Here is a 144,179-nt window from a genome sequence, read left to right as displayed (position 1 = left end):
TATTGGATAGGATTTAGCTAGCTATGTTTTTTACAAGAGGGAATAAAGAGAGGAGTTTTGCTAAGATACACTGTCCCTTCTGTGAACTTCTGCTGCTAGATTGGTAATTCACACATGGCGCGTGCTGAAAGGCCTAAAGTATGCAGATATGGAACAAGGGGCATGAACAAGGGAAGGCTGTGCTGCCAGAGTGCTTCTAGAGCAATGGCAAAGCCATAAACTATACAGAAATAGCTGTGTCCCTCTGAAAAGCAAGTGCTTTTTTAACCCCACATTCCTGGCTAGGGTAATTCTGACTCCCTTTCCCTCTTAAAGAATAGGAAAGCAAACAACAAAATAAAATTGACATACAGCCACGAGTCTCTTCTGTCACACTGCTTGCTTATTTTTACTTGTGCATGAACTGATATGGTGCCAAGACCACCATGGAGGTAGAAGGGATGTACTGATGGGGGAAGGAGAGAGCAGGGGCAGCAGGTGTGAAACGTTCAGAGAAGGCAACAGGAAGTCTCCCTCTGCAAAATGGGTGGGGTGGGAATGGAGGCTACAAATAGTTGTCTTAAGAACCAGCTTCATTTTAAAAACACGAAGTCCCCTGTTTTTGTCAGGCATCTACACAGGAGTTTGACATGAAAGCTGAGAAGAGAGGCTGGGCTGAATGCTGAAGATAAAGCTTGTTGATGAAAATGAGACAAAATATTGACCCCTGGAATGATTTGGGAGTAAGAGTTGAAGAAAAGAGACAGAGGATCACAGAATAGAATCACAGAATAGAATCACAGAATCATTAAATTTTGAAAAGACCTCCAAGATCTTTGAGTTCAGTGTTGGAATGAACACCATGATGTCAACAAAACCATGGCACTTTTTGCTCTTTTCAGGTCGTTTCTTGAATGCTTCCACCTTCCCTAGTTTCAATGCTTGACAAGACCTTCAGTGAAGAAATTCTTCCTGAAAGAAAGAAGCAAAGTGCTTTTGAAAGCAAATTAAAAAGAAATAATAACTATGTAATGATTGACTCAATGTAGCAAAAGAGATGAAAAAGAACCATGCACTTGCATAATTTTTACAGAAAACAGAAAAATTTGTAACAGAAAACCCTGAAATTGTGTAACTTTTAAGATGCAAGGAAACACTGACAGTTGGGTGAGCACTTATAAATAAATATTTCTTAAGTTTCAAATACTACATTGCAAAGGAGTCAGGCTTTTGTTGCATCAGGGGGGGTAGAAAACCTGGCATGTGCATCAGCTCAACGCTGAACAAACAACACCTCAGAGCAGAAACTTCTTCTTTATGAGCCTGTCACATATAAAATCCACATTAATAGTGACAATGAAAAGCAGATGTTCTGAGTTTATTACACTGTTTTGAATGGACTCTATCAAATATTAAGCCAAATTCAGCTGAGGTTACATGATCTTGTACCTCTTGGCCTCGGATAACTTTTATGAAGGATTCGGAACTTCCACCACTCCTTGTCAGTACATGTAAGCTTTCTGTTTAATTGTGTTCCTGTTACAGCTTCTAACCTGCGCTAGGTCACAGAAAAATGTCAGGAGAAGACAAATCAAAAGAAGCAGTCACAGCTGAGGGTCAAAACACAACAGCCACAGTGCTAAGGAGGCAAACGTGTCTGTGGATGCAAAACTTGACGTGATTCCAAGGACACATATGAGAGAAGCCACTGGAATTTAGATCTGCTGGGAGTTACAAGCAAAAAACACTAGGGTCAGGAAATCCCCTGAGGTAAATACATTTGGAGGCCTGTACAATGCTCAGGGAGTGTTATGCTTACTTGTCCAGAAGCAGGGAAGGGAGGAAAGAGTGGCCTGAGGGTGGCTGAGGGAGGCTCTGCTGAGGCCAGAAGTGGCTTGCAGGGTATGTACTGCAGGAGCCACCAAGCCACCAGCCCACCAGCCTCATGGCTGATGCACCACAGCGCTCACAGAAACTCTGACACTGGGGTGGGTCAAGATATCGTGCCTGGAAAATAGTGGCATCTCCCTGGAAGAGGGTGAGTCTCGTCCTGATGAAATGGTGGGGTGAAGTGGAAATGTACTTGGTTGAAAGAGACTTATCACTTCTTGGAATGTAAGCTCTCAGACACCTCTGCCTGTGAGCAGCGTGGATGACAGTGCGGTTCCAACGAGAATGGCCCAGGGCTGGAGCGAGATTGATCCCATAACATGGACTGGGCCTCCCATGTGTTATCACTGCCAATGCACAGCAGCAGCTCAGCTGCTGGATGTGCACTCATTTCAGAGATGAAAAACTTAATCCACAGTTTCTCTGAAAGTCTGGAGACTGTGTATCCGTGGGAACGTGTGTGGATGCATTCTCTCCGTGCTTCACTGACACAGCATCCATTTTGACCTGAGAAACTGCATGTAAATATCACACCTTGGATCACCCTTTAAATCTGAAAGTCAACATCCTCCCAGACTCTGTATTATTGTCCAGGTTATATGAAAATATTTTTCAGTTCCTACAGATTTTTTTCTCACACAGTTATGCTGTAAGTAAGTAAAAAATGTCAGGTTTGCCTGTCTACTGAGGTGAGATTCTATGTCAAAAGACAGATGGAGGATCTGGGCCTGCACGTGGATGTAGACTCTGACTGCTGTATGTCATCTAGAAACATGAAGAACCACTTCTGACTCTTGAAGTCTTTAGCATGTGGATTACTTTCCATTGCAGACAAATTTCATGTCATCAGTTGCTTATTTCAGCTGCAGTAAAAACGAGGATTTGAACATAGATTTAAAAGTAATCCTAGAATAATCCACTGAACTCCTAGCTGAGCCCTCTCCACAAGTTTATACTATTTGAATTTTGCCATTTTTGGACTGTGACTATGTTCACATTTTCCTTTCTTCTTTCATTGTATATTTTTCTATTATGCTGCTAATTTAGCATTTTTTTTAGGCGCTTGCAGGCTTCCTCTGAAATTATTCGATCACATACATTTGTGGAGTACTTTAATGTCACCTGCTACTTACTTTTGTAACATGCATTTTAGACAACACCGTGATTTGTTTGAACATTAATTTCTTTTGTGGATGAAAGCCAGCACACTGTTTTCACATCACAGATCTGCACTCAGTTGTGTAACATTTGGATCAGGAACATTTAGGATTAAATATGTTTTCTAAATGTCTTGAGAAAGCTAAACATAAGCTCTGCTGCAGCATTCACACTTTTCAGGTAACTGATGTCAATGCTCTGAACAGCAGGACTTTGAAGACTTCAGCCAGGAGGTGACACTTTTCTGTGTTTCTTTTCATCTACTCTATTTTATTACATTTGAAAATTAAAACAAATTCTGCCAAGAGCAAGTCTGTTTGCATATTGCCCTTTGTTTGCACTGACATTTATATATTTGCATACGATTGCCATTTCTTTCTTGTGCTGAAATCAAGTCTGCTTTATTGTGACACTACAGTTTAAGTAAGGGATATCCTACCGCGACTTCAGCACAATAAAGACTGATTGAAGTGTCAGTGATTTCAGCTGTGTTTTGCATTGCAGTTACACATGCTCTACTCAATTTAAGCAAAACAATCCCAAGAAACAGAGATGACAGGATAAAGGTCAATAGTCAAAGATGTGAGCTCTTTAGTGAAGTTTACTGTGATAGAAAAAAAATACTGATTATATTTCTGTGCTTCTCTTTCACTTACTTATTTTTTTAAATGAAGTGAATGATTTGCATTCTCTTTCCCAAATATTCCTGCAATTGGTCATGAGACTTGATTTACAAGGACAGAGATGTATGGACAGGTATACAGAGAAGGATGCTTTAGGAAATTATAAGAACCTACATTATAGGAAGTCCATTAGCTTTCACTTCCTAAATAATTAAACAGTACACTCATTCACCTTACCTCAAGAAGTGAAAATGGATCTTTTGCAAAGGGCATCCTCTTTTACTGGAGAAAATATGTTTTTTCTCCACACAAAAAGAAGAATACAGTTTGAAATGTGCAGCAGAAATTCTAAAGAACCTGTAGTAATCAATCAAATATCATTTAAAATGCACATTAAAAACTAGAACTTTTCATTACACTGACAGTCAATATTTATGCAAGTCGACAAAAAGCTTTTATCTATAGTTATTTATGGATAGACATCACTTATCAGAGTTTATCAGATATTTTTCAATACAATGTCAATGTTTTCTTTAAAGAAAAAAATGTCACGTCACTTGAAAATTAAATGCTTGTGGAAATAGCTTAGTTTTGCTGAGCTGTTGAACAGTTAGAAAGCCAGTTATCTCAGGGCTCTGCCAGTAGTACCAAGCAACATTGCAAAGAAACCTCCTTTTTCCAGGATATTTTACTCTTCTTAAGAAATAAATAAATGAAAGAAGCACAGAGATGTAATCAGCAATTTTTCTTGTTGTGGTAGAATATTTTACTCTGCTTAAAAAATAAATAAATGAAAGAGAAGCACAGAGATGTAATCAGTAATTTTTCTTGTTGCAGTCAATTTCACTAAAGAGCTCACATCTTTGACCATTGACCTTTACCCTGTCATCTCTGTTTCTTGGTATTGTTTTGCTTAAATGGAGTAAAGCATGTGTAACTTTGGAATACAAAACACAGCTGAAATCAGTGACACTTCAATCAGTCTTTACTCAGCTACAGCTTTCAGAAAACTCTTGACTTTTTGACTTTGTGGAAGGAATTTTGGAAGCCTAGAAAACTGCAGTCATGTCTCAGATTTCCAGATCACTTTGCCACTTCACTTTACTCTGTGGGCTTTTCAGGCTGCTCTTTAATCTTTCAGTATGGCAAGGCTACAACACAAGTAAAGAAGTGCTTATTATTCATTTCCATAATTAACAATTCTCAGATGAGATACTTTGTGTTAGCTACTCATTCAGCAGTTGTATATATTTTGATTTTCATTCCAAAATAAGAACAAACCTTTCACTCTTTCAGAACCTCCTACAACATTAATTCAGCTGCTGTAGTCACAGTACTTCAGAGTTTCTAAGTTTCTAATACTTTTTCTGGAAATGTTTGTAAAACATTTGAAATATCCATAATATGGGCATTTATGCTGATTAGCCTAAAAATTCAGACCAAATCCACAAAGTTTTATAGATTTCTAGGTGTCCAATAAGGAAGCAAAAAGAATAGGATATGATTTTGATGCCTCTACTTTATAAAAAATATTAGCAAGTGGTGAGCAATTAAAATCAGATGGCATAGAATGATATTTATTTTCAGATTAGGTAATTTCCTGCCTGGATAACTGATAGAGACTACTATTTTGACCAGTTCTAGGAAAATTGATCAAATTCTGGTCTTTATGCACATTCTGAGCATTTAAAGACACAAGGCAACTCAGCCTTGTCAGCTTCACTGTTCTACCTGCTTCTCCACATTACTAGTTTTTGTTGTTCTGCTTTGTTTTTCACTGCTTTCCTTGTGATTTAACAGCTGTGAACGAAACCTGAGTACTCAATCCCTGCTAATTTTAAGACTGAAAAAATGTGATGCATGAAAGCATGGTGTCTCTTTTTGATCATGCCTGGTACATTTATATTTTCTTTATTCATGTGGTTTAATCAAGGCAAAAACTGTCTTAATGGTGCTAGGACCAGGAAAATTTTAAGGTGGCAATATCTAAGTGTCTGAAGATAAGTATAGCTGAAAAATGGTACTGTCTATAGCTGTCTTTCATCTGTTTCAATTTGCAGCTCTATCTGTAGTGAGGAAAGCCCTGATGCTCCACACTGTCCATCTGGAGACTCCCTAAAATCCCTACTGATGGAGCTCCAGTTTTGGAAAGTGCTAAGAAGCTACCAGCCATCTGAAAATCAGTCTGCTCAAAGATATTGTTAGACTGAAAAAACCTATCACCTCCAAAGCCATTTATCAGCTATGCACTCTAATGGTGCCTTACAAACAGTCTTCAGACTGTCCTAATTGCAAATCATTGTGTTACAAAGACTGAATAAATAAAGAAACCAGGTTATACTAAGCTACAGCTTTGTACACTGAGATGTAGAGGGTTAAGAAATTATCTATGCATTTACCAACCTAATCTATGACCATGAAACATTATCAATCCTCTTTAAAAATACATCTCAATACTAGAATAGTTTAGATTTTATGGTTGTTGTTTTTCTTAAGCAGGTGTTCCTGGTTTTTGGTGGTTTTTTTCCTTTGGTTTTTTTTTTGTTATCAGGGAAAGTAAATCTTGATAATTAGAAGTCATAGTATCACAGGTCAGATTTCACAGGTTTCTGGGCCAGATTCAGTAATGAAACCCATCTCAGTGCTTCATTTAAAGAATTCTGTACTTCCACTGAACACAGTAAGGCTGCTCATGTGCATAAAATCAAGCATGTCCTGAAAATGAGCTGGGACAAGGTTTCACTATCTTACCATATTTTGCTCAAAATAGACACCCAGAGAGATTTGCAAATGTGCACAAGCCGGGTTCAGTGATAATTCTTATAAACCTGTCTCTACTCATTGGATTCTGGAGGGAAAGAAAAGCAAGTAAAGTACTCCTGATTAACTAATACACCTAGGTGCCATTAATGCACCTTGTTTCCCCTGGAGCACAGATGGAGTGGGTAGGCAGCCCTTACCCCTTCTGGCAATGGGACATTCCATTCTGCTGCTTCTTGTAGGGCTGAACAAAACACAGACCCCATCTCTGATGACAGCTGAAGGTGTCACTTTCTGAGCTGCTGTGTCTGCAGCTGCCTGTTGCACCTCAGACTACACAGGCACTCTCCTTTATTACATTTTTATTGCACTTTCTCAGTCAGAGAAAAACAAAATAGGCTGAGAAAGTTGAGGGTGTTGAGCCTGGAGAGAGGAAGGTTGTGGGGACCTTGTAGCAACCCTTCAGTGTTTGAAGGGGACCTGTGAGGAAGATGGAGAGGGACTCTTCACCAAGAGCTGTAGTGATAGGACGAAGAGTAGTGGGTTCAAACTAAAACAGGGGAAATTTAGGTTTATACAGAGGAAATTCTTTACTGTGAGAGAGGCAAGGCACTGGAAGTGGTTGCCCAAAGGAGCTGTGGATGTCACATCTCTGGATGTTCAAGGCCAGGTTGGAGAGTACTCTGAGCAACCTGGGACAGTGAAAGATGTCCCAGCCCATGGCAATGGGCTGTAATGAGATAATCTTTAAGCTCCTTTCCAATTCAAACCATTCCATTATCCTATAAGTCTATGAAACTAAAAAATGCAGCCTATTTTACCTGATCCCAGACCAGGACACTTCCAAGGCAAAGTTAGCTAGATATCTTCAAATATCAACCACTGTGACCCTTTTTGTGGCCTCTGAGGAAAACTGGTGTGTAGAAAAGCTTTAGAGGGCAATTCTAGGAGGCCTATGAACAACCACACATAATATGTGTAAATTTTTCCTTGTAAATGAGTGGGACAGAGCATTTCCAAAGACCATACCTTTCCATTTCAGCATCATTGCTAAAGAAAATGATGAAGAACAAATTCTGAACAAGACTTGCAGATTCCCCTTTTTGAATACAAAAATTTCCTATGAAAGCTTTCTCTAGATAATACATCCAAAGGAAGTCCTGAAAATCCTCTGCTACAGAAGTATGTCGATAAGAACCAAAACCAAGCAAGTTAAAAACCAGCTTCACAATGGGAAAGTAGTTCAAATACCTATGCTTTTAGGTAATAATTACAAGACTCTATTTCTAGTAATAGGGTTATGTAGGCGAGGCAAATACTGATTGATGGTGCCAGAAGATCACTTTCATAACAATGTACAGACTGCAAATGCTGTGTGGAAAACAGTAATTGTTCCAGTACCCAGCTGGTTATGTGCATATTGATATCTAGGTTGCCTGAGTAACCTTAAGGCTAAGTACAATGCAGAAGGTAATTCATTATCACAACTTCTTCAAATATATTACCTCATTCACATATGTATTTTGAGACTCAGCACTGAACTGTGCTATCCAAAATGTCTATCAGGTCTTGAAACAAGCAACAGACACTCCTGGACGCTGTAGGAGAGTCTGAGAGCTTAGCAGAGTGGGAATGTGTGTAGCATGCCTCCCTCCACTGCCCTCCCCTTTGTTTCAGTTCTCCTGGGAGCTGGTGGCACCAGGGAGCTCCAGCAATACCTGAGGAGAGGCATCAGGTCTGACAGATGCAAGGACACACTGCATGGGGGGAAGCAATTTGTATTCTGTTGTATTTATTGACTGCAGCTCTCAGGTTTGAGGTGGTGACTGTTTTTTTGCTGGACTGCTTTCATGAGAAAGCTGTGTATTGAGTGAGAGCAAAACAGTCATGCCCCCTTGGAGATCAGTGAGGAAGGTGAGCGTAATCCCCTGAAGCTGGGAGCTTCTGGAGAAAAAGCTGAGATCTGAACCTCATGCCTGCTTGGCAGACAGTTGTTTGCCTGAATTCTGTCCCCACCCCATTAAAGAGCCACACCAAAATCCTGAAGTGATTTTGCAAGGCAAGTTCAGCTTGAGTTATATGATACACAATCTTGGTAGCTGAAGATTACCCCTGATTTTTACCACACTTGCCCTGAAAAGAATTGTCCTGAAAAATGCAATTCCTAAGATAGAAAAGTTCTTACTCAGTTTTAGGGTATAAACTGATTAACAATCTCTTAAAAATCAAGTGCCTGACCTGAAACAGCCAAAACCTCTTTATACTCTGCTCTCAAAAGCATTCTCCCATCTAATGCCTTCCACTGTAACATTGCTGTTCACAGCAATCAGCATTCTGGGGCACAGACTCTTTCCTTTCTTAATGCAAAGCCTTACTTACACTTCATTTAGTAGGCTGCATGCTAATGAGAGCTGTTTGCAGCTTTCACTGTCAGTGAGAAGTCCCAGGGTAGCTTTCCCTAATTCCTGGCTGGTTGGGTGCAGTGCACATGACACCGTTTAATTGGGGAAAAAACCCAAATGATGCCTTCCCAACGTGCAGTTAAACTGAACTAAATTAACACAATGGATGTTTCATTTTTTACATGAAGTTGGCATTCCTCGGGGATCTTTTCTGCTGGTCTTTAACAAAGATTCAGTGTAGTCATCAACTTTGCTGTACTTCAGGATCTGGAGGTTGAAAAGCTGAAGCAGCACATACATGGGTACACAGCACCCAGAGTTACACACGGCAGCAGTTTGATGTGTAGCAGTACCATATGGCTCAGCGTGGTCTTTTAATTAAGAGATGTGGCTGCTGTTACTTAGCTTGCAGCATCACTGTGGTGTGACAGGAGAGATCAGAGGGCCCCTGAATTAGTCACAATATCTCCAAGGATTTTACCTCTGAGGAGATAAAAATGTCCAGTGCCCTCTGCAAGGTGACACGAAATGGCAAGCAAGAGAACAGGAAGAGAAACTCTTTTCAGGAACCTGTCTGATGTAGCTGAAAGAGTATATTTTGCTTTGTACATGCTCTGAGCATTTATGCACAGCTGAGTACACATTCTTTGACAAAACTTGGTCAGGAAATAGTTAATATTTTCAAAGAAAATTATTGAAATAAGTAGTGTTCTTCCAGAACTTCACATGTACATACATTTCCTCCTAAAAAATGCTGAAGCTTCAGGCTATGTGGATGTGAAACATAACTTAGTATGCACTAGGGAGAGAAATCCTGCATTAGGTTCTGCTCCTGTCTCAACTATGTCTGATTACGTTCCCCAGTTTAAGGCTTGTTACTTGATTTGAAAGCCTGTTACATCTCAGGAAACTTATACATGTAACTTGTAGCTGCTTTCATAGTTTAAAAGCTGTCATTTCACTTTCTGCACAAAGAAATGCTTTTCCTGTCTATGTCAAAGCCATCCACACAGCTCTCCCACGGAGTTTTGAAAGCGTCTTCTGGTACAGCAACACAGCTTTTATTCTGTGAGAGCAATTTGCTCTGCCATTATATTGTCTGCAGGTATGCAGCTGTATTGTTTTACCGTGTTGATCTTGGAAGGAGCTGGAAAGCTCATAAACTGGAAAGCAATTGGTTTCCAACTGAGGCTTTACTTCTGCCTAGCCCACTGTGCTCTCCAGGTGAATCTCTGTGGGATTCTGTTAGAGAGGAAAAGGAAAATGCAGTTGTGTCCAGACTGGGGCAAATCCAATATCACTCCAAATCCAAGGCTTACATCCTTCTGTCTTTCTTACTTTTTACTTCTTCCTGGCTCACACTGTTTATAAACACACCTCACCCTGTGTCCATATCAGCTGCCCACAGCTCACACCAGCAGTCCCACACTTCTCTCAATTCACTGTATTCTCAGAGATACTTTAAAGACAAACATGGGCTAGTCTTGAAGCACACATGATGAACATGAGCTGGACAGAAAAAAACATCACCTGCAGAGGACATAGAATCACACAAGTGGTGCCAGCTCACAGCTCCAACATCTGAAGCACCTTTTCTTTGATGTACCACCGGTGGCAATGTCACCTCAGTCTGTACTCAAGGCTTCCCAGTAACACTCATAAATGGGAAGGAGACCAAGGCCACGGGCTTCAAGAGAAAGAGAGGTGAGGGGAAAACTCCTTGACCAAGAGAGGGTGCAGAGCTGCCCTGGAAACAGAGTTGGCACATCTGTGAGCTGCTCATAGCTTGCAAGTACTGAATGAAATGTGTGGAGCTCACGGCAAATTTCTGTGGAGTTCCATGCAGTTACAGAAACATTTCTCCTTAAATCTAAGGGAGTTAATTAGAATAATATATGTCACTTCAGCATGGTGTCTGGTGATCATGCTGTGGAGAAAGGAAAGCTTGCTTGGGAGAAAATGCCATTATCTACCCAAATCAAATATAAATGTGGAACTTGGTGTATACTTTTTCAGAGATATAACAATCATCAGTCACAAAAGAGTGTAGATCTGATCCACAATACAGTGCACACAGTCAGCTGTTCAGCATGTTGCCCCATTGCTAAGTATGAAGCCAGAAAATAAGTAGGCAGGTCAGTTCCTGCCTCATTAACACAGTGGGAAGGGGAAGGTCTGAAAAATAAGATTGTAAAAACAGCCATAAAAGCTTGTTGGAAGCTAAACAATACCCAAGACCCAGCTATGATTCCCTTTCTTTACATTATTTCTTTTTGTCTCCTTCAATGGCTTTATTTTCAGGTGCTCCTAACTGCCAGTGATTTCTGCTTCTCCTAACCTTTAAGAATCCCAAAGCACAGAAACAATTTTCTCATTTACTTGAGCTACAGGAGCTTTTTATTCCATCCTATTCTGGAAAAGTAGAAATTATCTCAGAGTGATTACCTTTTGAATCACTGTACAACTTACCTGTGGGAAAGTGGGTGTGCTGAGAGTTCAGGTGGGGCAGGAGGATGCAGCTGGAGCACTGCCAGCACTCAACCTAATCTATTTTGCTTTTATCATATTGCAAAGTGATTATCACACTCGCAGCCACCACGTTTCTTGGGAGTGACGTCTTAGGAGACGTTCTTCAAAGATTTTCATAAAACCACCATCCTTCAGCCTCAATAAAGTGTGACTAAACATGGTTGTGTTAAGGTGGGGGTTTTTGTTGTTTTCTCTGCCTTTCTCTAATGCATTAATTTTTTTAAGACCTTCAAGAACAGAAAAGAAGGCTAAATATGTGGACGGAAAGGTAGTTAAAACGTTTGATAAAAGAGAGAAAAAAAAAATGGCAATGGAAAATGAAAAGGTCTCTGTTTCATCCAGTATTTGAGCAGAGTTATTCTCTCTCAGAGATTAATCTATAGCTTTTTTTTATTGTTGGGTTGTGGACAGAATTTAGCATGTGTTGCTTAGAATTTTTTACTTTTCTAATTCAAAAGTGAAAGAAAATAATTCTCTTCCTCCCTTACATTCACACCATGACTTCTAAATAAAGAGAACTGCTGGAAGTCAAAGGCTTTTCAGGTGGACAACCCCTTCACGCTGCAAACCTTGCATAACCTGCTATGCCATGGTTGGCAATTACACCATGACAAATGAGACAGCAGGTATATGGTTGCTTGCCTGGGGATGCATCAAAAAATGCACACTATAAGGTCTCGAAAAAAATCTACTTGCAAAATCCAGCTTCAACTATGGATGGCAAGACTGTGTTAAAAGACAGAGGTAGCCTGGTCTCACTCAAATAGTCCCTTAAAAATCTATGGAAATCCTCCTGAAGGGATGCTGACTGGTCTGACAGGCCTGCTTGATATAGCTTGAGCAAGTTTCCTCCCAGCTATTTCCAAATGAACTTTCTGAAATGACATGTTGCAATTTCTCAATAGTATTTCAACTTGAAGTAAAGATTTGCTCTGACCAAACCAAACTGATGTTTTTTGAGAGCACTACCTACAAAGCCATCTTTGTGCCACGTGATGCTGACAAGGGGCTGGGGCCACTAAGGGACTGCAAGGGCAAAAGAGGTCTGTATATATGTATATATGTATGCTATGTGTATCAGAGCATGAAAAAAGACAGACATGATTAGGTTTCACTCCACTCATCCTCATAAAAGGAAAGGCAGGTTTTTAATTTATTAACAAAATTTTGTTGATAGCTGGAAGAATTTAGTGTTTGGGCTTGGAAGCTGTGTTGCATACGGATCCACGAAATTAAACACTAATAAAGGCACCTAAACATCTCTACAGGCAGAGTACTGTAAACAGCTCTGCAAAGTTCCCCATAAAGATGTAGAGGGTGTCTTACAAACCACCCTGAAGATAAAAGAGCAGCTGTGTCTTGTACGTGCCTGGGAGGCTCAGCTGCACCACCACCCATCAAGGAGCTGGCTGTGCTGATAGGGCTTTTTGTGTGCACAGTGTGGGGACCTGACACCCACCCAAAGACAAACTGCTCTACCCAGCCCCAGGTCCTGCCCCACTTGTGCCCAGCCTGGCCATTCCCTCCATCTGGGGCAGTGCTGGCAGCTGGATTTGCTGCCCTGTGTGGGACCTTCACTTCCCCCCAGCACCATGGCAGCTCACCACAAGGCTTACAGCATGCAGAGGCAAAAATAGCTTTCCAGGAGGTGAACACAGCAAAGCCTCAGCCTTCCTGTGCTGTAGCCTCTTTTGATTATTCACTTTCCTCTCCTATACATTATAATGACAGCCTGTCACATGCCTTTTTTTATTTTTCTTTTTTTTTGTTTGGGAGAAAAGAAGACCTTTTAAAGAAATGTTTTTAATGTAGTTTCAGGTGACAAAAGATGCCATTTTTTCTCAATACTTTAATCACAACAAGCAGAATGGTTCTGTAACAACTCCAAATCCCACTGTGATTAAAACTGATGAAATGATACAGATGATCCTTTTATTTTTTTAAAACATGAGACCATTCTTTACCATGGTAGATGGAAACAGCTCCAAAAATTTCCTAAGAAAGGGTTCTCCCCTCCTTCAAACAGCCTTAATTTGCCTCTGGGTGTATAAAACTCATTTCAGACAAGCACTGCCCTTCAACAGATGACCCTCTGAGGGGCTGGTACAGCACTGAGTGTAGCAAGGTGCTGCTTCTCAGTTAGGGACTTCAGATGCTTGTTGAAACTGTTAATAAACCCAGTAATACCAATTATGTCAATTTTCAGTCACCACCCAATTTCACACATGGTGTCCTGAATGGTACAGCAAATCACATAATCTTATAAAACCTTTATCACCAGTAATCAGTAATCCCAGGTTTTTGTCAGTGGGACCTATCGAAGGGGTCTGAAAGGCTCTCTCCTTTTGTCAGGAGTCTGAAAGGCTTTCTCCTAAAAGAATTACAGCTGTTTGTGTAAATCAGTGGTGTTTGGTTGAATAAAACCCCCACGTGTAACTCACCTGTATGCCGAATATGAGACATTGTTAAGGTCTGTAAATTAACAGGGGTAAATTCCTTCTACCTAAATTAATTCTCAGCAGCGCTAATAGGTTAAATAATTTAACAAGGTCCTAAGTCTGCACGACAGCTTTAATTTAGTGCGTAACTTTCCCGCTGTGCTGAAGTAGTTTCGAGGTCAGTTGTATTAAACAAATGCTAGCCTAAAGACAGAGTTAAGCTGCGCAAATAGTTCCCTGAACTGAGAAGCACGTAACCAGCAGATAACTCAGTTATACTTAAACTTTTTATAGATGTTATTTCTTTCATCTTCTGGGCTCTGGAAATTAAACTCCTCACTGTAGCAATCACAATGACATATGTGCAGCCCCCATTAGGAGAAAATATTTTCTGAGCTGGGATCTGAGATTGAACTTGCATAGATCAAGGTTTGGACATTTTTTATTGCCTGCTAATACATGTGCAGGAACAGTGTTTTTTAGATTTTTTCCCCTCCCTTTCTTCAGAATATATTATTTCTAAGGGAAAGTTGAATTAAGTTTTTTGTCTTTGGCATTTCTGTTTTCCCCTCAGCTCTATATTGTCATACCTTGCCAGCTAATCTCACTTTCCTTGTGAATAGCATACCCTACCATTTAGGTAAAAATGTTTTTCAGAAAAAATATGTCCTATGAGATGTTATGACATTTTGTGAAACAACATAATGCAATGTGACTGATGCAGATGGATATGCCCTATAAAGCTGAGAGATTTAGCGATGTTGTTCCCCCCACTCAAAAATCACTTCATAAAGCAGTTTTGTTTTAAATATCACTTTGAAATCCTATTTAAACTCCTTCAAATAGAAAATTTATTTAAACTTTTATATAAAAGGGTTTTTACCTGAATGCTTAGAGGTGTTCTACATTCAGTGCTTTTTACACTTCAGTATGAAGAGAAAAAAATATATACACAATATATAAGAAAAGACTTAGCTAATGTTTCCTTCTTTACTCCCATCCCTGAAAGAAGAGGACTCTTTAGTGGGATCAATAGTCATAAATCATTACAAGTTATTTGAGGTTTTATTTCATCTACTTTTATTATAATGCCCATGCCATCTGCTGTACATATTGAGCTTATTACACTAATTCATTTTGCAAGTGCCAACCTCTGAGTGAGAGGTGTCAGAGGGCAATTGATTAAGGGATATTTGTTCTGTTACAGCTTTTTCTTTAATTTCTCTCTGTAAGGATTTAAGGTTGAGCAAGCGAGCTGACATGATAATGGGGCCTCAGGTCTGGAGATAAATGAGTCATGTGACTTTGTGCATTCATAAATATCAGAACATCTTTAAACCTCCTGGTGCTGGGAGGGGCAGCATGTGTCAGCTGTGGGTCAGTACAAGGCTAAATACATGAAGTTGTTTCTCTTCTTAAAAGCTGAAATAGAATGGATATTTGATATAAAAATGTTGGCTCAATCCAGGAATCTACCTCCCATGCACCCTTATTATCTCTAGTTAAATGGATTTTGTGTGATAGCATAGGACAAAGAGGAAAAGAAGAACAAAGACAATCTCAAAAGGTCCTGTATTACAGCATGATATATCAGTTCTGTAGTGAGCAATTATTCACACTGTGTGGAGCATGTGTATCCCTACCACTAAATTAAGGTTGTTTGGTTCTGAACCTTGTAGCCCTAAAGTGGATGTCCTCAAATTCTTGCTTTCCATGTTTCCAATATACCAGCATTAAGATACAAGGGTTATAGGTGCTTGGAAAAAATCCATCACATCATCTCCATCAATTCATCCCCAGTGTCAAGAAGAAGTGAACAGACGTGTCATCAACATTAGACTTGCTTTGTTATCTTAGAGCAATTATTCCAAATGTGAGAGTAGTCTAAATATTTAAAAACTAATGCAAAATTTACAACTGCAACTTGAGCTTCATCAATATTTTGATCTATTTATAATGAACTTGTCCATCATGTCTGAAGTCCTGACACTATACATACAGCTGAGTAACATTTACACGCTTGAGCAGTTACACTGAATTCAATGGAAAATCATGAAAAACCTTATTTAGTAGGTACTGCTGCTATATCCTTTAATTGTAGACAGCCATGCATGAATATGTCAGTCTGAGATCCTCTCTAAAGGTCAGGATAGCATTTTAGCACAAGCTTCCTCATCCTCACCAAACTGGACAACACAATACAGTTCCATCACTTTGAGCTGTGGTCCTGCATTTTCTGCATGTGTTTTTGAAGGTTTGGATCTCTGCCACATGCTGTTGGTATCACTCATGTACAAACTACATCTAGCTTGTGGTACCTATAAGTTCCAGCTATTGCAGGCTTCAAATGCAAGCCTAGTGGCAGTCAAATTGCACTCTGTTCTCTCACACTGTTTCCATTGTGCCAGCAGAGTTCCCAGACTGCCATATTTTACTGGGAGAAAGACTGAACATTTCCATTTATTTAGGTAAAAATGTCCTTGGAGAGTCTTGATTTTATGTAAAGTTTTATTTTAGCCAATGATCACTTTGAACACCAGTTCTGCTGGCTCTCAAGCACAGTACACTAAAGTAAAAAGGCACACCCTGAAAAATCTATGTTAAGTTTACTACCAGTGGTACTTCCTAGCTACTTACAGAATCATCTGGCTGAGATCTTTACTGTTATAATACTTCCAAATATCTTGAAGCTGCAATGAGTAAATTCTCCTTTTGTTCATGAAGAAAATGCAGCATGACACCACCCAGCCTGGTTGTGCACGTAGTTTCCTCAGTTCACAGGCTCCTGTTTTCCCTGTTATTGGGCACTTTGCAGCTCCAGTGCTAATTGCACAAATGGATTAATTTACAGCAGCACAACAGAGAGCAGGGTGACAATGGAGACAGAAATATTGCAGTAAGGAATTGCAACAGGTGTACTCATGGGTGCTGAATAGAAGTGCCAGCTGTGTCTTGTAAAAAGAGGCAACAGAAAAAGAAAATCCCAGCAAGGACTTTGTGGGTTCAGCTACATTTTGGGGTCTGCAGGGAAGAAAGCAGCTGAAAGGATTACTGAGAGCTTCCCTACCACAGTGGTAGTGCCACTGTAGAGATATGGGGTGCTGTTATTACTGCAGTTTCTACAATGTGAGATTTACTGTCGCATTAAGAACAAAAATCTTCCTTCCCTGTCTTTGACAGAGCCTCAGTTTGTCTTTCTGTATCCATCTTTCCAGTGAGATTTCTCTGCAGCTTACTAAACTTGCATCACTGAATTGAGCACAACTGAGTCAGGAGTCTTGTCTTCTGGGTAACTCTTCTGCTGGAGAATAAACAAACACCTTTATGAAACACAGTCTTCAGAAGAGTTCTCCAATTGGCACAAAGTGTGAGGCATATCCTTTTCGTGTAACACAGGGAGAAAAATACCCTTTTGCTCAAATCTTCCCTTCAGCAATCTAATATATTCTTACTGGCATAGGCAAAGCCACTGTTTACCAGCTGGATCTTGAAGAGATCTCTGTGCAGAGATGAATGCAGGGTGCATGGGAGAAAAACCATTTCCATTCTGGCAGTATCCACAAATGAGGTCCCACAAAGAGTTTAAAGCCATCTTCCTCTGGTTGGAACTAGAGATGTGTGTAACTTTGTCACCACCCCTGCCACTTGTGCAGCTCCCCACTGTGGAGTCTTGTCTCTTGTGTAGCCTCCTCGACAGACCTATGGTGCTTACCTTGGCTGACACAGATAAATCTTTCTCAGTAACTAAAACTGTGATCTAAAGCTCCATCCCATGGGTAAAGTCCTAGAGATAAAGAGGATTGTGTAGGACAGAGGCAAATATTTGAAAGTCTCAGCCCAGGGTTTTCAGTAATTTAATAAGGACAAATAAAGCATAGAAAAAATGATTATCAGGAGCATTTTAGCAGATTAGCACCTCACATATTGAAAGAATTACAGAGTCTAAATGTTGCAGCATGAACATCTTGCTTGTCTATGAGCATGGGCGATGCTGCAAACCACGTAGGAGTAAGATTTTAGGTGGCTGGGATGCACAGTAAGCTTAAAGATCCACGGTCATTATTTTTAGACACGGCTGATTAATTTGCTTTACCAAGACTGAAATGTAACATAATGTATATAATGCAATTAGAAAGCTGTGTCTCTATTAATGCTGTAGGCAAAATGCAGAGATAAGCTTCTGAGAAGCAGAAGCAGTCTAATAATTATTTACACCTTTATTCTGTCCTGGGAGTTCGTGGACTACAGCCTGGAAGTTTGAGCATTTGAGAGGTTTGTGCTCTAATGATTTCATTATTGATTTTCCCTCAAATTCCACACCTGAAAGTGCTTTGCTGAGTTTACATGACAGCCTAGAGTGGAACAGGACATGGCTATATGCTGAGGAGATCAAAAAAAGAGGACAAAAACACAGCAATTGGGTGCCACATCTGAAAAGAAAATGAAAATGACATTTTCTTCCATATGAATTTATCTCCTCCTGAAGGAATGGCATGCAAGGCATCCAAGAAGTGTGATGTGAAGGAAGTTGTTTCTGCTCTGGGTTCACACAAAACATGATAATTATATTGTATGTAGCTCAGAGAAGTAATTCTTTCCCATTCAGCACCCCTCAAGCAAGACCCCAAAGTTAACTTCTCATCTTCGCTATGGTCTCCAGCAACAGACACCACAAATAATTATTTCTCTGCAGACTAGTAGCTAGGTATTGTCAGTTCCACATCAGGGTTAAATTTTTGGCCCATTTATAGTCCTGTACATTGCATAGAAAAAGTCATGTTAAAAAATACAACAGCAAAAAATCCAACCCAATCTTCCCAAAAAAGCCACCCCAACAATAACCTCCCCCCAGACAGAGCTTGTTCATAGTTCTCTTTAATAAATTGCATGAGTCTTGTTTTCTTCTTTTGACAGTTTAATTCTCCTTGCTTGTTTCTCATTCACCAAAGGACAAGCAAGAAGAAACCATATGGGGAGGTGGGGTGTCAAAACATGTCAGCTTGCCAAAGGATATGTTAAACAGGAGATAAGAGTGTAAGGATTAAAAAACATCAGATTTGGAAAAGACACTACAGACAAATGAAATAAATAATCTGAAGAAACTTAACTATTGTCTAATTGCAGTACCTATTTATAGAATTGAATATAAGGTTTTCTTTCCCATGCTTAGCAAATTACAACTAATGGGTCTGTAAAACTTAAGCTCTATTTTATTTTTTGGAACAGTCCTGGAGAACTGATTAGTGTGTGCTTACACAGAAATGCATAAAATAATCTCATTATAGTAATGCAATGTGCTGTATCTGAGGGGTGATTTCTCCCCAGACTGTGTCCCTGTTTCATTGTAAGTGATCATTGAAAAAACAAACAGGAAATAGTGCAAACAAGCAGCAGTGGAACAAGCATTCATTCATTTGCTAAAAACTTATAAATGAGTACTTGAACACCCTAATTCTAGAGGGATCTCCTGAAGGAGAAATAGAGCCCCTCAGCCTCCATGATCCATTCTATCCTTGACTCCTATTTGTATTAAAACCCAGAATATATGGTATCATGATAAAGTTTTCAATAATTGACACAGATGTGTTTGCGTCCTGCACCATTTCAGTTAATGGAGGGCTCCAGGGAGCCAAGATTTTGCTTGTTGTGTATTCATTTATTATTCATTTAAAGAACATGGCCATTTGCCAGTAGGAACTGAAATGAAATCACCACCTTCACGCAGGCAATCCAACAACCTTCCAGTTGCAGTGACATTCAGTTACTAATGGGTTAGCTCAGTTTTAATCCGCTGCCTAGAGATGAATAACATTAATTATTGTAATTGGTAGTGACAGTAATGGGTGCAACATTTCCAGGGCTAATTTACTCTACTTTTGTATCATGCTAACGTGGCTATTCTGCTTCAGTACCTGAGATAACTAAAACCAGTTCAAATGTCTGTCTGCTGTATAATGTGGTGTACTGCCTGCACGTCCTGAGGCTTGCAATGTATGGAGTGGCATAGAGCTGCTGTGCTTAGGCAATCGATGGGACAAAATGGTACTGCAGCATCATGAAATATTCCATGTGAACCCATCACACATCAGCAGGAAATGTTCAGTTTGGCAGCTGAGCCGGGAATAAAATACTGGCTTAAATAAATAATAATAATAATAATAATAAAGAACCATTTATAATAGGTGAAAAAAAGGATCAGATTAAAGTAGGTAATTTTATTATGATTTTTCACCTTACAGATTCAGAGCAATGATTTGACCTAGGGTTTCTTACTTCTCAAGTAAGTCTCTCTTTCAACTGCTAAGTTATTAGTGCACACTGAAGCTGGCCTCCCTCAGGCTGGTTTGCTCAAACTGCTCCACTTTGAATAGCATACTTAAATATTTGGTGAGGGAGCACAAGCGATTCTGCAGCTGCTGGTCAGAATGCTAAAACATCAGGGAAACAGTTGGTTATCCAAAATGGAATAACACCAACAGGAAGGACTGAGAACAGCTCTCCATCTCCAGCCTTTTCAACAGGGTGCAAATCTAAGCCTTGGGACACATTATTGGAAAAAGAGATGTTGAGGGGGCCCTAAAATGCCCTTGGGCAGAGAGGGACTTAATCTGTGCCCACATCCTACCAGGTAAATGTCCTAAGCAGAGAGTTACTGAACAAAACTGGGTCCTGATGGCTTTAAAAATGTGCTAAAATCTGAACTGGTTTTTGGTATCTTTGGCTGATAGCTGAAAAATTGAAATTCAACTGGGGACAAATTTGTGTCTCCTTGAAAGCATTCAGAAAAAAATTAAAATCTAACTGAATGTATGGACACACATATATGTACACATAAGCAATTACAAACATGTAGGTATGAACAGCAAAGACTATCAAAGAAGCAAAACAGAGGTAAGAAAATCCCAGCTATTTTTCCCTAGTAATATATGCCATCTCAAATATTAGAAGATGCTTCCATACACAAAAATTGGATTTAAGTCTGTTCTCATGAAGTACATTAAATTGGATTATGTTTTTATATACTGACTGGAAAGAAAAAATGCAAGGTCATGAAACAAACAATCAAGAATAATCCAAAAATATTTTTATAGTTAGTCTGGCTGCATCCAAAAAGGCTTTTATGAAAACAAATCAGCGTCAGAATTACATCAAATTCTTCATCAGTTTTTCAAACTTCTGACTTTTTCTACTGCTTTATTACTTCGATTTGAAGAAAATTGATACCATTTAAAAAGGCATCCTATTTAAAAATATATATATTCATTCACAGGGTAAGTTAAATTTCTGACTTACAGAGAATATATAAAAGACAGCAAAGTTCCTACCCAAACCAAGCTTGCCTAACACCTGAAGGCTGCTGACATTCCCAGTGAAGAACAGCAGTGCATGGGACAGGACTCTGAGAAGACAAAGCTGAGGGGCAGATCCCTCCACCTGCTGATGGCTGAGAAGGGATGGGCAGAGGGTGGAAAGGGATGACTTGGGTTACCAGGTCCAGCTCACAGCTGGCACATCTCTGTGCCATGTCAGTACGCTGTCTCAAAAGGACTTAAGCTCCAGCTTGTCCCTTATGGCTGCTCCAGAGTCTCCCTGTTCCAATGCTCAGAAACTTTGCTCTATTACATAGCCAAAAATTATTCATTGCCTGTTTAGACCCATTTGTTCCCGTGCCAACATTGTCCTTTGGCTTAAATTGCTCTCCTCCCTCCCTGGTGTTTACCCTCGTAATGTATTTATAGATAGCAATCAGATCTCATCTCAGCTTTCATTTTGCTAGGCTGAACAGTCCAAGCTTTTCCCAGTTTGCTCTCAGAAGACAGGCACTCTGTATCCTCCCTGTTCTCCTCACAGTCCTCCTCCCCAGCTGTTCCTGTTTCAGTTGTTTTATGGTACAAAGAGACACCCACTTGATGTCTGAGGTCCCCCCTCCTTTAGGTGCCACTGTTACAAGAGGTGGGGATGAAGGTGCTCACCCCAGGGAGTGCTGGGGGTCCTTGCTGGCTGGGAGAAGGGTGCAGTCCCACAGGGAGCTCTGCCCAGCAGGTTCAGGCACTGTTACCTGTCCCAGCCCTCTGCCCACCGACCCACTGGTGTGTGCCTATGGGTTAGCCTGCAGCTGCACTTCATGGGACACACATTATGGGATGTGCCTGGGACATCCATCACGGGATAAAAATGACCCCCATTACTTCAGGCCCAGAGCAGTGAGATGTATGCTCCTTGGGAATAACTAAATTAAAAGGATGCAATAATAGGGCTACTGTTCACATTTTCTGACAACGTATTTCCTCCGTACTATTTATAAATCTTACATGAAGACTTATTTTTCAGATTCTCATCTGGCATACATTGATGAAGCTTCATTAGCTACAATGAAGCCTATCACTGCACCAGCCAATCAGTGGACTATTTATTAATTAAGTTGTAAAACATGCCTTTGAAGGGGGCTTTTTTTCCCCTCTACATAATCCATCCAACCATATTTCTTCCTTCACTTTCCCACGGAAAAAATATACTCTTCAGGTTGTTGCCAAAATCTTCATGATTCACTATATTGAAATAAATCTAACTTTCTGGAATTTATAGGCAGGGACGCTAAGCTGAGTTTGATTAATCTAAGATTTGAAGGGCTGCAGCCCAGCTATAACTTTCAGTAAGGAGCTGTAATTACAGGTTAAGTATGGAAAATCCAGACTACTCAACACTGCTGTATTGATTCCTTTAAACCATTAAATAGGGAAGTTCAAATTCATGAACAAAGGCAACATTTTTGAAATCCCAACAATTTGGAGGATTACGTTTCTGAATGTGGTGTGGATGGGAGAACACTTGTCTAAATAATGGCTTCTTACTGCTGAAGAAAGCCAAGACCAAGATGCACAGCCAGGACTTTAATTTTTTTTTTAAGAAAGATAATGTTTTTTTGAACTTCCTCTGCTGTTTTTTAGTCATATTCTGACAAAGGCAGAGAATTTTGAGGGGAAGATTGGGTAAAAAAAATACTCTCACCACAGCCATGAACCCAGCGATGGTCGCAGTTGACATTCTGCTCAAAATTATGATTTCACTGTCAAAAAAATGAGGACTCAAGGACTCAAAAAATCCCTTCAACAATTCTCCTTTCTGTGCTTCTCCAGGAGCAGGGAACGTCTCCCTCCTACCATGGAAGCTGAGTAACAGATGGTAGGGGGACTATGGTGGGATGCTGATTAGCTGTGGTCCCAATCACATGGGAGTATGTAATAGAAAAACACAATGTTGGTGAGACCTAGAAGTGCTGCCCCTCAAGCAAAATCAGAGCACCCTCAGGATGCTTTGGCTACTCCCTTCTGTCCTGTCTCATGCTGGCAGGACCATGGCTTACATCAGCTGTACATGACCTCACATCCTGAGGTGTTTTTTAAGAAATAAGGGGAGGCATGTTGAGGAGAGTGGGGGTTGGTTTTTGTGCCCATCTCAGCAAAAATGCGACCAAAAAATGCATCAGGGAACTGTGTCAAAGGAGCTGACTTCAGTTTTTTCTTTCTCCTTTAATTCAGTGACAGTTTTGATATTTGTTTTAAAAGATTCTCTAAGATCAGGGTTGTTGTGTCTTTGTGCCTGTAATTGTATTAAAAGTGCCATGCAGCCTTTTCTATAAGCTAGAATACTGGTATTATGTGTCATCTGTGCAAAACACTTATGAGATCTGGTCCATGATTACAGCTTTCTAACATCACAGGAGAACATTTCTCAGACCTACTAATTGTGCTGCCCTTTATGGTCCATCTTATTGATTAAACATCTGTTAGTGTTTTGGCAGAATGAGAATTCACTTGCAATGCAATGTGTCTAGTATATTAAATTCTGTTTAAGTCAGACCTAACTACAAGTTTGAGATACATGTATTGTATCTCCTTAATTGTATCTTAGTATTTTTTGCCTCTGCTTGTTGTTTGTACTGATTGCTGGAGAGCAGGAGAGTGTCCTAATGTTTTCTTTACAGCAAAGTCAAGTTACAGTCCCTTAATTCTTCTGTCATGCTTGAACCATTTCAGGTGGCCAAATGCTTGGGAACATTTAAAACAATAAGTTAATATGGACTGCTACCTTTTTTTCCTATGCCACAATCCAATTACACAGAAAATTTTATCTTTTGTGGCAATGCCAAAGAAACTGAGGTATGAAGTGAATAAAATAAAGTAAACAAACAACAACAATACACACACACACACACGTGCACACACACAGACACACAAAGACTTTAATTAGACTTTCTTAATTGTGAAGAATTTCCTTTTCAAGGAGCAAAATAAAAGGATTTTTGAACATGATCCCTCTGCTCCTACTCTTCATAATTCAAATTAAAACACACACAAAAAAAAGTTAGTATGCTGGTAACCCCTGGGAAATTAAAAGAGCAGCTCTTGCGAAGGGATTGCAGAGAAGCAATGCAGAGTCGTTCTCTCTTTCCATTCCATGTGCTTACTAAAATACTAGGACTTCTTTACAAAAGAAATCCAAAAGCTGACACAAATTGAGAGGAGGGAGTCTGCTTCACTGCTGTCCAATGTAATTTCAAATTGACTTATCCTTTCTTTATCTCATTTGCTGACTGATAAAATCTTGACAGTATTAAAAAATAATCCAAGTCCTACTGCGTGAGTTGTTTTCCTTCTGCATGTTTTACTTATATTGATTGGAGAAATGAAAAAATGCTAATACCCATATGTTGTCACATCAAGAAAATGTGGACCACTTATTTTCCCAAATCACATTATGTCTGGAAGATTTTGCAAAGATCTGTGAGCTGAGCTTGTATTCAGTTTCAAGATAAAATGAACTGACCCAACAAAGAAGGAAAATTAAATTAAATCTACCCATATTTTATCCCTTTGACATTTACTTTCAGTATCCCTCCTTCCATCATCTCCTTCAGTCTGACAGTTACGGTATCAACACTGAAATGCTGCCTAGCAAGAAAAAACACCCCCTTAATTTGTCTTTGATCCAGATCTGGTAAAGTCAAAGAGAGCCTTTCCACTGAATTAAAGAGGTTTGTCCAGGTCCTTTGCCATTTACGTATGAGAATGGAAACTCTACTGCAGTGTTTCAGAGTCTGACTTGGAGGGTAAGAGCAGCCTCTTCAGCTTTAGACAGAAACCCCACTTGGATCAAAGAACAAAAATGATCAGCCTCTTGAAGCTTTATCTAAGCCCAGGCTCAAGAAAACTGCAGGGAAGGTGTGCACTACTCTTACTGACTGCCAAAAAGCAAAATGAACAAGCCAAGACAAGACAATGAGAATAACAACAAGAAAAAGTCACTCTTGGATTCCCATAACCAACACAATTAAAAAAGAAATGATAGAAAAATTAAGCTACCAGAGCCTGAGACTATCTGAAAACCAAGGCCTTCTTAGACATGATACTGCTTACAGTATTTTCTATTCCCAAAAAATACAGAAAACTAATTCTTCTAATACACCTATGCCTTTATACCTGTGCAACATACTTGTTCCTGCCATAACTTTACTATGCAAAAAAAGAATAGGAGCAAAGAACCTGCTCTGCAAGTGTAATTTAGATTCAATGGAGAGTAAATAGCACATTAATATCAATACTGGAAGCTTCATCTTTCTTCTGCTGCAAAGCTTTAATCTCTATGCCACTAAGTCAATGATTGAACATCAGTGATTTCAAAACTGCAGGGTCAAAGACATGTAGAGCCATTTCTACACCTAAAAGTTAAATCAGACACCTAAATATCTTTAAAATGTTCTGCAAATGCCTCAAGCTCACTCTATAAAGACCATCTCCTCAAGACAAGAAAGAAATTCTGTTGTCCATTCTACCATCAATGAGGATTTCATCCTAGGCCACTGATCACCACCTTCATTGCTTGAGAGTGCCACCTTGGTGTTTCTCAGAGGTTTCTCTTGCCATTCAGGTTTGTGATGTTGATGTCTCCTGCCTTGTTTTGTTTTCAAATAGCACAACTTCCTGAGGCAAAAAAAGTGGTCTTTTAATTATCTGTTTTACTGGGTGCCTTATATTGCATCCAGTGAAGACTGAGTGTGGAGGGACTTCTCCAGGGGCAGATACTGGCTGCATGCTCTGGCAGCTGTCAGGGACAGCTCCCTGTAGCTTCTACAATGTTATTGATCCCTGCTTCGTGCAATAATGCATCTAGGCACTGGTCTGGCCAATTATACTCTGTAGAAATCTAGGAGAATGTTCCCAAATAGTTGGCAAAAAGAACCCAACCACATATATATATATACACACATGCATACACATACCATCACATGAAAATATATATCTAAACTCTTTTGAATTAATGGATTTTTTTATAAAAACACTAACTTATTATTCTAGCAAAAATATTTTTTTTTCCTATTTGAATCTGTATTCTGAATTACAGACATTGTAAGAATTAGGAAAATCCTGATTTTAATATTGAGTCAGTTCTGACTCCAAAAATGTGGAATAGCAAGAAGGATGCGTGAGCATTTCATATCCTTTGTGAAGTGCTCCAGCACAGAGGTAGACTCAGAAACTGTATTTATTTCTAGTAGCCAGCTGATTTATTGTTGCTTTGATTCACCCTGCTGAAAAGTTTGTCAAATTTTCTCTTGTGACTCATCTGGTGTACAAAGTGCCCAGGGGATGGCTCAGGGCTTAAATGCAACCCCACTGAAAAACTTACAACTGCTCTTATGACTAAGTGAACAGCTTTAGCTTTAAATATGAATGTCCCCAACTTCAGAAGGCATTTAAAATTTGCTTCAGTGTAAGGAACTGAGGGACATCCTCACTCCAGCTTTAGGGCAGAAAAAAAACCTTGCAATTTTGCACTAGCTAATGGAAGGGTTTCTGGGTCAAGCCTTTTGGAAAACTACCCATGCCTTCTTCAGGAAATATCCTATCAAGACATGGTACAAGAGACAGGGAAAAAAGACAGAAACCAAGGGTTTCATTAAAGGTTTCTGCTGGTCTTGAGTATAAGAAGCAGAAGAAATTGCATAAGTGGCCATGATAGTACTGTGCCTCACTCTATTAGCTTCCTGTGAGCTTTAAAAACGCAGGTGTGATTTATTCTATTGTCAGAAGGAATATCCTCCACACTGTGAGTTAAGTGCATCCTGCATTGCTGTCTGTTGGCCCCTGAGTACAAGAAAGTGCCAGCGTGGGACATTTCCTGACGGCTTGAGTGGCAGCTTCCATGCCCCTTCCTGTGTCCCACCTGCCCAGAGGAAAGGCTGAGCATCTGCTGGGGCTTGATTTCCTTCCCTTCTGCAGAGCTCCTCCCTGAGCTGCCCCAATGTGTGCAATGCTGTGAGTCTCAGCTAAACCCCTGGGTCCTTGGCCAGTTTTGGCTGGGCAGAGCCAGATATCTCTTGCAGCTCTGGGAAAGGATCTGCACAAGGAAGGGTTGAATCTCTTTTCACGGTGGAAGATCTGACACACCAGAAAAATCTTAAAATATTGCTACAAAAAGTCGCATGCTTGTTTCATGGTTGTAGAGACAGATTTAACAGACTGAAGACTACAGCTCTAGACTGGAAATGTAACTCAGGCAGCAAAAATGCATTTTGTAATCCTTTTGTTTGAGAATTTTTTTGCTTCTGCTTGTTTTGGATAGCATGTGCTGGATACATGATGCACAATACTTAGGTTAAGTCATGCACAAATTTGTAGAAATTGGATATATTATCTGAAAGAGCAGTCACAAAAGAGAATTATCCCAGCACAAGTGAGCATTTGCTGTAACAGGAATCTCCTGCAGAAGCTGTGTTCAAGACACTTCACTCCTAAAACAAATTTCAGTGTATTGGGTAGGGCTCAGCCCTCACCTTTTCACCAGTACAGGTCTCAGAGTAAAACCCTGACTTTGCTGTCTTAGGCTGAAGCCATGTATTGTTGCCTCAGCAAGCAGTTGAGTCTAATTTCACTTTACATCAAGCAGACCAAAAACTCCATTTGAAAGGTGACAGGCCAGTGCATTAAGCAATTGCACCAGTGCTGGGGTTAAAGTGGATAAATTATATAAGACTAGAGCCTGACACTAAAAACCACCAGCTGGATCAAGGACATTTCTATCCATTCTGGCTCATTAGACTTAGGACAACAAGGTCAGCTACGTTAAATTTAATCACAGGCCTTCCTAGAGGGTATGGTAAATGTGTTGGCTAATTTTTCATACCATATCCCAGATAATCTATCATCCACAGCTTGAGAGGTAGCTTGCTTGTGTTTAAAGTATCTACTCTACTTATGGCCAGTTAAGACAAATCTTTATTGTTTTTCAACCAGGATGAGCCAAATTAATCACAAGCATTTACCTCCTTCCTCCCCTATTAAAAACAAAGGGGTTGCAGTTCATGTATGTTAGCACTCAGCTTGGCATCAGCTTTTTAATGGAAAAATAAACTGAACTGTCTATTCTAAATTGAATCAAGCAAAATAAATAAGCAAACAAGATTTTTCTTTGCTGTAGGTACAGAGACTGTGTCCGGAATGAAGAAGGATAATTAGTTTGAAACTCTTTCGGGAAAACAGTGTCTTTTAATATTCTGTTTTTAAGGTCCCTAGCACAGTGGGGGTCTGTTCTATTACTATAACTTCCATGCACTACAGTAATAAAAACAATAATACTGTGGAAGTTATTTAATGCTAAGTGTTCTTGGGTGAAATGCATCTCTCTCCTCTGGAAGGTCCACTGGCCCTAACAGCACAGTGTCATACACTAGAAGAATGGCATGAGAAACTTCTGTGCCACTGATGCAGCTCTTGGGATGGATTTCATAATAATTTGGTATAAAAGTTAATGTGATAAAGTGAAGGTGGTAACTTTGCTCTCTTCTGCTGCCAAACAATGTCCTGGAGAAACCAGTGTGATGCCCCCTTAGAGTACCATTCTGATTTGCTACTGCCAGAGCATCATTACAGTCCAGGACTGCATTTGCAGATTTTCCATTTTTTGGAACCATCATTTTCCCATTTCTGCCCGTTTGAAAGCAGCCCTTGTGAGGCAGTGTGCTGGTCCTAATCACCAAAGGCCATATAAAAGAGGCACTACCATAGGAAGCATCCACTGCAGCTGTCACTGCAAATGCTGCCTTGATAAAATGATCAGTAATTTAAAGTGAGCCAACTCATTATCCTGAGAAGTGCTAAGATGATATTACTGATATTACTTATGATTAATTTAACTGTAAATTGCTATCTAGAACCTACAGGCAAACATCAGTCCTGGCTAGCTTTATCTTACTGATTTAAATGGCTGTGTCTAAATCTGCTTCTTTAGAAGAAGGGTCCCCAGGGTTCCAACAAACCCAAGAGAAAAGGAATAGAATAAGCATACATAAACCTGTAAGTTGTATATGCTTATGAAAGGGTCAGCTCCCGTGGTGCTGCGAAGCACGTCTAAGCTAGGCTGTAGGTAATGCCTCTAAGTTGTTTATTCCCTTAGGAAGTGCTGCAAAAACTCTCTAGGAACTTCTGCACTGGCAGACAATTCCAGATGACACCACACTGCTGAAACCTCAGAAGGCTACACTTTTAATGCTAAGTTATGGTTTAGCACCAAATTGCATGCAGGTGGTTTTATCTTCAGATGGTTCTCAGTGGTATAGTTGGGCATTGCCTCCTCAGAGATGTACCAGCTATTGAAAAGTTAAGCTCAGTTATCAGCAATAGTATCTGAGATGCTGTCTATAACCATTACCCTGAAATTAACCATACATCCTAAATACTCCAGAATAATATCCAGCACTTAGGTAGCTTCTTATGGGTGACAATTTTTCAGTAGCAGTAAGTGAGACTTGAAGCCTGGTTATGCATTGCTCTGAAATTTGTTGAATTATATACACCAGGATGACTGAGTGTTACAATGCCCAACATTGTGATTTCGTAGAACTTGACATTCACTTCAGGCCTCTATTTCCCTGCTGGTGCATAAAGAAAAACAACTTGCTTTAAGCTTGGGTGATCATGCCTTTGTATTTGTATCAGTTTTTCCCTGTGAAAGTTCCAACATCATGAAGAAAATGGGAGATAATCTGACCACAAGGAATAAGGACACATTTAAAAGATACACTCCTTGTAGAAGATACATCATCCATAACTGTAGACACTGGAAGCTGCTTCCTGTAGAGGAAGGGAGGAGAAATAACATACCAAATTAAAAGAACAGGGTACTGTTTAGGCAGCCATGGCCAGGAAGCCTTTTGATGCAAATCTCTGCTGTATTACCAAAGCCACAGCAACAGTGCTGATTTATATCAACAGATGAGTATCAGACATGAGTTAGAATTTTTTACCCAGACCATCTGTTACAAGGTTTTTATGCCTAAAGATTCCTGGGGTTCTTTAATGACCAATAGTCTGTGTGTTCATGGATTTTATGCCTACTCCAAAGGACAACACACTGCAGGTTTAGTAGAATATGGATACTCCTAATCTCATGCTGAGGTGTTGATTCATTAAAGGTTTGGCATAGTATTGATGCATTTCACTGAATAATCAACAAGTTTTCTTTAAGCACTTTAACATTCCCTGGAACATCTACTGTCCAAACACTTATTTTATTATAAAATCTCTGATCCATTTATGAGTTCTGCAGAAGAAGACAGACCAATTTTAATTAATAAACAAAAAGCCGTGCATAAGCAACTCAGTCCTGAACACTAAAAAGTAGATTAAAACCTCTTTCTTTAGACCTGTTGAAAGGTTGTTGAATGGGTACCATAATTTTATACTACTGAAGGTATTTTACTATTGAGGATATTTTCCATGTCAAGTTCTATGACAGATGTGAGCTCATGTACAAGAAGAGTTTGAAGTACACTTAATTTCATATAAAGTGTCATTAAGGCTCTGGGGTATCGTGTCTTCCTCACAGCACAACCATAATATCCTGGTTAAGGCTCTTAAAAATAGCTAAAATGAAGTGGAGAGATAATCTGTCTTTTTTCTCTGGAATGTCTGTGTTAATTTGCAAGTCTGAGGAACTAATATATTACTATAGCTTTACTTGCAGGTAATTAGCACACATACCCCTGGTTTATACTGAACTGAGGGCACTAAGTTCATAACTATGCAAGTATTTATTACTTTACAAATTCTAGTGATCCAGATTTGCCATCAGCTGGTTGGAAATGGAGAGTAGGCCTTGTAAATTCTCTGTCAACTGATTCAATTTGGTCCATAACAAAATATCCCTGAAATCTGAAGACTTGTTCATGACTCACACGAAATGGATCGAGAGTGTCAGTTCACTGCTTGGTAGGAATGTATCCAATTCCACTGTCATGATGGTTCATCTGGTGGGCAAATTTCACCCCAGACTGAAGAGAATCTGTGTGTCTGCAGATGTGACACCCCTTCTGTACTCAGTCACTGGCAGCCACTGCACAGTTACTTATGGATCTTTTCATTGTCTCTCAAAATCAAACATGTACAATAGATATTTTTAATGGAACAGAGCCAAATCTAGTTTAACAAGACTTTTTAAAAGGCATGTATGGGAGGCACCAGATAATATAATGGGAAGAATGCACTTTCTCCCCTTTTCCTCCCAGTGGTGGGACCTGACAGAGGCTGACACAAGTAGTTTATGTGCCTTCCATCATTCCGTGCAGCCCTCTGAAAATGCATGAATGCTTTTCATGGAAGCTTGAGACAAAATAATTACAAAAAGAGCTGCATCCAGAAGAAAAGCCCAGTACAAGGTTGTGTTCAAAGACTTGAGGGCACTGGGACAAGCTTCATTACATGAGGACTGTCATAGCCAATCCAATTGTCTGGCCACTGACACAACATCATCTGAATTGGCGACTATCTCAAAAGAGAAGGTTGTGACCCAGCAAACACAAAGGTGGATCATTTTCTCACACACAGAGGATGTTTGAGGCATATCAACAAAGTGATAAGTCAGTACAACTCCCATTAATGCTCTGTCTACTTTTAGAATAAGAATAACTTTCCAGGTCTATCGTTCCACAGCTTTGTGTTTAGCACATGCTGATCCTCTGGCCTGTAAAGGAAAGACCCATGTCCTTTGTATCTTATTAATGAATTCTCACTGAGTTTAATGAGGCAGAGCCTTGCTGGTGTTAAATCAACACAGCAAGATTATTCTTTACTAAAGGAAGTGCTCTGACATGCAGGACAATGAAGATCGGTTGTGAGGAGAAGGCAGATAGGGTAACCTCAAGAGCATAGGAAAAATACCCCAAAAAACTAATACATATAATTTTTCAGAATATTGACTGGTGCATCTTCCTCTCCCTAATATTTTCTTAATTTTCTTGATGCCTTTCAGGGAGAGAGAAAGGGAATTAGAAAGCACTCCAAAATCCTTTTCTGTATGCAAAGAGCAGTTTTCTGTTAGGCCATTAGGATGGCCCATGGCAGTGTGAGCATCCTGTGTTAATTTAAAAGCTCAGTTGGTGATCTCAAGACAAACTTAAGGCCACTCCAGATAAAGTGTGAGCATGTGTGTTTGTACAATGAAAATAGTCAGGGGTATGTGTCAACAGCATTTTGCTTGATAGATCCTGCACAACCTAAGTACTGTGACCAGACCTTATTATGCCTTAAATTTCCTTGCTTTTTGTTTTCTTAGGAGAATTTTTCCTTTATAGAATATTATTTTTGAGTTCTAATTTTCAAAGGCCCTCACTGTGAGGAGCTTTTCTCTGCTAACACACTTGTGGGGGGCCTTTGGCTTTTATTTAACATTCCAGCTGGATTTCTGGGGCATTGCTATAAGGGTAGAATCCCCCCAGGAATAACAAATAATCCATTTTGTTTCCTTTAATACTTGTCATATGCTTCTTTACTTTCAACCAAGCAGACACATTTAGTAACCATTGCTGGCTACCTCTGTCAGCAACTCCTCCACTCCCCCACTTCCAAACACAGAAAGTACAAAAAACAGACTTAACTTCAGAGGTGGCAGTGGTGGGGGAGAACAACACAAGGAATGAGGAACGGTCAAGACTGTTATTGCCAAAACACAAGAATTCAAACCAGTGCTCAATGAAAATAAACAGACTGTTGAAAAAGAAGGTGAAAAGTGAATCAAAGTTCTGCTGCCACAGGGAAAATAATCTCACCATTTCCTTCATTATTTAAGTCTCTCCTTAGGACAGCACTGAGGCAGGTATGTTCATCCTTACTGAGAGCATCTAAACTCGTGCTTAGAGATCAGCAGGCGTCCAGCTTAACTAAAGGCGTTTCTCTGAACTGCGGCCTGTGCCTTGCATGTTAAGATAAACGTCTTTAAAATTCTTTTACTACTTAGTTATTTTTTTCACTAGCCATTTTAGGAGACAATACCCTCTTTGACACTTAATCTTTTCTATTTGTCGCTTATCCTGGTTACCTGTGGAAAACTCACCTGTGTGCCTGACTGTCCTCTCCTGACCACACAAACATGTCTCAGATGTCTAACCTGCCAATGCAATTCCACTGTCCAACTGTGACTTTCCCTTCCTGTGCACCAAGAGTCATTCAACTGCGTTTGCTGAAGGGTAAGGGACTGTAAAAACAATAGAAGGCCACATAAACCAAGTGCAAACACAAGCTCCAGCCCCTGTCTACCACTTGCACCCTGCATAATCGCTTGCACCACCACCTCATTAAATGCACAGACTTAACACTCTTTCTGCCAGCTTGGCTCTGAATCACTTTGCAGAGATGCAAAGAGTGGCAAAGCGAGCTATAAGGCTGTGAAATAACAATAATCATGAAGCCTTGGTCTATTCCTATTACCTGCTGCACATTGCCCTTTGGCAGAACCACTCTGATTTGCAGCTGGGTGAGCAAGATGCTGGTTGGAAAAGCATCAGGTATGACTGGCAGGCAGGGGAGCACCTCTCTGCAGCTGGCAGTGCTGCCTCCTCACCAAACTGCTGCAGGAGCAGAGATCTGTGCCCCAAGGATGGGAGAATGCCCTCAATTACCTGGAGCTGAATAATTAAAGGTGAGTGGGTTAGTGGGCAGATGACCCCCAAAAGATGTTTCAAGAGCATTGCATTTATTTGCAGAGTGGTAGCAGGGTTTGGGCAGAATCACTGGTGTTGCTGCTCTGATGTCTTTGGACACACAGTCACACCCTGGTTACACGTGACACAGCTCTGGCAAGTCTGATCAGAGATTGCCTTTGTGTGACCCTGGCAGAAGGCTGCAGTAGGACAAGGTACCATCCTTCCTCATTTCCCCTGCTATGTCTTGTTTTCCACCTTGAAACTCTGAGGTAAAGCAGATGGGGCCCATTTTTCTGTGGTTTCTGGACACTCTGTGATATTTGATAATTGTCTGGAAACATGGATCTCATGTGTATAGGTAGATCATCTCAACTCTAAAGGCATATGCAGTCAGAACAACACACCCTTGTTCAGTGAGCTGTACCCAAAGGGCCCAGAAGTTGACCAGTGGTGTGGGAAGGGAGGAGAGCCTTGTAGTTCTCCTCAGAAAAGTCTGGAAGAAATCAGAATATTTAGACTTTGGCATTAGAAGCACCACTGTGCTTGCAAAGACTGTGCCAAAGCGGTGCAGCAGGGCAGCCACTGCCAACTGGGAATACTGTGGGAATACTGCTCTTCTTGCTTTGGAGACCCAGCTTCTGGAAGCTTTGCTTGCTGACAGTCTGCAGCATCCCTTAAGCAGAGCATTCTGCTACTTTGCCATCAGTCTATACACAGAAATGTGTTTTATTTGAGATCAGTTGAATTACAGTTTATATTGTGTGTATCAAAATCAGATACACACTTAAAACACCCTTGTGTGGGTGCTTGACCTGAAAACAATGAAAAAATAGAACAGCTCAAACCAAAATAAATACCCACCTGCATCATCAAGTTGGTGTACAAAAATGAAGCCAGCAGGTAAAAAACATTGCTCATGGGGGATGATCACAAAATATGCCAGCATCAAGTGCTGCATTGTGCTGATACCTCTGCATCCAGCTTGCTCTCAGTGGATACAGCTGAAGAACTGCAATTGTTTGGTTGTGCTTAAACTTTGGCTTGTACTACCAAGAAAAAGTAAAATCTTCATTGAGTGTAGGGTATATTTGAGTCTGAAAATCCTGCCTCGTAGAACAGCCTCCAACTGCAGGAAAACCATAAATACTCTAACTCCATTTCACCTCATGAAGATTTAAACACTTTCAAGGATCTATTTGATATTTGTGGCATTTAGCAGAGAAGAGGTGTAAACAAATACTCAAATGAAGATGAGCCAATTGTAAGTGAAATGTGTCACTAATCGCCATGCCCTGACAAAGTCATTGGATGTGTAGCCCATTTTATAAAACCTTACCCAAAATTATTTGAAAATTTCACACACCCATCCAAGGACAGCTGGCCAGAAACTGTGGTCAGCAGCTTCACATCGTCTCCTCAAGGCCAAGCATACAGAATTTGAAACACTAGGAAACAGGTAGTGAACTTACTTGGCATAAAACATCAGGTGAGCTGGTCTTAGGAGGCTTTCTTAATTTTTTAATCAGGTTGGTTTTATTTCCCTGTTTTCCCCTTAAAGCTTTGCTTTGTTGCTGTCTGAGCTGGAAATCCATAAAGTTTTCTCATCAACACTGCATTTCAGAAAGTAACTCTTTCTTCTTTCATGACATAAAGCCTTTAAGTTTTTCCCTGGGAACCATATTTGTAGCAGATACCTTGGCAACAGACACTGTCTTGGTCTGATCCTTATAAGGCTTTAATCAGAATGATTTTTGAAAACATGGATTAAGCTCCATCTATGCCATAAAGAAACCATTTTTCATTAAGCCATTTTCAACCAAACTGCATTCATGCAGGACACTAAATCATGCAAACAGAATATAAATCACTTAGTGGTTCTATAAATCATATTAGTCACTGATAAAAGGGGAAAAAAAAAAAAGAAAAATATTAAAGTATTCATTTAAAATGAACTAAAGAAAAAAATTACACTTCCTGCATTTCCACTGCCCACTGCAGCCACATTTAACAGGGCTGAAACCTATGTAAGGCAGAAGATTTTTAAAACTGAGGTAAGAATTGCCAGCAGTGGTCAGGAATTTTTGGACTAAAATTTTCTTTTCCTTTCACATACAATGAAAAAACCTCAGTCATCTGTCAAAACTGAAGCTGATTGATAGCAATGGTTTGATCTCAACGAGTCTCTCAGCTTAAAAAAACCTGCAAAAGGACCATTGAATGATGAAGGATGGCTGTTTTGACATTTTTAAAAGTGAAAAGTTTTATTTTCTAATTGAAGGAAACAAGCAAAAACCCCACGTTCCTTTTGTACTAAAGAGAGGCAACTGCTTTGAAAGGTCTCAATCTAAATAAACTCTTTGAACATTATTAAAGTAAAATATTTAGCTTGGCCCCATCCTGATTTTATTTTGGAAATTTTCATCCAAGTTTTAAAAAGACCTTTCATCCCTGGTTAGACATAGGAAAAATACTGGAATTCTTGAAAACCCTGACAGGGTGAGGAAGCTCGTCCCCATCCAGGTTCAGTAGAGTGAACCTGTTGTGTGTTCTTGTGCCAGTTTCACTGGAAGGGTGCTCAAGGCCATCTGTTTCTTGACTCTAAGATGGCTGAAAAGTAGAAAGGAAGTCATTGCAGGCTTTAATTCACCAGAGACATGCAGGGGAGATCCCAATCAGAGACGGTCATATCCTCAGCTTGGGTCAAGCTCAGAGCAGCACAGGGCTGGTGTAGGGGACAGGGCTTATCGAGACCCTTGGAGTACTGGCACAAGCATTTCTCTGCTAACAAACCAGGGCCTGTGTCTAAATGCAAATGTGAACTCTATTGACTGCTCTGCTACCTGTGTTGGCCACAGCTTTGCTAAGCTGATGTTATTTTTTTTTCTCATTAATGTACCTCCTGAGTTAATTTTAAAGAAAAACTAACAAGTCAGCCACTGATTTACCATGGGACCCATTAACAGCAGGCATTTAAAACTGCAGACCTTACTTTACCAGCCCTGCTGGTATCAATCACCAGAACATCACAGATATCAGCAGGACTGCACCGATTTATAGGATCTGAGGATCTGCCTTCTTACCTTTACTGAGGCAGCTGTAGTAATTCAGCCTTGATTCTGAGAGTGGTTACTTGCAGATGGACCCCCTTGTAGAGCCCCAGTGAAATAAAATTAGGTGAAGCAGTTTCTGAGGTGATTTAAGGCCATTAAAATGATGAAAAGTGATTAACATTGTTTGTGTGATTTACTGCCCTGGTTGAACACTGTTTGGTTGAAAATGACTTAGTCAAAAATGCTTTTACATACAGCTGGGAGAGAACTTAATCCACACTTTCAAAAACACTGATTTTAGCCAAATATGGAGACACTGTGCTCATTACTGAAGTAATGGACCAAGGTATTCCGAGGAAGGAACATGTCTCATTTCAGGTCTAGCCCTGAAACCACCCACAGACTATGATGGAGGGTCAGAGCATTCCTAAGAATTCCTAAGAATTCCTAAGAAACATGTTCCATTTCTGCAATGAATTTCCGTTCTAATGGGAGGCTGTTTGCAGTGTAGAAACAGACCCACATCCAATAATATGTGGAATCACTGCAACTTGTCACAATGTTCTCCCTTCTCTGCCCTAACATCTGCCATCCTCAGCCTTTCCAACACCAGGAAACTTACTTTGAAGCATATTTACATTGTCTCCCTACCAAAGAGAGAGAAAATGCCTCAAGTGGCAGAGGCAATATTTGCAATGCTCCCCAATCCAAATACTGTTTTCTGACAGTGTCCCTCTGCCACTGTTTCTTAAATAGGTTCAAGAGGGGTGTGCAGAAGAACCCTTGGAAAGCTGCTTCTAATTGCTTAGGTTGTGTACCTAAATTAAAAACCATCTCATTCAACAATTCTCTCTCTGGCTGAGATTTGTTTGCTTCCACTGCCAGATGCAACTTAGTGGCACCTGCTCACCTTCTGATTGGGAACTGAGCTGGCAACACCTGTTCTGATTTAATTTGATGGAGGTAAATCACTGCAAGTCCCCCAGCATCAAGGATCCATTATCGGTAACTACATTATCTGTACTAAACATTTGCTCTGAACACACAGGAAGATAAGCAAAATAATAGGAAGAATTTCAGGAAGCAGTTGCCAATCTAAATTTTTCCCTCTCTAGGACCACCTAGCTGTGTGAGTAGGACAGAGGAAAAGTGAGTTTACCTTTAGGCTTTTGAAAGTTGTAAATTAATGCAGATAATAAAACTGAATAAAAAAGAGGGGACATCTGCAGGAGGTGGAGGACTTACTTTGGACTGCAATAATAAAAATATCCTTAACAGTTGCAGTTGTAAGAGAGAGCTGGTGTGGTTTACAAAGGGGGATATACAGCCAGAGCTGCATAAGTGGGAACAGGAAGTGGTTTCTTTGGGTTGTGGGCAACGTGGGGAGCACATCCATGCAGCTGACTGCTTTTGCATCTGTGGGTTGCAGGACCATTAGTGTCCACTGGCTACTGCTGGGATTCTTGCTGGGAAAAGAGGAATTCATAAAACATAACGAGGAAAATAAACCCTCTTTTGGCAGAGTGGAAAAATAGATTCAAAAGGTCTGGTGAAATGAAATGCAGATTGCATGTGAGGAGCACAGGCACAGCTTTAGAAGAGATTTCCTTTTTGAGTTTCCCAAAGTCTGTAACAATGCACTGACAACACATTAGCAAGCAGAGTGGGGATTGCCTTCTAACCAAGCATTTTCCAAGCAGTAACAACTCAGTGTACTGCTGCTTTTCCCTCTTCCTCACATCTCCCAGATCCAGGAATGTTCAAGTCCCTTTCAGAGCCAAGTACATCGCAGCTCCCACCTTAACCTGTTTGCTGGCAAACCCTGCCTTATGTTCTGCTTCAAACGCCATCCCAAGAACAAACAACTGACCTTGAAAGTACGAAGCAGAGGTGTCTGTCAGAGATATGTCTCTCTGGGAAGCTCAGAACAGCATCCACAGGCATGCTGCACTGCTGGCCCTTAGCATAATCCCTAGGCATTAATTTCACTCCTGTTTCTACAGCAGACTCAAAGCCTTCATCTGCATCTGGACATAATAGGAGACAGTGATGATTTCCTTGCTGTTTACTACTTCCCATTTGACTCGACTACCACCCTCCATTTTATTCCTTCTCTTCAGCTCAGTTTTGCAAAGCTCAACAGTGAAATTGCTAAACATAGCTGGCATAAGGGGAAAAATACCTTGGAGGCATTAAGAGGGAGCAAAAGCCTGCATCAGCTTTTGCACAGGCACAGCAGCTGACATATGGCACAATGCAACAAGCAACCAGACCCAGAGCTATCTGGTGGTGACCTACACATCTGCTGGTGAAGGAACTGAGGCCTTGGGGCACAGTTCAAACTGAGCTAGTGTGAATGAGAAAAAGCAACTTCCCCATTCTTTCTTATGGTACATCCATCTGTTGCACAGTTTATTATGGGGAATGGGGTTATAACAATTACAACACCCTGTGTTATAAACAAACTCCAAAATTACATTGTTGTTTTTTTTCTAATGCTGGATTAAATTTAACTTGTGTTCAAAAGTTTTCTGTTTTTTATTAAAACTTCCTCCTAATTAGTAGTCTGAAGATTCATTCTGGGATTCCACAAAAGTCGCACCCAAACACTTTGTTCTATGTTTCTAGGAAAAAATATCGCTTTAAAAAACAAAAAAAAACCCCTTACCCTGAGAAACACCAGACTGAAGCAATGGATTTTGGAAGTAGAATTGGGAGTGGGGCATAGAAAGACAAATTTTAGTCATAAAAGAAAGGGGTTTAGGATTTAGCAGTGTCCTGAAGGTGTAGAGTTAAAGAGAGGGGGAAAATCAAGGTAATGCAACTGAAGAGCATGGATGAGGATTATAAATTAAAACCAGTTTTTTTGCCACAACAAAGTGACTGGCAACAGTATGTGGAAAGGCAGACATTAGGGAGGGAGGCAGAGGTGGGAAAGTAATTTGAAATGCATTGCCATAGATGTCTGAGATGCTCCAATAGTAGAATAACACAAAGTGGATGCAGGTGAAGAGCTGTTGAGTTTTCAGTGCAGAGCAAGAGGTAAGACCTGCCACAGAAGAGGAGGAATGGAGAGGAGGATAGGCATATTGTGGGAAAAGGCTGTAGGAGGACAAAGATTTGAGCAGAAAAGTGTATCTGTCAGTACTGAAAGTGCTAAAGAAGTTCAAGGATGAAATAACTGAAATGTTGACCTCAGAGCACAAATACATAAAGGGAGCTTCTTGGTGCTCATATCACCAGGAGATATTATCCAGGCATGAGTTTTTCATCCCAAAAGGGATGATACTGCAACATATATTTTCCAGTTATCACTTGTGATTGAATGACATTTTTCTCCTATGCTGAAAGAAGCTGCAACCAGTAGTCAGGGTGTTACTCCATCCTCCTCAGAAGCTGTAGTTCTATTTCTCACACAGCTCAGAGCTGACTGGCTTGTGGTTTCTCCACAGTGGCTTTGGGTTTGTTTTTTATTTCCTTTTCTGATTTATTTGGAAATAAAGGCAGCTGACTTTGGCAGCATGCCTTGAGCAGGTTCCTCTTTTCTCTGGAGGTCTTGCACTATTTCCCCGAGACATGAACGCAGTTCATACCAGGAAGCACAGCAGGATAACACAGCAGCTGAGAACTCCCTTGTGACAGGACAAAAATGACACAAGTGCAGGAAGCCACCAGGAATTTCACTGGGTAATTCCTAGAGGCAGAGTGAAGTCAGGGGAGTTGCTACTTCCAAAAGCATGAAGTCACTTGAAAGATGCAGAAACTTCCAGCACTGGGAACAATGGCTTCCCAGAAGTGAACGGTTCATAGCAGAAAGAAAGAATTCAGGAAAAGGAGAATAATTTCCTTTGGGAGGTATTTTCAGTGAAATTGGCCCAACTTCATAAAATCCAGGAAGCTAGGGCTTTTTTTTTCTGCAACAAATATCTGTCACACCAAATTGGTCAGAGCTCAGATCAAGTAAGAAGTTTAAGTGCTAGGAGAAATATCCTGTGATGAGAAGTTGGCTCACTTTTAGGCCCCAAAGAATGGGAAAAAAAAATATATACCTTAGTGGTGAACCCAGGCAAAACATGGGATTTTTGGGCTAGTTCAGGAAGACCCAAGTCAGTTTTCAGGCAATTTCTGGCTGTTAACCCTGCTATTTGTAAATGATCAGAAAAAAAAGAGAACAAAAAATCTGCCATCTAATTAAAAGAGAAAAGAAAATCCAGAGGACTAAAAGTAAAAGCCACTGACCACCACGTAAATCCCAACTCTGAAATATGAAAGTTCACAGTCACTTCAGAAGATCATACAGAAAATCCTTAGAGTCATCCAAGGAAGGAGGGTTTGCTAATTGTAATTCCTCTGCCTCACACACACACATACACAAATTTGCACACTAATACAGGTTCTATGCGTAAATATTTCTGCTTTGGATCAGAACAGGTATAAATGGTAGTAAACCACTTAATCCTTCAATGCAGAAGGGTGCCCATGTGCAGTGTTGAGGTACAGCACCCTTCAGTGCAGTGCTGGTCAGACAGGGATATCATGATTATCATCTACTGCTCAGGGCCTTAGGGAAGAGCCCATCACTCAGGAGTGCAGAGACTCTGCCTTTATCACTAATACCAAACGCTTGGAGAGGTCAGAGTGTTTCCCTGTCCTTCTCAGAGATGTATGAAGGTGAGAAACCATAGTATCAATTTAGAGAAGTGTAATTACACACAAATGTTGCCATGCAGGAAATCATTGGTGTATCTAGATAAGGGGCAAGTTCAGTTCTCTAGGTCTTGTGTTTTAAATATCCATCAGGCTTTCCTTCATGAATTTGTAAAGACAAGCTGGTGCAGAATCCCCAACACCACCCCAGTATCCCCAGTGATGACAAGAAGGGGTACACATTTCCATTTAATTACAGTCTGTTTTCTTCAGTGATACTGGGACCCAGGGTAAAAGACAATTGTGCTCACTACCTTCTCCAAAACAAACACTTGAGAGAGTCTGGAAAAGCTGCAATGGAAGTGTCTCATTGAAGGCTATGATTTCCCATATTATAAATACATAATTTCATTGTAATCACATACATTACATAATACAAATCTTTTCTACATCAGGAAAAGAAAGTTATTCCCATTATCAAGTGCTGAAGTGTGATTTAATTTTTTTACAACATAATGCTCTCCAGGGTGAGCAAAATTATTTTGGCTTTCTAGAGAATACAATTATAGGCTTCAAGCAAAAGAGCTTAGGGAAGGATTCAACAGTCTGTCTTTGTAAATTATACTCTGAGGTTTGCATTTTTCCCCCTATTTCATGGGGTGAGGGGGAAGAGGCAATTGCATAGACTAGGCCTCAAGGAAAACACTTCACTAAAAGAAATGCAATCCAAAGAAAAGTTGTGTTTGATTTGGAGAGCGGGAATGTGCAGACTTGAAAAGTGGCAGGCAAAAAATTGTGTAGATTTAGGAAACTGTGAGGGAATGATCCAGCTATTTTTGTGGGCTCCAGCCAGTATGGTACAATGCACTCTGGAAATGACAGTGCATGTGTCTGTTTCCTGATGACTGTATTTGATTCTGCAGCTGATGGAAAAGAAACAGATGCAGCTACCAAGGGGCTGGGCCACTGCACAGGCTGACACAATTTACAATATTAATATATCTATACAGAGGAGTCTGCTCTTTCAGCATAATCATTCTTTTCTTGATTATTTCTGTCTCTATCCAGGTTTTTCTAATCATTTTTGCTTCTTTTAATTGCACTCACTCCTCTCTGACCCACTCTGACCTGCTGTATTTGAAGAAGGAACACCCCTAAATCTTTTTTGCATTTATACCATAAAGCCTAGCAGGCATCTTCATTAAAAATCTAAGACACCATGAAAGTATTGTTTCTCATATTGCCAGTTGTAATGGGGAACACAAAATGTGTATTGCATTGCTTAGTTTTGAGCTGATTTCTCCACAGCAAGCAGGAGGGGATAAGGAAGCAAGCAAAGCAGTAAACAGGAGATCCTTTTTTTTTTAATTTCCATAGCTGGATGGTCTTCAGACACCAGCTTCATGTTTCTAGTGATGTGTTCCTTACAGCCCTCTAATACCTGATAGTCTAAAACAATATCCACATCAACCAAATGATCTATTTATTTTCTAACCATAAGTTATCAGATGTGACCCTCAGTTATATACGTCTCAACCCTTACACTTCATATCCTCAGCCTTTATCAATGTTATTCTAAAGGGCAGGCATATTCGATTTAATAGTCTTTTTACTTTTCCCTTCATTTTTCTGTCTTTTGTGACTTAAACAATCAATCTTCTCTCTTTTCTCACAGCTTTTTACTTGAGAACTTCTATTTTTATTCTTGCTCTTGACTGTGTCTCCTTTGTCTCAAACAACCTGTCAGCAAATAGCATTTTCTGTGTTGACACAGCTCTTTCATGGAGGACCAAAGGCATTAGTGTAACTTAGCTCTGCCCTGGAGTCAGAGGAAGGGGATTTTGCCTCCAGGGTAGTGACTGGGAGACAGATAAACTGCTCAGAGGAACTGTGACTGCTGCTCTTTCACTGGTTCCTCAGGATGCCTCCCTGAATCCCAGAACTCATCCTCAGAACGATCCCTGCATCTGGGAGTCGAGAGGCTGGTTGGGATGGCTCTGTACGATGGCAGGTTAAGACGGAGGTTAAGATGACTTCTCCAGCACGGCAGTAACACCTCCCTCTCTGCTACCTGCTTGAACAAACACAAATTTAATTTCTCTCACAAATGCCCCTGTGAGCAGGGACTATCACTCTTGATCATGAGAAGTGAGATCCCAGAGGTTCTCCCCAATTTAAAGCCCATCATGATACAACTGGTAGAGGCCATCCTTGCAGCTTGCTGGATATGAGACTGTGCTTGCCTCTGACTTCTCCTCCCCTTCCTCTCTGGCCTCACACAGAAAATGGCACATAGAGAAACCCCTTGGGGCTCTGAAATGCTGAATGGCTCTTCCTGCACTAGTCACCTTCACTTTGTGTCATGGTGAGCAGTGAAGCACTGAGTGATCGAGAGCTTTTTCCTTCATAAAAATGTATAGAAGATATTTCTCAGACTAAAAGTTGAGAAATAGAAATTCACCCCCTCCCTCTTTTGTTTGTGCTTTCTTCCCCCCAACAAAAAGGGTCATTTCTGCAGCCTCTGCAGTCAGTAGGGATTTTATTGTGGAGTTCATCAGTCACAGTATGGCTTATAAACACAAAATGCCAGCTCAGATCTGTCAAGTCTCTTCCTTGCTGCATGACACTTACCTCTCCATTCCCTCCCTGCCTGTCCCCTGCCTTTTCCACTCTTCCCTGGCCTCCAGGCCAGCAAGTCACTCACTGCCAGTGCTGTGCCAAAGCTCTTCTCCAGGTGTAGCCTCCCTCTGGAGCAGCTTTACCCGGTGTTATCCTGCCTCTCCTGCTGTCTCCTGGGCAGGGGCATTAGCAGGGGGTCTCACACACCAGCACACACTACTGGAGGCAGCCAGGGGGAGAGAACCATCCCAGAGGACTCCCCAGGCTGCACCCCACCCTCTGGGTAGCAAAAGGTATGTCAAGCTTGCTGTGTCTTAAATCTACATAGAGCATTTCCACACTCCAAGGATGTCCCACAGCCAGGACTGATGTTTTAATAAAGCTGCCTCCTGCTCCCAGGCATCAGTCCATAGGGCAAGAAAAGGGGGGCAGGTTACCCCACATGGGCAAGGCTGCCCACACAGTCCACACCAGGGAGTCATCAGACATCACAGCAAAGCTTGTTGAACACCAGGTCTTCAAGAACACTCACAGTTTGTGCTTCAGAGCTCTCCAGAGGAGGGTGTTTCAACACAAACTCCCACACAGCTTCATAACACGTTACAGAACTTTACTTTTATTTGGACACACTGGTTGTTTCCATGAGTGAGTGCAATCTGGGAGAGAATGTGGAAATCCCTTTCCTCCAGCAGCCTCTGCTCTGCTGGGACATGTCCCAAACCACGGAGTGGGATGCGGTGCTGTGAAGAGGGAGAATGCCCACCACTTTCTTGGCTTGCTGTGGGCACATCGTCACCTGTCTGCCCACACCTCGAGTCAAGCAGCAGTGGGAAGCCTCTCCCCATATTTCACAGGTGCTGTTGTAGGAGGCAGTGGGAAAATACAGCCTGAAGGTCCTACAGTTAACCCCTTTCTAGCATTTTCTCTTCTTCTCTTCCCCAGATAAACTGACATCTGATTTATGCAGAACTAGGAAAACACAGAAATCAAAATGCAAAAGCACAAGCAGGTTGTTCTTAGAGGATATTCATGATTGTTTGGAAACCTGAATTTATGTCAAAACCCACACTTACTCTCACTGTCCACAGATCAAATTTCACATAGTTTCATCTCCAAACCTTTTTTTTTTTTTTTTTTTTTTTTTGTGTGTGTGTGTGTGTGTGTCCATAAGTCTGTCTTTCTGAGGTCCTGTTGTACAGAAAGCACTTCTTTTAAAAACCTCATCACAGCTACTCCAACCCAAAGTGGGATCCTCTGTCACATCTGGAAATGTGGAAAGCACCACCAGTTTCTATAGGTGATTCCCTCTGACCCACTCCTGTGTTCTGCCATTTTACAGAGGAAAGGTTTGTTCCAAGGAGTGGAAATGTCTGGTATACCATAGAAATGGTTACATTGCAGGTTAAACAGGCAATCATGCTCCTGCTGATGAGGATATGTACAACATGGAGAGGTTGTTCACTTCTGAAGGAAACAAGTAAAGCTGGCTGAACAATCACAGTGTATCTTGGGAAACTTCCCAGAAGTTTCACTGATGTTCCACTTATCTCAGACTCTTAGCAAATTTAACTTAAAGTTGTTAAATACCTTAAAAACTAGGATTAAGCTACATTCAAAAAAATGTTTCTACCACAGCCTCCTTAAGATATCTCTAACAATAGATTTCATATGGAAAAAATTAAGTTCCACTTTTCTGTCCCACTCCTGTTCAATTCAGACTCCTCCACTTCCCAGGGGAAGCAAACAGTTTTTCTTCTTCCAAGAATATCTGAACTGAAAAAGCTCTCCTGTTTCACCACAGACTTCAGGTAAGGATCCCACACTCACCAACTTCAAAAGCCTCTGCTTATGACTTCAAGAATGAGAAGCTGGGTCATGTTAGGTCTAACAAACCTATATTCTTCTTTAAAAGTAAAGAAATGTAGATACCATTTGGTAATGGCATAACTCTCATATAACTAAATCTGTCTGGATTCCCAAACCACGAATAAAATGATGCAAAAACGGAATGCAAAAGTTGCAAAGATCAGAGAAAGCACATTTCTCTTATTCTTATTTGGCCCTCCATACATACATCATCAGATTAGCTTATACATCATACATTTATTTCAGTTCATTTACAATAAAAAATTTAAAAAAGCTGTTTAAATACTTTCTCAAATGTTAAGGGGGATTTCTCTCTTCAGTGCAAATAATTAAGTATTGAAGATGTAGTGATCTATTTGATACAGAGAGAATAAAAGATTTGAAGAATTTTAAATAAGAAAAATAAACCCTATATGAACTGACTACTGTACACTTTTGAAATGTTTGAAATTTAAGGCTGATGTTTTAGCCCTATCCCCAAAAAGTCTTCTAGTTAATAGCTATGCATATTTATGTGATTTAAATTAGTTAGTTTCATTCTCTCATATTGTTCTATAAATATAAAATAACTATGAACTAGGGAGATTAAAAAATTATGAAAATAGGATTCAGAAACACAGAATTGTTAAGGCTGGATCTGGAGATCATCCAGTCCACCCCTCCTGCCAAGGCAGGGTCACCTAGAGCAGGTGACACAGGAACTTGTCCAGGTGGGTTTGGAATGTCTCCAGAAAGGGAGACTTCACTGTGCAGCCTGTTCAGTGCTCTGCCGCCCTCAGTGTAAGGAAGTTCCTCCTCATGTTGAGGTGAAACTTTCTGTGTTTTGGTTTATGGCCATTGCTCCTGTCCTGTCACTGGGCACGGCTGAAATGAGTCTGGCACCACCCTCTCGACAAACACCTTTGAGATGTTTATATGCACTTGTGAGATCCCCTCTCAGCCTTCCCTTCTCCAGACTAAACGGGCCCAGCTCCCAAAGTCTCTGCTCATAAGAGAGATGTTCCAGACCCCAAATCATCTTTGTTTCCTCCACTGCACCCTCTCTAGTATCTCCCTGTCTTTCTTGTATTTAGACTTGAAGTTTTTTCCCTAGTCCATATAAAGAATTAAGGCACATAATGTTTTGTCAGAATATAGTGCACTGTATTTCTTCCTATTTCAGGAGCCAAAAAATGATTGGATAAAAAAAGAGAATTTTCTCTACAGCTTCTCTGTAATTTAATGTGTAGCCTAATCACATTTTTTGGTATATAATATAAAGGAGATTTTTACTCTACAGAAACATAGTGAGAAACAAAAAAGCAGAATTTACTACATGCAGGTACCTATGATAGCCCTCAATTCAACCCATCCCTTAAACATGCCTATTTTAACACTGTCTGAAGCCCTAGAGGGCTTAAACAAGTGCTTAACTTATGCATTTTGCTGCATTAGAACTTGGACTAAGTAGTAATGACTATATTTTACTTTGGTTTGTGCTGTTAATATTGATAAATGTACTTGTCATTGCCTCTAGTCACAGTGTGCTGGACTGTGGCCTTAAACATTACTCTAAAACCAGAACTCCCACTGAAGTGTTCTTAAATGGAGATACATAAATACCCTAATTCCTCCTAACTTATGAAATGAGATTGCCCATTTGAATTTTTAGCTGCAGTTTTACCAACTTCTTTTAGCAACCCTCCATAGTAAATGAATCCTTTGGATGCTCTGGAGGTACCAAAGCGGGCTAGGACATTGCAATAAGGCTGGAACACAACAAGGGCCACCAAAGGAAAGATGGGAACACAACATCAAAGCCAAGTGGTAGAGAAGGCAGCTGGGAGGAGAGAAATGATGTGGGAAATGGTTGCAAAAAGTGCTCACAGAACCAGTAAAGTAAGCTGAGCTTCCCAAGTCACCAAGTTCAAGAGGCTTTGGCAAGTAAAATGCATAAAACCAGTCCCAAAGGCAGGTCATCATGTATAACAAGATGAAAGCTCTTCAGAGATGTTTTATTTCCTAAGATCTTTCTCTCATCCATATATATGCATACATAGGATGTTTTGTGAGAAATATATTTTCACAATAGGGTAGTTTCAGGCCTTTCTCTGTCTTAGCATTTTGCAAGATGTCAAGTCAAGTGTGTGCACCCTCTGCTCTCCCCCTCCTTTTTTCTCCCCACTCCCTGTTTAAGCTGGGGCTGCATCTGCTTCCGAAGGAAGGAGGCATATTTCAAATCTCCAGGAAACAGGAGACTATCACAGCTCTGGTTTTCTCCAAAATTCAGATAATTGATTAATGAACTTTTCCTCTCTGCTCATTTGCAGCAGCAGGAGGAGATGGAGGTAATTATGACACTTGTAACTGAGGGTTCAGTACAGTGTGGTTACAACAAGCCAAAGACTAGGAAAAGGCATGCACATTACATGACATTTTTAAGAGTTTGCCAAGCCACAGGAATGAAAGGGATATCGGCAACAAGTCCCCACAAGCTGTGCTGTTTGTGGCCTTCTACTTTCACACACTGCAGTGCAGAAACCACAGTAATAGACTACCCAGATAATTCCTGCCTCTGCATCTGAGCCTACCTGTGAGCTCAGGTTCAGAGACAGCTGCACATCACCGAGTATCTGGCAAAGTCCTCTGCAGCACACGCTCAGCGTTTTTGTCCCCCACCTCACAACAAAGGTTGGAAGCAGAGTGCTTTCAAATGCACTGTTTGCAATGTCAGGGTCACAGTGGCTTCCTTGGCATAGAAACAAGCAGAGTTATCCTTGGGGAAGAGACTTCAGAGGATAATTAGGCGATAATAGGAGCCACATGTTTTTCCTGATGATCCCCCGTCACTGTTTTTATACATGTGCCTGCCTTCCTTCCTTCCTTCCTTCCTTCCTTCCTTCCTTCCTTCCTTCCTTCCTTCCTTCCTTCCTTCCTTCCTTCCTTCCTTCCTTCCTTCCTTCCTTCCTTCCTTCCTTCCTTCCTTCCTTCCTTCCTTCCTTCCTTCCTTCCTTCCTCCCTTCCTTCCTTCCTTCCCTCCCTCCCTCCCTTCCCTCCCTCCCTCCCTTCCCTCCCTCCCTCCTTCCTCCCTCCCTCCTTCCTCCCTCCCTCCCTCCCTCCTTCCCTCCTTCCCTCCCCCCTTCCGCCCCTCCCTCCCTTCTCTTTACAAAAACCCCAAAGTGATGCGCACATACAGAGCTGCAATCAAGCACCTCACTCTCCTGACAGCCACAGAAATCCCCTGACATAACAGGGACTGTGCTTTAGCTCAGTGCCCTCAAAGGGTACTTGAGCCCAAGTGGGGAACCCAGAGGCACAGCTCTCTGACATCCAGGAAAAACATCCCTTGGCCTTTATTTCCAGGGGGTACTATAATTTCATCTTGTGTGCTCTGAAATCCTTGGCACTAAGGGGATTAAATCAAGCCTCAGCTTGTGGGTGCACTTGATTCATTCAGTAATCAATCACCCTAAAACATTCCAAGCAAAAAGGACGGTGTAATTTGTAACTAAGACCAGAAGAAAGAGAAACAAAATCAATATTAGAATATAACCTTGTATGGACAAGGGTTTCTAGCACAGGATTACGAATGGGATAAATACAAACATTTAGAAAACAATTACACAGAATGTTAAATGATCCTGGGATGATCGATGTCAAAGGAACTGCTGTACATGAAGGCAAAAGCCAAATATGAGCCACAAGAAATGAACAGGAAAGAATGGGAATGCTTGTGTTTTGCTTTAAAACTCTGTTTCCAAAAGTTTAAAACACCTATAAAACCATCTAGAATGTCTATAAACCCACTGAAATGTACATAAAACCACTACATATTTGCTCAATATATTTCAATGGTTTTAAAATTCTTCCTTGCAGCTTTAGAAGTGTGAGGCTTTCCAAAGAAAATGGTTGCCAAACCTGATGCTTGAGACAAAGAAACCCTTTGTTCAGTGGGACCCTTTGTTCAGTGGGATACTTCCTTTCCTATCAGGTGAGTTAATTCTTGCAACAGCTGAACACCTGTGATTTTCATTTTATTTTTCTTTTTGGTATGTGTTATTTTCCTCATTTCAATTAATTATCTAGAAGCACAGTCAACTTAGCAGGGTGCCTTCAAAAATTCCTACACTTTAGTGCCATACCACTGTGCAGAGTTTAACTTGATGATTTTATTAGGGAGCCAATTAAGACTCAGATCCCCCCAAAAAATAACTAATCCATCTTTTTATTTCACCCCTCTGAGAAAACTCTACATTGCAAGTCTGCAGTCAATACCCTGTTGCACATCAAGGACCCCTGGCCAGAAAATACTTTTGAAGACATGCAGTCCTGATTTTGAAGAAGTATTATTTGCCTGTTCTTGGGAAAGAAGGCATCCCTTGTTCAATACTCCTTATCAATAGGTAGGGAACAAACGAACAAAGATGAATTAGAGTGCGGCTTCAAATAAGTGACTGTGAACAATGACATTTCAAGTGAGACTGAGGATGGGTTTGCAGCCTATTAGGGGAGATACAGTCTGAGCCACCCTGGACAAAAAACAGGACAGAAGAGATGAAGAAAAGGGAAGGTGTTTCAAAGAAAAAATGCTGGCTTTTGTTAGGGAAAAAAAAAAAAAAAAAAAAAAAAGCAACCAACATATTGTACAAAATCAGAAAATTTTGTAGTGTGCAATTTTTAGTAATAACACTCCATTTACTTCCATGAGTTGGTGCTGGACTTTTCTGTTTCCTTAAATCAACATATTTTGTCCACATGTTAGCTAGCATGGAATTTTTTTGATACAGTTTTTAGGTCTGGTATCTGTGTAATTCTGCTCTGACCTAATGTGCCTGTACAGGGATTGCACTAAAATGGTATTAGATGGCAGAAAATTAGGTTTCCAAGAAGCAGAAATAGAAAAAAAATTCAATTTGGTGGAAAGCGAAATGGAGAAATAGACGTAAGAAGTGGTGTGAAGGCATAAATTTACCAAGAAGGCACAACCTATATTAGCTCGACCTGAGGCAGTATATGACCTTGGAATTTAGCTTCCCACCAGTTTGAAGAGGGGCTTGCTCTGTCTTCCCCTGCTTCTGTCTTCTCCTACTCTGCAGCTTCGTAGCATCTGCTATGTTCCAAGCCAGAGGTTGTCCACGTGTTGATATTTCAATCCCATCTCTCCAGAAAGGCTGTCTCTCCTCCACAATGACCTTCAACTTTTTTCCTGTAAGGACTTCTGTACTGCACAGATACTTGCCTGTTGGCAAATTGCTGCTGTTGGGCTACAAAACTCAAAGGTCCAAAAGGAATTAACCAGGTAAGGAAAGAAGCAAGAAATGGAAGAAGTGTACTTAAACAGCAAGGTGTGTGGAAGAGTTGAGAAAAATAAGATGGGTTTTTACCAGATATCATACAGGAAAGCAAGTATGCCTATAAATTAAAAGGCAGGACAGATTCAACAGTAGCACTGAAAAGACAGATTTTAAATTTCTGCTTCAGGACACACACTGCAGAAAACAATCCTTCAGTCACAAAAATAGCTGAAAGATCTGAAAAACACTTTCCAAACTCTCTGGCAATGTGATGAATTGCTGATAAATGGTCTCCAGCTCTAAAATGGTCCACTCCAAATTTGGAGTCCCCTAAATGCTAAAGGAGGGGATGTGAAAATCTAAGCCCAGATTTCTTTCTTCACCTTTAGAACAAAATCCCATGAAATCATGATTTGACTTCAAAGAATAACCCTTTTATCAGCAACCCCAAGATATATGCAATTAACCCAACTGTTTAGCTGGCACTTTGTGAAGCCAGTCATCCAGGATTAATTGTAAATAGAAAGACATGGGCACTGCCAGGAGACACATTGTCCCACATCAGTAAAAACGCACCTGCAGGAAGAAACTCATCCCATGCTGCCTAATGCCCGAGGCCCAGGTGGTTATGTTAGATAAAACACGTTTAGACATTTCATTTCTTCACCCTCCAAAAGCTGTCCCATCTTTACTTGAGATTTGGCCTGGTTTCTCTACAGGTCTAAATTTTGTCTTTTCAATGTATGAAAAAGCAGTGAAGCTATGTTCACTTTGGTTTTGCTTGGAAAGATTCACAGAGCTTGAAGCAGACACAAAGCAGGCAGCAGTATCGATGCCTGGCCAGAGAGATCAGAACAATGTTTTTACCCCAGCTCTTGGTACAGAGCTGGAGGACAGCAGAGAATAAACAAAAATCCCACAAATCCCAGTTATCTTACTGAGAAGAGCTGAGATGAAGCAGTGGAGTACTGGGAAAACTAGGGCACTATAAGTTTAGACACTGACCTTACCTGGGTCCTGTTTCAAGGGGAAAATAGGAGACAGGCACAGCCCATTGCCCTAGTTGTTGGAAGTCTCAGCATCATGAGAAGTCAGCTGTTGGCAGCCCCCTCTTCTCTTTCCCCCTTCTCTCACCTCATGATTTACTCTCTGACAGTACCATGAGAATTTCTGCTATCCCTATACCTAGCTTAGGCTAGCTGTATTTTAATTTTGCATGTTATTTACTGATGACCTTCACTTCAGAAGATATCTGCTTTTTGTAGCCTTTCTGTGTAAAGACTGACAGCAACCTTCATCAGAGGGTAATTTCCAAATGAGGAAAGTATCCATGTGGGACTGTCAGAAGCACTGAATTGATTTGTGCCTGCACCACAGGTCAGATTTAAAGCCATTTTTCTTGAAGACAAACTAGACTGATTTATCCTCAGAGGCCTTACCCTCCACTCTTTACAAGCCTCAAAACCCAGAAAGAAATGATGTATGTGCAGTTAGTACACCCATATCATGTGAGGGCAATTGATTCAATTACATTATAGCTACTGGAAACAAAACAGCCATATGGTGAGCTTTCTACCCCAAAGTAATGGATGCTTCATAGCCACAGCTCTGAACCCAGAGTTAGTTCCCTGTATGGATGCTGCCCCCAAGCAGGCTTCCCTAGGGAAATCTTTCCCTGAGCCATGGGAAAAATACAAGTTCAGGCTGGTTAAAATAAGTATCTAAATCTCAATACACTGCTCCGAAGCTTTATCTGAACTATCCAGAACTCCTGAGTCTGCAAAAAAAGCATTGATAATTTTATAAGAAGAGGATTTGGGTGCGTATGTGTGTGCAGGCACATATGTACATGCTTTTCATTATCTCTTAATTCTGGAAGAGCAAGAAATAGATTAAGATGAAAAGCAGTAACTGTACTCTGTTTTGCTTCATGTGCTATGCACAGTGTTGGCTCTAAAGACATAAAAAATTCAATCATGAGCCAAATCTGGCCTTAAATCGATCAAGCTCTGCCTGCTTCAATGGAGCAATTGCAGAGATGTACTCCAGCCGCTGCTCTAAGCCCACCCATTTTCACACCCTCCCTGCTTTCCAGCAGGCTGTCTAGGCTGCCAGCCTGAGATGGGAAATGCAAAGGTTCAGAGATATCTACAAAATTTGCATATGAAGCAGAATGAGGAAATTCAGCATAGCTTTTGAAACAAAAGAAATAAAAGGGAACAGAACAAATGAACTCCCCCTTTTCCTTATAAAAGGGAAGACTTAGTTGGAGAAATTTTGTTCTGAGCATTGCAGACTCAAGCCAGGACTGTCTTACCAGGCTCAGATTTTCTACATATAAGAAAAACTCCCTGTGGTTCAGGAAAGCCCCACTATTAAAGGTAGCTCTGGGAATAGGTATGAGTTGTTCCTAATGGATTAAAAATGTGACAGCAGCTTTGGGATTTTTGTGGTTTTCCTTGCTCTTTGGTTCTGACCATGAAAAGTCTCCTAAGCAGAGCAGTTAACCTCAGAACAGGCAATATTTACTTGTACTTCCCAATACTTAAGACAGGAAATGCCTTAAATGTTGCAAATACTGAGGTTATAAAACTATAAATGTTTGCCTGTCAGAGGCACCTGACAAATTTTTACAACCCTCAGCTGCATGCAGGCGGAGCCACCCCAGCACTCGGATTTTCCCCATCCTCTCCTTTCCCCTACCCTCTCCTTTTCCCTCATTTTACAGGAAGATTCATGAAAACCAGATGCTTTTGTGCATTCTGGTTTCAAGGTTGCTGTCCTACCAGCACTTGTAGAATTGTGATTTGGATTTCACTGAATCCTTTATCTCTTTTTATTTATTATTATTGATGGAAAGGGAAATATCTCAATTTATGTTTTGTTTGCTAGATAAAGGCTCGAGACTGTTCTTCAAATATTTAAAGAGAGAAATTCATCAAGTAACTTTTGGGAAGAGTGGTTTAAATAATTCATTTTTACAAAACTATATAAATCCATGGAGTATGGAAAATGTCAGGATACAGCGAATGCCACAGAAGTCTCTAAACACCATTTTTCCCCGGGACGCTGTAAAAAACTGGCAGAGGAGAATTCCTACGTGGTTTCATTATGAGCTTACTGGTTTGGATATTTCCATGCCCATTCTTGTATCTCAGAAGTGAAATTGAAACCTGCAGCCTGGTTTCTCCGCAGGGCCCAGCCCCAGGGCGGTGTCCCCAGGCACGGAGGGGCCCCAGAGCATCCCTGCCCCAGTCTGCAGCCACCCTCCACTGCAAAGGCACCTTGCCCACCCCACAGCATCCAACAGACCCAAGGGGGGAAGCAGAACCCTGACAGAGATCAGAGCTGGGGACCAAAACCCCCCAGGTAGGAAACATAAGATAAAACGTAATGCCTCGCCATGTGTACACTTTGGATGGAAAGGAGGCCTTCTCCAACCTTCTCAAGGCTGTAGTGACATTGAGGAGATGTTTGGCTGGTTTTACATGGCAATACATTGTCCATGTGCCCTAAATATGACCATATTTAGGTGAAGGACTGGCACAGGTTTCCCAGAGAAGCTGTGGATGCCCCATTCCTGGAAGTGTTCAAGGCCAGGCCGGAGGGGGCTCTGAGCAACCTGGTCTGGTGGGTGGCATCCCTGCCCTTGGCACTAGATGTAACCAGATGATTTTAAGGTCACTTCCAACCCAAAGCATTCTGTGATCCTATGATCTGCTCAAAGAGACCTTATGCTCATGTAGTTTACCCAGTAATGCTGTCCAGCTGCACATGAGGAGAGAACCCCGAGTCCTGTGTTCAGGGAATGAAAAGACACCACTAGATCTCCTGATTTGCCGCCATACAAAGGAGAGGACAATCATATATTAGGAGTTTGCTTGTATGATTTTGTCCTGTAGCCCCTCTGTAACACATCCTTGTGCCAGGGGAGAAATCCCCCTCAGAGATTTAAATCATCCCTACCTCAAACAAATCAGACAACCTAGGCCATAGCTCCTGCCAAGGGCCACTGTAAACGTGAACATGGAAGTTTCCAGACTTCTCTTTTAACTGTGAGGTGTTAGGAGTGCAGTCACATACCACCTCTGTGTCTAGTGTTGCACTGGGAAGAGGGGCTGGGGTGTCAAGACACAGTCTGCCACCTTCTCTCCTTCTGGATTCCATGAGATTATTCCAGCAGCTGCCCATGGCTGGAATGCCTCCCGATGCCCCACTGCTGCAGCGGGATCGTGTGCTGGATGGGCATCCTTTATCTTGCTGTCTTTCAGCTTTGATCCATCCAAGTGGACAAACAATGAATTTAGTACTGTTGCCTTGAATCCAAAATATTCCTATTTTTACTGATACTTCTGTGATAGGATTTTTAATAATGTTCCACCTGAAGCATAAACTTACATATTTTTCAAATACATGTATCTACCAAAATGTGCCTCAAAATTTTAGAGGATTTCTGTCTTTTCCCAAGATCTGCAAGGGTATCAAAACTAGAATTTGTAGTATTGCCAAATTATATGTCAATTGATAAAAATTTTGTAGTTTGGAGAAAAAAGAAAAATGAACACAATCCTCCAAAGATGTAAGAATAACCTGGTTAGATGGAAAAGGGAGAATATTCTGACCCATTACCAGTTATGTTACTCCAATGCTCAAAACCATGTTACTTATGATTTTTATGCATATCACCTTTAGCTACAGTTCAGGATTTTTAAAAAATGGACATCCTCTTTAGGTTCTCAAATACAATCACTATAGAGCAGGCTTGCAACTTTGTCAAGACTTAACAAAATGTATAAAATATTGTAAATAACTGCATACATATGACCTTTCTTAAGCTTAAAAAAAACCAAAAACAAAGTGGTTCCAAAACCCACTGTCATTGGAAACCAGACTGTAAACATTTTTAACGAGTCAAGTTGAGATTATTTTATATATTCATTTTGAATTTGTGAGTTTTTTTATCTTTTCCACAGCCTCTTGTGACTTAACATAGCAGGAGCTGCCAGCCTTGAGTATCCTCTGTCTTACATGCAACCTTCCTTAGGATTCACTCCCATGTCTCCAGGAAGTTAAAAAGGAAGCAGCTCCAGGAAATGCCACATGTAGCACTACTGTGTGTTGGAAAGGTGTAGCAGTCTCTAACAACTATCCTGTGTGCTCAGATCACCACAGTCCCACTGGTGAACTTTCATTAAACACTATGACCCTTAAGTCTGCAAGGCAGAGGGACAGTTTCCTGAGCAGCCAAGGAATTTTCTATCCAAACAAACCAGGGATCCATATATCGTAGTATATTTCTTTTTATACCAGTTAATGTTAAATACTTCAGAGGAAAGTGTAAACAATTATCTTGATTTAGCAAAATAACATCTGCTTTGCTTTAAATGTTTAAGACCTCTGGCTTCTTCCTTCATTAAAAGAATATCACAACTTGAGTAGCACTTCAAACATTCATTACATATGTAAAATACACATATACATTAAAACATACATATCTTGACTCCAAGTTACTTGAACGCATTTTTACCTTGCATGCAAAAAGCTTCAGGAGGACTGAACCCTGTGCCTAAAGCTGGGTTGGAATTTGAGTGCTTCCTTGGCAAGGGATAAATAAGAGCACATAATTGAATGCACTGGTCAATCAGGTTATGTTGATACGACTAAATAAAAGCCAGCCAAGAACCAGTCTTGGGCCCCAGGGGCAGAAAGCTGCCCTTTCTGTGGCAGATTTGTCTTGGAAACAAATATTTGGAATAGTTGGAAGGGAAGCCAGGGGATGAGCTGGCTCACATAGCAGAGGGACAAGAGTGCAGGCTCTCCCTCCCTGTGCACTTCTCCTTCGTGGTACACACATACCCTCAGGATCCTATGCTCCAGTTCTCATACCAATTTTCTATTCAGGTAGCTCCACACATTTCACTTCTGTTATTCCTGCCTACACCAGTGCACACCCCTCAAAGTCCTTAATAATTTTCTTACTTATGTAATGCTAAATCCCAGGGAAAGTTTTGGGTTTTTTTATTCAGGTCAGGATTCTAATGCCATGAGGGAAATGTTTGTATATCCTGGGGATGTAAGGCTTTACATCACTGATGACATGCCTATTTCTGTTAATCCAGGTCTTTCATCAGTACCTGAGAATGGTCTGTTCCACCTTACTTAAGTTCTGGAAATGTCTGTTGTTTGCTTTGGTTTGTTGTCAGATGATAAAAACAGACTTTAACAAAATTTTGTTTGGAAACAAGTGTGAATCAGAGCTGTAACTGGATCTTCATAAAAATATCATCTTTAGAATCTTATGGTTCCCTCACCGATTTGATCAACTCAGTTTACTTCAAAGGGCAATTTCCAGCTTAAATGTCACAGACTTTGTGTACCATTTTGAATATCTGGAAATAAAGATTTTTCTTATGGCACAGTAGGGGTGCTGGTGTAAAAAAGCCTCCAAATTGCTGGAACTTTAACAAAATATCAGTAGTTTTGGAACCAAATTCCAGACCTCCAACTCTTGAGCTTGATAGGTTTGTCTTTAAAATTTCTGTATTTGCTTTAAAATATTTGATTTCTATAATCAGTGGATAAAACAACAAGAAGACTAATGCACAGAAGGAAGCACGTGGAAGTTAATATCTAAGTAACACATTTATTTTCTCCTCACACAGTTCTATTTTATAAGTTAAAGTATCTTTAGTCAGTCATAGGTAGATTCTTTTTCATAAGTGAGTGCTTTATATGATGCAGTTACACCAAGTTCCTTTTACTCGATATTTCATAAAGAATTCACATCTCAAAGGCAAGAGAAAAAAATGGAAACATAATGACAGATAATTCAAGCTACAATTTGAAACAGAAGTTTTCATTTTTGTTTGTAGATATAAATCAGAAAATTTCCCTTCCTCATCTTAAGGAACCTGCAGATCCTTATCATAGTAGTACACTAATCAGCATTTTTAATCAGTATTTTTACTGCTTTTGCTGAATGAGAAAAAAATAAGGCTGAGCTACAGAATGAAGCATACTTTGCAATTTATCATTTAAACAAGCAAGTGTCTATGGGAAAAGGACTGGAACATGTCAAAGAAAGAAGACTTAATTATATATTACATTTCAGAGGTCCTTTCAGCCCATAGCTCAACAGTTCCTAGCTACTCAGTCAGTCACTTATTTTTAGATCTAAATTTCTCTCCATTACACATGAAACTGTTATCTAATTTATAAGGTACTCCATCAAAACTTCTAGTTCTTAACCATGAGGTAACAGAAAGCATCAAATGTGTTAACTAAAGGATCTCCCAGGCAGTTTTGAGTTTCATATTTTCTAGTATTCTAACTCCTTTATTCTCAGACGGACTCCCTGTCTTTTCTTTGCAGTTTTACTGTAATTCTATATCCAGGACAGAGCCTGAACAATAACTTGTGCTTGTTTAATAGAATAATGGAATGTCTTGGGTTGAAAAGGATCTTAGAGATCACCTATTTCCAACCCCCTGCCATAGGCAAGGACAATCTCCCACCTGACCATGCTACTCAAAGCCCCATCCTCCTGGCCCTGAGCACTTCCAGGGTTGGGGCATTCACAGCTTCTCTGTGCTGTGACTTGTTTCAGAGCCTCACCACCCTCACTGTAAAGAATTTCATCATAACATCTTACATAAATGCCGCCTTTTAGTTTAAAATCATTCCCCTTTGTTCTATCATTTGATAATATTGTAAAAAGTCCCTCTTCAGCTATCCTGTAGGTCCCTTCAGCTACTGGAAGCCTTCTTAGGGTCTCTCCAGAGTCTTCTCTTCTCCAGGCAGAACAAATCCAATTCTCTCAGCCTGTCTTGGCAGGAAAGGTGCTCCACCCTTCTAGAGTGTTTAGAGTTATAGAGGGAAAGAAAAAAAACTCTGCACACAACCCTGAGAGAGCACAGGAGCCTCTCGCACTGTGCAGCAGTGGCCCCTTGACTAGAGCTGCTCAGGAGCACAGCAAGTCCCACAAGAAAGGCAGCAGTGCACTTGGGTGCTCAGTGCACATGGGAAAAGTGCCAAAGCCACTGTGCAGTGGCCCTGTACATGCAGAGTTTGGCCAGGGACAGGTTGGAAAGCAGAACTGCTGCTGGTGTTCAGCATCACAGCCGTCCTGGGAAGCTGCCAAACTCACTGGTTCCCTCTGCCCCAGGCACAGCTCCCACTTGCTGCTGCTTTCTCAGGGCACCAGCTGGCTCCAGAAAGGGCTCTCACAAAGGGCCCTGGTCCCCTTAGGCCACCACAGCCACTTATCAGAGCAGAAATTTGCAAATATGGGGCCATGGTGCAGTCTTCTCTCAAGATGCAAAAATTATCTGGAGCCTTTATTTTCCTATGTATTTCAGTCACCACCACCATGTTCCCAGATGGAAAACTGGTCTAAAAACTGTGCCTCCCTTTCCCCTCACTGATGCAGCCCCCTGGAGAAATGTAAAGTCCTTGGGCTTGTGTCGATTCTCTGACAATCTCACCTTTGCTTTACATGGACTGGGAGCTATACACTAGATAGTGTGATTGAGACCTGAAAATTACTGCCTTAAATCTAATGCTGTGGCCAGCATACACACAGAATATTTAATGCCTTTAACAAAAATACAAAGGCAAATTCTTCTCTGCAAAGCTAAGGCATATATGTCCTATTTGGAAACTGCGATACCTTTCTCTAGCAGAGCAGCTTTCATCCTTTAAAGCTCTTTAAAATAACACAGGAATACCAATTATAATATTGTAAATAGTACTGCTCAGTTCTCTTTTCAGAGGAAATAAAAGAGCCCATCTTGTAAAAATGGCTCCTTATCACTGTATTTCCTTTGTGACTTTCCACACATTACACTTATCTTTAAACAGGAAAAAAGGTATTCAGTCTTGTAAAATCAATTAGGCTTTTAAGCAATGCAGTAATCTTCTACTTCCTTTAAAAAATATCCAAGCTTTCCTAACTTGCTTCAGCTAGCAAACCCCAATCTGAATCTTCATGCCACATGAGAGTAACTTAGCTGGCTGCTAACTGGATTTATGAAAAAGCATTTTGTGAAGAAATTCTCTGCCTCATACAACAAAATAATTTCCAGGCTACTCAGTAGTACTCATAGATCCAATGTCGGCAATATCTTATGCATTCATTCCCTTGGCAAAAAGAAAAGTCCCTGCAAACATCAGCTTTTCCAGCTGAATTAAAAAAAAAAAAAATCATCAAGAGGAGAAAATGTGACTTATACTTGGTAGAAACAAACAAAACAAAAATACTACTTTTTCCAGATTATTTATACAACTCCTTTCTTCCTGTAAAATGTTCTCAGTTAATTTAAAGGGTGAGCATACTTCTAACATAGCTGTCAGTTCCTCTCAGTCAGCCTTGTTAAGAGGAAACTCAGTGTCAGGAGGTGTGCTTCATATCAGCTGATATACTTTCTATCTGAGTTTACATCCTTCACTAAACAGTAGAAATGAGCTCAGTGATCTTCTATGCCTTTCCTAGCTTTTATTATAAGGAAGGGTGGAATAAATTTGTAGCATCCTCCTCCCACCCAACTTCTAAGGCAGTGAGGTTGAACACATTTCTGAGGAACGTGTGCTGACCCTGGCTGCAGAACCAGAGAGGGAGGATGGGTGTCCTGGGCTGTACCTGGTGGAAAGAAGATGGCAGAGGGTGCAGCCAGTCCTTCAGCCCTTCTGGTGGACTGTTTTGGAAAGGAGGAAGGTGTCATCTAACAGGAGCAAACCATCACACCTCGCGACAAGAAGGGGTCTCACCAAGCCACAGCTCTGCCATGCTGTGCTGCTTTGTCAGGGCTGTTTGCCAAAGGGCAGCCCAGCATGGAGTAAATACACTGTCCCTACTCCAAGCTGCCCAAATACACTGGCACACACTCCTTCCTTCCAAACGACTTGGTGTGGGTGGAGGTGCACACAGCAAATTGTTCTTTCCCCCCACATCAAAAGGGCTCTAATTGTCTAGGTAACCAAACAGGATTCCTGCAAATGTTAGTGGTCTTGCTGTGTTTTTACTTATGCATCACTTAAATTCCATTTAAATCTGCTGCTTGTTACTTTAGGCACAGAATCAGGCAGATAAATCCATCAAGCAGATGCTACTGACATTTTCCATTTTGAGGGCTGGATGATAATAACAAGCAGAGGCGCCTATACTGCTGTGAGTAAACATTTTAAAAGCAGCTTCACAAATGCCACCATCTTTCAGCACCTAATAAACAGTTTAGGAGGATGTTGTTGAAGCTGCCAAAAGGAGTTTTAAAACTGGAGTGTCTCACAGGAGTCAAGCACACAGCTTGCGTTTGAAATGCGTGTCTCACCTTGCAGATGGATAAGAGAGGCAGACCACCAGTGACAGACACACAGGGCTAGGCACAAGGATACTGGAGATGCAGGGATAATAAGAGATGGTGCACGACAAACACAAGGCATGCCTGGAAGAACTGTCAGTTCCAGGTGTTGCAAAATGGGCTATTTAGCAGGCTTGCCTGATCAAGACAGCAAGGCAGAGTCTGAAGTCTGAAGCCTGCTTTCCCTCCCTCCTTCCCTTACATTATCAACCCCCTGCTCTGCTGACTGGCCCGTGGAAATCCTTTTCAGGTACCACTTCAGCAGGCAAACAACAGTCTCCTGGAGCTCTCTTGGAAGCACAGGCAACATGATGCTGTCTAATCAAGGGCAGAAACCTCCACCAGTTAACGGGGAACTGGCAGGTTCCTCTGCCCATTTGAGAAATATCTTGGTCCTAAATTATCCAGTTTCAGTGCATGGGAAAATTCATGGTGACTATGAGAATGGAGAAGGAAGGCCACTTAGTGTGAGACTCAACCTGGAGAGCTGCATCCAGCTCTGGGATCCCCAGCAGAGAAAGGACACTGACTTCTTGGAGTGAGTCAGTGGAGGGCCATGGTAATGATTAGAGGAATGGAGCACCTCTCCTATGAAGAAATGCTGAGAGAATTTGGATTGTTCAGTCTGGAGAAGAGAGAGTTTCAGGGTGACCTTTAGGCCTCCTAGTATGTGAAAGGAGTTTCTACAAGAAAGATGAGGAGAGAATTTTGGGAAAAACACATTATGATAGGGCCAGGGGTAATGGATTCAAACTGGAAGAGAGTATGAAGAATCATCAGGAAGAAATTATTTACTGTGAGGTAAATAAGGTAGGGTAGTGAGGGTAGTGAGGCACTGGAACACGTTGCCCAGAGAAGCTGTGGATGCCCCATCCCTGGAAGTGTTCAAGACCAGTTTAGATAGGTCACTGAGCAACTTGGTCTGGTAGAAGATGTCCCTGGCCATAACAGATAGGTAGGAATTCAATGATTTTTAAAAGGTCACTTTCAACCCAAGGCTTCTATGCATCTGTGAGTACTCCCCTGGTTTAACACCTATGTATCAATAGAGACCTCTTAGCATGAAAAGAATTTGTCCTTGCAAGATGAGATTATGATTAATTTTATTGATGTGTGGGCTAGAAGGAATGAATTAGTTCCAACTGCTTTGAGACAAAAAAACTACCATGTGTTTCCAACTTGGGAAAAATTAACTATACAAAACAACAGGCGAGGTTAATATGAGTTTGGAGTTTGAAGCTGAATATAACATTTGATAGTTTCGTATTTGAACTGAGGCCAAACTTTGATTATCCCATCGATCAGTTGATTAAAACTAGTCACTTGAAACCTGGTGTTATGTGCTGTGCAGGACATCAGAAGATACTGTCTAAGCCAAGAAGCATAAAAGGTTATTGCATCTTGAATCCCCATTCCAGGTTTGTGCTGTGGCAGTGCCATTTATATAGGCAGCAGGAATGCCACATTTCAACAGAGCTGGTGTTAACTATGACTGTGAATGTTGACTCATTCCAGGTCATTGGAGATTAACATTTTGGAAACTACAGACATGCAGAAGATATACTATATGTTATATGGAACAAGGCTGTGCTTGCAAGATTTCAAACTCAATTATGCAGACACAGGAGGTTTAGATAAACTTTTCAGATTGTATCAAATGAACTTTTGCTTGCTTATCTGAACTGACCCTCTGAAGGCATTTGGGATTATTCTTAATGTCGTTGTTATTGCTGGAAATAACAGCAAGTTAAGAATTTAATTTTAGCTTTCGCATTTCTTGAGGGTTGTTTGCCTGATTTTACAAGGGGAGGGACAGATTCCAAACTCTGCCCATTTTCATCGATATTTCATCACATCCAGACAACTGATGTGAACAGCGTCTCTCCAATGCAAAGAAATCACAATTTGAGGCATAGAGCATAGTTAGAACCTTTGTGATTTTAACGATGAAAGATTTTTCTTGCTTTTTCAAATGAATATATTAAGAAAAAGCCTTTTCAAACAAGACTTCAGTTTCAGAGGCACAATAGCTTTGCTTCATGGTTTTCCTGGGTTTTACTCCTTAGAGATTAGAAACTTCATATAACTCTGTGCTATACAGGAAGAGAGTCTGATCAGTGCTGGAAAGCATTAAGTTGAGATATTTTTTGTTTGCATACACTGCCTCCTAACCTGGATCAACAGCTGTAAGGCCACTCTTCATTTATTGAACTGTGCCTAGAGGTAGATCTTTTTGTGAATGGAGAGAAAGCAGTGGTCTCTGTATTTTGTCTCTCCCAGTCACTTCCCCTTCTCTGCACTTTAAGCCCTTCAGGAGTGGGAGGTCACAGCAGGGCTGGGACAGCAGTGACACCAGTCCCCTCTCTGTGGGAAGGGCCTCCGATGTGAGCTGCAAGCTCAGGGCATCAAGAAGTGTGAGTGCCAAAGAGAAGGATTTAGGCAATGGGAAATGGGCAGGGGCAGAGAGATCTGATGTAGAAAAAAATGGCAAAGCTACTGAGAAAGAAATCCATGCCAGTGAGTCTTTCTAGAAAGTCAAACGCTTGGTGACAGTAAGGTTGGGGATGCATCAGCACAGGGCCACCTTCCTGTTCAGCACATGCTTTCTGGTCAGGCTGTCAGGGGAAGGACCAGGCTTGCACAGCTGTCAGGCACACATCCTCTTTTTCTGTTTTTAGAAATGCATGATTTTAGGACCAGTGCTGTGCTGCGCGCAGGCACAGGACCTCAACACGGCACTGCCCTGCAGTTTGCACAGAGCTTTTTATTCTTGATAGAAACTTTCTTTCTACAGAGCTCAGGCCACTCTTTACAGCTGCTTCCTAGCTGGTAAATAAAAAAACCCAGTATCAGAAACTTGATCCTCAAACTGTACCTGGTATTGACAGAAAGAAAGACTTACAGCCTTGAATCATCCTCAGGGTCACCCTTCGACAAGATTGACTACAGCCCTTTCTAACTGTGCTGGCTGGGCTCTTTGCTCTCCTGCCAAGTGGTAAAAACCCAGCTTCTCAGCTGTTCTGGTTTCCTAAAAGAGAGGAGAAAATTCTTTCTGCCACTGAGACTGCAAAATTAGAAAAACAAAACAAAATCATCTTGTTACCAAAGTAAGTTATTGAAAAAGTTATAAGACATGAAAAAGTAAATGACTGAATCCTACAGGTACTGTAAATGGCTGTAAACTACAGACAGAACATATGGACACAGCATATGGCTGAATTTACCACATCAGTGCTAATACCCATTTTACAACAATACAAGAGCTCTCCAATACTGGATTTCAACTAAGTAACCAAATTTCCCAAGGGTGACTATGTGCAATACACATACTAATATACATATATGTGGTGACCCTCCACAAGGTGTTTTCTGACCATCTGATGTCATCTGATCTGATGGCCATTCATTTGGCTGTCTCAGCAATAACAAACTACTCTGGATTAGTTACTGGACTTGAAATATTATGTGGAAATGTAAATAAGCTCAAGCTTGGGAAGCTCTTGATTACCAAAGCCCTCCTATTCAACCATAAAAGCAATCTTTGGGCCTCCAGAAGCCAAAGTACAGAGAAGTCTACTGTAAATCTACAGGGGAAAAATACTTCCACTTCAGCACATAAAAATTCATAAATGCTTGTACGCTCAGCACTCTGCCATGTGCTAATGCCACCATGTTCCAAGTGTTCACAGTTCACAGATCTAAGTGTCAGTAACTAAACATAAGGCTTACACGTGATGCTGCATTATTTACAGTAACCAGCGCTGCACAGAAAAATCATGGCCCACAGCTGCAATTACACCTGTCACTCTCGTTTGAATAAAAATGACATCTTGTCGCTACTACCCGTCAGACTTAAAAAAAAAAAAAAAAAAAAAGTAAGACTTGTTTTTCTTAAGAGGAAGGGGAAAAAGAAATTAACCTCACAGCGGTTTAACAAGTTCTCACATGCTGGCTGCTGGTTTGCATGTGCCTGCACAGCTCATGCCAGGTGCTCCTCCTTCACAAGAGGCAGCTTCCCAGCACAGCACAGCAGGGCTGGGCTTGCAGTGCTCCAGACAGCACCAGAGACTGTGGGCAGGAGGAAAGGCATCTCTACAGGCAGCTGTCAGCCCTGTTGCTCTAATAGCAATACAGGCAAGGTTTGGGTTTGGTTAATATCAGTGTGTTTAAGAATGTAAATTCCCTGCCTGACTTGTGACTGTAATGAGAAATTCCCATCGGTAGCTCTAGCTGAGAATTATTCATTTGTGATCAGCCAGTAAGTCATTGCCCAGACAGCTAAAATAAATCAGAATATCTATTTCCCAGAAATCTGAAATAACTCTATTTGTTTTGATGGCTAAATACACACAATAGAATTAATTTCAATTAATATTTTTGACCTTCTCTCTAGAAATCCTGATATTGGCGAAGGCTCAGAAGTGGAAAGATATCAAGATTGTCATTTCCTTGTAGAGAGAAAAGGAGTGTTGACACAAACTTAAAGGGAGCAGCCCTTAATAAAGAGGGTGGTGCCAGACACTTTTCAGTGGTGCCCTGTGACAGGACAAGGAACAATGTCCGCAAACTAAAACACGGAAAGTTTCACCTCAGTGTGAGGAGGAGATTTTTTACATTGAGGGTGGCAGAATACTCAAGGAGATCATGGAGTCTCCCTCTCTGGAGACATTCACAATTCACCTGAACTCATTCCTGTCTCACCTGCTCCAGCTCACCTTCCCTTGGCAGGGGACTTAGACTTGATGAGCTGCAGAGGTCTCTTACAAAACTAACAATTCTGTGATTCTCATGAATGGCTCACAACCCCACAGCTCAGACAGATGCTTAGGGTATCCTGGTAGCAGCAAGAAACTTTTTTACATTTGGTCAGACTCTGGCCTGTGCAAGGCCCATGTCATCAGAACACAGTGGAAAATCCAGAATAGCCATATAAATCATCTCACTTCCACTTTCTCCTTTCTTTGAAATGGAGAGACAAGATACCTTAAAGAGACTGCTCCTTTCTCTCTTTCACTGTTCCTGGGATGTGCACAGAACATACCTCATTAAAACTGAGAGCCTGGCCATCACCAGGGGAGCAAATGGCTGGAGATCACCAGATGAACACAGTCCTGCTGCTCCTTTATTCTCTTACCCCATCAAACCTTTATCTTCTCCCAAGTTTCATATGGCATGTCCACCTTGGGCTCTTAATTTAGCTTTGCTGGTGCTAATGAGAAGAAGCCTTGGACTAGATCAGCTGGCCATTCACAGTTACTGACTGCAGCACCACAGGGAGTCTTCATGTGTGACAAAGACTGTTCCTTCCAGAAAGGAACATTGGGCAGATGGTGGAACCCATTGTTTTCAACCTCTATAGAGCTGCAATGAAAATTTTGTTTCCATCTCTTTGGGAAATCTTATAACCAAAGGCATTTTTTTCTGAAAGAAACCTCTTTTACTGACTTTTCCAAATCCTGAGTGAGGGCTTATCTCTCAATGAGCAGCTTTGTTTTCAGGGAATTCCATCCAAAGCCCAGAAGAACCAGCTGGAGTTTTGCATGAGAGCTCCCATTGTGTGGGATGAACACAACAGCTCTCTGACACCAAAGCTGGGATTTCAGGAAAGAAACTGTAGGAAGATGCAGAGCACTCAGCCTGTTCTCAGACAGAAACCAGGAACTGCCAATAGCCTTGCAGGCTCCAGAATCTCCTCCTTGTGGGCTAGCTTACCCTGGGGTTGTGCCTCAGCTCGCCAGTCATATGAACTGCCTCAACCACAGGCTCCTCAGGTTTGTGTGCCGTACTCTGCGGCTGCTGCTCCAAGCCTTTTCAAACAGTGCATAGCCTTTAAAAGCTCATCCAGAGCTGAAACAGCATGGAAATCTGCAAGTACCTGCTGACCTAAGAGACCTGCCAAAAGGAGGGCTGCCAGGAAGTACCTTGATTCATGACAATACCAGGTTCTGGAGCCCTTAGTGTATTTAACAGTTTCCAATTGAGGCAGGTGTAGTGAAACCTTAATGCAAGAATTTGAAGCACTCTGCCTGAAAGTGAACAAGGTGTGGTTGAAAACAAGCAGGTGCAGAAGAGAGACAGCAGAGCTCAAAACTGTCCTGAGGTGGTGTTGGATCTTCATTTATTAATAATGGGATGGGGCTGCAGGTAGTCACTTCTTGAGATTTTTATTCAGTATCAGCCTCATCGGTACAAGGTGAGACATGAAAGATGCTGAAAGCTCGTTCCATTACAATAACAGCCAAACTTTCTTTGCTATAATGCCTTTTTAAAAACCTTCTAGACAATAGCACAATGATAAAAGCTTACAAGCATTTGCTTAAGCCAATTATTAAAACTACATGTGTACTTTGCTTCTAATAATGCCCGCTTGTCATAGCTTAAAAACAATGGATAAAGCTTTATTATTAAACTCACATTTTTCTATTATCTTGCTTACTATTTTTTCTAAGGCCTGTCTCTACACAGCTCAAAAACACAGCCTTATTGTTTCCTGTCCTTGCATATTTGTTTTCTTCTATTCTGAGAACTTCTTTCACACAGGTTCTGAGAGTTTTCTACCTTTTCTATTTCCCACAAGGTGGAGCACAGGGTTGCCAGCATGACCTGCACGCTCACTGGGCATTGCTGACAGTGTGTGGGGCTCAGGTGCCCCAAACCATCCTGTTGTGTCACACCGTGGGACTTTGAGAGAGCAGAGGTGCTGCTGGAGGGGGGCTGCTTTGGGAAGGAATCCTGCCCAAAGCTCCTCCTAGCACACATCTGGCAGATGCTGATACAGGTCACGGGGCCGTCTCGACCTTGATGCACCGGCTCTGAGCAGCACTGTGAGCTGCTGTCCCAGGACTGCTCCACACTCTGCTGCAGAACTTACATCTCTATGCAAAGAGCTGTGTCAGGAGACGACAGATTTCTTTCTCCTCAAATCTGGTCACTGGCTATTTTTGTAGCTGACATGGCCTAAATGATCAGATGACTCAAAACACACAACACTGTGGTTTAGAATTTGGAACAACTTTCAGGCTTTTCCTGTTCAGAAGGGCAATGTAATCCACTTTGAGGCCAGTGAATGATGTTACAGAGGATTTCATACTACAGGCAAGAAGAAAGCAAGGAAAAATATGCAAAATCAAAGGCAGACTCCACAATAAGAAGAAGATGAATTTGCAGACAGCTGTAGAGAAAATAAACAGCCAAAACTACATCCAGTGTTCAGGAAGAAAATCAAGACTAAGACATAAACCAAAAACATGAAAAGGTTCTGTCTTGTGGTAAAGCAAAACTCTTTTGGACTAAACTAGGCTGAGATGTACTTGTTTTGGTAGAAGCATTTGCCTCTTTTTAGAAGAAGAACCTGACACAAAAATAGAGATTAAGCATATCTATTTTATCTAGATATCATACTCCTGACAGCAATAGTTGTCAATGGGCTAAATTTATTAGATATTAATTTTTAGAAGTAAAAGCAAAGATTAAACAAGGAAGCACTCATTATCAGCCACTCAAGTGTTTGGTAGAAAACAAATGTCAGGCAATGCAGAATACAGAGTCAGACACATATCTGCATTTAATACTGCTGTGGAACAATAATGATGAAGGCAGTTTGTCACCTCTTTTTCTTCCATGAGAAGCAGATAGAAAACCTGCCTACACTGTTGAAACCAATGTCAGAATTACTGGGGGCATGCAGATGAATAAAGACAGGCAGAACAAAACCAATTAATGTGAGAGTCAGCAATCTGACCACAACAAATGAAGCAGTGTTTCTTGACAGCTGAAAACAAATAGATATGAACAGCAAAAATATTGCCACATATTAGTGGAGGTTCCTCTGCTCTATCAAACATAAAGAATAGCTTTTTCCCCCCAAAGTTGGTTTTGGCTTTTTTGGTCACCTAAAATATCTTGGATCATATCTTAAACCATAGCAAATTTAGATAGCTGAGCCCTACAACATGATCATAGACTCAAATTCAGCAGGTATGAATTTGAGCAGTGAAATATAAGTTCAGATGCTCATATCCAGAACTAATCCACTTATCTCTACCTGGCCACAGGGATGGTGATACTTAAGAGGACTCAATAAACTACAGGCACTTCAGGGATTATTTGAGCATTTCTATTTATATGTATTTGAAGAAGAGTTTTGAGATATTCTCAGGCTGATGAACTGTTCTTTTTTCTGACTGTTCCTTTAAATGCCCTCACTTTGAACAGACTGAACCTGTTTATTGTATTACACACAAATTCATATTGCACTGACACAATTGGTTGTAAACCAGACACTGAAAGAATCCAGCCTCTTTCAGACTCCTTACCCCTGAACCACAGCTGAAGTGGACACTGACCTTAAAACCTGCATGTTAATCCAGCAGGGAATTGGTGATTTAACCCTTAACCTTGCTCCCCATCTTAGCACCCTCCTTCTAGGCTGCAGGAGAGCCTATTGCACCCCTCTCCTCACAGCAGCCTGAAGCTGTGCCTGCCCCTGCCAACACAGCTGGTGTTTCTGCAGCTGCACTTGAGTTCTGGGTGGAGAGTACAAAGAAAAGATAGCAAGGAATAATCTCAGTGATTATGTGAGATGGAGAAGGCATTCCCTTAAATAACCTCCTCTGCCTGCTGAAGTTATCAGAGCATGCCTTTCTAATGCTGGCTAATGCCAGGTTAAGTTCAGTAGGTTGCAGCTACATAGTTTGTTTGAGATTTGTCCTTAATTGAAAAGCAAGCCTGGGGAATGCAGCTACATGTAGTATCTACTAGGGAAACACATCTCAAAAGACACTTTTCAAAGAAGCACATACAGTCTTGTTAAAAGCAGGAACTCAAATGGCCATTTTCTCCATCATACACCAGCAGCAGGTATGCCAGGAAAGGGAACAGCTGCTTAGTTGCTTCTGTGATCTATTTTGTCTGGATGTTTGCATGCTTGGGAGTGTGATCTGGCCCTTTTGCAGGTCTCAGATGAATCACTCTGCTAATGGACAAGCAAGTGCATGGATAACATTATCAGTGATGCAGACCATGGTTCCTATATTGCCTTAATATGCCTCCAAACCAATCTGGTAAATTACTTCCATTATAGGATTTAGATAGCATCCCATTACAGATCAAGCTTTTGGTTTAAGTCTCATTTCTTTGAAAGACATATTTGGTGTCAAGGTCTGCTTGGAAATTTCAGAAGAAACTGAACAGAGCCCCAGACTTCCTAACACATCCCATAAAATGTTCTCACTAACTAGCAATCCAAGGGCCAAACCACAAAACCCATGAAACTGACAAGAATGAAGTCTTTCATTAACAGAAGAGCACCAGTTTTTCACCAAACACAGTTTTTTTTTCTAAAAACTTTAGACAGTTTTTCACCAGTCTGCCCCTGGAGTCCTGTAGACATGCAAGTCTCCTGGTCAACGACTGCAAATTGTTTCTAGGCTAACTGTAATATTAAAGGCACTATCTACCATTGGACTCAGTCTAGAAAAATAATTCCATTTATAGTCTGCTATTGAAGAAACTGGCTTTTCAGTACCTTTCCAGCAGGTTTACTCCTTCAGATGTTTCAGTGAAACTTCGACACCCATCCTAGCTGTCAAAGTGCAGCTAGTCTATGCTGCATTTATTATTGCACATTTCTCTTCCTTGCTCTGAAAGCTGATCTAAATAATATAATTTTCCACTTGTACTTGAAAAAAAAAATAATCCTGCTGCAAATCCAAGCCATGAAAATGATTCTATTTGTATTAGAAAGTATAAAAGTTCTTTCTCTTTTTTAAACAAAATTAAGACATTTGTGTCTAGTCTACGCTTTTTTTTTCCATGAGTTTCTATTAAACAGTTTTACTTTGTAGTAAATAAAAAGAGGCATTTCATTTTAGCAAAGTCCTGGCATATTAAAACTAAAGTGACATGGCATATTAGAGGGGCTTGACAATATTAATGATCTCTACATGATAATTTATTCCATATTTAGTGTTCAATGTTTGCAGAATTTAATACAGCTAAAGCATATGGTGCTGTTTTATTCAAACGATAAACTATGTGATCATTAAAAATATATGGAAATGTAAATATCATGTCAGGGTTCAGTGTTTCAGAAAGGAGCTGTTAATCCTTGCAAACAGTTTCACTATAATAAGAAGCCAAATCAATTAATGCTTTTGTTTCCTTATGTATTTACTTGGTATTATGCTTCCATTTAGAGTAATTAATTTGGTTATACTTCAAATTTATATATATTTACATTTCTACATTATTATAAAGGAATGTGTCATTCTTATTTTGATTTGATAAGGAAAAAAATAAGATTGGCAAAATCTGTTTAACTGCTAAGCTGGGAGCTCAGATCAATCTCCATTCCACTTGAGGATTGAAAGCACAAAGCTTCTGGCTCTACAGCAGCTTTGTCAGCCTTGGCAATTTGCATTATGTTACTCATGATAGTATGCACAAGGATCCATTGCCACAAATGCAATTTAAGAAAACACTTTAAGTTCTTTTTACTCCTTTTCAGGGTTTTCAGACAGCTGGAATGCCTTTTTTCCCTTTGCTATAGAGATTCCTTATTATCTGTATTTAACTGAATAAATAGACATCTTGAAAGGTAATAAACAAGTTGATTTTCCAAGAGAAACTTCTCAGGGTTTGTCATGCAAAGAGGGAAAGCAAGAGGAATTTTGCTGGAACACAGAAGATAAACTGCTTTGGAGACAAGAGTCTGTGTAGAGCAGAGGCAGAGGGAAAGCCAGGGTAGGTGCTCTGGGAGTGCAAATTTTCACAGCCACGTGTGTATCAGTGTGGCACTAATTTGGACCACTCCTAAAGTGTGAGGTGACCACTGAGGATCTGTGCTCTATGAACTTAATGAGAGCACTCCCTTAACGCTGTAATGTTCCAGCTATGGGTCTTGCAGGAAGATGGAGACATCTGAGGGTGATCTCTGCACTGATTAGTATGCAGGGCTGGGCACTATTCACCCTTAGGCAAACATGGCTCCATCGTTATTGAAGTCAAGATTTTATCCATGGAACTTGAATATTTAGAAGAAGCCAGATACAGGGATTAACCAATACCCACTCATCTCCCCACTCACCAAACACTAATGTGGATGCAACACCCTTTAACTATTTCATCAGGGTATCTGAGGGTTTGATACTGTGGAGTTTTCTCTCTACAGATCTGATTTCTGTTTCCTTACTGACTGGGTTCTGGCAACTCAGCCTGACCAGCAGCAGAAGTAAAATGTTCCAAATACCTCTGCTGTTCAGACAGTGAGTAATCCCAGAAAACAGACAATCCTTATCTGTTGCCTTTGGGAAGAAGAATACTGATAATGGTACACTTAGGGGTTTGCTCATAGGCACAAGGAGAACAAGGTATTAACTTGCAATTTAGCCAGGGCCTGCAAAGCCAGCTAAGATCTCACCATCACAGTGGAAGCTCTTGTTTTGCAAATGAGTCACGTTTCTTAAAAGAAAAGATTTTATCACCAGGAAGATGGGGAAATCTGGATGTCTTTCTAAGAAATCACACAGATTCTGCTTTGGGGCATATAGAAAACTCAAGTTTGGGATGGCTAGGTTAAAGTTTAAAACTGAAAATGAATCAAAACTAACTTTAAACTCCATTCTGGGTTATCTTCATGAAAAGGTGGAAGTTTGCCTTCTGCAAGTCAGCCTCAATGATCTAACCCACTCTTCTAATCTTGAAGTCTCTGAGACTGGGGTGATGCCCATTTTGTTGTCAATTGTTTGTCCTCAACACTATGCAAATTCAGCATGAAAATTTATTTCTGACAGTCATTTAATTTATCCCAGCCATTACCCCTGCCTGCGTGACTGACATTTATTGCCTGGTGTCTGGTGAGTAGTGCTGGGGCTGGGAGCCAGGAGACCTGGTGTCTGTAGCTGATGTTACTATCTTGGGTAAGTTGCTTTATCTCTTCTGTTGCATTCACTTAATCACGGTCATCATCTTCAATTGAGCTGATTGAAGGGACTCTATTATTGCAGCTGTTACACCCAATACAACAAGGCTTGAATTATTTTCAGAGAACACAGCAATACAAGACTGTGAATTATTAGGTAGAATATCTAACCTAAAGTATTTGGCAGTGACAGGCACAGAGCTGAATGTCACACCACCCAGGTCTTTTTTCCTCCCAGTCAGCAATGTAGGTAAGCAAAACTTTTGCTGCCTATACAGAAAAAAAATGTGCCTCACCCACCATGCTTCAGAAATAGTGGGATGGGTGGTTCATTCTGCAATTTCTTTGATAATTCTTATCCAAAGTCTGGTGTCGATGCTTGGTGGTTTGTAACTTCTCTTGATTCCCTTTCTAAGAAGCAAAGTGTTCTCCTAGTTCTCCTAACTCAGTTACATTCCCCTGTTGAAACTGTCGGAAAGCATGTAGCAAAGCTGACAGAGGAAGACTCAAATCTTGTTATTTACACAAATTTACATCATGTAAATACCCTAGACCATCCCTTTTCCTCTTGATACTTCCAAATAGTGCCCAGTTTTACCTCTGATATTACTGAGAAAAATCAGGATGAATATTTATTAAGGACAAAGAAACTAAGTAGGAAACTGTGAGGAATTTCCACAAAGAACTAAACTCTAGCCAGGGGTCTATTACAGGTGTGACATGGTTAGCTAGATGTTTTATGTCCTTCAGCCATTAACAGTAAAAGTCCTAGAAGGGAATACAGGAGATCTTGTGAGAATGTCTGTAGCAAAGGCATCAGATAGTTTTCTAACTCTTTTTTTTTTACAGATCAAAGGCCTAACATTTGAAACTGAAATCATGTGGGAATTCACACATCTCTTGGGACTACTGCATTTATTTCAGAGAAATAAAATACTCCAAGTCTTCTAAATCCTTGTGCTAATCCATTTCCATCCCTGGTGTAACAAAATGTTCAGACTTCCCCAAATTATCTAAATATTACAAGGATCATTTATTATTTACTGAGCTCTAACCATGCCCTTGACACTTGGTGATTCATGAAGACCTCTCTGCTTAGAGGAGTCTCTGAGGCAGGAACTGATGGAAAATCATGGCCAGGAGGGGGTCAGAGAGCTCCTCTCTGCTGATGTTCCTGCATCACCCTCAGCCTGGTGTTGACTCCATTATTGAGCAAGTTGTCCCTATAGTCTGTCCCACTGGTGTGAAGTTCCCTGCCCGTAGCAGGCACTGTGGGGAGTTACTGTGGTTTTCCTTCTTCCCTGGCCCCATGAGGCTGTCACCTGCTCTAGGCTTTCATGAGTCCCAAAGCAAACACACGATAAAGCTCCTAATTTTCCCCTCAGTCCTCAAAAGTACCGTTCATCTTTGGAGGACTTTTTGGGGTGTTGCAGAGGTAGGTGTGTAAATGTAGGAGTGCAGAGGTAGGTAGGTGTTCCACTGACGAAGGAACCTCGAGTGTCAGCTCCTTTCCTGCATCCTAATGCTAAATTCTAAGGTGATTTTCGCTCTGTTGTAATTTTGTAGCAAGCATAACTTAATTATTTTGCCAATTATAATATCAGGGAATATAACAACCATTACGTGAATGGGTGTTGAATCAGCGCATTTTCCACTCCACAGTAAGCAACAGGAAAGAGAGAGGAAAATGTATTAACTGAGAAAAATCTAATAAACATAATGCTACCTACAGATATGTGCTATTTAATCTCATGAAAGGATTTTATGCTTCTGTTCACATGGCAATATCAGATATCATCTCACTGAAGGAAGCAGAGACTCCAATGTGCAAGTCCAACAACAGGAAAATGATGTTTTTATTTTAATCTCTGCGTGTAAACAAAATGTCTTTCTTGATAATTCTTAAATGCTTGGAGGAAATAATACTAAGGTTTTAACACATTTTGGGTTAGACAAGTGGAAAATATTGCCACTGACTTCAGTCTGAGCTATCCAGACAAGTCTGAATAGAGACCAAATCTTCTTGTCTGTATAAACCTTCCCCCACTGGCACTAGAGATCGGATGGGGAGTTACCAGCTATTGCCATACAGAGAGTGAGGATTTCTCTTCATGATTTCAATTAAAAAACATCCGTTGTGGAAAGCCCAAGGTTGACAAATTCTCTCCCAAAACCTAATGTTTCAATCCCAGGAAGTATGAATAATGAGTTGGTCAGAAGCTGTGCTGGAAAATGAGAAAGGGTAAAAAATCCCCACACCAGCTTTAATTTTCCTCTCTACCTTTCAGCCTGAGGGACACGGGAGGCAGAAAAGTGGAGGGCTATGACCTTTAGAAAATAAGCTAATTAAAAAACCCTAACAAAATTCAAAAGAACTAGTTTTTTAGTTCAAGAGGCAAATGTTTGTCCTGAATCTGTAGTCACACACTGCTCCAGAGGTGCTAAAAGTTCTTTCATTATAATAAGTTTTTACATCTACCTGTGATATTGATTATGCTAATAATCGGGATAACATTTTGAAGGGGGAGTGTTAGACTTTCTAACAGTGATTAGCACATTGACTGTGATTGGCTATGCAATTACAGCGATATTAAGGTGGTATTTGATTGTTTAACACAGTATTTAAATGTTGGCAACTATTTAGAACATCAGTGAGCCCAAGCTGGAAAGTGCACAACATTTTCTAAATGTAAAATTATCAACATTCATTTACTATTCAAGTAGAAGTTCCTCCATTCCTTTTACTGGGACTGAAGCCTACAGCACACATCTATGTCTAAATCTTTTTATGAATAACATCCACATTTATGGTGAACATCATCTTACATCCTTGACACAGGAAAAGATACCATAAGAGCCATATATTGCATAGTTCTTATCTAGACACTATTGAAGTAAACAGGAAGGGTCATTTTATATTCTGGGATTTAATGAAAATCCCAAATTGGGAAATTTGAAATGTTGAATTTTTCATTATTTTAGGTTATGTTCTTATTTTCACTTCAGAGATCCAAAATAAGAGGTGACTAGAGTGTTCTTCAGGAATTTTTACTGCAGCTGGAAATATCCACTTGTACAGGGTAACATTAGATACATAAGGCTATAAAATCTGACTTTTTTAGGAGCTACACCTGGATTGTACATGTGTTTTTCTCATGAAAAATGGCTGACACAAGAAAGATTTTGAGATATATCAGAATCAGGAATTTACTTATATTTAGCACTGATAAACCAGTAGAACCTTATTTTTAGTGTTTACAAAAGGCAAGAAAAAGATCTGCTGTCACATTGCAAACACCACCTATTTCACATACTTGCAGCTAGCTCTGTTGGGGCAGGTAAAACCAGTTTTATCTTTTTTATACATAGACACATCAGGCATCCCTAAAATGATGAGGTAATCTTGATAAAAGAACTGTCTCTAACACTATTTTCAAAAGAATAAGTTCATAGTTCTGTAACCCAGGGTGTCTCCTTATTAAGGAATAAAAAATGGCTATGCCAAATGGAATGAAAGATGCCTATGCTAAATGAGTCTCACCTTTTTTCAGAATACACTATTGTGCTTCTCTTGCAGTTGCCCCTTCTTCTTGGCCACCTTTAATACAGTGACAACTGTTTTATAGCCCAGATTCACAATGCAAAGTTGTAGCAACTGCTGTATGGGTCTCAACAGACAAATTTCAGGAAACTGGAAAATCTCTTTTTCTTTTAAGCCTGATTACATCTCATGCCCTGAATATCACAGGTTTCAGAAAACACATGATGTTTCAAGGGAGACACACACCAGCAGAAATGAAGGCGAGGAAGTTGGCCAGGCTCAACCAAGGAAGCTTGTTCTGGCAAAGCTGAACCACAATCCACACAGTTTCTGGAAATCATCAAATAATTGCCCTGATTTGGGAGCAGTTCCTCCTTTTTGATGGTGTCTCCCTCTTCAGCCTCACTAGCACTTTGAATGGTGAGTGGGATGGAAGAGTTTCTGGGGTACAGGAAAGGAGGAGGAGACGACGCTAACATGGGTCTCTGGCCTTTTGAAAATCACCAGGCTGACACCTGCCACCAAATGAGGACAAGGGATGATGCTTAGATAAAATATTACACTTTTGACAACTTGTCCCCATGCACAGCACATACACCTGTCCTCTCTCACATCCTCCCTAAAAATGGAAGCTCTTTGTAGAGTTGAAAAGGAAAGAACATGGAGAGTAGATAGTTTACTTCAAAAACCTGTCCTAGCTATGTAGCAAGAGACAGAGTGGGCCATCTGGTAGGGTTTCAACTGTTGTAAAACAAAAATGCACCAGGAATACATTTCATAAATTAGTGAAACAGTGATCCTCATCCCCAAACATAATAAAATAAGTGACATAAAGACATAAAAGTGTATTTGCTGAAAAACTCAATTCAGCCTGAGGTCTTGAGTGTTTTTTAAAGTTCCCAATACTCATGAACTGAAAAACACACAAGTTCAAGATAAATTTTCCCACTCCAAAGAGCCCAGACTGTTGCAGAAAATGGCAAAGGGAACACTGTTTAAAACTTATTTCAGGAAGAATTACTTTTGCTGTTATGCATTAGTATGAAACACCAAGTGTCCTCTCTGCTTGTGCAGCATTTTGTGATGACTCAAACATCATTGTTTTTTAAGCTGTTCTCAGCAGCCTTTGCCAGGAGATACTAATCAGTTCTTAGCTGTTCCACTGTATGCTGGTAGAAAGCATAACCATGACTAGATGAAAACAAACCTGCTCCACCGGCAGCCTGCACTCCTGTATGCTTCAAGGAGAGGTAACAGGCATCTCTTGCATCCATACATTTTCCTTGCTCTGAATAAGTTAAGTTTCCTTTTCAGAATTTTTGTATACACTAAAAATGTGTGATGGAGTTCAGCGTTAATATATGAGAACGAGTGGATGTTTTCTACCACCTATTCTCTTCCTTTTGACAGGATCAACACCACTATAAATATTTGAGCTCTTTACATAAGAGAAGTACCCCAAAAAAGCACCAATTATGCCTGTGTTAGACACAGTGGTAAACTGAGATTTTCCTAAGCTTCAGCACTCCATCATGATTCTGCTTGGTGCTTTACTGTTGAAAAGTCATCAGACAACTCCTTTTGTTTTCTTCTTCCAGTCATCTTTGTTTTGCCAAATACTTCTCAATGCACAGCAAGAGGCAATAGCATGGAAACTGCTTGCCTGATGGAGATGCAGGCAAGTTTCTCTGCTCAGAGCAGAGTAAAATGGACCATGGCTTCAGAGTGGAGTATGACAACCCAGTCCCTCCTGGGGAGCCCTAGGGCTGTGTTGGGGTGTCTGTCTGCAGTATCTGCTATGGATGGTGAGCCCAGATGTGGCCCATGCCAAGCCTGGCTGTCTGCACCCCAGCCTGGCAACAGGGAGCCTTGAGCTCCATCTCAGCACTCGGTGGTCATGGAGGAGCTGAGATGGCACCTCTGAAACAGCCACCAGGCTGAAACACCACTGTCCACTCCCTACAAAGGCACCACACTGTTTCTGGAAGAACAATGAAGAAATGCTGCCTCAAGACTACAGAAGTGTCACAGCCCAGTGGTAGGCACTGGAGGGCTGGACAAATGTCTCCCTACTGCTGATCCTCTTGGATGCTGCAAGATCTTCCCTGCTGCATCACCCCTACTGCTGATGAAGTGCTCCTGTGTATCAGCTGCTTCCTCTCCTTGGAAGATCCCATCAGCTTGGCCACAGCAGTAGTATTTGTTTCAATTACACCAGATCCAGGTAAATTGTCCAGTTTAGTTGCACACAGGCATCAGTAGGATGACAGTACATGGGAGAGGTAACTGCTGGGTGCTGGGGATTTAAAGCACGGAAGAAAAAAAATGTGGAAAGCCACCATCACCCACCTATGATTTCCTTTTCTCTCCTCTCTGCTTTTTTGTAAACCACAAAAAAGCATATTCTGCAGGAAACAACCCTAGAGGGAAGTTTGGAGAATATTTGTGCTGTGTAACCACAGTGTATCAACCATCCAGGAGACTGCACAAACTATGTGCTCAAATAGCACCATTTTTTTTTTCCTGAGCACATGTCAAGTCATCTGTTGCATGCTGACAAAATTTCTAGCAGTAAGCTTTCAGCTGTAAACACAGCCTCACTCACATTAAAGTCACTGGTCATACAACCTTCTTCTGCTGGGGGTTAAAGCCATACTGCAAAGTGGGAAAACATAACAGAGTCAGACAAAGTGCATGATGATTTACTAATAAAATTATAGAGGCATGAGAAACTCATATGCATGGTAACCAATTTACTGCATATGACTCAAAGAGTGTTAATGTTTGGGATTATATCTCATAAAAAATTATGCAAATCATATCAAGAATTTTCCTCCCAGACCACTTCTTAGTAAACAAAGATTTTCAAAAGCATTTTCTGCTGGGTTAAGCTCCACTTCCATCCAAACCACTCGCACTCCAGTAGTTGTGATGAGCCAAATCCCACCCACCAATAAATCAAAGCTTTATTTACTAAATGCAGGGGGTAACACTTATGTCTTTGCAGCCACATGAAATCATAGCTGCTGTGGCTATGATTGAATGAGCTCAGAACTTTCCAAGCTACACAGAGCCTCAAATAAGAGATAGTTGAACAGAAATCATCTCTTTATAGATGATTTTACAGACCTTTATATGAATGACTTCTCATCAAATCCTGGTTACAAATGCTTAGGTAATGGTATCAGTTTCACACTAGTGCATTGGGGAATCAAAAATAAAGAAATTAGAGAAATCAAACACCAGAGAGAGAAGAAAAAAATAGAAAGAGAACAATAAACTCTGGGCATGCTTTGCATTCTTTTTCAAATCAGAAGCATTTGCTGTTCCTGCAGCAGCAGGCTCATCAGCTTGGACTGCAAGTCATTTTTGCCATTGTGAGACAAGACTGTAAGAGTTAAGGAGGAGAGATAACACATAAAAATGGAATTCATCAAGTAAACAAACAAAGCCATAAGAGGACTAAACTTATTTCAGTCCAGAAGACCTTACTAACAAGGATCATCTTATCTCTATTCCTAATAAAAGCAAAAAAAGACAACTTATTCTTTTTCTTTAGACACTGAAATCACTCAAAATAAATGGTGGTTTGGTTGGAGATAGAACTATTGTGAATCATAATTACATTCAAAGAAAAGGGATATGTCTACCGTGAAAGCTTTCTACACTGAGCTAAATGCAGTAGTGAAGGTAATTACTTTGTTCCTTAAGTCTTTTCCACAAAGACAAAAATCTTGCCAAGCTGGAATTTGATTCTGCAATTTTTAATGTCTTTTAAGAGAACTCATTTCCTCCTGCTACCTGCCACCAACCAGTAAGTTTCAGAATTTTTAAACAAATTACTTAGGGGGACATAGCCACTAAAAATATTACCCTTTTTTTCATTCTTTTCTTTTCCCATCTGTCCTTTTCACTACAAATATCACAAGTAATACTAAAGATAGAATCATGGAACAGTTTTGGTTGAAAGTAACTTTAAAATCCATCTAGTGCAGCACCCTTGCAATGAACATTTTCCATTTGATTAGGGTACTCATAGACCCCTCCAACCTGACTTTGAATGTTTTCAGGGATGGGTTATCTGCCACCTCTCTGGGCAACCTGTTCCAGTGTTTCACAGCCCTCATAAAAAAATAAAATATTCTTCATATCTACCTGTAATCTTTTAGTTTAAAACCATTACCCCTTGACCTATGGCAACAGGCTGTGCTAAAAAGTTTAAGTGTTGAAAGACTGCAGTGAGGTCTCCCTGGATCTTTCCCTTCTCCAGGCTGAACTACCCCAATTCTTTCATGCTTTTCTCATAGCAGAGGTGTTCCACCCCACTGATCATTTTTGTGTACCTCCTCTGGACCTGCTCCAACAGGTCTTGTACTGAGCTCTAAATGGAAAAATAATAATGGGGAGAACTGAAAAGTCATATTTGGTGAGAATGGGAGGAGGCTGGTATGTGCTTCCACTGATGTTTACTTTTGACAAAATCACGTACAGTTAATTTGCAGTGGTTTTTAATTTTTTGTAATGAACCTTTTCATGTGATTGAAGTTGAATATACCAATAACAACAGTAACAATCCTTTCCATTTCTCCCTATCCTGAAATAATTTTCTGTTCGACACAGGAAGCTCTGGTGCATGATCAAGGAAATTTTTCTTTAACCTTTCAGTTAACAAGGGTTGACATTGGGTGGTGCACATGGAGCAGCTGAGGCCAGGGACCCAAGGTATCTTTAGAGAGGCATCTAGCACAGACACCAGTTCCTCACTCACAGTAAGTTATGTGGTACACAATTAAAGGCATTTACCCACACCCATTACTCTGGATATGCTTCAGAATCTCAATGTCCTTTTTGGAGCGGCCCAAAATTGAACACAGTACCTGAGGTACAGCCTCAGCAGTGCTGAGTACATCAGGCTAATCACTTCTGTAGTCCTGCTGGCCACACTGTTCTTGACACAGGCCAAGATGCCTCTGGCCACCTGGGCACACGCTGGCACATATCATGCCAGTTGTCAACCAGCCCCACCAGGGCCCTTTCTGCTGAGCAGCTTTCAAGACACTTTTCCCCCAGCTTGTAGTGCTCATGGGGCTGCTGCAGCCCAGGTGCAGGACCTGGTACTTCACCACCTTGAGCCTCACACAGATGCCCAGAGTCTGTTGGTCCAGTGCGTCAAGGCTGCTCTGTAATGCCTCCCTATCCTCAAGCAGATCAATACCTCATCTAACCTGGTGTCATCTCTGAACTTAGTGAGGATGCATTCTCCCCTCATTCAAACCTCAGTAAAGGATTTAAACACTTCTGGTCCCAATACTAGCCCTGGGGAATAACACTAGTATCCAGTTGCCAACTGGATTTAGCTCTGTTCAACACCAGAGGCCCAGCCACCCAGCCAGTTTTGCAACCAGCAAAGACTTCACCTGTCTAAGCCATGAGCAGCCAGTTTCTCTACCCAATCTACACAGAATACTCTCTGGAGGCAAAAATTTGAGGAAAAACAAGCCCCCACTGTTCTTGCAGCTGCCTTTTTTTTTTTTTTTTTACTTCTAACTGCTTGTAGACCTGACAAATGGCCTGTCCTCAATTTTGGTGAGCGTGCACGCACTGATGTACAAAATTGATCTCAGGAGCACTAAGTGCTTGAGCAGTGTGAGTAGCACAACCTAGCATGCAAGTGAGTAGACTGAGCAGTTCCCATGAACATGTTACCTGTTCAGCAGCTGGCTAAAAACTGTCAGCTTGCCTGTTACTGATGTAGGAGCGGTTTGGTCTGCTGCTGCAGTGGATTTTGAAACAACAGTTTTGTCATGAGCTACAAATGGCAGCAAAAGGTGGATTGACTTCTTAAAAGTGCTTTTGAAACAGAAGCCCAGGTTTTGTTTGGATACAGAACTAATGTGCCTACCCCACCACTCTACTGGGACGCCACTGGAGCACATGTCCACAGAGGGATGGTAATAGCTGCACACCTCTGGCATGCCTGGCTATGCTGCCCAGAGGTATTCACCTTTCTGTCCCTGTGCACAGCATGTGGAGCAGAAAAGGTGGCTCAAATGCTTGGTACTGGTTCTCCCCTTTCTCTCTATAGGCTGTACTCTACAGCTAAACAAGCCGAGGAATTAAGTCAGCAACTAATGACTGTCAGCCTGGGAGAAAAGGGGAATTGGAAAGCAATTCACGCTTGAGGACACAGACATAAATTACTCAAATTACTCCAGGTGAGCCACACACAGCATGTCAGCAGCTCCACAGGATCTGCCTTCATGCGTCTTCTACCCCGCCTGTGGCAAAGGTTCATTTATCCCTTTGTCCCTGCAACTTTCTGAAGCACAAATACCTTCAAGGACTGTCTCCCTGGAACGATGCTGCTTAAGCAACACCTGTAGCCCTGGAAGAAACCTTATCATGTATTTCCTTTTCTCCTTAAAGCTGGATCTATTATGGGCTTTCATACAGTACCTACTTTCCTTGTACTCACATAATACAGGCTTTTACTGTCAGGAACTAATGCATTAGCAGGGAATAAGAGTAATTTCAGCTCTGTATGTTTCTCTATTTACATCCATTTCTTTAGAGAGAATACAATATTCCCATTTGAAAGCAAAAAGATAAAGGGTTTTCAGGGAATGAGTGTTTCAAGTATTTCATTTCACCATTACTACAGAAGCTTCCTGCAATTCTAAGGACATATGTGCAATACCCTGACTAACCTGATTCAAATGTTTGCTTATTGAGCTGATATAGCATGATCATGAAAACAAGGGCTTCTGGCCCATTTTTAGGACAGATAAATAAAGACAAAGAAAACAGAAGGTAGAACTTTGAGTTCAGGTTTAGACTTCAATGCTTGCAAACAACAGTGAAACGTGCTTTTCTGAAATAACACAGGCTACAAAAAGTGGCTCTTAATTACAGGTGTGTTGTCCAAGGCTCACATATTTGTGACCACTGTATATTATGTTAAAATTAAACAGTACAGCTTCAGGGGAATCACCTGTTGAATACTTTTTCTGCTTAAAGAATACCTGTAGAGAAAAAAGCCTTGAAAGTTTTGCTCTTTTCATATCAGTCACCAGTAACTCAGAGTTTAACCTATGTTTTATAGTTTTAAACCACTGCTTTACGTTTGCCATGTAAAACAAATTATTCCAGTTCATACTGCTGTAGTTGATCTAAGAGGCTGTTCTAGAAAACACATTTAAGCAGCTAATATACAGTTACACTGGGAGTCATTGGGGGCTGGCCAAACTTCTTCCACTTTTTCTTTCCTTTTTTTTTTGTTTTTTTTTCTTTTTTTTTGTTATTGTTTGTGTGCTTGCAGTTTTGGGTTTTGTTTGTTTGTTTTTGTGGTTTTTGTTTGGGTTTTTTGGCTTTGTTTTTTGGGGGGATTTTTTGTTTGTTTTATTGCGGGTTTTGTTTTCGTGTTTTTGTTTGTTTCTTTTTTTGTTTTTTTTTTTTTTTGGTTAAGAAGAATGCAAAAGAGTTTTGGGTTTTTTTTTAGGAGCTTGAACTTTTTCTTACACAGAGAATCTGTTTTCATCAAACTTTATTCTCTGTCCTGTTAGAAAAGTGCCTTTATTTGCAAGCCTTGAAATCTGCTCTCCAGCTCAGGGACTATACACAGTGAGGCAGCCTCTGGCAAGATGAAGTCCTGATGTCAGCTGGATGACACTTTAATAGAAACAGTAACAAACAGCACAGTGAAATCTCAGCCCAATTCTCAGTCTTTCTTGCCTTTTTCTTCTCATTCCATTCTTTTTGTCCAGACTATGTAACTGACTTTGGTCTTAAATGATGAAGGCCTTTCAGAGGATTTTCACTAAGCTTTCCCTTGCTGCTAGATTAACAAGACACTCAGATACATTTTTTTTTTTTTTTCCTTGTAACACTAAGCATCTTGTCACTTTTAATTCAAGCTGACCTACTGCAAGAGCACTAGCTCAAAAACGTTTTGGTGTGAATGAACACTTTACATTGTCTTTGACAGACATTTCATTGTAAGTACAATGCAACACATTCACTACTACAGAAACAAATCACAATCTTTAGGCACCACAGATACTTCCTGGTGTAACAGAAGGAACTTTCAGAAGGGCAGAAAAGTTTCATGAGCTGGAAGTGACAATGTAAGAAAGGGCATTAGCAGGTGAAGAAAGTTTAATGGAAAATATGGCAGCTCAGGATTAAAGGGAAGGCAAAGGTGAAACTATTTCAATGCAAGCTACTGCTTTCTGTTCCTCAGATTTTGACTAGGCAAAATTCTGAATTCTTAGGAAACACCTGTTGTTCCTTGGGCAGAAAAAATATATTAACTTTATTTTCCAATACTTTTTAACCCCACACACAGGGTAAAACACATGGATTTTTTCCTTATTCCTGGAGTAAAATATATAACTCCTCACCAATTGCCTCTGGACTGCTGTTTTGGTTTTTTTTCAGCAGCATCCAGGTTTATTGCTACTGTTCTTTTTACCACTGAGAAAATTGTAATGATTCCAAAATATGTGATGCCTCCACAGAATATACTAAGTAAGTAATCAGTAATCAATATTAAAGGAATATAAGCAAACCAGGAAAGAAAATTTATGGATCTATCTCACTAAATGGAAAGTCTTAAAAAGCAGGAATTCTCCCCCGCTAAACCTGAACTCAAAGTTCTACCTTCTGTTTTCTTTGTCTTTATTTATCTGTCCTAAAAATGGGCCAGAAGCCCTTGTTTTCATGATCATTGTACATTTTGTGTTGTCATTTGTGAATCCTCACTTCCACTCCTCTGCTGGCCAGTTCCTCTCTACTGAACGTCAATGCCTTTCTTCCTGTGGTGCTACTGAAATGTTCTTTCCTACCTCCAGCTCTAGCCCTCTCTGCACGTCTCTCAAGTTTCCCTCCCAAAAGAAACCCTTGTCTCCATAATGTGAAGTTAGATTGGAGTGTTGGATGTGTTTCATCCTTTACAGACTATTCTTACCGTTTCTGCTTGCCAGAAAAGAAGTTTCACCGGGGAATATTTGACACTGCACTACTCAGCTGCCAGCTGTTCCTGCGGCTCCTCAGCGGGCGCAGCCACTGAACACATTTTTCACTCCCAGTTCAACTTCCCAGGCCGAGGCACACGGGGAGAGGTGTGAGGCTGTGCCTGAGACTGCCTGCTGCTCCCTTCTCCCACGGGGAGGGAGAAGACTCCAGTCGCCAGGGATGTCAATCAAGTGTTAAATTCGCAATAGCAAAGCATTCTTTAAGGACAGACATCTATTTAATAACGCTTACTCCTTGCTCAAAATTGTAGACAAACCTGTCCACAATCAGATAACACGAATAAGCCGGTGACAGATGGCTGGTGACGTGTGTACCTGCCCCCTTCCCCCATCCATGGCCAACTCTCCGTGGTCTGCAAGTGCCTGTGCGAGGCATCCTCCGCACCCTTCACACTCCCAGGCAGGCTGTGTGTGTGTCAGCAGTGAGTGCAGCCTGCTGGATGAAGCACAAAAGCCATTATCAGGAGTTTGGGTGCTGTTCTTGGCCACACGGATCATTCACAGGTGTTGAACAACTTGACAGGTGGCGGTTGCATAACTTCGGAGACAATTTTTGGTAACGCTACTGAAAAATCTATATTTTAACTTCTTTTCTGGGTTGCTGAATAAAGAATGTTCTGCCATGGAATTACCTTTGACAGCATTGCCAGCTGTCAAACTATACTATGCCATAACTGTACTAAAATTACTGAAATAAATAAAAATCTGCAATTTTTGTCCTCACTTTCAAAAACCAGAAAATGTATTGATGTTTACAGGTGTTCTCAAGGAATCATAACTCTTAATGGTCCACCACATAAGAGTAAAGCCTGATGCTTACAGTGCCTGTCAGGCATCTGATTTGTTCAAGTAGCCATTTCAGACAAGCACTGCATCTGAGATAGTCAGGTTGTTAATTGGCAATAAATAGAAACACAATATTTAAAACAATTTTGATTAATGCAAACCCAGATAAATCTGATTTGGCAGGTTTATTAGCACCTAATATTATACTGTGACCAAAGAATGATCAGACAGGCTAAGATACATGATCTGATATAGCAGCCTTTTTCTGCAGCTATCAATAAATGATTTTAGGTATATGTGTGTTTGTTAAGTGCTTGTGTAAATTTTTAGACCGATATCATTTAAATATGAAACTCTAAAACTGGGCACAGACTGAGTCTTTTTTTACAATGCTGTACTGTACCTTAATCAAGGCTCATGGATTTATTGCTAAGAGCAGGACAGGAGAGTGACTTGGTGTTTATGCACCAAGGAGACAGCTCCAAAATCTGCTGGGACATTTTGTTGCAATATCAAAGGTCTCTGAGCCAGGGCTCATGGGGCTGCTGGTATGACAATATCTGTGACGTGCTTCAAATATTTGGTGTGCTTATGCTGAGAACAGAAATTTTCATTTTTAAAATATCAAACTTCGCATGCTGCACACCTGTATTTGCTTTACATTCTAATTCATCCAGAAGAATTAGGTATCCTTATCAGAATATTTTAGTGAAAACACTAGGGAAAAAGAAGCACAAAGCAAGGTAAAGAAGAGAGAACTTGAGAAATTTCTTCCCCCTACACCTTATGCCTTGTTCTCTTGCATAGGGATTGGTGTAAAATTTGCTTCAAATTGAGATAAGCTTTGAAAATTCACATTTGAGCAATTGTCTGACACAGTAAAGTGTAAATTAGCTGATAAACTATTCAGAGTAGACTAAGGAAAGGGAAATTTTACTGTCTGCAGAAATGGAGAACAGAGGAGAGGCAAGACTAAAAAGTAGCTGACAAAAGAGTCTTGGAATTTTCAGTGAGAATCTAAATTTTGTGAGCCATCCTCAAACCTAAGGAGCATGTGTTACACAGCCATAAGTAACAGGACTGCTGCTGAGTCCTTGACAGAGCTGTAATAGAAAGTGAAACGTAGCAGAGACAGAGGGCACAATAGTTATTTCCTTTCATTATTTCCAGCTTTCCTAAATTCTTATTAGGAAATTAATAAACACATATGGTTTGCAGAACAAATTCAGGCTCGAGAAACTTCCTAGAGTACATTTTTTTTTATTATTACTAATGGTAATTATGCCTACAGGTGAAGTAACAGCTGAGTGACTCAAGGTACCCTGCTGTTTAATTTAATCAAATGAGTTAGTAATCCTTAACAAGACCTACAGAAAAAGGACAAAGATCATTTCCCCTATGACTGGGTGATGGAGAATACAAATATTTTACTTCTTAATGCCAAATATACACTAAAAGTTTATGAGGAGAGAAAGAAGAAAGAGAGAATCAATAAGGACATTTGAAGGCATGTTAACTTTTTTTTTTCCCTGAAATTTTGCGGCATGTTCATAAATCACTGCCATAATCTAGAGGACTCTTAGATGTTACAAATTAGCCGAGACACTTGTACACAGCAGAACAGATAATACACATCAGGATATGTATTATGTGTATCCACCAAAACGTGGTAAATGTGCATTATTTGTATCTGCCAAAACTAAATCCTAGGAAGATCAGCTGAGAATTTCTGTATTTCTGCTGTTCTGAAGCCTGAAGCTTCTTGCAGAACTTGGGAAACAGAAGCAGCCGGAGAGATTTCCTCATCTTTGTTGTATTCTGTCTTCATTGATGCCCAAAGTATTGGAAATTTGAGACTAGACAATAATTTAAGAAGGTAGACCAAATGTGGAATTTAATAAAGGTCTGGTAGATTTCAAGTCCCTCTTGAGCACTGATGCTCCTGAAAATAAGAACATAGAAACCCTGGTTTATTGATAACTCAGTGCTACGACTGGATTCTTCAATTCATGAATATATTAAGAGTTAATGCACCAGCTCCACTGTTGGAACCGGAGTTGCAATCTCTCCTGCCCTTAACTTTCTCTCCACTGTTTGATTTCCACAGCTCTTGACTTAAGGTTAACAAAGAAAATAAAAGGAATGAGACAAACAAAGCCAATCCTCAGCCTGTCTTTTGCAGTGAGCAGCAAATCTCAGTATCCTCACATGCCCCAGAAATTTCCTGAGATGACTCACACCTCTCTTGGCTATAGGGGAGCCTGGGGAACTCTTCACTTTCTGGCAGCATGGGCCATCTCCCAATTGTCATAACTCCTACCACTGGCTGTTTTAGCCATGGGGGAGATGTTACATTTGCTACATGTAGCCTGAAAAAGAGACCATCTGCCTCAGTGCTTGGTTACCCAACAGCTCAGGTGCCACACAGCTCTTACTCAGGGAGACCTGAGCTCCTTCCCCAGCTCCTGGCCTTGGGCAGAGGCATGACACAAAGAGAAAGGCTATGATGTGCCTACAGTCACACAGCAGGTGAGTGCCAAACACAAGAGTAATTTTCTACCCAAACTATCCTTCTTCCAGGGTCCAGTCCAACCCAGAAAGTCAAAGAATTAACACGTGTGGCAAACTCTCACTTAGAGAGCCTATCTATTACCACACTGTAGGAAGACTTGTTAAGTCATTCAGTCCTTGGAGGAGCAGGAATGGTTTCCACAGGCCTCTTGAGCTTCTTTATTCAAACTACTTCCACAAGTCACAAACTTTTAGTAATTCCTTTGCAAGATATTTCTGTCTTCCTTTCAAAAACTAACTGACTTTTGGCTTAAACGTATCTCCACTTGAGTTTTACATCTCCATGTCTCATGTCTCTTAATCATGCTTGGGTGCACTTCTTTCATTCCTGGATGTTTCTACACTTCAAATATTTTTAGTCCATTATAACATCATTTCTCCTTAGTTATTACCTAGAAATACATTGGATAATTAAATCATGACAATATTTTGTCTGAGTTCTTTCATTCCACTCCCAGGATTTGCTGCTTCCTACTGAACTCCCTCCAATTTGTTCGTCTCAAAAGACCCAGATGGCAAACACACTCAATGTACAATATGCTACTGATTTATCACACTTTCCTTTCTATACCACTCCAATTTTTACATGCTTCTGAAAATAAGATCCTTTTTTGGCATTTCAGTAAAATAACCAGTTGTGTTTAGCATCCAGTCCAACCCTTTTCACAGCACATTGTTGAGCTCCCAAGAGACATAAAGTGCCCCTGCATTTACGTGCCCAGTGATAAAACTGAGCTCTTCTGAAAAGTCAGTGCCACCACAGCAGTATTTGAAACAGAGACCTGCCATCTTCACTTTGAGAACAAAGATGGGAGATGATCTTTAAGTACCATGAGAAACCAGAAACTAGAATAAAGCCTGGAGCACAAAGGAAGCTTGGCTATACCACTATTTCAATGCTGGGTGAGAATAAAACTGAACATGATGGCCTGGATGGGTCAGGAGCTTTGGAAGTTCCTTCTCCCTTCCCATGCAGTGAGAGCTCCCCCAGCTGGGCCTCCTCCTGCCCTGGGGTGGAGGGCTGCTCCCAATTCTCCCCAAAGAGGGAAACAAGGGGATTTCAACTGGGGCATGTCATTCTCTCCTGGCACAAAGTAAAACAAGGATGCCACAGAGGCTAAATGCACCAGAAAAAATGGTGTGTACTGTGTTTCTGCAGAGAGAAAATGAGTGTTTTGGGAAAAGTGTTCAGCCAACATTTATAAGCAAGTTGTTTAACTTAAAGTGGGGGCTCCCTACTTCACCTTTTAAGTTCTGCTAGATGAGTGACACTTGGAAAAGTTTAAATGAGGAGAAAAACACTGTCATGGCATGCTCCCTACTTAAGCCTTGCTTGTGGGGACAGACCAATTTTCCTAAGCAAGTCCTTGACCACAGCAGCAAGCACCAGAAGTCACAGCATCATCACTGTGACAGGGGGACAAGTGACAGGGACCCACATATTGCCACCAGCCTTGGGCCCCAGGGACAGCCTGAGAGGAATCCTTCCCCAGCCCTGGCCTGAGACCCAACAACAGACCCATGAAACTCTCAAGAGTGTCACCACACAAATAAAGGACACAGGTTTTACTCTCTCAAGCACCTTCAGGACAAGTCTGCCTGGGCTGGTGCCTGCTGCTGCAGCAGCTGCATTTCAGCAGTGTCCAAAACACAGCTTTCCCTAATTGCTTGCTGTGGCTTGAGTCTGCCTGTCCTTTATCGTGGTCCTTTTGAAACGCTGGTATTTTCCAAGGGAAAAGAAAACATCCTGTGCTCTCTGGAATTTTCCATGGTTACACTTTGCCCAGAGGTGACTTTTCTCTCCAAGGAAACTTTCAGCATTATGTAATTTTTTGTTTTATTATTATTATAATTTTTTTTATTCTGTTGTTTGTATCTACACAGGCAGGCAGATAAATGAAAAGAAAAATAAATGTAAGAATAGCCTGAGATTTTTATCAGTGCAAGGATGACTCAATGATGAGGACAAGTGCTCTGGAAAGTTTTAGACTTTTGTTAATTGAAGATTGCTGAAATTCCAGAATAACCAGGGGGTCATCCTTCAATATTTCTCACAGACAAAAATGTAATTTAAGAGAGGGGTGTGACTGGAAATACCTAAAGGAATGCCATGTTTACTTTTGAGATCCTGTTAAACTGTGTTTTCATAAAGAGCTAAACGTTCAAGCAACCATTTGAGGATTTTTATTTTTGTCAACATTTAGAAAAGTGCACAAATATTATTAGTTTAAAAGTTTTGAATCACACTGTTAATGTTTAAATATACTATTTAGCTGTAACTACTGTTATGTAGATTGCCACTTTCTGAACTTTTCTGAACTTACGAATCTCCAAGGAGCTTGGAACTTATTTGAAAGTGAGATGATTACTTCTAGAAGAAGCTTGCCACCCACTTTTCTTACTATTCTGTAATATAAATATTGGCCATCAAGTATATTTCAGTGTTATTGCAAAATTCTTGCACACACAAGCTGTGATATAACTTCAAACGTATGATTACTCACACTGAACCTACATGCACATACAGTCTGAAGAAGTGCTGAGAGCCTGGTTCATCAGGATGAACAAGACCACCACCCTGTCATAAATGTACTTTTATTGTGAGGTGATTTCTGTGTGAACAATTTAATTACTTGCTTGAGCAATAGAATTCCCACAACACTAAAACCTGTCCAACTTACCCATTTCTCACTTGATTAAACTGATGAAACTCAAGACACCTGTTTCAAAATAACCTATTTTTATAGAGTGATTATCAGAGAACTTGACACTTTGCCACCATTGTAGCATCATATTGCCAAGATATAAGACAACCCCCTCCCAAAATGCCTTTCATTCTGTGTGGCTGATAACATTTGCCTGGAGCTATTATCAGCAAGAATGTGCACCACCTTGTCAAAAGGCAGAATATTCATTTTTTTTCTTTTTTTAAAAGAGATATGATCTCATGGGGGGAAATAAGGAGGAAAGTACACTGATCATCTATATGCAGGGTCTAAGAGGCTAAATGCTTTTGTTATTGATCTACTTGAGTTAGGAAATAATGAGATACATATAAACCTTTGAATGTCTGTGCTTTGCTGATCTGTACTGTGCTTCTTCTAGGACACAGATGAAAAATTAAGTTCAAGGGTCTATCTTAAATTAATCTTTTATTTTTAATATTGCTTATGCCCATGAGTTGTAATACCCAAGGTACCAAAGCATTCTGTAAGCATCTTCCAAAGCATTGCATTACACCCTAGTGAGGAAAAAAGTTGCTCAGAATCAGAAAAGATCTGTTGTTTCATCTTTGTTTCTTGAAAAATAGTACAAGCCTTGTGGCATGGGATTTAGAGCATCTACCCATCTGGTCTGGTGGTACAATTCACTCACCTATTGAGACCAAATTCTTAGTTAAGAGAATTTCTAATAAAATTAACCTCCTGCTTCTCTGGTATGCCATCTGGGGATTGCTTTTCTCCTCTGCAGTGGGGGAGAACTCATTATGTGAGTTATCCTTCAGGGCTTGCTCTGTGCTGCCTATGAAGCATCACTGGAGTGACAGCGAGACATTTGCACAAGCCCTTCAGTGGTGCTGTCCCAGAAGCAGATTTGCTGCAAGTAGGAGGCTTTCTGAATTACAATTGAGTAGCAGTTTGTGCCATTATATTAAGAATTCAAAGTAAACTCTCTAATAAAAAATAAAATAAAATCCTAATTTCAACTCCAGCTGTTGATTATCTCTGAGCCTGGTAGCAGCAGGTACTATTTACCAGAAATTCTGAAGAATTCATGCCAAAAGAGAACATCAAAAGACAACCAGGCCCAAAATGAGACACTGCACTTCACTCCTCCACAGGTGGATATCCTAACACAACCTGTTGCTTCCTTGTTTCTGGTATGCAGAGGTTGCATCTGACTTTTCTCAAAGCAGTTTCATCTCTCATGACAGACCAGTGACAGGTGGGGAGATTAAATTCCTCTGTTTATCCATGCAGAGGTGTACTGTGTGCAACCCCACACACCTTTATGTGCATCATCCCTGACTGAAGGCAGTGCCTACTGGGCAGCAAAGATAACTCTACCTTCAGCACTCACCCACCTCTAAGTGCTGAGAAAAACTTCACTGAAGCCAGTCCTGGACTGTGAAAGCAAGAGCCTGCTAACACCATTACAGCTTAACCTTTAAATTGTTTCAGCCAAAATAAGGCTTACCACCAAAATCATGTTTTCACAATGTCTATCCCTAGACATTTTATGGTATAGAAATGCTATCACAAGTCATAATAATTTTCAAGAACAGGTTTGGTCCTCAGTCACAAACCCTCTTTAAGCAAAGCTGACACTCTGATGCAATCACTGGCTGGTATCAGGGAAACTAAACTAATCCAGTATTCAAGATGGAAAAATGTTCTGTTGCCCATCACAAGTACACTGAAGCACCAGTCCTTCATGTCAAACACAACATTTTGAGAGAGGGAGTCACTGAATGATTTCAGCTTTCTGGACGAAACACTATTGCTGACTTTTTCATTCAGATGTTCCACCTTCCCAAAAGACACTACAGGTTTTACTATATATTAAGTCTCATTCCCAAGGGTCAATGTAGCACATTAACAGAAGAAATAGAGCTTATTGACAACTTTCTGCATGCATCATTTGCAATTTTGTTCCATGGGCACTTGCTGACTGAAGCCATCTCAATAATAAAGTCTAAATATATTCCTAGAAGACTATCATATGGAATGACATAGAATGCAATACCCTATAGCCAGAGAGAAATGATGACTTTAAATGAATGAAAGCAGTGCTGCTTCTGTGGTGACAGGAGGATACTGCCTTTTTAAAAAAATATATATCTGTAATGAAAGCTAAGCTGTTATTATGTATAAAGCAGCTGCAGAGAAAGTGATAGCATTAAAGGCATTAGAACAAAGATTATCTGTTCTCTGTAATTAAATCCTTTTCCCTACTTTATACCAGATGACTCCTAAGGTCACATGAGCACAATTCAAGCATCATCCTTGAAACTAGCCTGAAGAGGATGCAGACACTCACTGGAAAGCCCTCAACCTACAGGGATTTAATTATTCAGTAGTTTCTATCCTGCTTTTTCTGTGTGAATGGAGAGCTGTAACATCGATCCAAAACGTATCTGAGAACAGTTTGGTCTTTGATCAGCTTCTGCTTCCTTCACACCTTTTGCCAGTCAGCTGTCGTAGATTTGAGATGCCAACACATAAATATCACCTCCTTGCCAGAGTGGGCAGATATTCCTATCCTAGTTCAAATAGCTGCATCATATAAAAGTCCAAAATGTTGGGTTTTGGTGTCTGAAGTGGGAATATCCATTTCCCAGAGAGTGAGTGCAGTTGATGCTGTTTTCTTCTTGAGTCAAGGGGACGAAGGAGTGTGTCCACAGATCCACAGCAAACACAGATATCCTTCAGTGGCCTTTTATCAGTCTGGCATCAGTCTCTTCATGCTCCCCCAGTCAGCTGTACTCCTCATGCAGCACCACCTCACCTACTGCTTACCTAATATCCTCCTGTTAGAAGCAGTCACACAGGTTTAAAAACTAATAGAAGTTTTGTATGATCCAGGAGGAGGGTTGGAGGGCCTACAGTTCAAACTGTGAGCCACATCAGTGGCAATTAACGAAGAAAAAAAAAAAAAGGAAAAAGAGAAATCAGTGGTGTGACACGGTGCCGGACTCGACCCTGCTAGCTCCCAGAGAGTAGGCTGCTCCCAGGAACACAGACCTAGGGTGCAGCTTACCTACGGGACAGGCTCTACGGCACTGAGGTGGCTGGAGCGCCAAAGGTGGAGATAAAGACAAGGGAGAGATCTTCAGTTTCTGTTCCAAAGGGATTTAATCTCTGAAGGGTCCAGGGACGAAAGACAAAAAATCACAGCTGTGCAGAAGTTTTTATACGAGGGAGGTCAAAGGGGAGGGAACAAAATTTTAACCAATCAGAGGAAGACTGGGGAGGAGCACAAGGTGGGTTTTACATTCCACAAACCAATGGGGGGACACAGGAGGAGGGGACAGTCTACACACTCCAACAGAGCATCAAAGATTAGGGGATTTCCAAAACAGGGACAGGTACATAAAGGGGATTGGCAAGGAACTTTCTGGAACAAAAGGCTGGCATGAAGGGAAATTGACAGGTAATAGGAGGGGAAACAAGGAACTTTGTGGGTAAGGGGGTGGGTCTGGGGAAGATAGACATCTAGATGAGAATATACAACTTAACAATACAGGGTGGGGACTGAACAAACCATTTGCAAATGAAACATTATAACATAGCAAAACACACCACCACACTGGTGTTCCTTTGTTTATGAGAGCTGGTGGTCTCAGCCTAGTAACAAGGGAAAAAATCCATTAACATGGTTGCCCTCAGCCTGCTAAAAAGGTCTCAATGCTTGCAAGGCAGGAAGGCTGAACTTACCTTTCCTCTACCTAGGGTCTCTTTGGGTTTAGAGATGGAGATGAAAAGAAGATAATGATGGAGTCAGACTTGAATTGTATTGCATCTCTTTACAGTCAGAAAAATCAAAGGCTGGCCTGGGCCACAGTCCTTCCTCTCCAACAATTCTCCTCCTAGACAGAGTAGCCTCCTTCTAATACAGTTTTTTAAAAAAAACAAGCTCTGAAATTTGTAATCTATTTTACTTTATAATCACACATACTCTTCAGCTTATAAGAAAAAGTTGTCTCTTCTTAGTACCTAGTACTGAAAGAAGAAAAAAACGGGGAAATTGACTTAGGCCAAGCAACAGTTTGAAGACAGTCAGATATGAAATGCTTCTCTTTTTCTCTTATGCAGACAAAATAGGAGTGTAAATTAATATGCTCTGCTGAAGCCAAGACTGAGGAAAGATTGGAGCCTCTGTAATTCATCAGGGAGCCATAGCAGTGCTAGTGGTGAGAGGGCACAGAAAATGGAAGAGCCCCAGTTATTGACTGAAACCCACTCTCATCCGTGGCCAGAAGCCAGACTAGACTGGAAGCAGGCAAGAATGCACCAGCTTTTGTATTTCATCTGAGGTTCAATTTCTGCTCCTTGGCCTCATTTTACTTTACTTGGCCTCCTAGCTTGCTCCTTCCACTATCATTCTTCCTGTATTCTGAGGGATGCGGCAAACTCCCCAAGTGATCATCACCTCCATGAGCTTTCAGGATTGCCCAGACCTTTGTTCTGCTTTCCAATGAGTGCAATTTACAGCATGTCCCAAAAGAACTACACTTTAGTAGGAGATAAACACATGGAAGTAAAGCCAAAAGCAACACATCAGTCTGTGAGGTTACTGAAATCACCTCACTGGAGGTAACTCTGATGGGCTGGAGAGTTGAGGCTGGAGACTGAGGTTGGGCAGGTCTGGAGAGAGTCAGAGCCAGAGGAAATAGTGAAGTTCTGGAGAGCCCAGGCCCCTAACTTCAGTCAGTGACCCACACAACAAACATGAGAAATGCTTTTTCTTAACCTGAAATTTTCTACCCAAGCTTACAAACACTCTGGCCTTTTAAGAAACTCAGTAGTATTTACTTTCAGAGTGTTATTAGGCTCCTTTTTGCTGAGCAGTTAAGGGATACTCTGAGAAAAGTCCAAACATGTAAATCAACAAGAGGAAAAAGAAAACTCTGCAAGGACACATGGTAATAATACCAGGAGTAATGGCTTCAAACTGAAAGAGGATAGGTTTAGATTGGATATTAGGAGACAATTCTTTACTGTGATCATGCGGGGCACTGGCACAGCTGACTGAGGTTGGACAGGGCATTTGTGGATGCCCCATCCCTGGAATTGTTCAAGGAAGGTTTGATGGGGCTCTGTCCATCTGATCTGGTGATGGTGTTTGAAGGTGTCCCTGCCCACAGCAGGGTGTTGAAACTAGATGCCAGAATTTTAAGATGCCTTCCAGCCCAAACCATTCCATGAACCTATGAAACTAAGTTTTACATATCAGCTGTGGGTGTTGTACAAATACAGCTTCCCTGTACTGCTGTTCATACTACACAGAGAAAAAGGCAGGTCAGCCCCTCTGTGCTGAATGTCATGGTAACACGAGGCAAAGTCAACAAAATCTCTTACAGCTGTAATGTAGATGAACGCTTACTTACAGCCCCCCATAAATTCTGTTTTGTCTCTGAGGGGGTTTAGATGAAAATATTTTAGATGGATTCTTTTTCTTTTTTTTTTTTTTTCCTTTTTGAGGGGTACCTTCAAGAGAAGACAAGAAAGTATGTTCTTTATTACAGAGGCTTATGACTCACTGCAGGTATTGAAAGCTCAGGCAAACAGGGGTGTCTAAGACTGCTTTCTTGTACTCTTTTCACAAGGGCATGGTAAAATCAGGCATTCAGACTATTTAATCCACTAGCTGGTGTCTGACACTTCAGCACAGTATATGAGTAAATGATATACTGACAAAATATGGATTTAACAAGGGTTTATTCCTTAACCAATTGAATTAAAGGTCGATTTATGCCCCAGAGAATGAAGGTACATTTGTACCTTTTTTATCCTACCTAAAGCAATAGACTATTTTTTTATCTAAACATAAGTTGCTTGTGGGAGCCTATCTTTGTGCTCGTAATACTGTCTGGCAGCATATGCTACATGTTACAAATATGTCATATTAAAAAAATCAACCAAACAAAAAAAAACCCACCAAACTACAAACCAAACTTTTCTGATCACTTAATTTTTGAATAATTACTTATATTTTAGCATTAATACATTTTATTGGTCGTAGCAGGAGTTCATGATGCACAAAAGCTGAGAAAAGTAGGTTTCTTTAATTCTATGAAGAAATGGCAAGATCATTTACTATTTATTTCAAATCCTGAACAGATGCATGTAGAGAAGGCAGACCTACGTTCTTCTCAAAGCATTTTTTGGATGGGAAGTAACAGTTCCAAGTTGCAAAGAAGGCAGTTTCAATTAGATGGGGGCAGTCACACTGAGGGTGCTTTAAAACTGGAGGCAGCACCTATGAACTTGTGGAAATTCTAGTCTCAGAGACGTTTCACCCCAGCTGGAGGAGGTCATGATCTAATTTGTCCCTTCTTTGGGCAGGACGACCTCCAGCAGTCCCTTCCCCACCCAAATTATGCTGTGACCCTTCTGCCCTGTCTTACTATACTTCACATTAGAGTAGATTCTTATGTGGATTCTTGTAGTGGACTGGATCGGTATTAAATCTCTCAACAGAATAGAAACTGTAAGTGGCCTAAGCACCAGCTGCACAAGCATTCTTCTAGAGTTTACTCTATGACATGCACCTCAAAGAGCTGCAAATTCATTCAAAAATATAGATATCAAGTTTCTGTGACCAAAAAACTCCCAACCAACCAACCAACCAACCAACCAACCAACCAACCAACCAAAAAAAAAAAAAAAAATCACTCTAGATGTCATATTCAGAATGACATTTTTGGGAAAGCCTGAATATTTCTATCTTCAGAACACAACATCCAAGGTTATACACAAATCCAAAGCCTTGCCTCCAGTAGGGAAGTGGGGTAGGTAGCTGCTCAGTGTCAGATTGATGACAATGCTTTGATGCAAAGGAGGGCTTTCAAACTGTTTTTTAGGTGGCATTAAATGGCTGAAGGTTAAAAAGGTTTAAATGTAAGCAATTTTGAATAAATATTTTTATCAATATGAGTAAATTAATTTCTTTACAGATACTAGCTCATTTTACTCCATGTTAAAATAGACATTCAAATGTTATCTTGGTCAGACATGCAGTAGAAGTAATTTTATATTTTCCACAGCCGAACCACCTCCCATAGTCAAGAAGTGTTTAGTTTCCTACCCTGCTAAGTTTCTAGTGACACACATTTTCCTCTCCAACTCTTGCCAGCTCATCCACTACCCTCCAATCCCTGATCTGCCCCTTCTGATTTTCCATGGGATAGGTTTTTATAGCACATTTCTACAGTTTCTCTCTGCCCACTCACACCACTCTACTCCGTCTTCATTAGTATCCTACCCTGTCTCCCGGTTTTTCCACTTCATTTGTCATTGATGTTTTTATTTTCGCTTGTGTGATTTAGGTCCTTTTTTCTTTCACCCTCCACATGTGTTTTCATTTTCCCTCTATTGTGATTAGGATTTCATTTTAATGCAAATTTCAAAACAAAATATTGTTATTCCCAAATGCTACATGCACACTTACGTTTGAACAAGACAAAACCACTTCTCATCCCTTACCTTTTGTTCCAAGTTTTCCCACCTTGCTAAGATGGCTTCTTTCTTCCTGTGGATTAATCTCTCATTTATTTCTTTGATGCTCCTTTCTTTAGCAGCACTGTTTTTCTTTGATGGTACATTAAACTTCTTTATCAGCATTTAAAGCTTGATTGATTTTTGACTTCTTTTGTCACTATTTTCTCAGGGTACCTTACTTATTCCTTTCCACTCTCAGCCTGTATTTGATATATCACCATTTTTAGGAATACACTTAAAAGGTAATGCTAAAGGAAGCAACTTTTTGATAGTGAGCCAAACACAATTATGTCCTTCATGTGTGCTAAATATTAAAATTAGAGTCTGGTATGCCACTAATTAGAACTTTGAATATACAAACAAAGAGAAGGTGGTAAAGAGTGCAATTTAGAGCTGTTTAGCAGTATGAAGGCAGAAGCCCTACACTGCTTTTCCCTTGGCCAGGCCATAATTGAAATTCAGTAGAACAGTACAGGTCTCCTGTCTAATGGAGTCTGTAGATCTGTAGTCAATTCACTGAAAAATTATGTTTGTGACCTTTCATTCTGGCATGAACAGCCACCAAACTCCTTTTTTCCATGAAGTACTGTCAAACATGGATGTTTTATCAACTTAGCTCTGAATACTGGAAACCATAAGGTCTGGGATTTAAATATCACCTGATAAATATTAAGACTGGTAAAAGTATAGGTTTGCATATTTGACCACCGCCTGTGACCTGATTTTGCATGTCCTGAAGTATATGATTACATCTAGGAAGCAAATGAAGTTACAAGATATACAAAAAGTGGTTTCTAAAGAAGGAAGAAGGTATGGAAGATTTAAAGTAATAGTTCTGCTCTTGATAGTAATTGCTCCAGGCCTAGCAATTCCTCACAGACAATTCAATTAAATGCTGACAGAAACACAAATAGAGCTCACACGGTCTTCTAGTTCTTGCAGCATTGCACTGATGTCATCTTGTCTGGAAGTTCCTGTGAAAGGGTGTTCTTACTGAACACATAACTACTAAATAACACAGGAGTGTCCAAAGCAATTAGAAAAACAGTGACCCTGTGTTTCAGAACTCAAGTTTCCCAGTCTCCTGATGTGACCTTGTTGTACCTGGCAGTCTCATACTGGATAAAATATATCTTTGCATTCCAAACCTTTGATGGGTTTTGCATTTCTCCTTTTTGAGTTTATGCTGGCATTCCTGAAGGGTTTCTGATGGCAACTGAAATAGAATACACTTCTTGTTGTGCTGAAATTACCAGCAATTAATCACCTGAACTGAATTTTTTCAGTGTATAATTAGTTTCTTTGTTCTAATCTCCTGTTATTGCACAGATATTTGCTTTTCTGAATCTAAACTTGGCAATGAATATCATTCAGTTATCACTTGTCTTTTCTGACTTAATGACAGGGTATAGTGTTACATATATACATGTAAAAAATATCAAGCACAGTTTTGAGATGCCAGTGCTTTTGATGGTAACAATTGTTTGTGAAGCAAGGCAAAACAACATTGTAGAGACACACAAAAAATCACATAAAAAGATTAGGTATTACAATTTATAATAAATTGACACAGCATGAAATTTGGGCTAGTTTAAAGTTTGTGTTGAAAAATTCCAAAGCAGCAATACCTGCAATTATTTTTTATAATAAAACAGGCTGAAAACTTACAAAATGCACTAGGGTAGGGGAAAATTTGAAAATGTTTCTTCAAATATTAATAGCAAGAAACTCAAGGAACAACTTCAATCATCTCAAAACAGAACCTTATAAAATGAGGTTAAGCTAAAAAAAAATCAAAAGCTGTTACCATATGGAAGTGCCCACTTAAGCCTCTCAAGCAGCTTTAACTCCGGCTGTCAGTGATATTGTTGCAGAACAGCATTCAATAACCTGCTGATGCAATTAATGCAAGTTTGTGTTTATAGTCTCAGACTAGGAAAAGGTGCCTTTCAGATGCTCATTAAAAGTATTTGCAGGTGCACAGCAGCCCCACACAAAACCTGTGTGTGGGCACGGGAGATGTTCTTGGCCCCTTTGCATTGGGTGAGTGCCGTGTAAAACAACTGGCAGCAGTTTCTGGGTTAAGCACTTGTACTCACAGTACTTAAAATGTTTTAAAACACAAGAAATCCACATCTATATCTTATTAAGCTCTGGTGCCAAACTGGTTACTGCCCATGGTCTATTTGTGTCTGATTCCAAGTGTATAGAAATAAACTTTTGCCTATCAAAACGTTTTTGTTGCTTTCTGCTGGTGTCATAAATTTTCATATGAATACCCCTGTCGAAGCATTACTGCAAGATCCTGCAGTACCACAAGAATATTTAATGAAACAAATTCCAGCAAATGCTAGCCATAAAAAAACTTGCACAATAAACCACAATTCAAGAAAGCAAAAACAGTGGTATCATAATGGTTTAATTTGAGTCTATGCTTCACTAAAATTTCTTGATGTGATTTGCAGTCCAGCCATTTCTTGGATGACTTTGATGAGAAATCTGTCCTTGCATCAACCCTGTCTCATTACCTGAAGCTTTTAGCTTTTTTTATGCTCTTTTGTAACTAAGACTGCATCTAGCTATGTTTACCCTTCCCAATGTTTCACTTGCTTTAAAAAAAAAAAAAAAAAGTACTAGCAATCCAAGCTGGTTTTATTTTTGTATCTCTCAGCAAGTTCTAATAAAGCAAATTGAGCAATATTCTCAGTTTATTGTATTGATAAACAGACTGTAAAGTGTTTTATGATATGGTACTTCTCGTATGAAAGACACTAGACTAACATAAATTGCAATTGTAACTGTAAAGTACTAAAATATATTTTCCCTCTAGGGCTCTCTAGTATATTTGGCTGAAAAAAAATAAAATAAAATAAAATAGACTTGTTTATTGTGTATATTTTTTGTAGTGTAATTAAATGTCTCTATGGTTTCCACTCAGAAACAAAGTCCTATTTCCCTGCTCAAAGCAGTCTAAAGGCCTACAAATAACTTTACAAAGCTGCCTTCTTTGAAATTGGAGCACTTTCTTTTACACTCTCTCCAAACTCTCCAAAGCAGTGGATATCTCAGCACTTTCAGCCTGGTCATTTCCAGGCTATCTAATAGCCATTTTTAAAAAAAAAAAATCAGATTCCAGAGTCAATCTTTCCCACTCTCCCAGTGATAAACTCACTGTAATCTGATTAAGTATCTGCAGTCTGGACTGATGCAAACATTTCCATTCTCCACCTGAACCGGAGTCAAGTCGACGTTTTGTGGTGATTACTTTGGATCTCACCATCAGGCAAGAAGGTATCTTCCCCACCCAGGACTAGGACTTGTCAGTGCACCCTAAGGGGTGAAAAGCAGCCACCAGACTCCAGCCCCCCATCAGGGGTGGCCAAAAGTGGCCATCCAGACTGGTAAAGCACAGGGTTTATGTGACCCCAGATCACTGCAGCTCTGCAACACCCACAGTGAAACTGAGGACAAACCATCCTCAGTGGCTTTATTGGAGGAGCACAGAAATTTGCAGGGATGTGATAATGTAGCTACACACTCCAGACAGGTCTCACTTTGCACAGAGCATTTTGAAGCCCAGCTCTTCAAAGACACCAGGACCTACTCTGATCCTTCTTACAGTGTTCACCAGCAGTGAAATTACTGAAGTGCCTGGAACTGCTGCAGGGTGGTGAGAACAAACAGTGTGGATCAGAGCAGTATCCTGAACCATGGGTAGTAGTCTTTGTTCAGTAAATACAACCCCTCCAGAATGTCCTTGCTTTAACACCACTTCTCACCCAGACCTCCCATTAGGAAGCAAGTGCTAATGGAGCTATTGTAATCCTTCTTCAGACAAAAAGCAGCAGTTGAAATAATGGGTAAGTGAGGAAAGAACACTCACAGAAAAGTCAGAGGACAGGTAATGGATTTTTGAAATAAAGGTGTAGGTGAGATACTTAAAAAAAATAACCTCCTCTCATTTTGTCTTCCTTTAATAAAATGCTGATAAATCCATTACCTGTTTTAAGGTTTAGAGCAGCTGCATAATGACTCTGCCTTACACATAAATACACAAGGAAGTGCAAATCCGACATTACACTTCAACAGCTTGTGCTCCGCTCTAAATGAGATGGAGAATTATACAAGCACAAAACCACTCCCTAGAGTAGCTGAATGGAGCTGGTGGAATAAAGGCTGAAGCAGTCACAGTTAACTCCTGATACATGTTTAAGCACACAGTGTTAAGCCCTTCTCCTGACATAGGCTTTCATAAGCTTTGATTGTCCTTACAGAAAATTTCAGATGGGATTTCTCTCAGTTTCAACTCAACAACTTGCCAAAAAAAGGGGAAAAGTATCTCCCCCGTCACATATGACAGAGAAGCTTGCTTCACTGTGGCTCTTTCTAGGTCATAAAACTCTCTATTATAATTCAGGGCTAATTTACATGTTTGGAACAGTAATATTCCTAAATCTCTCTTGAGCAGTGGTATATCTTGGATCTGCCCATGACTTTCTAATTTGAAAACACTATTATATCGTGTGCATTCTCCAGTTCCGACTCTTGCTTAAGCCTTTCTTAATGTTCTTCAAAGATGCATTTTTCTTTTTCCATGAGCACCTTAACACATGAAAATCTCATTGATGAATATAGTATAATGTCTCATTAAGTCATTTTTCAACCAGAGAATCATCCTTCACAGCTTGTATGCCCATGAGGTAGAATTTGTCCCACATCTGTATCTCTTTGTACTCATCATTACACTATATTTGCTCAAAACATCCAGTATCCTCTATCCTGGGCTTCCTGAAAAGACCATGTATTATGATAAAGCAAAACTGATAAGAACACAGAATTTAAGGCTTGCACAGCTGATCCTACTCTTCTGTGATGAAGCTGGAAGAGCAGTACAGAATGTTTTTCTCACCCAAACCCTGGGGAATGTTTGAAGAGGAAGAAAAGAAATAAAACCACAGCACAAGCAAGCAGATATCACAAAAGTGCACAAAATCTCAGGTAAGGATAGAATTCAGTCTTGATTCATGTGTAACTATCCAAGCTGTAAGTTGGGCCAGGGTGAGCTTGCCAACTGTTGTGTTGTCTTCAAGTAACAATCCAGCATTTGACAAGCAGGACCTCTCCCCACTGGCCTGAAGGGAGGAGGACCAGGAACCTGAGGTGTCACAATTCTAGCAGTGTGTGCACCTGTTGTGTGCTCTGCAGAACCCCAGTGAGGAAGAAAAAAAGGCAGATCCCCAGAGAAGCCCTTCTCTTTTCCTCCCCATGGACACACCTGTAGGGATGACTCAGAGGAGGAGAGATACCCTGTCACAGTATGTTTTGTGATAACCCTGTTATGATCAGAATTCATCCACATCCTTATTAAATTAAGATGGTACTATTAGAATTTTTGCCTTTAAGATTTCTTGATAAATCTGTTGGTCAATGTATACAAAATCAATCTGATCCCTGAAGTCTCCAGACTGCAGATCATTGCCTTTAATAATGCACATCCTTCCTGTTGTATGTGTTCTTTTTTCTCTGGGATTTGTACTGAGTGGTCTTGATGTTTCTTCTCTGTAGTCCTGACAGAAGATGCATCAAACTTTAACTTAAGCATCCTGCACTTGGGAAACAGACACACATCCTCAGTGAAGGCCTTATGTGCACTTTTAGAGATGTGAAGACCTGTCTCCTATCACCATTTCATCAGCTGAAACATGACACAGTCCAAAAGCAAGCAGGTACATAGCCAGTACTATGTTAAAGGAACATGTGGTTCCTCTGTACATGGCAGGACTAAAGAAACCTGGTCTGCCCTCTGTGTAGATTCCCTGGTGTCAAACATAAGATGCATCTTTTTGGTTGTCTCCTCAGAGAGAGAGACTCTCTTCTTTTCTTGGCCCCTCTTTGAATAGAACATAGAACATGCTCCAAGGTCTTTTCTCATCTGTGAAACCAAATTGAATTTTGCCACTGGCTTTGCAGGTTGCTTGGCGGGGAAAAGAAGAGGACAAAAGTACAATTGGGTGTGCTCATTCCCTTACTAGGTCAGGCTAAAAATCCTGATAGCTGGAGAGAGGTGAAGAAAAAGTGACATCCCTCACAGAGGGGTGAGAAACATCAGAAAACAGAAAGAAACCAGCATCAGGAAAAAGCAAAGAGGAGCCAAGAGGCCAGTAAACTACCCAAGCACCAAATAATTCTTGAGAAGATTTTTAGTCTATTACCTCCAAGTTCCACTTGACAGTACAAACTTGAGCAAACAATGTTTCTCCAGGCTGGCACCAAGTTACAAACATAGCCTTTTTCCCTAAGAATATAAATAATATGCTTATGTCTGAGGAAACAAAGAATTTTGCATCAGAAAAAAAAGGGATCATATGCCTTTATTTAGTGACTTGGTTGGTAAGTATTGCTCAGTAGGAATAATACTAAATTTATCACCAATGCATATAGTTGGATGGCAATTCTTCTTGCATGGCTGCTGGAGCTTCTAGGGAAAAGATATGGAAAGCAGAGGGTGATCATCTGCAGAAGGAAGTTGAAAAGAAATTCCAAATGAAGACTCTGTTCCAGATCACATCTGATGGCTTCTCTTTTCCTACCTTGGCCTGGCTCTTGCACGAAGAGAGGGTTATGCTTTAGCTGAGGTTAGTGAACAGTTGCTGGGAGAAATAGCCCAAGGGGCATGAGTAAAAATTCCCACAGGAAAATTCTCCAGTGAGACTTTAAATCCTAGCACAGAATGCTGTATCTGTAGTATCTGAACTCCAGATTGACAAATTCTTTGTACGTGCTGCTATTCTCGTTCCTTCAGCGGGAAACTACTGAAAGATGAAATTAGGACTGTGTTTCAGTGTTTACATTTATAGAGACCTACATAGTTGGTTTTGGGGATAGATTAAGTCAATATAAAGAGCTCTACTGAGCAAGTTTTTCCTTTGTTTTACAAATGAAGGTATCTGTTAGAGTTGATCAGAGTGCAAACACCACAAACTCAATGGGACTCTTAACCTGAGATTTCAGGCACAAAGATGACTTATGGCAGAAAGATGGGGGTATTTTCAATGTAACTTGTTGACAGAGGAGTTAAGCTTTTGACCTGGTGCTCTAAGCTCATGTTGGAAGCATTGTGTATCGTGACATTTTAAGAGCATGGCTAAGTGGAAGATCTGTTTGTTTTCCTTGGCTTTTTTTTGTTGCCCTCTGGGTCAAATAGTCTCCCTGGCAAAAGAAGGAGAGAGATTGTCTGGTTCTTGAAGAGCAACCACAGCTCCAGCTGTAAAGTGGTGAAGCATGACTTCAGGAAGAGACAAGCCTGCTGCACAGTTTCAAAACTATTTATAGCTGAACAGATATTTTAACAAGTTTTATGAACAGAATGGGCCTTGCATGTAGACTGGAAAAATAAAACTCTTTATCAAGGTTCAGGGCAACCCTGGAAGAGGTTGTGAATCAGAACCAGAGCCTTTTCAGGAATGTTGCCTATCCCTGAAAATGGAAGAAACTTGTGTTGTACATTTGAGGGGGAGAAGAGGTAGAGAATCTAAATCCTGTTTGAAGTATCATGTTTTTTTTTACTCTTTGCAATGAAAATTCCTTTAATGGCTATATTTTTCCATTTCATGCCAAGTTTCTGGTTGTCTAAAGACCAATTTTAGCCTCTACAACAGAGGAACTGCAGAATGCTCTTAAGTTTGCTTAAGTCCCACCTGTTCATTCCAGTGAAATGCTGTTGGCCAGTATGAAATGAGATTACTATTATTTTAAAGAACACAGTCAGCATGATTCAGTGGGGTTATTTCCATGTTAGCTACAGGGAAAGACAAGATTAAATACAACTGAACAGCTTCTGAAATAGATACTTCCATGTAATTACAAGCTTTATGTTCAATCACTGCTTTTAACACTATTGCACAAATATGCTTAGGAATCAAGTCCTGAAGGTGCCCCATATTTACTCTCTGTCTGCCTCTTGGTGCCTTGAGGATAAAGTCTTCTGCCTGGGACAGACCTAACTGCTGGAAGCCCAGCAGAAATTGAAAGAGGAGAAAAGGTTGTCGGGGAGAAAGATTGTAGGAGACACAGAGATGTACCCAGCCATTTCCTCTCTTGCTCTGTTTCTCAGATGTCTCTGGGTTGGATTCCTGCTGAGCAGTGGAAAGGATAAACTGGGCTAAGGTAAATGTCCTCTCAGTAGGACACTGGTAGTTCTCTTCATTTAGACCAAACTGAACCTTCACCCCTCTTCCCAGGCCTCTGCTTCTGAGTCAGTACCTGACTCTTAAGATCTTCCTGCAGTTAACCAAAGACATCTTCACTTTCTCAGAGCTGGTATAAAAATGAGAAGACAAATTTTCCCTTCAGCAGTTCCAAGTCATTAGACTTTTCACATTACTTACCTGTCTAATCATCCAACCCGTCATCTCTGGGGAGTTCAAAATAATGCCCAAATCACAGGTAATGAAAATTGAGTTCCTAATCTCACATCTTGCCAGCAATCCCTCAAAACAGATGATGCTGCCCTTATGATCCTGATAAAAAATAAAAGCAGGTTCTCCCAAACTTATCTTCTTTTCTTTGATCATCTCCACATCAAACTGAGAAGACAGAATTAAGGATTGTACAAAAGTGCAACAAAGGATAAAACTACGTACAGCTAAAGCATGTTCTCATTCTCCATACCTTTAAGCACACGAGTTATCATGTAATGTAAAAATAAATAATGCATGTTAAGGGTATTGACCTGAATCCTAACCACATTTCAGAACAGTATTAAGACCAGTGATGATAAAGCTCATGATTACAAACCAGACTTCAATCTGCTTTCTGTGAGTCACATTTTTATAAGTAGTGTAATAATACCTTTGATTATGCAAACTGAGAAAAGGCACTTGGCAAAAAAAAGTCCTCACAAAGTCTGTTCTTATTTCAACCGCAAAATGAAGGCTGCACATCTACAAAATCTATCTTGAGTTTTCAAATTCAAAACTAAGCAGGCAAGTATCACTTTATGCAATATCATTGGGAAGACTTAATTCTTTTAATGACTGACTGTCCCACACATTGTATTCTCTTCCTTTCAGTATTATGGAAGTTTCCCAGATGCTAAATATTTTCAGCTGAGCAGAAAACTATATATATATATATTATTATTTGTTCTTCAGTGCTACAAAATATTATGGAACTCAGAGGTTTGGACTTATGGTTTACTGTTCCAAACATGACAGAGTCCGTCACTTTAATTTTTTTTGTCAAAATTTTAAACTTGGAAATCTCAGTTCGTCTGACTCACAACTGCAAATTTTTCGCGCTTTTTCTCCACCTGCCTATTTCCAAAGGGTTCTGTTCACACAAAACTTTTTGCATGAAAGGACAGGAGGAATCAAGAGAAGGAGAAAGGCCAGTAGAGTATTATCTCCTTCTACATATACTTGTGCTTTCTGACTGCCAATAAGAAGCCCTATTATACCTTGCTTTTGTCTACTGTGTTATGCCTACCATTCCAAGGCAATAAGAAGGGAGAAGGATAGCTTTGCTCGTTGCCTTTTCATAATTACAAAGTCTTTAAAGTCACTCCTTTTGGATAAATATAGGTAGACAATGGCTAGCATTCAGTGAAACTGATGAATACTACACTGAATGCAAAATGTATATAGAGCAACAAAGAGAAAAATGTGGTGCTTCACACTGAAGCCTTCACATGCCTTCAGGGCTTTTGTGTTACTTTCTGTCTTCCTTGCTGAATATACATAACTTCACAAAGATCTTTTCAAAGACCTGCCAAAGAGGTAATTCACATTTTTATGGTGGGAGAGAACAAAATGTTTAATTCTAATGTTAAATGTATTCACCTCTATCCCTGGCATCCACCCTTTTCTTTAAATACGTTATTTTTTTGAGAATGTATGTTTTGATTTGAACTGCCACATTTTGCTTTATTTGAGTCAAAACATTATTGAGGTCTCTAGCCACACATGAAAACAGAAAGGGGGAAACATACTCTTAAGGTTTTGTCTCACTGGATTTGACAGAAAGGCTCTTTGTAGTTAATACCATTATTTTTCTTTTCCAAGACCAGACCACTAATTACACCCATAATTTCTCTTATCAACACATCTGTATCCAACTGTGCTAACACTTTACTCACCTTCAACTTTTTTTTTTTTTGTTTGTTTTGTGAACATTTCTTTGTGGTTCTAAACAACATAAATTTGGTTTCTTCATCAAGAAGCTCATTTAGCTGCAGCTTGATTGCAAGTAATTTGCTGTAAATGTCTCCGTCTTTTAATTGTTTGTGCCTTTTTCTAATCTATAAACTGTAACTTCAGGCAGGTCATTTCTGTCTCACCATTTCCTCTTTGGAAAGGCATATCTAATAACTCACCTCATATCCTGTGGCTTTAGGCATCTGAAATCATATGAACAGAAGGGATAGACCATTGATTCAACTCCAAGTTCATTTGGAAAAAACCCTCCATAAAATCTCCTTTTTAAGAAATAGGAAAATAAAACTTCATCCATGAAATTTAGCTTGGTGGAAAATAAATGTGCATCAGCATTGGTACAGAACTGACTCCCTGTTCTGTTTCCATAGCGTTTCATTGTGACCTCCAAGAGACATGAAATTCTAAGTGCCAATTTGGGTACTGCTACAATCCTTGAGTTAATCAGAGTCCAATGAATTTTATTATCACAGTTCTGCATTGGCACCATTTCCCCTACTGGAGACAGAATTCATGAACTCATTAGAGTCTCTGGTTTAAGTCAAGCCAATGCATAAGGCAGCAGCTTTTGCTTTTTTTATTTTTTTTTCCCCCAGTAATCTCATTAGAAGTTCTACCAAATGTGGTATCCATATCAAATCTCTTTAATTCCCCCCACCTAATCCCCTTTACCCCAAAGTGTAACATAAATGTATTAGTCAGATTAGCAGCACATTCAGGAGTAATCCCTTCCAAAACAAGAGACCTATGTGTATTTTCCCTGATCCCCAAACTTTTGTTTTGTATTAATTATTCTAAAGCTGACTGACAGAGTGAATAATACTCTTCCCCCCTCTAGTCTGAATAGCAATTAAGGAATTTGCATTTTTTGCATCTTTTTTCTTACAAAATAAGATATTTTCTATGCATTTTCTGTTTGGAGCAAATGCCTGCTCTGACTCACTGAAGTCTGTGGCCAAGCTCACAAATTAATGTCTTCATCTCCATCTTAACTTTACAGCAGTTGCATAAAGCACAAACCACGCACAGGAGTACAGCAGCCTTGGGATGGGGAAAGGATGCCAAGCACAGCAGCTTTCTTTCTCTAAAAGTTCCTTAGATGCATTTTCCGGCATGATCTCAAGACCATAGTAAGCTACTGCACTTGCCTGGTGGGGACCATGGATTCCACCCAGAGGAGTGCTGTTAACAAAAAGAATGGAAAGCATTTTCTAATTGTAGTGTTAAAAATTTAGAAAGTTTTTTTTTGGTGCCTTGAAAAAATTTCCTTTCCATTGTTTAAACCACTGAAAACACTGAGACTACATTGTGATGATCACATTCCCACAGCCAAACTCACATAAATGCCAACAAAAAGCTTTTAACCAGTCTGTGACAGCTTTCTTTGAGAGACTTAGCAGATGTGTGCACATATACTCAGAGGGAAGTGCACTAGACACACGTGTTTATGTATTGTCCTTTCTGAACTCTCTTGTCTATTTAGCATGTTTTCTTGCTGAATAAATAAAGGGAAGCAACGTGATTAGACAGGTTGCGTGTTTTCATTAATGAATGAATTCATTCATTAATTTATTTATTTATGACATTGCTAATACTCAGCTATTTTGAGAAGATATACTGGATGTGAAGTTCTATTTCATAAACTGAGTGGCCGATGGCTTCTTGTATGACTACAAATTATTGAAGTGCTTTGGAAATTCTTCCATTTTTCTTCAAAACCTTTCCTTTCCATACTGGAAGCCTCATGAGTTTATTATACTCCAGTCTCTCATGTTAACTATGGAGAGACTTTCCTCTGGCAAAGCCAAACTGGCATGAAGTAATGCCAAGGTCCCTCAAATCAAACATATTCAAGTACTTAATTATGCCATTAAAAAAAAAAAACAGTTAAAAAAAAGTTTTAAATCTGAGAAAGAGGTTAATTCTTTGTTAAAACACTTACTTTCCCACCCATACTTGCATGCACACAGACCTGGAACAAGGAAACAATTTCCAATTGCCTAAGTCCAGTTAGGAGAAGAAAACAGACAGCTTCTTCCTAAAAGACTCGAGAGTGCCAAGTCCTATTTTCAAATGCAATCTAACTCCTGGGAACCTAAAGGACACAGGAGTTAACAGGACTGATCTGCTAAAACACTTCTAAATAAGTACCACTAGCATAGCATTTCTGGATGTCCCTTGGGGACAGAGCAGTGCAAGTGCCATTTGGAGACTTTACCGTAGGCTCCCAGATCTCATTTGCAGGAGGACTCATGATCTTTCATCAAGTGAAAATTCTGTATCACTTACAAAAAGTCCTTTGGGCTCCTTTACTCCTTATTTCCATCACAGCTACTGAAAAGCTGGGCTGCCTCAGAATGCAGAACAAGATATTTAGGACAGTAAAAATATTAATTCTAGGAGTAAAGTATCAAGTCTTTCAATTGATGAGGCTGATATGGTTAATAACAGGAAAGACACCAACAAAATGCCACTAGCCTGCTGAGTGGGAACGGTGTAATACAGCATGGCCATATGGACTCAAGTGAGTAATTACATATGAGTAACCCATCTGATCTTTCATGTAGCCAGGCTTTTATCTCAGATAGTCCCTTTTCCCCTGCTATTACCAGCTTTTTGTTCTAATGAAGAACATCCTCCCCTTTAACCACCCTTATTATGTCTGAGTAATCATTATATACGGATAGAGGAGAGGGTGAACTCCTCAAAGCAGAGACATGCTGGGAAACTGTAAAACCTCCTTTTTGCAAAGCCAGGACAACCTGTACAGGTCATTTGTTACCAAGAGATAACTCAAATATGTCTGGTTTTACTGGGAACTCCCACAAACTTTATCATGATTCACATAGTGAAGAGAGTGAAAAAATGCATTTTAAAAAAAGGAAAAAAGCAAATCAAATCCACATGTCCTTCTTTTGGAATTACATATTTCATTAAAAAGTACAGAAAGAAAGCAAGAGACTTGTATTTGATCATTACATTGATAGACTCACTGGTCAGCTCAAGGAAAGGGAGAGAATACTGCACTATATAGGAACCTCATATTTTGAAAATACAGAGTATATATCCCATAGTGGAGGCATAATATCTCAGCATGAATTACCCTCTTGTCTTTTTATCTGTACTGAAAACTCAGAAATAGCTTTAAATGTGAAATGAGTGTTTAGCTCTCAAGCAGATTATACTCAAGAGGCAGAGGCAAGAAGAACAGAATAGCTGAGTTATGATCTGAAAAACATAATTAAATATGGAAAATAAACCAGAAAATAAGAAATTAGATTGTGTTTTCCAGGAGAAAGTGACAAAATTCTACTCTTGTTAGCTTTGTGGAACTTCATAAAAAATACAGAAAGGTTTGTTAATGTTGACTTCAGGCATTTCTACTTCAATCACTTTGTTTAAAAAGAGACAAAAGGGAAATAGCCAGGTCAGAGTAGGGGGACATTTAAACAAGGGAACAGATGCACTTGTTAATTTCAAGTGGGGACAAAACTGGAATAATTCCAGGTTGACCTGAGTCAGAGGAAATTTCTCTAATATGAAAAGGAGATTGAAAACAGGCGTCACTACTGGCAGTAATAGCTTGCTCGTGGTTAATCTTTTAATATTCACAGGAGCTATTCCAGTGTACCCTTTCCTAATGGATGCTACAGAAACATGAGGGATTACAGTTTCATACCACATGTGATATCAAACCATGGCCTCCTGGGAGACTTTACAACGTGTAAGATGCCCAAACTGTGTGCAATAAAGAACCTGACACACCTCAGAATCACGTTGGCTTCTGGCTGCAGACGCAGAAAGTACAAACGTGCAGGAGTGTCTGCTCTGTCCATTTATAAACTGATTACACCATGCTGACACCAAAATGTTTAAGATGGTTTGCTTGATTCTTCTAAGCAAAAAGTAATTTTACTCACTTGCTCATATCTGATGTTGAACCCACACACAGGAATCAGTTGGACATAGCAAATCTGACTGAAAGAGAATTACCCTAAAAAACTGGCTAGGAAGTTCCAGCCACACCAACAGATCTCTCACAAACTCCTCTCTGTGGCTCTGAAAAAAGATATTTGCTTAGACTGAAGGCAAAGATGGGCAAAATTCCACTCTGTGGTCCAAAGCATAATATTTTGTGAATTTGAATGAGATGAAAGTTTGCTGTGCTTTTAGGGAAAGAAAAATGTCAACCGTTTGACTAAAAAAAAGAGCTCTTTGCAGCAAACCCTCATTGCTTTCTTTTTCTGTACACAGAAAAATTCATCTCCTTTATACACAAGAAAGGGTGTTAAGAAAATGCATTTTTTCATTTCTCTTGTGTGTAAGTTCCCCATGGAAGACAGTTTTTCCTGTGTAGCTGTAGGTTTTTGAAATCTTGGAACCAATTTTTTTTCTCAGTTGGTAGCTTGTAGCCATATTAACCCCATTAAAATCTCTTTTTCTTCTCCAGATTGACACTGGAGTATCTCTGACAGACAAAGTCTAGTACCTGCACCTGGGATTAGTTCCATTTACCCTGTGCAACAACACAAGCTCTTGTTTCTTGGGAAGGCAAAAGACAGTCTTCTGATTTGCTATGAAGTTATTAATGTTGCTTGATATTTGCTTTGACAGCTACTCTGTACCCTCTTTAATCATCTTCATCATGGTTCACAGCTCTTTTTTCCCTTCATTTCACTTATGCCGATGCTTCTTAGGGAAAATTGCAACATACAACTTGATAAATCTTTCCGCCCTTCATGTATTTTGCCCCTTTGTCTTAACTTTCAAACTTTCACTCCTTCACATTTTTTCCTAGTCTTCAATAAGAGAATAAAGAAATATTCCAGATTAAATACTACTGGAGTATAGTATTTTAAAAATATTCTGACTCTCATGGGAGAAAATTAGTGTGCAGCTCACATCCACTCAAAAAAAATTTGGTTATGCATTAAAAGAGCTTCTTCAGTCCTTGAGAAAACTTTTAAAATTGTATTGTGAACATTAGTTGCCTGTCTTTATTGTATTTGGCTGCCTTTCCTTTGAAGTTAATGATAATACTTAGAGGAGCAGCCTCTGCTACATGGGAGCTGTCTCCTCTCGTGATACTTTTTTTGAACCATTTCCCGCTTTGTCACCTGTATTCCATCTCCCAGAACACCCTGTTCCCTGTGAAGCTGTGGCTGTGTCTGCCTTGTCTGCTGTCAGTCAGGCTCCTGTTTCTGCCTGCCAGGGTGCAATGCAGGACTACAGATTCTCTGAGGAATGTCGCTGCCATCCAGAGCTCCCCCAGCAGTCCTCAGCTGCTGCCAGAACAGGGGCACAACCTGGTTTGGAACTCCATGGCCCAGTTTGGAGATTGAAGAAAGCTGCACCACTCTGGGGGATTCATGAAAAAAAAGATCAACCAAAGAACATCCCACCCTAAAAATAAAATTTAACTAAAACAGGAAAAGAGAAAAATTCTCCAATTATCTGTCAGGTATGTGGAAAATACTGTTGTACTGAAAGTTTTACAAGAGGCCCTGACATCAAATTCTTGGGATTGAAATTCTGTTTCTCTCAATCACATTAAATGCATTCTTTTCATGTCAGTAGATTGTACACATCACAGAAAAGAAATGGCTCTTGGTATCTGGCTGTTTCAAAGTCAGATGATTATGATCAAAGTTTAACATCTCAGTGCCTTACAGGGAAAATCCATTTAGAAATATAACAGGGGAAGCAAGAGCAGAGCTACTCCACTTTGATTTCCAGCTAGGGTATATCTAGGAACTGAAAACATGCAGGAATGGTCTTTTCCTTGTTTTTCATTGGCTGTAATATTCATGAGAGGGTCTCAAGGTGGCTGCTTTCCCCACACAGATACCCTTTATGTCTCTGCTCAGAGAAAAACAATATTTAGAATTTAGGAAATGCAGAGCTTTTATAAGGTGACTTTCTCTCTTTAAGCAAAATCTCCCTGTCCAGCTTTACCCTGCTGCACATGACAACAGTCTCAAGTTCAGCTGCTGCAACATCAAAACCCACCTGAGACACTGCAATCTCCCAAACACCGCCCTGTATCACAGCATCTGACTCTCCCTAATTAATTTTCTTTGTTGTATGGAGAGCATCCAGGAGCTAATTGTTCTGATGAGACAGATAAAACATCAAAGGGTGTTTTAAAATGTGGCACGTTGACAGTCCTGCAGCCTGAAGCCCACCAGCATTCAGGCAGCCTGTGCCAGGAAAAGCTGGTCCTTGGGGCCTCGTCAGGTGTTTGAGCACTGCCTCAGCAGCTCGTCTTGGCAGGGCAGTGAGAGCTTGGTCTGCATTTTGGTCTCCACAGTTTTACCTCCTTAGCTGAGGCTGCTGACAAGAGTACAAGTTCTCCCAGTGGAAGGAAAAGGGGTCATATCTGAAGTGGTAGATGATCCCCTGATCTTTTACCTTCCAGCTCTAAATTCCATTCCTTTATCCCTTGCTCACTCTGACTAATTTCCAATAACTCCAAAGTGGATGTTAGACAGTAATGAGTTTTAGTAAATGGCAGGGTGGATGGATTTGAATTCCTGACCCAAGAATTAAAAATCTCCATATGTTACCTGTGCATTCAGGATTTGTCTGTGTCTCACCAAGAGCACAGCAGATATCTCTGATTTCTGATCAGGTCCTTCCACTTAATGAAAATAACAACCTCAGCCAGAAACAGGAGGCAGTCAAGCCCCACTACCTGATGCTTAAGTTTTCTCTCTAGCCTAACAGAACAAGAAAGTAATGTAGGAATCCATAAGCCCAATTCAAGTCACTATATATTTATTTCCCTTAAAAAATTGCTCACAAGATGAGCAACAGAAAATGTAACAAAATGAAAAGCAAAAGAGAGTGAGAGATGAAGACAGTATGTAGGCACATATTCACTGGGTTTCAGGTGACTTCCACAGATGCACAAGAGCTGTCATGGACAGGACTCCTTTTTGAAATGAGGTCTTGGAAAAGAGAAAAGTGGACAGAAAATTAAGAAAATGTGGTAAATTTTTTAAACTGTCTTTTAAACTATCTGAAAAGGAATCAGAGACAGAGAAGAAAAGTGTTTGAGAGAAACACAGGAAACAGGTGAGAAATAAGCTGTGCTCAATATTTTAGAAAAGAAAAAAAGCAAGGTCACAGTGGCATGTGTAGAGATGCAAAGAGAAGATGAAGCTCTGTGGGGAAAGCTGCTGGAAACCACAACACAGAGAAGACAGAGCAGCCTGGCAGAAAACAGGAGCCCTCATGCTCTGCAAAACAGCATGTGCCTTCCCCATCTCCTCTGCTCCCAACACTGAGGGACTAGTCTCAGTTCCCAACCTTTGAAGGAAATGGAGGCAGAAAATTGTAAGCAAAATGACTTTGTGCTCTGTAGAATTAACAGCAAGTATCAAGACAAAATTTTCTCCTGTCCCTGGCTGTCAGCATTTTTCTGGGATGGAGGTCCGTGGTGCTGTTTTGATAACAAATCTTGTTGATATGGGTACAAAGGAGGCTCTTGGAGGTCAAACACCACCTTTGGAAATGGAGCGACAAGTTTACCAGACTAACAATGTTGTTTTCGTTGTTTGACCTTAAACAAAACATGAAGCTTGAAAGGTAAAAGAAAAGGAGAATTATAAACATGAACTGAAACAAGTTTTTCCAAGTTTTATTTAAAATGCAAACAGAAAAAGTTTGCATTTTAACAGAAAATAATTGCATATGAACCAAAAAAAAAACCCAACCAAACCAAAAGCTGCTATTAGAACTGCAATGGGGGAAGTAATCAGAAGAGATATATTGCCTGTCACTTAGTATTTCTATAATTCAGGCCAAGTAACTGAAATGATCAGCCAGTCCAGCCTGGCTGGAAAAGCTATTTTCCTGTGTTAGAGCTCAGATTTTATTTTATGTTATTTTCAGTAGTGTTGATGGAAGGAGATGAAGAGATTAAGTTTCACCTATACTGCAATAAAGATCTGTGGACAGAATTTATCTCCAGATCAGAGCTCAGGGCCAGACTTGGAGGCACAACGTACAGTCAGTGAGGACAGTGACTTTGGTGGCCATCACCAAATGCCAGCAGCACACCCAGCACCTCTCAGCATCTGGCCTTATGCACAGAGGTCTGAAATTAACTTTTGGTCAGATGGTTCTCTCCCAAGGATTTTCACTGAAAACATTGTCACATGCTGTGTGAGATTATATTCTTAACATGTGCTTCTATCCTGGTGTGTTAGAATCCTTTGCAGTGAGGCAAACACCACATCCCTGAAATAAAAATACCTAAAAGATACAGAGAGAACTAATATGAGAGAAAATGGATACTTGTAAGGAGTTCTTGAAAATGATATTTTCTCTCCTGTCTTTTAATTATATCTTTCCTTTCCAAATAGGGACAAAATATTAACATTTTCTTCAATCTTTTCCCTTCAGCTGCAATTTTCAAAACTTTTCAATTCAATGTTTACTCAGTAATGTTAATTTTGACATACATTTCAAAGCACATTTCAAAAATCAAAGGTCATTGCAAAGTAAAACTTAAAAAAACTTTGTTAAAAAAACATCTTCAAAGCTTCCTATTATAAATAATGACATTTCAGAATACTTTGACACAGCACTGGATTTTGTGAAGTCAAAATGGAAAGATGTTCTTGAAGCATGTTTGAAAGTTGGCTATAATATTCTCTCTAAATTTGAAATACATAAATCCACAATGATATTTTGACCAGTTAGGCTGGTAACAACATGGGACATTGCTCAGGATTTCCCTTCCAGAAAGAAGAGTTTGCTGCTAAAAGATGAGCTCAGGATTGTCATCTCCATGTCACTGTGAGGTGAGGGGACTTGCCCAAGGCCATGGTGAAAGTCAGAGCTGAAGGCTGGTAAGACCTAGGTGGGTCAGATGTTGATCCCACAATCAGACCATGGTTTTCCTCCATGGGAAGCCATGGAAAAGAAGAAGAACTAGTTGTCCACATAGTTTAGAAGGAACTTGAAAGTCTCATTATCATGACAGCAATTTCTTCTGGGAATACTGCATGAAACTGGAAACACATCAGCACATGATGGGGATAACATCCCTGTTTTAGAGGCTTTTGCAGCTTGGAATTTGGGCATGCTAAATGGAGGAATTTTCCTTATGACCATGGGGCTGACCAGAGGGGCCAGGAGGGCGGACAGGAATAGTTACTGGCCTGGTTTTTGTTGTTTACCCATTGTCAACACAAATTTACTTACAGATCACCACCCTGTTGGTTACAAAAGCTGCAAGTACTCTTTGGTTCTTCTCCCCTTTTCAAACCTGGAAATGTATTCCACATCTACGTCCTCCCAGCCCGACTTGGTAGCGTTCTGTTTATATGATAATGATGAGATAACGCTTTCTTTTCACAAGCCAAAAGCCAGGTTTCTTTTCCATTCATCCATTATAGAGCGAGAATAAGAAAATGAATACTCTCATATCCATTATAGATATCAAGAGACTGAATCTACCTTTTTTATTCCAAGAGCTAGGGATGACTACATAGCTCATGAATTACAAAGCAATTTTGAGACACAACAGCAGCAGAAACAGTAGTAGCGTTTGGCACAATGTACCGCACAGATGTGGTATCCAGAGATTGAAAAGGAAAGGGAATTTCTGTCTATTTACCCATCCATCTCGTTACTGTGTGGCTTTTACTTCCAATGTGGGAGAATAAAATCTTTTACATGCTATTTTTTCCCTGCATACTCCAGTTAAATGCTGTTGATTTATGAAGCCTATATCAGTAGCATAAAATATAAGTATGTCACAGAATTTGAAGAGGTATGTTCAGACAAATATGCTGGAATACCTGAATCTGTGAATTAAGATGCATAGTATAAAAATAATAAATATGTTGTTACCATAAATTAAGGCTGTAAAGATTTTTTTTTTCGTACTTGGTTGGCGAGGGGAGCTATCTCTCCAGTGTCAAGATTGAACTGCAGGGCACTAATAAAACATGACACAAATAACAAATAAATTTCCTCCGTATTGAATGGTTTGAGATTTATTGAGGTCTCTTATACCAAGATCTATTGGGAGTTGTATAACCCAACATATAAAATTTATCGCTAGGAGATAAAATGTGGATAAAATAACCATTGCCTTACAATATTATTTCAACTCTTGCATCTAATTTGAATATTGTTTAAGACAAAACATGCAGCTTTGGTGGAAAAAGGCATTTCCACTGAGTGAAAGTCATGACAGTACTTTGAAACTGAATTACGAAGAGAGGGTACATCGAGTTTTCCTGACATTTTACAAGTACATAGATTTACATATAAACTAGCAATCAGCTCTCTTTAAGCTGCATAGGGGTTTTAGTCATTTGTACACATGTATTTTTTTTTCCAGTTTTCAACAGATAACTACTACACTTAGCACATTGTTTAGGTATTCTATCTTGACTAATTTAAACTGTATGGAGCAGATCCTCGGCTGAAGACACAGCACAGTATTGGACTGATTTATGCCATCTTAAAATCTGGACAAGTTCAGCTCTGAAAATAAATTCCAACTAACCTGACTGCATGGATACAAGAGTAAGTGAATAGAGACTGTAGCTATGATTCTGTTTTCATTCATGGTAGTGTCAGCTCAGAGATAAAGCAATGACTTCCATGTTGGCTTGAATGTAAGCCAGCCAGGAGGAAAAAACAATCCATTTTTTTTTGACCTAATCTTACCTCTGCTTTGTTCTGTGCTGGTGAAACTGCACTGACATAAAACTGTGATCACTCCCTATTTATACACAGAAACAGGGATGACTTCACATTTAATTCCACTGTTAAATTTTGCAAAATTTGCCACAGCAGATGTCACATTTTTCAAAACTTCATTATCCTTGACACTGTCAATTTAACTGAAAAAAAAACCCTGTCCCTTTTTCAAAAAGCATAACATAATTTTTTGAGAATATTCCCATATGGAAAATTTGGACATGGGAGATTGCTACCAGCAAACCTGAACCTTTTACTAGGAAAGTTTTTCAGGACAGAAGAAAGGAAAGATCCTACTTCCCTGTAAATTTAAAGCAGGTCTCTCTATTCTCAGATTTTAAACTGTTCTCCTTTAAAGAGATCCTGAAAAATACTGTCACCCACTGAAGAGATCGATCTTCCTTCCCCTGCAACATAATTTTTTTTTTTTTGTAAAGGGTTCCACATTAAGGTAAGGTGCTCTGGAAATCCAAACCTTCCCTGGAAGCCCAAAGAAGCTGGACAGTTGCAGCGATGCAACCTCCCTCTATGCCATTATACCACTATTCAAACAGAGATTTCAGTGTTGATTTCCAGAAAGTGAGAAGCAGAGAAAACAGTCTCAACTTGTGACGGGAGGTATAGATTGGCTACCAGGAAAAATTTCTTCATGGAAAGGGTTGGCTGGTGCTGGAGCAAGCTGCCCTTGGAAGCAGTGGATTCACCATCCCTGGAGGTATTTAAAAGATGTGTAGATGTGACACTCAGGGACATGGTTGAGTGGCAGTGCTGGGCTGATGGTTGAACATGATGACTTTAGAGGTCTTTTCCAACCTAAATGATTCTATGATTCTCTTCTACCCAGGTGGGCTAACAACATTAAATAGCTGTTTACCTAGATATTTATTTATCAGAAAGTTGACACTTTAGATTATTTAGCACAAAACTACCAGCAGCTGTCAGAGGTAATGGTCTGTTTAGTGTTTACTTTGAATCCAGATGCAATCATTGACCTTGAGGTGAAAGGCTCAGTAACTTCTTCCTAGGTATTCTCAGCCCTATTGGTTGCACAGTTAAGGTAGGTATCATAGAGAGCTTCTTTACAGAAACTGTCCCAGAGATTTAATGCCTAATACTTTCTCTGACCGTTTTTACTACTCTAACCTTTCTCCTCTTATAGGCTTAGGGAGCCTGCCCTTCTAAGTGCTATAAATCAGTATAAGATTCTCCTTTCTGCACCTACATTCAGGCACTTATTTTTAGTTTGTCAGTTCATGGGTTGCTTAGCCGAGACATGATTCCATACCTGTTAAAACAATGGATTGAAGAGTTCCTTCTGTTTTTCTTCCCTAAAAAGCATATGTGGAATGCAGGTGACTAACCCAGCCGTGCACATCAAACCATCCCCAAAGTCATGTCCTCTGGTGAGCACAGAGGTATATAGGCCTTTTTTGCCTTTTAGGTATTTGGTAACAATCAAGTGTAATGTGGTAATATTTATCTTTCTGACAAAGAAATTTACCTTATCTGTTTGGCCTGCTTTTATCTGTTTAATATTCACCCCATGTGCAGAGCAGTGCAAGGACAATTTGACAAATAATCTGCTGCAAAATCAACCCTCCACTTTTGGATGAAATGCCCACAGTACGGGGGAATGGTTTGCCCACAGTATTCCCTGGGAATGGTCTAAATACTGTCTGCCATGTGTTAGGTGTAAGCTGTTCTACCTCAAGGGCAATCATTTGGGCTAGAATGAAGGGTAGACCATGATGGTTAATGGAAGTGGATGATTTTGGCAACTAGGGTGTCTCCTGACACTCTGAGAGTGAGTGCATTTTGCTGCCTCTGTTTTGTTTTGCCTTTTAATTTATCTGTGTGCAAAGTGGGTTTGGTGCTTATACTTACCTGACCATAAGGAGTAGTGTTTAGACCCAATGAATGCAGGCTTTTTGAACTCCCTGGATGAAAGAAACTGTAAGTGCAAATTATCCTCTTGTCTATCCTCTCTGAAGTCTAACCTACTTTGATGTGATTGTGATCTATGTCACTGTGGTGTGTATTATAGGAGGGGTTCTGGCAGCGATGAATGTAAGTACAGCTTTGAATAACATCAAGTAACTCATGAATGTCTAAGTTCAAACACAGGATGGAAATTGTTATTTTAGGCATAGTTCCAGGTTTTGGTTAAAGTATCTTTAATTTTTAAATTACTTGCTCTCCATTTACAGCTTTCATATCATCCTTGACTCATTAGAGGCCAGACCCTCATGCTGGAATAGATCATCAGTATTTTGCTGACACCAATAGAACCTTTGTGATTTGTGCTTCACTGAGCACGTAGGCCAATGAGGGGTACTCAAAAAACACAGCCTGGGGCTGTGCTCCATTGAGTTGGTCAGGAAAAGTGATGTGAACAAAAACTGACAAATATGAAGGCAGAAATTCTTTAATTTTATACTCTTGCACTTATAGGGTAACTGTGTAAATTAATTAAACCATCTTTTGATTTGTATTGCCGTTCGCTTTTGACCTTTGCACTAGGAATGCTTTGAGGAGCTCTTAGCAATTCCTTACAAATGTATTAATATAAATATTATAAATCTAAATATTTGAGAAAGAATTCCTATAGTTTTTCCTCTGCAGCTGACCCAATTTGAGTCAGTCATGCAAGCAGGTGAGCAGGTTTGCTCAGGTATGGCTATCTCGATTCCCTCGCTGCACTCTGTCTGTTCAGCTAGTGCTGAAACACCACGTTCCTGTGGGCTCCTCTCAGCAGGAATAATATTGATTTCTCTTGAAGGGTTTCTACTAGGAGAAAACAAAACAAAAGCTTCCCTTTTTCTGGTCTTACAGTGAAAATTTAATGGGGAACAGAGTTTCCAGCAGTGGAAAAGGAAGGGAAAAAGAGGTAAGAAAAGAGGAAAAAGCTGAAACATTCAGAAAATTTACAGGATGCACAGAGAGAAGGATGGATGTCAGAAAGATCTATCAGAAAAATAGTTTTTCAGTTTCACCTCTCCTAGAAGTTCATTGGCTTGGAAGCACTGAGGTCCTGGCAAACTGCCACCATAGATCTCTCACATAAATGTGCAGGAATTCTCATTTTTTAAAATCTCCAAAACCTTGATGGAAACTCCCCATATTCCTTCATGATTACATAGTACCCCTACATTCACCTTCCTACACAGTGAATGCTACTTGTGGCAATGCAGGAAGCAAGAGGAGGAGAATAGCAGCTGGGACCAGAAAACCAAACTCCATTCAGCAGCTGAGCTGGGTGTTCCTTCTCACTCCTGTTTTCCAAGCAGTAGTTGATTGACTAAAAGCATTCTGCTCAATGCTCTGTCTTGTAATTATTTTTCAAAATTGGTTTTCAAAAATTCTTGCCTTGATGGAAATGATGGGAAGGCAAAATATACTTACCTATTCATGCATTTTCCCAGTTTGCTGCTTTTCATTTCCAACTAACCTCCTTCCACCTTCATTTTAAACAAGAGGGACTTGCACTTCATCCCTCTAAAGTCAATGGCAAGACCACAACTGATTTCAGTGGAACAAATGCTTTCAGTTGTAACAGAATACTGATGATACTTACTACGTTATTAAACTGGTGCATTCCATCCACCTTATGAAGCATTTTCTTACTATATTTTTTGTTGCACTGAATGACTAATTTAATCTGTTTAATATATAATTAAACACATCCTGAAACACATAAATTATTTCCCTTGATATTCCTACATTCAAGACTGTTTTTTTTTTCACTGCCAAAACATTTTTATGACATTTAATTTTGTTTTGCATTATCATTACATTTAGCATTAGCTTGTGTAAAAAACACAACACACCTGGTTTTAAGAAAAATAAGACTCAGTCAGTGATAAGAACATTTTTTTTTTTTCCCCAGAGTAGTTCATGAGGGGATGAAGGATAATTTTCCAGCATAGTCTAAATTCTGATTACAATAAGGAGGCATCTCAAGTGTTCAGCCCTTTGGTTTCAATGTGTGCTCTAAGGATTGCACTTTGGTGCAGAACCTGAAATATGAACTTTCTGAAATAAATATAAAAGTTCCTTTGCTTGGAAGTAGTCCAGAAAAGAGTAAAGCAGTCTGAAGCCCAGACAAAACTCTTTCCACCTTCATTGCTGCCCATTCTCAGGATTTGTAGGCAGAATCTGGCTGGGTCACAACAGGCAACAGACACGAAGCTTTTCTTCGAGAAGCATAATTTAGGGAGTGTTTTTTTTTCATGCAATCCTCTACTCCTGGCCATTTCTGGGGACAGGATTCAGCTAGGCTATCAGAATGTTTAGCCTAATTTATACATCCTTAAGAGACGTCCTACCACAAGCAGTGACACAAATAGCCTTGAACAGTGCCCGTTCTGGAGTGGAGCATTTGGTGTTTCTGAGAATCAGACCACTTGTTCTGATACCTAGAGAGACCAAAGAAGGAGTTCAAGTCTGAATATGTAAGACCTTGACTGTGACTCACTGTTTCATCACTTTAAACCACCACAATGCCAGTAGTGTTATTTTGGTTTTTTTAGGGTTTTTTGGGTTTTTTTTTTGTTTTTTTTGGTTTTTTTGGGTTTTTTTGTGACTTGGTAGGTCTAAACCCCTTCTAGATAAAGTGATATAACTTGCTTCATCAGACAGTGGGACTAGGCTTGTGTTGCTCTGCATTAGCGTATTTTGCATCTCTGCTAGCTGGCTATTAATTGTGCTAACCATTTTGTTTAATATTAGGGCAAAAAGGCACTCCTCCTGATATGCCATTTAGGTTAAATGCATTCTCCTTCTGTTCAACTTGTCTGATACTGTAATGTTTAGCCAAGAACTTATCTAAGTAAAAAGATTAAACATATCTCTTAGGAATGCACAAGATCATTACATTTGAATCATGAGGTTAAAGTATTGCACTGAGGTTGCAAAATATCAGATAAAGAAGAGATTGAAAGGATAAATCCTGACTCATTTAGCATAGTTGCCCTATTCCACCTGCTAATGAAATTGGTGTGTAAAGTGCATTGAAAAAGGGCTCTGCATGTTAGATGTTTCAGTACAAGTTACACTGCATTCTGCTGTGGAAAATGATGGCTTATTGTAATCATTCTTTAGGCTTGTTTTTCACTTGGGATCAGAGGAATGTAATTCAAACATAAAGAGAGTTGCCAATAATTCATTCTCAAAGAGCCCTATAAAGATATGTGGCCAATACTGTGGCCTCCTTCAGGAAAAATAATGGTCAGACATTTTGCATGAAATTATCATTTCATTAATGTACCGATCGTTCCAAATGCTTTCAGACTTAAGTATGAATTAAACAGTATCATATTCATCTTAAAGCTGTAGATACAAGCCTCATCACCTGCCAGACCATTACATTTTATTCCCCTCTGGAAACAGACTCGTGCTTACAATATTTGAGCGTTAGGAGGCCAGTGAAGAAAAGCATTTCATCACGTGGCAGGTCTAGGGTGGGCAAGCACTAACCCTCTTCACTGGTGAGTATTTCAAAAGCAGGCAGACCGATTTTAAAACAATTAAGAAGACATTGTAAGGCGAGACTACATCAAAGAGTAATTGTACTGCACTGTTACTGGATAATATTAGGGAAACAGGGATGTTTTTCAGACTTTCCCAGCAAGTCTGCATGCATAAGGTAAATGTAATATCACTTCAAGGCAATGCATTCTACACATGGGGAATATGGCCTGACATTACCTTAAAATTTGGGATGGTATTTCTTAGTCAGTCAGAAATGAGAGTTCTCTGCTACATTTTGCATTATGCAAGTCGTATATGACAATACTTGTGCCTTAAACTGCCAGAGGCATCCAAAGGTAGGGTTTTAAACAGATGTCAGGCTGAAGGTGTACTGAAAAATGATCACCTCAATAGTATAATTTAGACTTTAACTATGTGCCTTAAGTGCTATCCAAATGAAATTCCCATGACCTCATGGCTGTGACCTTTGAAGCTCTTTAAAGGGGATGAAGATTTCAGTGAACTGTTGATAGCTGTGTTAGAATTGTCTGTAGGCTCATGGAAAACTGTATTTTGTATGGAGGCTGAGCTTCTGATGCAGCTCTGCTAAATCTGGAGTTTCCAAGCATGTCTGCCATAACAGGCTCTAACCACAGCCAAGGTGGGCAGGAGCCTAAATTCTACACCCACTTCTGCCACAGGTTAGTACTTACAGTGCTAAACACTGAAAATCAAGTAGTTCCCCAGAGAGGAAGACTAATGAGCCTCATTTTCTGTAAATTTATGGCTCATGGCTAATTGGATTTGGCTGTAGGGAAGATGAAAGAGCCACCTGAAGTTTTCCTTGAGGCTGTAGCTTCTCTACAGGCTTTTTCCTGAGTGGATGGATTTTCAGATGTCGAGTAAGGATTGAACACTTTCTGTTTCCTCTTTCTCACTTGTCAAAGGCACTTTTTTCCTGTGCTCACACACCTATTTTCATATAACTAATTGTTGTAATTGTGTTCCTGTATTCTACCTCCATCAAATTTGATTAGAATTGGACTGTAGGTCAGAATATCCTGAAGCACCGTTGATCCAAGAACATGCATCTTGCTTCTAAAAATAAGATAATCAGCTTTTGGAGGGCAATCTAAATCTACAGAGTAAACTTGTTCTGCTCTAGAATCAAGGAGTCACAAGTTGGGAAGAAATGCAAGTGAAAGTCAGGCAAGTCGCACTAGAATCACAATGTCTTAGAATCAGGACACAAATATGCAGCATGCAGCAGAACTGAAGAGCTTGGGGTAGGGATTTCTGCCTGAAAATGCAACAGTTTCTCAATATTCATAACCAGCAGTCTTCACTTGGGCTCAGATTCTGTATTATTGTTCTGTTTATTTCCTAGAGAATATTTTCATTAAATAGAAATCACCATTATTTCCTGGAAACTAGATGACTGGCAAGAGGCCATTCCCTTCACCTCATACCAATCAGGAGCTATGAGACATCTGCTGCCGTGGTTTTTCAGAGAGGTTACACAGAAGGCAACAAGGGGAAAGATCTTCCTTTCTCTTCTCTTTCTCTAGCTCTCCAAAGCTTATGCTTCTTAAATTGACTCCTGAGCCACATCCTCCTCTCTGCTCCCTCCCAGAGTGAATTAATTACCTTTCACATGTCTCAGGTTCTTTTTCTGCTCAATAAAGTCAGTGTTAGCCTAACCCAAACAACATTTGCAGCTATCCTGATGGATACTAGAAATCTGCAGGGCATGTTTTTAGCTGGATTTTATAGGTGGGAAAATTAAGATGGAAAGAATTTAAGTGACTTGGTCTGACAGAAAACATGGATTGAAGACTTCATATAAGCCTTACATGATAGCACATACCAAAGTATAAGGATTTGTGGCATTGTTATTGTGAAAATATAAGAGTTTGTCTCAGGTATAGAAAGGCAACATCAACTTCTCTTGGCAGGGCTGTTGCTTGCTTAAGGGGTTTCTCTAACTGTGACACAACTTCCCAATTCAAAGTTCTTTAGCAACCTCTATTCACTGTGATCTGGAAAGTCCAGCACAACTTACAGCTGGCTGGCAGAAAGCTTTCTGAGGGAGTCTTCAGCTTTGAGATTGCTGAAAAACTTCTAAGGGCTTTCACATCTGTTGATGGATGAGGAAACGGCAGCAGAGAGAGAGAGAAAAGGGAGGGGAAGAACATGAGATCCTTCAAAAAGCATCTTTGACCAGGGATTTCAGAGTACAGGAAGAAAGAAAAGGTTTGGTTATTTCTGGAGGGTTTTTTTTCCCCAGAAAATTAGAGGTGAATCAAACAAGTACTTTCAGCCATTTTTACGGAGGAGAACTCCCAACCAAAAATATCCATAAAAAGGAACAAATGAATAAAAGCAAGAAAAAAATTCCTAAGCCAGCAAAACTCCTGAAACATCAGTTTAATATGCTCCACATGTGAAATATTTATATGCATTTAAAACCAGATGAAATTTCACAGTGGTTATCTTATGTAACCACAAGGTTGCATTAACAAGTCTGAAGGTGACAAAAGCATGAATGAATGTGGTAAGCTCTTTATGCATGAAAGAAACAAGGCCAACAGAGACCTAAGAAAAAAAAAAAAAAAAAAGAAACAACTACAGTTTATTTTGCTTTTCAGGCACCCAAGGTTGTGGAATATCCGACTATATTTTTTACAGCGCTGGGTTTGCATTAAATTCTGAAAATGAAACAGGGATTTGCCTCTTTGCATGTCATAGCCATAATTCAAGGGGTAGACAAAGAATGTTTTAACAGAGAAAATGAAAATATTATTTTGTTAGCAGTATAGCTACAAGGTAACATGGGAAACAAAGCAATTAAAGTAAGAACTATGGATAGTTTGGTAGAAAATAAAACACATCTAGCATGGTAAGAGTCACAGCAACTTAATGTGGGCCCATCTAGTTGTTTAATGACTTAAATATGTCTGTGTTTAAACATACTCAAACTGAAGAGACACAAGTATATGCAGACACACTGATTTGGAGAGGCTTCTTTGGTTTTGCTGTTATTGTTATCATTGGGCCTTTAGAGAGAATCCTGTCAAAGATGCTTGCCTGTGTCTCCTCTTTACAATGATATGAAACAGAGCTGACCTTAGCTAAAGTTGAAGTGCATAATGATAACTGATAATGTTTCTCATGGTAATTACAGTTACTAAGTGTTTGACAAACAGGATCCATGGTGCTGCCTCCTGAGGCCAACCTCGTCTGAACTGCAGCCAGCCAGATCTCATAACCCATTCACGACACTTACTGACATCTCCCATAAAGCATTCAGGCCTCAGCTTCCAGTACTCTATTTCCTACACTGGAAGCTGAGGCCTGATTCTAAGCCTAAACCATGATTCATAGCTAAACTATGCTGCCTACATCCTTTATCTTGGAGGACCTCTATCCTTATTTGCATTGTCTTTTCCTTGCACTTTGCTTCATGATGGAAACGAGCAACCAGATCCTTCTTAGACTTTATCCTGCTAGCCTTTTAATCCTTGTAAGACAATTCTTCAGTCTTTCAGTGATCAGTTTTCTTTTTCTGCTTTATGTGCCCTGCTTCTGTTCATCTTCCTGAATAAGAAACTTGCTCCATAAGAGGCATCACTCCGTCTGTGCCTTGTGCCTTGAGCCTTGAGCATTGGCTCCAAAACTTTCCTTGACTTCACTGCAAATATTCTCCCAACACACCTCTGCAGCACAGATGCCCTCCTTGTGTTTGAAAAGCACTATCCACTAACTGCATGCAGATTTTCACTAAATTACAGGTTTCAATACCAGAGTGACAAGAAGTACATGTCTACAACCCAAACACCCGTAATATCACTTACTACAAAATGTTCTCTCAGAACACTGTATCATGATGCTCTGATACAGTGAAAAATAGGGATCATTAATCTGTACTATCCAGACCTATGGTATGAAATATTCAACCCATAATACCCATGTGTTATTAAAGGGAGTGCTGTGAGGCTGCTTTGGATATCAAATTGGTCTCCAATTAGCATTTTCTCTTCTATTTTTTTCACATCAGGGACCAGCAGGAAACCAATGAATGGCAGCTAAGCAATGAGAAGAATAAAAGCACTTGAAAGGAAAAATCATCAAGTCAATAATAATGCTGTTGCTATTATTGAGGGAAAACATAAGTGTTGTATAAATGAGCCTTATGCCTCTGCATGCCAGTCCATAAATATGTAGTTCTGAATACAGAAATCAATATTAAGTAATTCACTGCAACAGATATAATTAGAGAACAATTCCTGAAATCCTTTCTCCCTCCCTCCTTGACAAAAATTTACCCTCGTTCCTTACATATATGATTCTTGTCACACCAAAGAATTTTCAGTGGAGCAAATACAAATCCTTAGAATTACAACAATGAAATATGCAAAAGAGAGAAGAAAGGAAAGTTCCTTTGCAATGTTGATCATACTAATTGCTTTTGTAGCTAAAAGCTTGGTTGGGAATAATTCAAGGTATAATTATCAAGTTAGAAATTGATGAGCATCCTGTAGGAACTTGGAAAAAGGGGGAGGTAGAAATCAAAGGATCTTCAAAACATAACCAAATACATAAGAATATTGTAAATTTAAACATGAAAATGGATCAGCTTCCCTTTTATTCAAAATGGGGAAATGTCCTCTGAATATATCTTTAAAAGAGAAATAAAATCAACTGACACCAGCAGAACACTAACATTCACTAATGAACACTGGCTGTTAAGCAGAAAAATAATACCTAATGTATGCTAAAGGTCTAAGAAATATATATACCTTGCTCTTAAGTCCACTGAAGCTGTTATGGGGATGCTCTAGTCAATTTGGAAAGACTTTGGATTAGATCCAGTTTGTACTGAAGCAAAGGCAGACTCACAGAAAATATCAAGAGTTCAAGTGTCTGTATCTTTCCAATAATGTTAGCTAAGAAGGGGATTCAAATGCTAGAGATGCAGGAAATTCCATCCTGAAGCCATCCATTTTCAAAAGGCACTGAAGATCTTTAACCCTTTTTCCGGCAAGACTGAAAATATATTATATTTTCAACACACAACAAAATGATCAGCATCCCCACTGGCCTAAGGCATGATTGAAGTTGTGGGGAAGTACTAGTTCTTTCTTCCCCTGCTACAGTTCATCAGGTGGGTAATTCTCAGTGCTAAAAGGCAGAGCCACAGGGTGTCCTCTCAACACAGGTAGGAAGGATGAAAGCTTCACAACACGTAGGAAGGTTAGTGGCCTCCTCATTTATTTTGGGATGTTTGGTGGATTGCCACTGAGCCCCTGTTACCTAAAAATTGCCCACCAGCTTTCAGGTTTTATGTTGTTTTTGTCCCCCCATTTGTCCATTTTAAATAAGTAGTCTCTATAGCAACTGTTTTGCAACCTGCTGCATCTAAAGGATAGGGACAAAAGGGATGCAGTTTACTTCAAGGGACATTTTAATTTCCAAAAATCTCTTCTTAAACAGCATATGTAAAATGTGTGTGTATACTTTGTATATACTAAAATTTCTGGAATTCACAGAGATTCCTGTGACCTCCCACAAAATGCCTTGTCTGAGATTCCTGTCAGGACCTGGCCCAGCAATCATGGTGCCCTGTGCTCCCTCCTTCATAAAGCTGAACCCCAGAGTTTGGTCCCAAAATAATCTGAGTGGATAGTTACATTTGCCCTTCAAACTCCAATCTACCCAAGACCATGATGTAAACAAGCACGAGCTTTTAGGCCAAGATGTCTCAGAGGCAAATCATTATTTCATTTCATTGTGGTGGCATTGCACTGAAGTGTTTACCATTTATTCCCCACAATGAGGAACAAAGATAATGAGAAATTACTTTGAAATTAATATGCAGTAACAATAAATCAGTTATTTAAAGTAAGTCATTCAAAATTATTTTGTTTCTAGTTTATAAAAAATAAATATTCCTTTTCAAAAGCACTCTTCCCCAAAAGCTGCCATTTTGCCTTCACCTTGGCAGTGTTTACTTTTTAGCTGCAGCTCTGTAAAATTAACCAGTACATGCTTTTGCATTTTAGGCTAATTTAAATGAAAGCGATAGTAGATTGTATTATAGCTCCTTAAAATACTATTGTAAGAGACAGCCTGGGGAACCACTCCCCAGCTGCTTTAGAACAATGCACAATTCTGTTTAACTTCCCAAGCAGCGAAGAATGCTGGTTTATCATAACTGCTTGGAAGGCTGCCATGCCACAACCTAACTCTTTTCTCTATTATTGTAATTTCTTACTTCTTAAACTCAGAGGATGGATACCCAGTGGACTGGGGAGAAAATTTTGTGTGATTCTGATGCCTTTGAGAAAATCAAGCTATGCTGTTTGCTTATCACTCATGGAACATGGAAAAGCTCAGGCAATACATGCACACTTTAATAATTGTGCAGTGCCTTTAGATGTAAGCCTCTGTGATATATAGCTATATAATGGGTGCTGAGAAGGTGCTTTGAGCACAGAAATATGGTGTGTGCAGCTAAAACACTGTGTTTTGTGGGTCTGCAAGAGAATATGCTTTCCAAAAAACACACATACCATTTCCTTCAGTTTAACATTCATAATCACAAACTTTAGAAGTAGTTCCACGTACAAATTACGTGCAGAGTTTATCTGTAGAGGTAACTAAAAAAGAGAATAAACTTCAGGATGAATAGGCATTGTTCATGTTTTACAATAAGGCAGATTTCTGGTGACTGAAATGTTTATTCTAATTTCAAAGATAAGAGAAAAGCTGAACAACTGCTCTAGATGAAACTAATGATGAACTGCCTTTTAATCTTAATTTCATGAATATACAGGCTATGTGTCATAATATTCATGTAAGTTTGCTTTCATGCTATTGATCAACACTACAAATATTTAGTTTCTAGTGGAGAAAACCACCCTAATTTCTATGGAGACACAGTATTGTAGGGAATATCTCAACAATGTCAAGACTGATTTCCATGGACCAGCAGAAAAGCAATGCCACAGGGGCTGGCCAGCACCACACTTGACCCACAGACTAAAGTGGATTTATTTCATCACAAGCAGAAGGGAACAAGCTGACTAGGAACCCGTGAGAGTGGGGAAATGTGCTTTATAAACTCCTTGCCTGACTAGGAAACTGTGGGCACGCAGACCCTCTCAGGACTGTGTCTACTATATTTTCAAGAGCACTAGCAATGGAAATTCCTAGCAACAACCTTTTGGCTGTTTTGTCCTCTAGATGACAGAAATCTTCATGCTAAGAAAGACAATACTGAAATGGATGGAAATATTTCTGCTTTTGGTGGAATAGAACATCTTCATTTAAAGAATTAATTGTTTTTTTACAGGGGCCTGTTTCACTTTAATATTTGAATACCAGAAGGGTTTGGTCTTCTGGGGGTTTGTTTGTTGCTTTTTAGCTTTTCAATAATATCAATGATGACAGTATAATACTTCAGATTTTGAGGAGAAAAAACCCAACCCAAATGAATTAAACTTTTTCTTTTTCCTTTTTTCTCTTAGATATCCATTTATCTCTGTGAGTAACTAAGTCTGCAGAAGCCAGCTCAGGCATTTATATCAATTTCAACTAAAAGAATAAAAAATAAAAGAAAGAAAAAGAATAAAAAAAGAACCCCAAAATGATGAGCACTATTGCCGCTGATGAAAAAATCTTTTGCCTTTAAAAAAGCCACAAAATTCTTGATCTCCAGGATCTTTAAAGATAGATTGTCTGTGATCTCCTGTGATCTTTACTCAGTCAAAATTCCTATTAAAGCCAATAGGAATTTTACCTAATGAAAGAGAAAAAGCTTTTCCTCCAGAACTTCAGTATTTTACAGAAATGTTTCAAAATCTGCAGTTGTAATAAGGTCATCTAGAAACACTTCTGGAATAGTTACACAGCTTTCCATAATAGCATTGCAGCCAATATTTGTACAAAAGAAGACATGAATCAAGCTAAAATTACTCTCAAGTTGACTTTGAAATTCTGAAATCAATATTTAGTTTAGGAATTAAATAAGCTAAATTACTTAAATTAATTAATTAAACTTAATGGATTTAGCTTAAACTTTAGAAGAACCATAAAAAGGAGATCTTTGGCAGGCAGGACTTGTCTTGCCCTCTGTGTTTCTGGATTACTGTGTAACTTGTCATACTTGAATCTCTCCAGGCTGCCTATTCTGCAACAAGGAAATACCTAACAGTTCAGAAAGGATGCAAAGACAAGTGTTTTGGTTCTTCTTCCCTCAGTGATTCTTTACATGACCTCCAGTAAATTCCTTAATCTTGCCCTATGTATTTGTTTAAATAGGAAAAGTTACACCACAAAAATAATCAAACCTCACCAAAGGTGCTGCAAAAATTAATTATTATTTTAACATGCTCAGTGATGCTTAGGTGACAGGGTCTAAATAGAGCACGACAGTTACCTCGGGTTGGTGTGTACCATGAAAATAAAACTTCCTATGCTGTACACCTGATAAATTAGTCTGAGGAAAATGGACATCTGTAGCTCACATGCCCATCAGTCCCTGCAGCTGGGCCACAAAGGCCTTTGTATGTGTGTGCACACATTCCAACACCAAGCTATAGACTGTTACCCAACTATTCCCAAGTATTCCCATTTTACTGAGCAGGTTCCAGCAATCAGATGGATTAATGACATGTTGCTTCATAACACCAAGTCAAGTGTTCCTCCTTATGAAAAGATAAAGTAAAATAAACCACTCCACTAACAAGATTCATTAAGAGGGAAAGCAGCCTGATTCAACAGAGATGCAGCGTAACGCACCTGCTGCACAGCCTGCCTACGGCTCCAGCTGTGGGAGGGGAGGAGGGGGAAAGTGCTGGATCTTATCCAGCACTGCCTGCCCCCACACAGAGTGCTATCCTTTGGAGAACATCCTAGGATGCACAGCAAATCCCTGCAAAAGACTGCGTGCTAACTTTTGTTTCCTAAATAGCAAAAGGTCTTGCTGTCAAGGAAACATGAAGTTAACTAATGCATTTTTCAGGCCTTCTGATGTTGCTATTTCTCACTTCCTCTTTTCTTCCCCAACAAGGAAGCTGCCAGAAAGAGTGAAAGCACAAACTGCATAATTATCTGAGCCCAATAAGTGATTAGATTCCTCAGGTCAAATTGGTGAACCCTGCAGATGCTCAGCTCTGAGCTCAAACTTTCAGCAGCTCATAGACTCAACCTACAAACACCATCAGATGAAAGACTCTTTTAGCCAATCTCCCATGATGATAAAATCATATTTTAGTATCTGTTGTACATTACCACTTCACCTTTACACCTGTCAACCCCACCCATCCCTTTGTCATGGTTATTACTTGTGACATAAAAAATATGGAAAATGGCTTCAAAAAGCAGGCAGACACAAACAAGTGGCAAAAGTATGTATAAATATTTTTTGGTTTTGGCAAAGCAACACATGCAAATTCACTACAGGTATTGCTATTTGTGTTTCCCTTCTGTTTGTCTTGTAATGTGCTATTTGCACTGTTTCTGTCACAGTTGCAATGGAAGCAACTGAATGTCATGCTCCTACTGAAGCTGCAGAAGCTTTGATTTCTCTGAGCCTGGGATTACATCTTCTCTTTGTATTCTCTTATCCTACTGATTTTGGTTCTGAGCTGATGTATCTCTAGATGTCATGGCATGCTTTGTAGTGCCAAAGTTGTGAACAAAGTACTCAATGGCAGGTAAACTAATGTGCATTCGACACCACAAGTATCTGTGACTTTTCCATACTCAGTTTCTCATAACAGATTGCTCTGATGGCTCTTAGCAAGCAGGGATGGGACTGAAGAATATGATGAGTGCTTAATTGTGAAAATGGCAAATCAAGAAGTCCTAAAATAAAAAGGCTGGAAAGGGATCTTTTCAAGCCTGTGTGGATGCTACAGCTAACAGTAGCTATTCTGCCTCAGAGCACTTCAGGATGTAGTAGATTTTGTTTCAGTGTGAGATGCTTGAAGTTTTCCTGTAGGGTGCAGTCATTGCTGTTTCATGTGTTAGGGTCAGCATTTGGGCTTCTTAACCACAAAGTCAGTAATCTAAGTAGCACTCTAAAATCATGTACTGGGTAAGACAAAAAAAAAAAAAAAATTATCTGTGTGTTAAGATATAGAGGTCTTTCTGTGGGGCAAGATAAAGAAATTATGGTTTCCCTCCCTGGCAGACTGGCAAGGCCAGTGCAGTGCTGACACAGGCAGGCATGGCACTAGTGGCACTTGAGCTGTGTGCTGCACTGAGCAGCCACATCTTCGGACATTTGTGAGGAGGCAAGAAATTTGGCAAGCATGAAGGGAGAAGCTGCTCCAGCCAGGAGGGGCAGTGTGCAAAGCTGGATGAGGAGACAAAGAAAGCAGTCAGAATGGAAGGGACACTAGTGTGCAAGGGAGGGGTGAAGAAGAAGTGGGAAAGAGAGGTCAGAGCCAGCTGTAGCTGCAGCCCACTCTGTCTGTCCAGCCCACGGGGATGTGTGGCCAAACAAACTTGCAAGGAACGACTGAGGAAAGGCTCCATCCCAAAGCATCCCGCACTGCTTCACTCAAAGCAGTGCTTCTGCTTCAGCCCACACATCTGGGTGCTATTAATGAAGATTTCCATTCTCTATTAAGTCATAGCAGGCCTCAGCCTCAATAATACCCGGCCTGAACCGGTGCCCTGTTAAGCCGAGCTGTCAGGAGGGGGCTGCAGTAATGCGAAGCAGAGCCGACATGGAAGTGGCAGGGTACAATGGATCCTTTATCCACAGAGCCCAAACTTGTCCCACACCGGGAGGGAAATCCCCTGAACGATGTCAAGACCTTTTAAATGTCAGGCTGTCCCAGCTCTGGGCACTTGTGCCTTAAAGCTCCTAAAAGAGCAGCGGAGTCTGGATGGCAAAGAGTCACTGCAGGCTGTTTACAGAGGAAAGCAAGCAGGGGCAAACAAAAAGAAGAAAAATGTGCCTGAGAAAAGAGATTTTTGCATCAATCTCTGAGATTTTGCCTGATAATTAACTTAGAAATCATGGAATTGTTGAAGACTGTTGATCTGAGGCTGCCTTGGGAGAGAGGAAGCAGATTGAAAGTAGTGCTGTTGGGGAGTATTTATTAACAAGGCTCTTTTAAATTGAAGGGCAACTAGCCAATGAAATCTGACTTGTGAATTAAATAAGGTTTTGTCAGCATATGGTACCACTCAGGGGACATGAAAAAGACATTTTTGTTACATATCTACATGTGACTGGCAAGGAAGCCTCAGTGTAGCAAAAATAGATGTTTCTTGTAAATATATTTGAGCACAGGAAATGAAGCAACAAAGAATCTGTCCAAACATCATTAGTGATAATACTAATTCTTGAGAATTTTGAGCTTCATGACTTACAGTGTGAATGCTCTGGACTCTTTGTAGAAGAAATAGGAATATGCAAACAAGAAAACAAGAAAATAAATTACTAGAACCTTTTTTTTCCCTTTCTTTCTTTTTATAAATGACTTGTGCAAAATATTATTAGTTTCCAGTCAAAACTCTGGAAAAAATAATCATTCACAATAAAGTGATTTACTATGTATGGACTCATCCAATGCCCATGCTCCAAAACTCCCACAGACTTCACAGGGTGACCACCCCCAAAGTGTTGCATCTTTTTTGGTCTTCAATCAGAGTCCACAATTAAAAAAACTTAACTGAGAGTCACAGAAAAATTTGTGAACTGCAAAGAGAGAAGAAAGAGAAACAAGATGTCCTATGTGAACTTGGAAATATTCCTAGTATTCCCATTCTGCCCTTGGAAAGATTTCAATGGTCTTTGGCTCAAGCCTGTTAACATGGGGATGGTATTAAGAAGAACAGAATTTTTCAGCAAATGAGTCCTTTTGCACTAATTTCCTGGGAGAATATTACACTTCCAGAGTGCTGGAAGATCCCTGTGCTAGGTACTTCACTTCTGGTAACAGAAGTAAATTCCTTGTAAGTAAGGAATCTTTTATTTACTACCCAACTCATGCTGTGGACAATTACACTCATTACAGGACTGTTTTAATTGCATCACTCTTCCCAGGTGAGCAAGATATTGGCAAAAGTAGTTCAATGTTTGGGCAATATTTGAGTTCTGATAGATATTTTATTTCTGTATTAGCAATCCAAAAATGTCAGACATAAACCCCTGACACCTACAGGTAAAATGATGCATTATTTTGTGCAGTCACATGTCTTTGCTCCTTCTGTCTGTTGTGAACTCATATGGAACCAGATGGGATTCAGACTTCCCCAGCTCTGTTGCATACCTGCATCACATGGGAGAAAAATAACAAAAATTTTAAGATGAGCATGGCACCATCCCTACATGGTCTCATACCTTTTAATTTTGAATCAAAGATGGAAAGGTAAAGGGAAGGAAAGCTAGAAGCCATGACTCTTCCTTGTCTGGAACAAGCTCTGCTGTTCTGATTGCTCTTTGCCTTTCAAAAGCAGCCAAGATGTTTGACCAAAAATTCAGCCCACATAAAATTACAACACCAAAATAAAAGCATAATTAATTACTGTTCACAAAATATGTCTATTATAATAATGTTTTAAAGTACTCAGATCATTCTTAAAGACTAAGAAAGGGAAAGAAAAGGAAAAAAGAATGAAAAAAAGAAAATAAAGTTTTTCTTGGTCATGATATCTTTAAGTAGTCCTGCACCCAACAGAGATTATTCAAGAATTTTCTTTAGTTTTTAGAGGTTACAAGTAATTCTTGCAAGTTCATTTGCACTGCCTTATTTATATGTTATTTTTTTTTCTCTTTAATAAAATTTGGATGTAATTTCAGAGTCTGATGTGACTTCTGATAGCCTTTGTCTTATGGTCCCTTCTCTTTGTTCTTACATTTGATCTGTTTACTAGAGGTGTTACATTTGATGATCAAGTATCTGAATAGGGTGACTATCCATTATTTTACAGCTTTGCAGGCGGGCATTCACTTAAAAAAAACTTCAGGGTGAAAGACAGAAAGGTGATCCTTTCATTGCAGTGCTCCCAGCAAATAAGCATTAATCTACTTTGAAGATCTCATTATTTAAGTCAAGATCTCCTTTTAGTTCTAGGCACATACATGCAAAATGTTCTTAGCAATGTCTTATGATTCTTGTCAATGTCCACTAAGAGGCCATGAGTCTCCTAAAAATGTATTCATTATTCACTAATATTCAGTGAGATTCATCACCTGTCTGCTGCATTGCCAGCACGCTGCTCCTTGCACAGAGCCAAGTGTTGAATTTCCAAATGCTTTTGCTAAACATGGGTCACAGTATTAAATTCAGTTTCTTGACTGGCCAAGTGTAGCCTGTAAAAGAAGCAGATTGAGCAAACCCTAATGTCTGAGTGAGAAAAATCAAACAAAACCTTCCAATGATCACTTTGCAACATGGACTTGATATCATTGTGAAGAATATTCCCTGCTTCGGAAGATACCACGCCACACACACAAAAAAGCACCAGTACAATACAAAAGAATTTGCTTAAAAATCACAGTAAACACTAACAGAACATTGGGTTTGTGTGTAATGATCCAGCTGCCATGGCTGCAAACTCTGCCTGCCTGCTGGGCTGCAGAATGCTGTTGTATCAGTGGGATGTGAAGAGCCTGATATTGCTGCTAGAGGGCATGGCTGGGAGCGGGATGGATACAGCAGAGCGTGGCTTCCCCCTAGCTGGGCTCCCACTGCTGGAAGCACCACAGGAGGAGGAGGAGAGGCATCTTTGTCATGGCTTGTGAGGGTTTGGGGTGTACTGAAATCCTGCCAGAGCGCCCTTCCTGTTCCCTGGGGTGCCGTAGCCAAAAGCTGCTGGAGCAGCTGGAGGAGGGGGAAGCTGAGTGCCCCCCTGCACCACTCCTCACAGGGATCATTCTTCAAGAGTATCAGTAGCTGGGGTGTGTTTTTACAGGTGTGCCACTGAAAATCCAGTGCAACACACGCTTCAGTGGGAAATTCATCTGTGGCTAAGAATTGCGGGACAAACGACTGCGACTCCTTCATCACCTCTTTTTTCGTCTTTTCTTATGACACTCTCCTTTTACTGAAACTGCAGGCTTTTGCTAGGGTGTGGCAGAAGCTAAAGACTGCTAAACCAGTAACCTTAGGTTTCAAACAAATCTGAAAATAACTCCAAAACATGTATAAACTTAAAGAGAATGGGGAGAGGAGAAGCCTGAGGAGCATAAACAAAAATGACTGGTTTGATAGCCATGATGAAAACACCCCATAAATAATTGCAACACAGGCAGCTGTCCCCTCAAGACAGTCACATGCTTACTGTTCTAAATAAAATCTACATAATTTATGTTCTACAGGATGTGCTTCTGTAACACTTATAACACTAGACCCTCCGGTTGTTGAGGGGGACAGGTCTCCACCACTTTTGACCTTTCCTGGATTAAAAAAAAAAAAGGTAAAAATAGTCTTAGAAAGCAACTTTAAAAATTTTGTGCATGTTGAATACCTGCTGACAGGAAATTTTTGATTCCCACTGGCACATGTGTGAGCCCTAAGTGCCTGTTTGTCCATCCAATTAGTGGGAGGAGAAAAAAAAGTGAAAGGAAGTGTGCTAGTTCAAGTTCTTCCATCGAATTTAACAACCCAGTTCAGTACTACAATATTTGTAATCAGTGAAAACAATAAGTATTTTTTATCGAACACTTCTGAATAATGAATAAATTTAAAAATTTGTAATCTGTTTTGCTGAGAAGAAAAGCAGGCTAAATTAATTGAATAAATTATTCATTGTAAATTATGGGATCAAGTCTACTACTGTGTCCTTGTGTATATACATTAATTTTCTGGCATCTCTGCTGAGCTTGCTAACAAGGATACCAATTAGTAACAATGGCAGTGGTGATTTTGTTTTAGCTTTACTTGCCTCTGCATTTCCTGGTTTTGTCTGGTACCAAAAGCGGGTCTTACTATGAGGACATAGATTTTTCCATCTGAAACAAAATAAGAAAACACTCCTGTCTAAAAAAATAATAGCAAATGGACAACTTGTCTGAGCTTTAAAGCTTGATCCTTCAGTAAGAAGTCTGAATCCATTTCAGCGAGTGCCCAGACTTGGGTATAAGAATGGGGAATAAGTCTTGCAGTGCTCACAGTTGTTGCTTATCTCAAGTTAAGAAACAGAAAATAGATAACTGACCCCAGCAACAGAGAGACCTTAAACTTAAGGTATGTAAAATAAATCTTATTTTATAGCAAATACTTATACTTGTGTGGTGATTTGGAAAAATACACGTTACACATCTGACTTGGGTAAACAAGGCAAAGTCAGTCAAACACAAATCCATCTGTGGATTCACAAGAGACTCGCTGGTGGGGGACTTGAGCTACTTCAGGGACAGAAAGTACAATACAAAGGATTCAGCCAAGCCCAAAGGGGACTTTTTAATTAAATTCAAGTAGCTCAAAAGTTTGGGGCAACACCAAACTACAGAATTCCAGGGTGGAATAATTTGATCTGGTTTTATATGCCTACAATCTAGATCTCTGTCAGAGACAGCTCACTGTGGCTGATTTTATAGCACAGCTTTTAGTGCAGTCCCTGCTAGCTGAGGTGCCTGCATAGGTTGGGGTGAACTCCTGGGCAGCCCCTTGCTCTCCATGGATTGTGCAGTGAATCAGGGTGGTCACTAGCTCAGGTAGAGTCAGCCACAATGTAGATTTCTGGCTGACCACAGCCACTTCTGCCCCAGGGTGAAACTGGAGATGGATGAGGACCTGTTAACACCTGTGAACAGATGCTGAACATGAATTGGTCCTTCTTGGAAAACAGTTTCTCTATTTTTTAGGAAAGCTCTGATGAAATGTACAAAGAAAGAGCAAGATAGCTAAAGCCTCAGTACCTACTGCCTTCCCCTAAACCCAAAATTTATTAAAAACAAGCAAACAGATATTTTCTTACACTAGGAATATGGGCAGATTTCTTGCCATGCAAGGCTCTGAGATAACCAAACTTTACACAAACTGGAAGGATTGAACATAGCAGATATTAGTCACATAATGACTCCACTAAAAATTACAGCTTGCCCAGGTAGTGTACAGATCATAAATATATCACTGCCATTGCTTTTTTTCACAAACTCTCACTTCTTGTCTATATATCCCTTTGCAGCTAGCTGGAATAACATCTCTGGAAAACGGAGAATTTCTGAAGAACAATGAATCTTGTTGTTGAGGGTTAAAGAAGGAACAAAGTGTCACTATAAAATGAGAATAAAACTTCCTCATTAATGAAACTTGATTGTCAAAACAAAATCCTGTGCTAGATGTATGTTGTTATTTGGATCCTATTGCTTTGACTTTCCTCAAAGTCTTGAAATCCCTCACTGACTGTCTCTTTAGAGATAAAGGGAAGCTTGGAGATGTGGTAGCAGTGTGCATTCTGTCCACTCTTAGGTAGAAATAAGGATGAAAGTTCACCTGAGTCTGAGGATGACCAGGTGACACTGATTTTGAGAGAAAACCCGAATGTCACACTGCTAAATAGGGCTGAGAACTCGGGTGTGTGACCACCTGGGCTTGGTATCATCCAGGGATTTTTCTATCAATCCATATTGTCTATTAAGTCACTTCTGGGATTAGCTGCTATATTTTTCAGCTTAGCCCTGGGGAATTACACTGGCAGAGAATTGTTTCAGGGGGAATGGAATGGAAAATGATCTCAAAGTTCTTTTCTATCAAGTGCTTTGCATGGATAGATGCACTCATTAGAAGTGTTGACTAGAGTGTGTGTGTTTGTGCACAACAGGGCATCCCAAAGACCTACAGAGATAGAAGGAGATTGCTTTATTTTCTGTACTGCATAACCTGTGATTTCCTGGATCATTATTCAGCTTGGTTTCTGTGGCTATGTAAAAATTAAAGAGAACCAGTATGCCTCAGTAAAGGGTGAATGTCAGGTTGTCTTTGTTTCCTGCTTACAGAGTCTCTCATTTCCTTGCTAGATGCCCCCAGTGACAGCAGAGCTGACATTGTCACAGTTTACATCACATAGACAAGCTGTTATGAGCCAAAAGAAAGCTGATTCTTTCCTACATTTGTGTTGATTTTCAGTATAATTAATCCCCGTGGTCCAAACGACATGGGACCAGATTTTGTTCCTTCTCTTTAAATTTAGCACCTACCCTTGCTGAAAAATCATAGTCTTATTTTAATTTCCTTTAATTTGGCAGTCCAATAAATAGTGAAGATGGTATTCTGCATACAGCATGGTTCATCATTCATCTCTATAAATCTTGTTCCAAGGAATAGTAAAAATCACAGTGTTTACTGTATGAGAAGTAATAAATAATACAAAACCAGAGGATTATCATTCTGCAGATTATCTGGAGCAAAACAAACAATTTCAAATTCACTTTATCTACTTGTAATTATTCTTTCAGGTTTTTAAATCTTTCTCATCTCTTCACCCAGCTACTTCTCATATACTAAACTTATTGGAAAATAACTAAGAGAAACTAAAGAAAACAATATTTATATGTTTCACTAATTATAACTACAAGTGAGGGAGATAACAGCTAATTAAATGACAAGGAGATCTGTGAAAGACTTTGAGGACAATGAAGAGGGACAATGCTTACAAATCAATGAATAAGTGGAAGCCTACATTTACAAGATTTTCCCATTTTTGTAATCACAAAGAAATAGCTCTTTTTCCCACTGAAATAGGAAATTTGCAGGACCCTAATTCTAACAGACTTAGTGAGAAAATGCTTTCTTTTTTTTTAAATATAATATATTAATTTAATAATAGAATCATAGAATTATTAAGGTTGGAAAAGGCTTCCAATATAATAAAGTCCAGCCTTTAACCAAGCCCCATGTCAACAAAACCATGGCACTATGTGCCACATCCACTCATTACCTGAATACTTCCAGGGATGGGGACACCACCAGCACCCTGGGCAGTCTGCCCCAATGCTTGACAACCCTTTCAGTGAAAAATTATGTCCAACCTGAACCTCCCCCTGCACAGCTTGAACCTCTCTGTTTGATTATCCTAAAACGTTCCCTCCAGCTCAGGATATTCAATCTCTGGGGAGGCTGCTCGGTGTTGGATCAGTTCAATGTCACATTTGGTGCATATGGCCTGGG

General features: G+C 40.1%; 1 long non-coding RNA gene across 1 annotated transcript; it reads left to right on the top strand.

Moving 5' to 3' along the window:
* The first annotated feature begins 54,409 nt into the window (after positions 1-54,409).
* Positions 54,410-88,999, top strand: LOC147654376 (uncharacterized). The gene is made up of 3 exons (XR_015283973.1): positions 54,410-54,578; positions 83,111-83,240; positions 86,007-88,999. It is a non-coding gene; the product is annotated as an uncharacterized LOC147654376 (long non-coding RNA).
* Positions 89,000-144,179: the final 55,180 nt, after the last annotated feature.

This window comes from Cyanistes caeruleus, chromosome 3, assembly GCF_971803275.1.
Source record: "Cyanistes caeruleus chromosome 3, bCyaCae1.hap1.1, whole genome shotgun sequence".
NCBI lineage: Eukaryota > Metazoa > Chordata > Aves > Passeriformes > Paridae > Cyanistes > Cyanistes caeruleus.
This window is presented reverse-complemented; position numbering and strand designations above follow the sequence as displayed.